The sequence below is a fragment of the Pyrgilauda ruficollis genome, unplaced genomic scaffold (genome assembly GCF_017590135.1).
Source record: "Pyrgilauda ruficollis isolate IOZ18807 unplaced genomic scaffold, ASM1759013v1 scaffold16, whole genome shotgun sequence".
NCBI lineage: Eukaryota > Metazoa > Chordata > Aves > Passeriformes > Passeridae > Pyrgilauda > Pyrgilauda ruficollis.
The window spans coordinates 1,583,319-1,693,938 of NW_024514764.1; the positions used below are offsets into that span (position 1 = coordinate 1,583,319).

Here is a 110,620-nt window from a genome sequence, read left to right on the forward strand (position 1 = left end):
CCTTTAGGCAGGAGCAGAAAGCACACATCTGATTTTTTCTTGGGAGGATAATTTTCCTCTCTGCTGCAGGAATACTTAGAACCAGGGGGAGGCTCTTCAGAGGCCCCCAAACACAGCCCCTCCCTGGGTGCCACTCGCTCCAGTGGCTCTGCCCACAGGAACAGAGTGCAGCCATGCAGGGAGCCCGGAGATGGGAAAATGTGTCAGGCAGAACGAGCCCAGCCATCCAAAACCGAGCCAACAAATCTTCCCCGAGCGACCTTGGTCCCCCTGGGGCCTGGGGGATCTGTTTCCTACAGGCACTGCCTCCTGTGGGGACCTCAGGGGACATCACGCCACGTCCAAGTGACAGTTTGAATGTCTTTAATGGTCACGGCTGGAGGAAAGTGGAGACAGAGTGTGAGATGCTATTTACAGAGAGGTTAATGGCCTGGTGGACACAGAGCCCCTGGATTTGCCATCCTGGATTTTCACACCTGGCTGCCACAGGGAATGGGGCTCGTGTGCTGGGACATCCTGGGGAAATTATCCATCATCGTTCCTCAGGCTGGGCACGGGCTGAATCCAGTTCAGGCAACCGCTGGCTGATCATTTCCACCCACCACTAATGGTCTGTTGGGTCCCATTGGCTCCATCCCTTTCACCATAAGGAAGTTTTTTACTCATTAAAAAAAAAAAAGAAAAAACAACAAAAAAAAAACCCGCCAGGCACTCACTCTAATCATCACAGAGAGGGCTGGGGCTAAGCAAGATTTAAGAGCAAAGCCCGTTTAATTTAGCAAAGGGGGAGACTGAGAGGTGACTTGATTACAGCATTTGTCATGGGGAGGACACACTGGTACCCAGAGGTAACTTAATCTAGCAGGGAGAGGCATAATAACCACCTCTTCCTGGAAGCTGGAGCCAGACAAATCTATCTTGGAAATAAGGAGCGATCTTTTAATAATGATTAGCTATTAGAACAAGCCACCAATCTCTGTCTCTTAATGCCTTTAAATCTGGACCAGATGCTTTTCTGGAAGCTTTTCTCTTGCTGAAGAGAGGAGCGGGGGGTTCTCGGGGATGATAATGGCCTGTTAGAGGCAGGCAGGAGAAGAGATGGGAAAAACTCTACTCCAAACTGGCTCTCGGGAAGGAAAATGCCAGGGAGGAGGTGGGGGATGCTGTGGCAGAGCCCTGGCAGCCTCTCAGCTGGGGACACGCACAGCCCGTGCAGCAGCTTCCCACGGCTCCCGTGCCATGCGGCAGTGACTCCTCACAGCCGCTTGCACTGCAAACCCAGCGCTCCGTTTGTGGAAACGTTTAATGATTCAGGAGCCGGCAGCTCCCTGGGGACGGTTCCCACTGCCTCCAGAATTCCTCCCTCGGTGGCTGCTTGTACAGAAATCCCCAGGGAGCCGAGCTGGTGCTGGCGCCACGGGAAAGGCGCTGCCGGGGTGTTCGGTCCTTGCTTTATTTCCAATCCAACCGTCCTCACCTTTGGGAGCTGAACTGGGGGGTGGGAGCAGCAGGGATGGGAAGGCAGTGGGTGCCTCTGAGGGGAATGACCTTGCTTTCACCTCTCAGGCCTGGCTGGGAAGTTTTCAGCAGGGATGGGCACCAGTGTAATGAGTCTGGGGCTGTTTCTTAGCTGGCAACCTCCACTTCTAATATTCAAGATGTCTTTAAGGGCTACAACCCTCTGTGAACTCAGCATTGCACCAGCCCTCACTGACTGCCCTCCTGCCTCTCTCCCTTTGGATTCAGGGGATCAGAGCATCTCTCTGTGCCCGTGCAGAGGTTTTTGGCCTCCCCAAAAGCATCATCATCAGCTTGCATGGGTTTGGCTCAAACCCACTGAAATCTGGCTGAGCCAGTCTGTCATCAAGAGGCAGAGGGTGGGCAGAGGGGCTGGGAACTCTGCATTCCCGCCAGCACCTCACCTCAGAGGGATGAAGGCAAAGAACTTTGCCCTGGCCCTATTGGAGATGCTGCTTCTCCATCCATACTGCATTCATCCTCTCTCCAGGCTCTCCAAGAGCCTCAGACCCTACAGACCCCTCAGATTTGGTCCCTTGCCCACCGAGTTGCCCCAGGGCTGTTCCAGGTGTCCAGGAGGAGCTCGGGTACCTCATGGATACCCAGGGATGCTGGGTTATCTCTGGGGGTAACCATAGTAACGGAGCAGCATCTCTGCTCTCCTGCTGGCAATTTGCTTTTTCATCCTACATTAAGGTGGACCCTCTCCAACTCCTTTCTCCCCCTCCATAAAGGCAATACCAAGAGCTGTGCCAGAGGGGCCAGCTCTTCCACTCCATCCCACACCAGGTTTCATCCCACTAAAACCAGGATCCAGCCAGGGAACCAGCCTCCAGCACCCTGCAGGGAGTCCAGGAAGGCAGCAGCTGGAATTTCTCCTTAACACAGATTTATAATTGTGAGTGGGACAAAATTAGGGGTTTCCTTACACTTGTTGTTAACAGGTCACTGTCAAGGTTAAAAACCTCAAATACTTTAATTTTTTTTTAATTGTAAAATGCCTCTACTAGCAATAACACTCCGGCTTATTAATATGGATTGGCTTTTTTCAGTGCAGAATGTAATTATCACCCGCTAAGTACTTTGTTCACCTTTCACATTTCTCCTCACTCGGGGAAGGCAAACACATGAGTCAGCGTCCCTTTTTCTGTCACTTTTAGGCAGTTTTTTTGTGACAAGCCATTGTGAATCAGCACAACACTGCAAAGTTCAGGTCACAAACGCTCCTGAGGTGCTGCTCACAGGGAAATACGGTGATTTTTACGAAGGAGGTGAAGGACATCTCCTGTCTTGACCCTGGGCTTTGGGGGGAAACCCCAAATGAATAAATCTGGAATCACACCGGGCTCGGTGGTGCTGATTTAAGGGGAGAAGTGAGAAGGGTTTCCCGTGGGATATCAGGATGGAGAGGATGTGCTCAAGCTGACAGATCAGCATCCCTTCCCCAGCCAGCCGACACTCCCTCTCCTCTTCCCCTGCAGCTGGCATATTTATTTTGGAAACACCTCATTAGTATGTAATTAAACCTTCCCCTCTTTGCCTGACGACCCCCAGCACCACTCGGGCCCCCAGGCTGGGGCTCTCCTCGCTGTCCCCTTCCCTGCTCCGGGCTGGGGGTCCCGGACCCTCAGGGCTGGCACCGGCGGGGGGATGCCCCCCAAAACCCCGTTCTCCGTGGGTCGGCATCCCCGCCTCGGGGGCTTGCTGTCCGTTTGGGTTCGTGGCTGACTCAGCCCCAGATGGTTCTGGAGCGCTTATATAACGCGTGTTTTGGCGGGGGCCGGGACGCGGAGCGCGGCGAGGAGGTGGGCGCGGGGGCGAGGGAGGGAACAGAGCTAAAGATAAGCCTGGCAGCTCTGTCAGAGCTTTGCCAGGCCCCGCGGGAGCCGGCAGGGGAAAGGCTGCTGGGATCGGGCACCGAGCTGGCAGCCGGGTCCCCTCGCCATCCCTGCTGGCACCTCCGTGGGACCCGCCCTTGCCGGGCTCACCTCCCTCTGCCTCCCACAAACAGACCGAAAATCACCCCTGCTGTTTCACAATAGGTTTTTTCCTCCTGGTGTTTCATGATCCGGGTGCAGTTTGGGGTTCAGGACTGAAGCAAGCTGGGTAAAGATTTCCCAGACCTTTCGTCCCCATCCCTCCTTCCCGCCCTCTCCTCTGCTTCACCGGCGGCTGCTGACCAGCACTGGAGCTCACAGTGGGAGCAGAAAACTGATATTTCTCTTGAAGGGATGTTTTGGGTGACCTTTGACCTCTGTAGAAGTCTTCCTCCTTTTCTCAGTTTATGATTTCAATGTACACACAAAGATGACCCTTGTTTTACGGGAGTTTTATTTTCATGCTCCGGAAATTTGCTAAATAAAAACCATTCTAACACACAGGATGTTCTGGATGTGATGGCTCTTCTCAGGTGGGGCAGCTGCAGGGTTTGGGGCAGGTAATTCATCACCTGAGGCACTGCTGCATGTCCCTCAGCAAAGGGTTAACCACGAGCCTCCAGACATGGATTTTATTGGTCTGGAGCTGCCCCAACAGGAGCCTTCCCCAACCCCACTGATTTCATTCCCAAATCCTTTCTTTCCCAAAGCCCTGGCTACAGGGCAACCCCAGGGGCTGCTTGGGGGTCCTGGAGTGAGGCAGATCCCTCAGCCCTGGAGGGATTCCTGGGGGGCTGAGGGTCCCTGCTGCAGGAGGGATGGAATGGAGAAGACCCCTGGCCACGTCCTGCTGGGCAGGATGTGATCTCTGAGCACTCCACACTGACACCAGCTGCGGGGGTGACAGCAGGAACAGGCTCTGTCAGGAGAAGGAGCACTGAGGGCTGCTACCAGCCCTCAGATGGTGGCAGGAAGTCCACAGCTCCTGATAATTAGGAGAAAAAGTAAACAAATCCTTCTGCAAAAGACAACGTTGCGGGGAGAAGCTCAGGCCTGGGCTCCTGCCAGCCCTGGATTTGCAGAGCTGCCCACACAGGATGGGAGCAGAGAGGGGATTGTCCCCCCAAGGGCGGGGGGACGAGGGTGGCTCTTGGTGGCTGCCAGCCCAGGTGGGGGGGTCTGGGTGCCCCCCTCACATGCAGGTGTCTGAAGGCCCCTCCCAGGGCAGGTGTCCATCCCAGAGCCCCCAGCACAGAAAGGAGTGGATTTATGGGAGCAGGAATCTGGGGATTACGCCGCCAGAGTCTGACCAGCCAAAAATTCTTAAAAATCAGAATATCCGTAGCTCAAATCCAGCTTAAAAGTCAAACCAATCATCCAAACCATCTGCCTCACCATTGAAGATAATACTACTTTTATTGTTTCCGTAAGCTGCTAAGCAGCTTTTCAGCAAGAAAAACCCTCTCTGCTGGGACATTTGTGGCCGTGGGACAGCACGGTGGCCTGCCCGGTGGCAGCCAGCTCCTGCTAGGATGGGGAAGCAGGGGAGGCTGTGGTGACCTGGGGGATGCAGGGCAGGGATGGTGCTGGGGGTTAAATTCTCTGTGCCATGGTGCAGGTAACCACTGGCAGCCACCTGCTGCCATCCCCCTGGAAATCCACCAATGGAGGCAGGGTGGCACTGCCAGCTCTCCTCTAAGACATCCCAAAATTTTCTGGAGGCTCTGGCAGCTGAGGGTGATGTGTGGCAGGCTGAAATGGGAGCTGCCCGTGCTGCTGCCCACCTGACCTTCTCCCAGGGGTATTATTAGCCCATCAGCAGCAGCCAGCCCCAGCCAGGAGCTTTCCATCTGCAAGTCCTCCCTGGCTGTGGGCCAGAGAGGGGAGCTGGGCACCATCCTCCCTGTTTCCCTGGGAGATTTCGGTTGGAAGGGACCTTAAAAATTATCTTATTCCAACCCCCTGCCATGGGCAGGGACACCTTACACTGGACCAGCCCCATCCAGCCTGGCCTTGGACACTGCCTGGGCAGCCACAGCTCCTCTGGCTACCTCTGCCAGGGCCTCACAGTCAAGAATTTCTTCCCAATATCCCTAACCCTGCCCATTGTTAGTTTGAAGCCATTTGCTCTTGTCCTGTCATTCCAGGCCCAAAGTCCCTCTCCAGCTCTCTTGTAGACCACCACATTGAAGGCTTCCAGCCACTCTCCAAAGTCTGCTCACCATTTCCTGGAAGATTTCCATGCCCAGCAGAGAGATTAGAGTGTCTTGCCTCTCCTAGACCCTCCCTGTTTCATCCCTTGAAATGGCTGCTGTGCAGTTCACCCTCTCCCAAGACTTCACTGTAGCAGCCCCTAGGTGAGCTGTAGGACCCACTTAGAGCTTCCCTGGGTAACAAAAGCATCACCTCTCCTGTCCTTATCTGACATCCCGACAGACTGACACCCCCCTCAGCCATGGATTTCCAAACTGGGCATGTACAAGTATGAAAAGGCCAGACTGGATGGAGCTTGGAGCAGCCTGGCCTAGTGGAAGGTGGCAGGGGATTGGAACACTCTCTGCTGCCTGTGAGCCTGCACTGATGCAGCGAGAGCACAGGAGCTCGTTAATAAAATCACCCTGGAGCTGCTGACATTGTACATCGGTGCTGCTGACTGGCTGCTCCTGCCTTCACCCAGGGTGAGTTTGCTTGGAGAGGCTATTATCCCATGGGAAGACACCTGAAACAAAACTCTTTTCCTCGTGTGGAAATAAGGCAGGAAAAAGAGCTGATAGAACATCAACCAACAAGCCAAGAGGAACCTGCACTATAGATCATCCAGCTTTTATTTTGTCTGATTTTAAGTGCCTGGCAGCGAGTTGCCCCCTCCCTGGGAGAGGCAGAGAGTGCCCAGCTCACCAGGGCACCCTGGGTTTGCTGCCTCTGCTGCAGAGCCCCAGCTCCCAGCTCCATGTGGCACTGGAGCCACCACTGTCACCTGGAAAGGGACTTTGCAGCTGGCACGGAGCATTTTACACCTGCTCAACCACAGCCCAGGACACCCTCGGCTGCCCCACGTCTCTGGCAAGGTGGGCTCTGATTTTGTGCCTCCTCAGGAGGACTCTCCTGGATGTTTGGCTCCTCTGCAGCACCCGACCATGGCAGGGGATGTACCAGGCTCCAGGATGGCTCCATCCTTCTCCACCTCCCAACCTCTGCCCCGGGCTTGCCTGGGGGACCTGACTTGCAGCTGCCAAAGCCACATCACTGATTTTTAATTAGGGAGAGGTGCAATTAGTGAAACACAGCAGAGTGAGAGAAGCCCTGGCCTGTCAGTGTTGGCTGTGAGGTCCCTGACACTTTCCCTGATCAGCCCAGGAAGACACGTTGCCTTGACTGTGACAGTCCAGAGAGTGGGGAGGCATCAGACCTTGCTAAATCCCAGCTGGATTTAGCTCCTGCTAAATGTCTGCAGAATATCACCCAGCAGAGCAGTCTGGAAGTTTTCCCCCTCAGGAAAATGGACAGGTGCTACCCATAGCTTTACTGCTCTTGTGTGTGTGTGTGCTTTGTCCACACAGCGAGGGAAGGGTTGTGCTGAGAGTGCAGAGTGCTTTGTGCCTGCATCCCTTCCACCACGTGCTTCCCGCCCTCTGGATGAGCACAGGCTCTTTGATCTCAACATCAGAGATGTCCACACACTCCCAGGGATCCAGGGAGACACAGCTGGGAGGCACCAACAGGGTCAGACCTTTGGAAAGCTGAGTTAGGCTCAATGAATCCATTGCCAGATTTCCACATGCTCCCACATCATCCATCCTTATCCTGCTGCAGGAGGGATTTGCTGCTCCAAGCTGCAGGTCCTCGACTGACAGTGCAGTGCTGGGGCTGCAGATCCCACCAGTGCCATTTCCGAGATGCTGGCAAACATCCCCTCAGGAGGAAAGAAGCTCAGCCAAGCCTGAAATGACCTGCTGGGGCAGGGTAGGCTCCTGCCACTCTGGCATCATGTGCTGGGATTTATATAAAAGGGGATTCTTTGCAGGATGGCCTGCAAAGGGGGGGTGTTTGCAGTGTGTGGCTCCCAGACCACAGCCCCAGGCTCAGGGAGAGCCCCAGCCTCTGCCACAGAGCACTTGGCTCCCACTGAGGTCAGGCTGGACTTGTGTGTTGAGTCACAGCACAGGGCTGTGTGATGCTGCTCAGGCCTCTGAACAGTGATCACACGTGTGATGCCACACATGCCTGCACCCCCAGCTGGGGCACAGCACCCTGGTGCCTCTTCCTCATCCCATACCTGAGAAATTAATGTTCCTGTGCTCCCACAGAGCCACTCTCTGAACAGACCCCATCCCTCTGCACCCCGTGCCCCCAGACCCCAGCGCAGCTCTGCTCCCTCCCCAGCACAGACCCTGTGAGCTTTCTCCAGTCACAGCTGCTCCCACACACTTCCCAGACTTTGATTAACTCCAGGCTCCTCTCTTTCCTCAGCCCCTTGGGAAATAAAACTCTCCAGTGCTGCAGATTATTTTCAGGTGCTGGAGAAAGCAGGGTCTGAACCCTCTGGCCTTGCCACACTCACCTCTGCTGAGGCTGGGGATGGATCCAGCATGGATTCTTGTTGGAAAGGTGCTCCTGTGTGGCCAAGGACGTTGGCAGATTTGACTAGCTTGCCAAATTAGTCAGCTCAGAGTTTATCACAGCCACATCTGCCAGGCTGGCTGTTCTTCTGGGACAGCACCAGGAATGAACTGGGCGCTCTGGTGCTGCTCAAACACAACCCAGTGTGGAAACCATATGGAAAAAGAGGCAGGCTCAGAGATGGAAGCACTGCAGTGGTTCCTGGGAGCTGGGCTTCCCTGGCTCCACCACGCTCCTTTCTGTATCCTTGGTCACCTCCTGAATGCCCATGACTCAGTTCTGTCACAAACTGGTTTCCAGCTCCTATCCCAGTACCAAAGCACAGCCACTGCTTTGATGCCCCAGACTGGACTGCAAAGCTCTAAGCCAGCTCAAGTGGGAGCATCCGTGGTTCCCACACTGCAGGAGCATCCCCTCTCCTGCTGGGACCTCCAGGGCAGGCTCATCCAAGAGAAAGGATCCTTGAGGAGGAGCAGCCACCCTGCCTGCCCAGCCCTGTCCCCTCATACCTGCCTGCTCCTGCTCCCTCATCCCTGTCTGCTCCCTGTCTGCTCCCTGCTCCCTCATCCCTGTCCCCCCATCCCTGCCTGCTCCTGCTCCCTCATCCCTGTCTGCTCCCTGTCTGCTCCCTGCTCCCTCATCCTGTTCCCTCATTCCTGCCTGCTCCTGCTCCCTCATCCCTGTCTGCTCCCTGTCTGCTCCCTGCTCCCTCATCCTGTTCCCTCATTCCTGCCTGCTCCTGTTCCCTCATCCCTGTCCCTCACCCCTGTTCCCTCATCCCTGTCTGCTCCCTGTCCCCTCATCCCTGTCCCTTCATCCCTGTCCCCTGCTCCCTGTTCCCTCACCCCTGCTTGTTCCCTCACCCCTGTTCCCTCATCCCTGCCTGCTCCCTGTCCCTTCATCCCTATCCCTTCATCCCTGTCCCTCATCCCTATCCCTCACCCCTGTCCCTTCATCCCTGTCCCTTCGTCCCTGTCCCTCACCCCTGTCCCTCATCCCTGTCCCTCATCCCCATCCCTCATCCCTGCCTGCTCCCTGTCCCTCATCCCTGCGTGCTCCCCCGGACATGTGCAGGCACGGTGGCAGGACAGGCGATGCCAGGCGCTCCTCGGGCACTGTCACCTGATCTCCGCCACCCCCGCTCCGAGGCCGGACAGAAATAAACCCGGGTTTAAATAAACCCGGGAGCGCAGCGGCGGAGCCGCCCTGGCACGGCCGGCCCGGGCTGAGCCCATCGCTCCAGCGATAATGCCCGTTCCAGTCACTGATCCCACAGAAATGCAGATATTCCCCTCGCGCCTCTCCAGCCTCCTGCTGCAGAGAAACCACGGCTCAGGAGCAGCTGGGAGAGAAAAGGACATGTCTTTTTTCCCTAACATGTGAATTTTCTTGTTGATAGAAGGTTCCTTCATTGTGGGGCGAGGATAAAGTTTCCACAGGAATTACTTTTTTCCTTTAAATTTTTAATTTGTTTAAGAAGAAGGGCAAAACAACCCCCTCACATTATATCCTGAAAATATAAAGCCTGAAGCTCCATCTCCCCTGGTCCTGGCAGGGCCCAGCGTTCCTGCTGGGCAGCAGCTTTTTGCTATGTAAAAATTGGCATCTCCTTGCAGCTTCCATGGTGCTTCCAAGCATGTGCAGAAATACCTGTGGAAGGGCGTGCTGGGGCCAGCCAAACTCATTTCAGTCGTGACCTAAGCAGGTGCTTGGTAGGAAAGGTCCAAAGCTGGGGCAGTGGCTTTGGCAGGACAGCACCGGAGCTGTGTGGTGACAGAGGGGACACCACAGCCAGCGACTTGGGGTCTTCTTCAGCGCTCAACCAAGACACACCTGAGACAAACAGGCCTACAGAGGGGCTCAGCATTTCTGTGGTAAGAGAAGAACCCATTTCTGGGCTCTCACATCCATTTGCACACCTGAGACAAACAGACCTACAGAGGGGCTCAGCATTTCTGTGGTATCTCACATCCATTTCTGTGGCTGGAAAGTTGCCTTTACATCCCTGATTTGTCCTGTGGTGCAGAAATACAAGAGATTCTGCCTCAGAGGATCTTTCCTTGCAGCCACCCCAGCCCTGGCTGAGCTCAGGATGTGCCCCAGCTCTGCATCAGCAGCCCCAGGAAGGTTTTGCCACAGGATACCCCACCAGCAGAACCAAAAAATGGGCACCAGCTGCATCTCCTCGTGCTCCAGGCGTCCAAGTGGCTTCCAGGGCCCCTGCCCTGAGCTGGAGACATCAAAGTCTCTGCCAGGCACGCTCCTTCCAAGGAGCCCAGCGTGCTCTCAGCCTGGCAAGGCAATCAAACAGGAGGAACAGAGAGATCTGAGCAGAAAACTAGGAGAGAAGGCAGCAGCAATATGGTCCTGGAGAAAGCAGGAGCACAACCCTTTGGCTTCCATTCCCTGCTGCTTCCCCTTGCTTCCCAGAGTGCCTCCAGCTCCGAGAGCCTCGGCTCTGCACAGAGCTGATCTCCTGGTGTTCTCCGGGCTGCAGCCCCATCCCAGCAGCTTGAACTCTGGAGCATCCACCAGAGAGGCTCCTGCCCCTCCCAGCAGTGCCAGGGAAATCACAAGACTCTGGGCTAACCAGCAGCTCTCCAGGGACAGACCCTGCTGGATCATGCTGGATTTTGTCCCTGTCCCCAAAGCCTGTCTCCTCTCACCCCCTCTCCCCAGGCCATACCTGGTTCTTCCGAAGGCGTCATGACTTCACTGTCTATTTTTATCCAGCCCACTGCTAAGTAAAAGCAGAGTTGACACTGGCTTTTGGGAAAAAAAAAAAAAAAAGGAAAAAAAAAAGAAAACAAGGCATTTTTCTTATTGTGTGGGAAAAGATCCATGAGCTGGGTTTTCTTTTTCTTCCCCCTTAACTTGGAGATCTCCCAAAGCAAACAAGTGCTGTTAACTGGAAAATAGGATGATTCACCAGTCCCCTGGGCAGATGGTACCCAGGCCCTCTATTCTCCAACTCCTGGCAAGGGAAAATGCCCCCTGTAAAACTTAAAATAAACAGATGATCCTGTATCCATCAGGGGATCTGCTCTGCCAAGCCGACGCATCTCCAGTGAGCTCCTGCGTGTGTCCAGAGCACTCGGGTCATCCCCTGTGGGTGTCCTGCCCCAGAGGGGCAGTTTGGGGCATGCAGGATCAGATCAGGGGCACAGGAGGTTCCCAGAAGCTGCAGCCTGTCTGTGGATGCTGGAAGCTGAGATGTGCTGGGTTAGAGCCCCAGGTGAAGGGATGGAGCTGGAGCAGAGCTGCTGCTCCGTGACAAGGTGTCTGTCCCTCCGTGGAGCATCTGCCACACCATGCCCTTGCTCTGGGGTGCTGAGGAGATGCTGACACATGGAAAAGCTGGCCAGGAGATCCCCGTGGGTGAACAAACAGTGGGGCCAGAGCAATGAAGCAACATTATCTTCCCTGCAGCCTCTGACATGTGTCACAGGAGGGATCGTTCTCTTCACGATGTGACTCAAATCCCATATGGATGGTGCAGGAATCTGCTGTCCTTTCCAGAGACAGGGAAGGCCTGGTTTTAAATGCCCCCAGCTCCTCCCTTCTGTAGGCAATGGAACCTCTCATCCTTATTGCATGCCCCTTCCAGATTCCCAAATCCTGGCCACACCAGGGCTGTCCCTGAAGGAGGTCTCATTTCAGGGGTGCAGCAAAGTGAGGGCCTCTTGAGGTATTTTGGGGCACCATGACCCCTGAAGCACATCCCACATGGAAAGTGCCCATCACCAGTGTCCTTTCCAGGCAGGAGCTGTGATGGGGGTGCTGGAAAAGACTGGGGTGAAAAGAGGACCTTGAGAGGGCCTTGGGGTGACCCAGGAGTGAACTGTTCCCTGTTCCCTGTTGAGATGAGGGTTCCTGGCGTTCCTGGCCCTCAGGAGCAGGGCTGTGTCCAGGGGCTGCCTTTCCTTGCCTGGGACACTGTAACAGCAGAGGAGCCTCAAGCACAGGCTGAGAGGCCAAATTCCCAGCACTTTAAAATTCCCCCTTGGAAGCTTTTTGGCTGCTGGAGGCCTGGGTTATTTCTGGATGCACTCGGCAGGAGTGTTTTTCTCTCATTGCTTCGAAGCAGGGATGAACAAAGAGCTCAGCTCTCTGCCTGCACAGGGACAGCCCCACTGCCCTGGCAGCACCCACACCAGCTGTGTGCCCTCTCCTCTCCCACTCTCCAGGTCAGGGATGAGCTCCCAAGAGTGGGGATCAACTCATGAACTGCTCCCTGTATGAGCCAGAGACACAGGACAGTCTCTTCCTTCCTCCCACCTTTAAATCAGACCTTTTCAGCCCAAAGGCCACCAGCCCCACTCCTCACAAGGGGTCTGTCCTGCATCCCTGCTGGCAGCAGCTCAGAGACTTTTGGGCTGCACAAACGGTTCAGCTCCTGAGAGGGCTCTTGGGACAGAAAAACAAGGTTTCTTAAACAAGCCAGAGATGCTGAGCCTCAAAATAAGTGACAGCCAATTGCAGTGTCACCGCGTTGCCCACTCTGCCACAGCTGCTCTGGGCATTTTTATCAGCTTTGCCCTCCTCCTGTTGCTTCTGTGTTTTATTCCAGGGCACCCACTCACCCCTCACGCCTTGGGGTGGGCAGCAGCCTCTGCCTGGAGCCCACTCCTCCACCTCTGCCTGAGTACATGGCTGTGACAGCCCCCAGGTCACCTCTGGCTGTATCTGCAGAGGGACTAACAGGAGCGATCCCATTTTTTAAATGCCAGATATATTGAATAAATTGTGCTGTTAGAGATTTAGGAAGGGAATAGAGCAAGCGCCCAGGAGTTCTGGTTTGGCAGCAATGTGGGCACCCTGCAGGCAGGAGGTGTTTGGGTTTGGAGGGTGAGGAATGGTTTTAGGGCTACGATTGCTCCTCTGAATTACCCCCTGCTCCCAGGGAGGGGGCTGGGAAAGGCTGGCTCTACAGAAGGCTCTGATTTTACATAGACCTGGAAGGGTTAAATTCACCCAGTTCATGCAGCAGACTGGTCCCATTCCCCACCCCACCTCCCAGCCCTGTGGTTCCAGCTGCAGAGCAGGAAGAAGGGGTTGTAGCCCCTGCTCTGACCACCCAGCAGCTGCCCTGCCTGCTCCTCCAGCCGGCTGAACAAGCACCCAGCACTGGGGGACCGTGGGCTTAGTGGTCCTGAGGGGCAAGAGAGGGTGAGGGAGGTGGGAAAGGCACTGGGTGAGGGAGATGGGGATGAAAGATGAAGAGGTGACCTTAGCCCTGGCACCTGGAGTGGGGCAGGTGGCTGGGATGAGGTGGGTGGTCTCTGGTCCTCATCAGAGAGGTCCCTTCTAAGCCTCCATGTGTGGGGAGCTGGCAGAAGTACAAACATCCCAGAGCTGGGATTTGGGACTGCCAGGATTCACTTTGGCCACAGATTTTCCTGGCCTGGCTGCAGCTCAGAGAGAAGTGATCTGGCACCTGGGATCCCCAGCTCACCTCACACTCAGCCCTGGGCACTCCTCCCTTGGAGCCAATCCCCAGGTGAGCCACTGGGAGACACCTGTAAAGATCTTTCCAGAAGGCTCAAGGCAGCTGGAGGGTCCTTTTGGTCCCATCCCAGTCAGGGCATGGTAGCAGCTCCTGGGGACAGTGGTGTGATGTGGCTGCTGGCGTGGGAAGGCTGTGCCCCGGTACAGAGGGGCCAGCATGGCACCAAGGAGCCCCAGGCACCCTCATGGCACTGCAACCACCCCACAGATGTTGCTCCTTCAGCCTTTCCTCTCCCAGACCTTGCTCAGAGGGAAGGAGAATGGGGGAGTAGAAAGAACAGCCCATTTTAGACCCCAATCCCAGAGCAGACACACCTGGAGGAGACCATTTCTGCCACAGGCTTCTCTCACACAAGGACCTTTCTCCTGTAACAGCCCTGAAAGTCTGAGCTGGGAGCCAGCACCAAGCCCCAGGAGGTGCCAGGAGAACTGTCCTCGTGCCCCCACTCCCCCACAGCCCCTGCCCCTGCCATCAGCTGCTGCTCTCCATGGAAATTTGCCCTTTTTCCCCCTGACAACAAGCCCTGCCCACGCTGGGTCTGGCTCTGCAGCGCTCCAGGCTCCCAGCATCAATCCATCTGCCAGGCTTGGTGTCACAAGTGCATCATGGAAAATGCTATCGATCCACCAAGGTGGGGACTTCACTTGAGGGCTCTAATGAGGCAGGGATTTAACCTCATTACACAAAGGTAAGGGGAGCTGCTGGGTGCCCTGGGCCAGAGGGGACCTGCTGGTGTTGTTGCCCAGCTCCAAGGTGTCTCCAAGGGCACACTGGTGTTAGGGAAGGGCTGGGCTGGTGTCCAGAACTGAGTCACATCTTGCTGTGCTGGGGTGTCCAGGCTCCTGGTCCTGCCCAAAGTCACAGGGGAGTTCAGATCCAGATGAGCTCTGAGCTGCATCTCTCAGCATTGCTGTCTCTAGTGCTTCCCTCCATCTTCTGGCTCCTTTATTCCATCTCCTGGCTCCTTTATTCCCATCTCCTGGCTCCTTCTTTCCCATCTTCTGGCTCCTTCCCCCCCTCCCATCTCTTGGAAGCCTCTTAGTGCCTCGAGTTAATGTACTGTTTCAAAACAGCTTGTCCCAGCTTCACAAATGGGTAGAAAACTCAGGGGAGAGCACTCATTAGGAGGCTTCCAGCCTGCCACCAATTCACTTTACATCTCTGATGAAGTCCTTTATTCCAATTTCCTCATTAATGCACCACATTAACGTGATCACTCCTTAACTCGGATGTATTTGCCCTCCCTTCCCTCAGACCATGCAGCTTAGCTGCCTGGACATCTTTGGCTCTCCAGGGCCTTTGGGACACAGCCAGGACAGAACTGGGTGTCCTCAGGACTAAAGCACTGCTGTGGGATGGAGCAGAGAGCCCCAGCCTTCCCCAAAGGCAGCCAGGAGGGTGATGGGGCAGCTCAGCACTGGCCAAGGTGCTCCTCACCAGTGAGCAGCCAGGACAGGGAGGGCAAGAAGGGAAGGTAGAGCCCTCACTGACCCATGGGCTGGGGAACGTGTCCTCTGTGGCCTGGGGCAGCTCTCACTGCCACCAGCAGCTCAGTTTTACAAACCATCAGGGTGATGACTTTAATTCCGAGTCCTCCTGCACACAGCAATGATTTTTCCAACCACCCTGACCACAAGCTCTCGGTATCAACCTCTGCTGTACAGAGCCCAGCAGAGCCCTGATCCCTCCTGGATTCCTGAGATACCACCACCATCCTCTGCTCCCTCCAGAAGTGTTTCCTCTCCTCAGCTGGAAGCAGGTGCAGGCTCCTGATAACTCTTCTTTCTGTCCACAAAGGAAATGGGGCGTGAGAACTGCCCTGGTCATGAGCAGGATGACAGCTCTGCTCCCACTATCTCTGCTCGGGCTGCAGATGACTCTTCCCTGCTCTCTGCCAGGCCTGGCAAAGTGAGACACTGTGAATAGAAAACAAAGGCTTAAATGTCCCTAAGCCAGTGATCCCAGTGATGTCTCAGCACACCCTAACAACGAGGATCTCCTCCTCCTCCTCACAGCTGCTGGTGGCAGGACACAAGCACATGGTGGAATGAGTGTCCCTGCATGCAGGACTGTTGTTTTCAGCACACAGAGAGGAGGGTATTAGATGGGGCTTGCAGCAACTGGTCTGGTGGAAGGTGTCCCTGCCCATGGCAGGGGGCTGGAACGAGATGAGCTTTAAGGTCCCTTCCAACCCAAACCTCTCTGTGATTCTGTTCCTCTGGCCAGTCATGGCAGGCACAGGTATCTCTGCAAAGCTGAATTGTCCTGTGAGTTCTTGGTGTGATGAGCCTCAGCATCAGGTGAAGGTACTGTCCTGATGGTCTCAGGAGCAGGTGGCTGGAAGCAACATCCTGAGGTTCAAACACTTCCCAGCTGTGTATCAGCATCTTCCTCATTCTCCCACTCCAGAAGATCCAGGCAGTGAATGAGGATCCCCACAGAGAAGTGTGGTGTGAAGCAAAAACATCAAAGAACGAAAAGAAACATGCCCAATATCAAACCAGAAAAGCTTTTGGAGACTGGGAAAGAATCACAGAGTGACGAGGAGGAGAGGAAAAAGCTTTTTTCCTTCTAGCTCTTCAAGCAGGCCTCAAGCCCAACAGATCCAGATCTCCTCTAAAGCCCGGGCAACTTCATCCCTTCCCACACAGGAAAAGCGGCACAAGAAGCCCACCCAAGGGGAGGCTCAGGGAGGGATTTCCCCCTCCATCCTTCCTCCCACCCATCACCAGCAGCTGAGGACGAGCAGCAGGGTCAGTGGGCTTTCCCTGGGAGCGGGGACACTGTGCTCTCACCTGGTCCCCCGCCAACCCCACTCGCGTGTGCACATTCAGCAAACAGTCAGAGCTCCAGAGACACGTTCTCCCAAAGTGCCTCCCTCCCTCGCCGCCTCCTGCAGAGCCTCGTACGTCAGCGCCTGTGGGGGAGAGCCGGTGGGCTGGGGACCGAACTTTGGTCTGCGTGGGCAGCTCCCGCACGCTGCAGCAAGGGCGAAGTTTAACGGGGATGTTCAACGGGATCCAGCAGCTCAAGAAAGCCCAAGATCTCTGCCATGGTGACTGGGTGCGTTAGTGCAGCAGTCACGCCTTAGGAGTGCCAAAGGAAGGTGGTGGGGGGGGGTGTGGGGAGAGGCAGAGGGATGAGGAGAGGATAAATAAGCTGGAGAACTGAGGACCCCCGTCCTTTCTCACTCTTTGACATGCAAATCAAATTTGCCTTTCTAAGAGCAATGAAAAACCTCTTGGCAGGGCTCGGAGAGACAAGGCTAAGGCAGATCCATGGAATAACTGGCTCCTGCAGCCAGCATGAAATTGTACCCTACAGTATCACACACTCCTGCCCACGCCCCAGCAGCCCCCACTTTAAACCCAGTCAGCACTGGGATTCCTCTGCAACCATGGCTCGGAAATAGGTTGCTGGGAGAGACAGATGCCAAGGGAGAAAGGTTAAACAGACATTGTGCTCCGAGGGGGGAAAAAGAAGGATCCAATTCAGCTTTGCAGTTTCTAAAACAGTCTCATGAGATCCCGAGTGAAGTGTGCGCAAGCAGTTTTGGCAAGGAGAAACAAAAGACCTGAGAGCAGCAAGAGGAAGGATGAATGAACAAAAGACAGGAAAGCTGCACATGTTTTCAGTCCCTGAAGTTCACTCATCTCTCTTTTCATGCCCAAGCCCTTTTCTTCTTGAGGCACCTTTGGGAAAGGTAGGAAAAGGGGGGTGGGAGATTTACTGCTACTGGGTTTAGCACTAGATCCTATTAACTAAAAAGAATGGGAGCAAGGAGAAATTCCCAAGGCGAGAAAAAAAATCCATCATTAATTGACAGGTCCCTGGGGGGCAGAAGCGGAGATGTTGAGCTGAATTCAATTACAGACCTGGTCAGAATCAGGCAGGAAGATGTGGCTTCTTTCACTGTGTCAATTAAAGAAGCGACTGGGAACGATAGACTTCTCTGACCCATGACTCAAAACAAGCTTCCATCCGGCACTGCCTGATGGCCCCGTGGCTCCCACTGGGAACAGATGGGCTCATGGGCAGAGCAGGGATGCCAGAAGGCCTCCTTGCAGGCTGGGCACTCGACAAAACCGAGCCTTGTGCCCGCTGCAGAAATTGCTGTTCTCTGCAGGAAGGTGGCATCGTTAACAGTAATTAATTTGCAGCCACTGTGCTACCTGAGCAGAACCCAGAGCAGCATCACTGAGCCAGCAGCTCCCTCACCAGATCTGGGGTCCCTCTTTAGCATTTCCCTTTGGGTATGAGGAAATAACTGGCCATGTGAAGGGGGAAAGGGCAGAGAAGCTTTCAGAAGGTATTTGGACACCAAAAGCTCTGCATCAAATGTGCATCAGCCCTTTCCTGGCTGATGGAAGCAGCTCCCCTCAGACCACCTGGTGCTGCACAGCCTGAAACCCTCCAGCTTTCAGTCCCTGGTACCACAGCAAAAAAAGTAGATGTCAGAAGAATATCACATCCTTTTCCCTTCACTGTCCTCCACTTGGGTATCCCTAATTTTCAATTTTCCCTCATTTTCCCTGCAGCAAGGCTCAGCTGGGCAGGGCTCTGAGAACATGGCCCAGATAAGAGATGGGGCAGAGCGTGGTCACATTCCCTGCAACCTAGTCTAATGGAAGGTGTCCCTGCTCATGGCAGGGGTTGGAACCAGATGAGCTTTAAGGTCACTTCCAACCCAAGCCATTCTAGGATTCTATGCTTGATTCCTGCTGGGCTCAGGTGGGCAGGAGTGTGTCCTTCCTTTGTAGGATCAGAAAACTTCAAAGGAACCTCCCTCTGTTCCATCACCACTAGGAAAACCTGCACATCCTCCCATTTTCAGCTAACTGAAATTCAGCTAACTCTTCAAAGGAGTAACAGTACTGTGTTCCTACTGACACCATTTTACACCTTAAAAAGGATCTCTCTTTCTCCAGATTCCCCTTCAAGGGTTGAAAACATCCTTTCTTGTACTCGTTCCTGCTACTTTTCTTCTCCTTTGAGGATGTTTATTTTATTGAACAGTCTCCTTTGCAACACATGCAGCCTATTTCTTACCATCCTGGATCCATCATGCCTGGCCTGATCACAGGATGCCATGGGTGGCTTCAAAGCCTTCTGGGCACCCTCACACAATCCCTCAAAAAAATAAAGTGAGAAAGCAGATGCCAGAAAGGTCTGATTCCACTCTGGGAGCACAGCCCAGAATGCAGGGCTCCAAGAAAGAAGCTGAATAAGGGCTGATCCTGAGCTCTCCGTGGCCCAGCTGAAACCAGGAGTACCACAAAGTTATGAAGAACAAAGAGGTCCTACTCGAACATCTCTGTATATTTATAGCTCTTGAATGTTCCTTTCCTGTTGGTGCTTAAGTGGCATTGCCAGCACCTGGGGAAAGAGATCCTCAAGGGATGGGCTAATTGATGGAATTATTCCTGGTCAGCTGCTAACTGGAGGAAGAGGCTGAGCAGGGGGGCTGTGCTGTTGGAAGAACTTCTCTGAGGCCTTAGGAGGGAGAAAGAAGCCAAGAACAAAGGATCTGTGCAGTGTCAGGCAGGGCCTGGAATGGGAGGAATCCCTCTTTCTCGTGTTCTTGGCTTATTCACAAAGATTCCCAAAACTCCTGTAAGGAGGGAATGAGCAGGATGAGCAATGCTTCATTCCCAGCCCCAGAGCACAGTCCCAGCAGCAAAGGGAGAGGTTTGTTACGGCCAACAAAACCCAGAAGTGGGTAGGGAAAGGAGCTTTTCTGCTGCAGCTCCTCAGCAGACCCTCAGCTCGGGGGACCCTGAGGGTGTGGGGACCCCAAGTCGAGGTGTGTGAATTCCTCTGACCCCCAGCACAGGTGGTGTGGCAGGAACAGGCTGTGGCTGTAAGTCAGAGCTCTGGGAAAGAGCAGGGAGGGAAGTGTCCTGTCCTTCTGCCTGCAAGCCTTTGGGCTCATGCCTGAGCCACTTCTCCACCAACAGAGCATCTTCATGCTCCAAGACACTTCCAGCACCCCTCCCCTTCTTTCCCTGCCTTTCTCAGCTTCCTCGGGGTCCAGAAGGTATTGAGAAGTCCTGGAGGTGAAAGAGAAAGCAGCCTCCACTCGGGATGGTGAGAAATGCCCTGCTGCCCCAGTCCTGAGGCTGATTCCTGAGGAGAAGCTCCAGATGTGTTCGGGGAGCTGTCAGCAGGAAAGAAAGGAGGGGAGAGAAGGAAAGGGCACGTGCTGTACCCGCCGGCGCTGACTAAACCCTGAGGCTTTGTTTGCTTGGTCTCTCCAGCCCCATAAAAGTCAGATGAGCCTTTTAGCCAGGAGCCTGGGAGGAACAGAGAGGCCTGGGATAAGTGCAGCAGCGTGAGCCATTCCCTCCTGTACCTCCCCATCTGGGGGGCCCAAGGGAGCCATTTCAGGTCCTTTGGTCTTGCAGGAATTCCTTGGTCTGGATCTCATTCTCCTGCAAATTTCTCCTTTTAGCAGCAGTTCCATAAGGCCATAAAAAGTGCTGGACTTGGGAAGGGCTCAGCCTGAAGCCGAGCAGGGACTGAAGACAGAGAGGTTCAGAGACTCCTTCATCTCAGCCTTCCCTCCCCACAGAGACATAAGCCAAGACTAAAAGGCTCCCAAAAATGAGGAGAATTTTAGAGCAGCAAGGCAAAGAGCACAAACACTCCCAAACCCATTCCTCCAGCCTGGGAAGTACCACAGCAGCAGCTGGAGCAGCAATTATCCCTGTGAGGAGGAAGGGAAGGAGTGAGGAGCGCTTAGCAGGGAGGTGTAAAGGGAAATCCTACTTTACAAGGGCCCAGCCAGTCCTGCTTGTACCAAGTGACAGACCTGACAGGAACTTGTGACAAAACACAAACAGTGTCTGGTGGGTACAAAACAGCAGCAGGGACTCATCGCTCTCTGCCCCAGCAGGTATTTGGATGCTGAGAGACAGTTCCCAGGTAACACGTGGGGCTTCTTATTTGAAAACTGCTCCTTTTATTATTATCTTTCCTCCCACTGCAAAAGGCAAAGAGAAAAGAGACAGGGAGAGGGAGAGTCGTTTGACAAGCTGAAAACTTCTCTGAGGGGGGAAAATGAATAAGTGCGGAAAAAAATGAATAAGGGGAGGAAGAATAAAAGCGCAGGTGAAGAAGGAAATACAAAGTCAAAAGGCTCAGGGCTGACTCAGTGTGGTGCAGGGCTTGTGAGGGAGACTCTGCCTTTTGGAAATCAGTAATCCAAAGGGCTCTGCATGTGTGCATAAAGTTATTGACTGACTGCATTACATCCACTTATCCCCCATTAAGCAGCAGGCTTCAGCTTGATCCCCAACAGCCAGGAATTAGAGTAACTCTACCCTGCGTTTTTAGAAGGGTTTCCATCTCCCAGGAATCCAAAGTGCTTCAGCAGCCCTCCCGGGAATGCAGGACTGACATCCAGACCCTTCTGGGGTGGAGACTGGCAGTGGGACAGGCAGAGATGCAGCAGAGATGGGAGGGAACCCTGGTGCTTCTGTACGAAGCTATAGGATCTCTATTATGCAAGCAGAGTAGGAAAGGGTTGGCTTCCAAGGACACAGAATATAATTAGCCTATCTCAGAATAAGTAGCAATTCCTCCCCTGCTAAGCTGCTCTCAGTTCAGCTTCAAACAAATCATCTCTGCTCCCTGGCTCCACACACGAGCACCAGACAGCTCTTCACGTCTGGAGGGGACGAGAGGCTGCGGGTCTCCATATAGTCACTGAACATTTTCAAAGCTGACTTAGAAAGTTTTTGTTCTCTTTTCTGCCCCCACTTCAGTTTTCCACCCCCTCAGCTGTACTGATGCAACTGCTTGTGGATCTATGGGGAAATGAGACCACAGGAATTATTTTTTTTTAATTTGTTTTTTTTTTTTTAAGACGTATTCACTTGCATCACTTCAGCAGAGCAGCCCCAATCTCAGAGCAACACAAAGTTTGGTGAAGAGGTGGAAAGAAGCTCCAGGGTGGGGGAAGAGGAAAGTAAAGGAGCCTCAGGTACCTCCATCAGCTCCTTCTATTCTGAGGTATCTGCTCTGGAGCCACCACGGCCACGCACAACCCTGGTGACCCTGCAGCTCTGCCAAGCCAGCTCCATGCAGATGTCCCTGCAGCTGGCACGGGGGGACACTTACAACTCTCTTGTTTCCCTTCTTTGCTTTGTGTCTCTGGCTTCACTGCCATGCCCCAGCTGACTTCCCACGTGGCAAAGCTGCTTTGTCACGGATGTCACTGGAACTGCTGCTTCTCGTGGAGCTGAAGAGGAACTGGGAAGCTCTAAAGGAGGAGGAAACTGCAGCTCCCTCCAGGAGAAACAGAGACAAGTGGAAGTGTAGGGTTTCCAGCTCATCCCAGACTTCTGGGGCAGAACTGGGGAAAGACCTTGAAGGAAGAGATGAAATCAGGGTGTTTAACCCCTGCCATGACAGCAGCCATGGAGGGCCCAGCACCTGTGAGGTTGGGAGCTGGAAGAGTTCACTTGTGCTACAACAGAGAGCAGTGGTCCTCAACTATTCTGCCTCTGCACCACTTCCAAAAATCCTCCAGATGGGAGCTGGGGATGATTATGTTTGTTGCCCTGCAAAAAGCAATGTCCCCGTGCAAAGTGGTCAAACAGGGAGCTGTCAAACTTCCCTTTACCCCCTCTGCACCCTCCAGACAGTGCATGAGAGGCACCTTGTTTATGGGCTTGACACTGGCTATGACTTAACCAGCTTTGACAGGGGTGATCCTATTTATAGGAGGAACTCCTAATGCCTCTCATTCAATGTCATGTTTGGGAAAAAGTGAGAAATGAAACAGAAATGACCCCTGAGTTTCTGCTTTCAGTAATGGAAATTTCAGCTGCTGACCTGGGCAGGTTGGGCAGCACTGAGCCAGTTTACTCAAGGTCACTGAGAAGTTCACATCACAGTCCAATTTCCCTGATTTGAATGTCCTTCCTGGCTTGGCTTGGCACTCCTGATGCATTTTCAAGTCTGGATCCCTCTCATTTAGAGCCTTCCAGAAATTCAACCGCAACTCAGCCCATTCCATAAGGATGGGAATGTGAGGAGTGGAAGGAGAGGTGTTACTTCCTAGATTGCCACTCAGGGGTTGCACAAATGCTTTGCTAAATACCCCTAAACACAGATCAAGCACAGGAAGAGCCAACCAAGCACCTTTATTGCTCCTTACACACCAAAGGCTTCAGCAGAGGTCAGATCTCATCTGGGCTGCAGCTCCTCCCAAGAGGCAGCACAGGGGCAGTTCCAATCTCTGCTCTCTGAGAGCAGGGACACGACCCAGGGAATGGCTGGAGCTGTGTCAGAGAAGTTGAGGCTGGAGATCAGGAAAAGCTTCTTCCCTCAGAGGCATTTTTTTAACCCCTGTAAGTTTTTCTAGCACCTCAAAGCATGGCTGGCCATGCATTTGGCCACCAGCCCAGGCTTTTCTCAAACCCTCTGGTCAACCCCTCCTCAGAGGGGAGCATCCAGAGGTGCACTGCTGTGTGATGAGCCGTGCCAGGAGACAGCACGTGTGCCAGGCATCCTGAGCTCCAGGCGGCTCCGATGACTCAGAGCCAGTCGCCTTTTTCCCTGCAGTGCAATTGTACCAGGCCCTGACAGCATCAGCTGGCTTTTATCACTGCTCCACATCAGAGCTGTCAGTCCTGAAGACAATGGAAGGTGTGTGGAGGGGGAGGAATTGAGCATCTCTGCGCTCTGTTGGCTTCCCAGAATGATGCCAAAGTGGCGAGCAAAGAGGTTTTGATGAGCAGCAGCAGCAGCAGAGTTCCTGATTAGCAGCCTGCTGCTGCAAGAGGCTCAGCGAGGACGTCAGTGAGTGTGGCAGCACTGAAATAAAGAAGCGACACTTCTGGAGCTTCCTCCACTGCTGTTTTGTGGGGAAGAGCTCAACTGATGGTGATGAGAGCTCTGGAGGGCACGGAGCCACTGGACGGTTCATCCATGCTCACAGCTCTGTGGATGGAGGGCATCTGTCTTCAGATCTACTGGCTCCAGTGGGGTCTACAAAGGATTTGAGTCATTTCCTCAGTGCAGCTCATCATCCCCACGTGTAACTTCTCAAACTCACCTGTTGCCGTGGCAGTGACAACGACAGAGAAGGAAGAGACTTGAAAAGCAAAGTCCGGGGGCATTTAGTGAACAAACAAAAGCCTCGAGCGAACAAAAAGATCAGATTTGCCACAGCTGAGTCCTGTGCCAAGGAGGAGGGGGCTGTTTGTGCCTCCTTCGGGCACATCACGGCGTCTCCCGTGGCCCAGGTTTGCTGGGAAGATCTCCCACCAGGATTCCCAAGCCGCCCTTGTCCCGTGCCTCTCCCTCGCGCTCGGGGGCCGCTTCCTGCGCCCGCCCACAGAGAGATTTGTTCTCATCCCTGGTGAGATGCCGATGGAAAAGCTGGCAGCAGCAATGCCCAGGGTCTGTTTGCCTGTCAGCTCTGCCCTGTTGCATTCCTTCTCAGCAGACTTGCACCTGCCTGTTGTCCTCGTCTTGCACTTGTGCGCCAAAGTCCCCCAGCAGAGAAATCAGCTTTTTATTCTGCTTCTAAAGCACAGAACACAAGGGCTTTGATGCTGTCTAGATATTATGTTTATCCTAAAACCAGAGCTAAGGAAATTGCCATATTGATTATTTTCCAGACTCAAAGGTTAGGTTCAAAGCAGGGTAAGTGATTTGGGAAAGGTCTAGGGAAATCTGTGAACACTGTCAGAACAGGGTCTGTTTCTCTCAAAACTCAATCCAAAACCTGAAGCAGAAGTCCATCCTTCCCTCCAGGATGGACTTAAAACAAGACTGATTCCTAAAGTGCTGAGGCATTATGTAAAATAAATTAGCTTCGTCTGTGCTGGCCCAAGTACAATGGGTTTCTAAATTAAGCCCTTGCAAATGGAAATGGTAAGACAGGTGTGAGAGAAGATACCTACAGGCTGGAAAGCTTAATCAGAAATGAAAGTTGCTGAATGGACCAGCCAGTGATTTCAGCAAGTATTACGTGGTGTTGCTGCAAAACAGCAACAAAATGGCCATTGTTTTATTGATCCCACACAACCTGCTCTGCCCGTGCTACTGATGTACTCAGGCACTGTGTCACCGTGCTCCTGAGAGCTGCTGCAGTGACAGAAGTCACCACTTGTCCCTGGGCCCTGTATGGCCCCAGCCTGCGAGTTTCCATCCAGCCCCCACAGGTGAAATGCCCTGTGATGACCAACTGGCATTTCATCTCCACAGTATTCCTCTGGAAGTGACACATGGGGAAAAGAACACATTCAGCACCAGGACAAAAGCTACAAAATAAGCAGAAAGGGAGGAAGTTTAAAAATTAATCAGAGCCAAATTGCTGTCAAATTTTTCCTCCCCTTGCCCTTTCTGGACACACAGCCATCACCAAAGATTAAAACTGATTGACTGACCAGGTCAGGGCAGAGCAGATGTGATAACAGGAAAAAAGGGAATGACTTCAAACTGACAGAGGGCAGGGTTAGATGGGATATTGTGAAGAAATTATTCCCTGTGAGGGTGCTGAGGCCCTGGCACAGGGTGCCCAGAGAAGCTGTGGCTGCCCCATCCCTGGAAGTGCCCAAGGCCAGGTTGGACAGGGCTTGGAACCACCTGGTCTAGTGGGAGGTGTACCTGCCTGTGGAAGGGAGGTTGGAACAGGATGATCTTTAAGGTTCCTTCAACAAAAGCCATTTTAGGATTCAGAACATTGTGTTAGACTCTCCTGGAAAACAATTTACAGATCTCTTCCTCCACCCCCTTTCCTCTGTAGCTCATTCCTGTTCCCTTGCTATGAAAAGTTTGGTTGTCTTCTCTTTTTTCTGTCTGAGTCTTTCCATGGCAGTTAGCTGCCATGGTGATAGAAGTTAGAGAAATTAGTAAGAAGAAGAGTCATAATTAACAATTGACTGACAGTCCCATCTGACCTGAGACAGTAGCTGAAAGCTGCCTCCCACTTCAATCTGCTTGCCATGAAACAGCCAGGAACAGGCAGATCCACTAGCCAAGGTGGTCTGGCTGTTGGCTCCATTCCTGCCGTGGCTGCCCTCAGTGGATTTGGTGCTCGGAGCCTCCGTGAGGATGTGTCACCATTGCCCTCTTCTGGATCCACAGCCAAGCCTGCTCCAAAGATGGGAGATGTCACTGTCTGGTGATGACAACACGTGGTGACTCCAAGGGAGCTGTTTCACAGGTGACCACTGGCACCTCATGCAGGTGCTTTGCACTGTTTCACTCCAAGAGCTTCAAGTTCTTTTGTGTTTCTCCTTCCAGGGTGGTGACTATGCTGCAGGGCAGGTTTACAGCAGATGGTGGCTTCAAAGGGAAGGAGATATTAGAAAACAAATTAACGCTAAATATATGACTAATTCAGGATCTTTGTGAATGTGTACCACTGTGAAAAGTGGGTGGTTCAAAACCTCCCAGGAAGGGGGGGATCTCAGGTTCAAAAGGAAGGAGATGTGGTTAAGCTGAGGAACTCCTTGCCACAGGATGCTGAAAAGGCTAAAAATATATATGAACTTAAGAACCTGGAAAAGTTTGTGGAAGAGAAATCCAGTGAAGGTTACTAATTACACAGAACTTCTAGCCATTTACATAAGTTATATTTCTACATTAAATACATATTTATGGAAGAAAAGGCTTCCTAGTCTATTCTAGGTACCTTCTTTTGGGATCACAGGACATGATCCTGAATCAGCCCTTTGCTGACCCAGTATAACTCACTCCTGTTTGTATGAATATGGAAAAGCAGAGGTCAGGTCCTCAGCTGCTCCCTCAAGGTTTTATTCAGCTTGAGGCAGGTGAAGACTCAGTAATTGCTCAGTAACACACTTGGGGCCTGGCCCACCATGGAGCCCTTGAGATCTGGTGTTTTTGTAATGCACAAAATTATGCAGAAACCTCACTGTTTTGTACAGGGAGGAAAATTAGCTCAACTCAACAAGGCACATTACTTATGGACTGAGCGAGGCAATTTTTCACACTCAGCTGGAAAGAATTTCTGCACTTGTCTGTCTGCTGGAGTTCTTGCAATATGGTAACACAGAGAACCAAACCTGACACTGGAAATTATGGGGCTGTTGTCAGCATCCAAGGACTGAAAATAGGCAGGAAATAGGAATCTGGTGAGGAGTCTCAACAGCTTGACCCAGCTCTGTAATGGACTTTAGAGTCAAGAGCAGGTTGATGACAGTTGTTAATCCCTTCTAGCACAACCCTCCCTCACAGCTCTGCCTGTGTTCCCTGCTGTTAAATAATGTATCTCCCAAACAGGGAAAAAATAGGAGCGAGCATCTCCTGTTTCACCTGGCATGGGGGAAAGGAAAGGTGGGGGAATGATGTGTCCCTGACAGCAGGGAGAGTGATGGATGAGGGAGAGAGGAGAGGTGTGGAGTGCCTGGCACATGGAAGGAGAATGGTGAGTCCAGGGTGAAGGACAGAATACAGGGAACATATATCCCTGAGCCAAGGATTTAGGGGGAAATTGGCACACACAACTCTTGAGTCAAGGGTGGATCAGTGAGGGAGAGTGGGATTATCCAGGAAAGTAAGAATGGAAAGCAAAGTGCTCCTAGTCCAGTGCAGTCGGTCCCACCACAGGCTCTAAGTGTGAACAGTGTGGCAGAAGGGACAAACCCACAGCTGGGGTGTCTCAACATTGTCTCCAGTGGGTTTCTGCCAAATGAAGATCCCAGCATTGAACTGCAGAGGTCTGGAGAGGAACCTGTCAGACAGAGGTGTCCAAGGGTGATAAATGGGACACAGAACAAGCAGCACACAACATGCATAAAAAAAGCTTATCAGGGCCTGGGTGATAGAGTGCCTGGAAGATAGAACAGGGACTAAAAGTCAGGATTTCTGACCCATGATTAAACTTTGGCACATATTAACTTACACTGGACAAAAGGCACACACTGCCCCAGTTCCCTGCTTTCCAGCAAGTGTAAGAGTCATTGTCTGCCCTAGAAAGAGAGCATTCTCCATTCATGTTTGGGAGGCTCCTGGAGAGCAGAAGCTGTGCAAGTGCACAGCATTATCTCCTCAGCATCCTGCAAGAACATGCCAGCAACATTCAACCTCCCCTCAAACCCAGTGGCAGGTCACAGCGATTGGCGGGTCTCGCATGTGTGTGACTGTGAGTCACCCAGGATTACTGATCTTCATATTAATCTATTGTTGTAAATGACTTGGAGCTGCCTACAGACAATCCTTCAAAGTATGGAACAATGGAGAACCTGCACATCTGAATAAAGCCTCCTCTGCATGGCAACTTATTGCCATCGTAACCAGCATAAACAAGAGCAATTAAGACAATTTCAGAGCATCACCTCCTCCCTCTGGGGTCTTAATGAGAGCACGCTCAGAAGGGGGCTGGAGCAGAAGCAGCAAAGGCTGGGAGTTAACTTGTGCAGGAAAAGAAGGGTAGGGAGAGTGCTGGATCCAGAGGATTGCTCCTCTCCACTCCATAGTGTAACACAAAGGGCAAGCAGGGGGAGAGGCTCAGTCAGCTCTGGGGTAGATAGAAAAGGCTCTGAGAAGCAGAGCTTTTCTGCTGTCTAACCCTCACACCAGCTGTCTCTGCAGCTCTGCAGATTTTGCTGACATATCCAGGTGACCAGAAGCAGCCAGGAGGGGTGAGAAAGACACAGGCACCACACAGAAGGATAACAGGGCTCCCAGCCATAATTCTTGGTAGACTCAGGATTGGACTGATGGCCTTCCAGGAGCAAGGTGTTCAGGAAGAAGCTCTTCAAAAGATGATGATTATCCAGCCCAGAAAATAAATATAAGCCTCCACACAATGCTGTTGGATTAGTGTATAGGTTGCACATGCTCCATAAATCTTTGCTATATGCTAGTGATCTACGAGCACTGAGATGACTGAGAAGCAGTTTGTGGGTGGCTGTGCAGTGAGGAGAGGTGGAAAAGTGGGAATTTCTCCTTTGAGGAATCTGTCAGGAGATGAGAGGGACTGGCCTGTACAAATACTCCAGGGAAGGAAGGGAGACAGCTCCTATCGGCTTGGTGATGGCAACTCTTTCTTTGGAAATCTGGCCCCTTGCAATGGAGAAGAAATGGATGGGGCTCTGGAGCACAGTTTTTGTGAAGATTTTAATAGGATTGAAGGAACTACATGATTTTCGACTGACTCTTTTCAAATTTAAGGCAGAAGTCAAAAACGAGGTTCCTGCACTGTCACAGTGTATAAATAGCCTGATGGAAGCATAACAGCAGCTCAGTTTGGTATGTATCATGCACTCAAATAATTTTACAAAAAAAATCCCACAGAATTCTGTCCAGCTACTCCTGCAAGAAGCTCACCAGCTTCTGTTTAAAGTGGGTGCAATGACAGCTACCCGTACTTCAGGTGGATCACAAAACTCACCCTAGAACCAAAATGGTTCTTTCCATTCTCTGCAGAGACAATTTTTTCCTTTTAACTTGAAATTTGCTATCATAGATTTGATTGTCTGCTTAAAAAAAATACGAAGAAAAGTGGCACATTAACTTGCAAAGAGAAGAAAGGAGCTAAATCTGAGACCTCTTATCTCAATCTTCCCAATGCCTAAGTGCTGGATAATTGGAATTGCTGTCTGAGCCATAAAATGCAGTTTTGCTCAGATGTTCCTAACCCCAGATAGTCTTCTCCTTTCTGCTTCTCCTTCAGAAGCACCCTGGTTCTAAGATCTCAGGAGATATGTGAAATCTGACCTTCAGCGGAGAAAGATCCTACTTAAACTTCCTAGAAGCCAGCCAGCACTTGATAAGTGCTTTGCCAAATGAGCAATTCACTTTCTTTGGAGTCAGGAGTTTTTTGGAAGCACAGGGTCACTCAGCCAACAACATGAAGCAGTATTCCCTTAGCTAAGAATTTTCACAACCCTCCCAGCCAAAGCACTTCTTATCACCAGGTAGGTTTTTAGGAGGGAAATAGATGGGAAATAGTCACCTTTAGGAAATTGGGTATATCTGCAGTGCTCATTGCCTTGTGCTTATTCTGTGTGCATTGCCTTGGATGAGTGTGCAGAGCTGGAGTCCATCTGAAAAACATAGATGAGTCTATAAAGAGAAATAACTATTAGTAGTTGCTGATATTCAAGGCAAGACAGCTTTCCCCATGGATATCTTGTTTGGGTACTGCCTGGAGGGCAACTAGTGAGGACTCAGCAATTCTGAACACCAGCTTACATATTTAGGAACGTCATGTCAAATGCATCCTAAAATACAGGGGGAAAAAAAAGGGCATTTGACAGAGAAAAATGGGGAGATGTAAACAGCTGGATCTCTTCTCTGTCACTGATTCACCAAGGGACATGGAGCAAATCACTTTATTTTTCCATTATTCAAACACCCCCTTGCAAAATGAGGCCAACAGCAAAGCAGGTCCAGCACTTCCCATAGTGCTCAGGTTTGTACCTGGTGGTATATGTGTCAGCTGGGGAGCACCAGAGTTTTCAGTTCACAAGGAAGGTCTGTAGAGAGACATCAGTGTTTGTTAATCCATGCTTTACAATGTTCTGACATCTGCAAGGGCACAGCAGAGTCGTTATTGTTCTGATGATGACCACTGTGTCCCTTATTAAGAGGAAATTAAAAATAGGAAGTGGTTATAATTATCATTTTGGACACCATTCCAGTGGCATCATTCTCAACACAGTGCTGGGATTAGAAAGCAATAGCCAAGGGAATGTCAATTTACAGTTCCTTTTTTCAGTGCAGCACGAGTGTGAGCCAGTAGGATCCTGCTATCTCCTTCCCGACACCCAGCCGTGCATTTCCCAGTACTGCTCGTTCGGCTTTCTCAGGTCCATTGTAACATTAACAAAGGCAGCCCACTGATATTGTTACATCCAAATGATGGACAGAGACAGAGAAAAAACTCCCAGTACCTCTAGAAATGAAAACAATAATCTTGTACCATTCCAAATGGGAAGAGAATTTCCCAGATAAAGATTCACCTGTCTCCTGCTCTAAGAAAAAGTGCTGTTGCCCATTCCAAGCTCACTGGCTTTGCTCTCCACTCCACACAAGGAAGGGAGAACCTGCCTTTGGAAACTGCTAACCTTTTCCTGCATGGGAAACCGAACGAAAGCACTTTGTTTGGGAAAGGCTTGCGCTGGGATTCATAATAAGCCATCATTGACGTGACAGACCTTGTTGTTGACTTGGAGCCAAATCTTGAGGTCCTTGCCTGAAGGATCAGAAGGATTTGACCCCAGGACTGTTATTAGCCTTGACATCACCAGCTCCTGACATGGGATAGTTTTCCAGTGAACTTGCTTGAGAATGTTTAGAAATGTCAAGTGGCCGAGCCACGAGGACACAAGAACGAGAAGGTATCAAATTCGCCCAATTGAACGGGAGAATTTCAGTCCTCCCCCTGCTCTCGCTGGCGATGGCAGTGCTGCTGACAACGTATGTCAGGGTCACACTGCCTTATCAGGCCCCTCTCAGCCCAGCACCCTTCGTCAGCACAATCCACGTGTGTGATCCCAGCTAAGCAAGAGCAACGGGATCCCAACGTAGGCTCAGAGACCCGCGAGAGAACTTTGCCAGCACTAATTGTGCCGTGGTGGACAGAGCTTGTACCAAATGGTTTACACAGAGGATGGACACTGTGTGAGCTGGACAGGAACCTAAAAGTTCTGGTTGTGGTGTGGTAGCATTTTGCCAAAGGATTCCTGGTGTCACGTCATGCTGAGAGCTTTGAGGGTGGGGAAGGAGAGGGGCGGAGGAGACTGAAGAAGACACAGAGCTGTAGGCACTGATGAGCATGTGAGGTGCAGCAACTCATACATTTACTTTTACTCCATATAGGCCAGAACTCCAGCAGAGGAAAGGCTGTGTGTCAGGTAAAACATCTATCCAAACTTTCTCCATGCAGGGAATGGCTACAGCACTCAACTTTCTCCATGCAGGGAATGGCTACAGCTCACTACTTGCAGAACAGCTCGGCTCACCATGGTTTAAACCAAACTTCTCAACAGCCTTTGCCATTCCCCATTGCTTCCCTGTGTTCAGTGCTGCCAGCTTTCCTTGGACACATCCACAGCACAGTAAATCTTCCTCCTCTGCTCCTCGACTCAAGCCGCCGTTCTGGTTGCTGACATTAGTCAAGGTCTAACAGGATCTACTATTCCATTCACGCCTCCAGAAGATTTGTGCCATCCAGATGCCCTTACTGAGTGAAACTCCCATTGTTTCATGCAGCTAAAATCAGTTCCACTAACAAAAATGATAAGGTGTCAGAATCCGTATCACTCACATATCCACCCATCTCTCTTGCCATCTCTCCGCAATTTCCGCAATCCTTGAGAGCACCACTTGTTAGTGCGCTGCAGGAACTCATCCAAAATGCTTTAAGATCCCTAAATTAATCATGGAGGATTCACCTTCCCTTCCATCAGGGAAAACAAAAGCTTGAAATTCAAGGGGAGGGCTGGAATCTCCCCGGCTGATTGGCTGGAGGATGCCTTCTCGCCCACACGTCCCGCTCAGTAACATTTCCAAATATTTTTGAGCAAGCTGAAAACAATTGTGTTGGAGGGGCAGGGGGGCTGCTAATACCCTATCAGTTTCACATTCCTAGGAGAGTTCCCAGCCCACCAATCTGCCATCCTATATCAGGCAATGAGTCCTCAGCTGGAAACTCTACCCTGGCTCTACCTATTGTCCAATGTTTTCCTTCCTGCCAGATGATTGGAATTGTACCAGTTGTTAATTTTACACCTGCTGTTTGTGAATATCCCAGAGTGACCTTTCCAACAACAGCCACCCTGGGGGATTTCTTGCTGGAGAGATGCACACACATGCATGCAGGAGCAGATAGAAAGGGAACAGGAAGGGGCCTCCTGATGAATGATAGGGGATTAAAATAGCTCTTGCTGGGGCCATAGTGGGATATTGGACGGCAGGAATGATGAAGCGGATGTTTAAAACATAGCGAAGTGTCGATCTAAGCACAGAGGGCAAAACAGTGTTAGCAGATCCCTTCCTCTTTCCAGCTCTCTCCTTGTGCCCAGCTGGCTGAGTAATGCAACTCCCAGAGCCTCTTACAAAAGAAGAATGGCTCCCTAAGATGCTGAAGCCAAGTTCTGGAGAGCCTGAAAACCCTTTTATTTGGGAATCTGAAAGGAATATCTGCCCTGTGGCCCCATTCATCACTTCTTACCTTGGTGTAACTGACCCTAATGCCATCTCTGGAAGGCATCAATCACCCCAGAAGGGATGTGTCAGTACAGCAAGGACAGGAAAAGCCACTGGCTTCTCAGTCCCGAATTCTAGCTGGTCTCAGGAAGTCACAGGTGCTCAGATATCACTGTGACCAGTTTTAATACTCAGATTCGGTTAAATAGATCTAGCCTACTTTAGAGTAGATTAAGAGCACTCTGGTTATTAAAAATTATTTGTGGTGCCAGAGATGGATCAGAGGAGAAACTGCCCATGGGCTGTAGCCACATAACCTCAACATTTCCTACAGCAAGCTGGTACTTGGCTGTAGAAAGTGGAGTAGTATACAAATAGGAGCAGGAGATGGCAAATTTTCCTCTGAAAAAAGACTGAATATTGGATAAATAACACAGTGGTGGATGTCTGCTGAGTGGTAGCAGATGTTCAGGGACAGGCAAGCCTGACCCTTTTGGAGGAGAAATCACTGATGTGGATATCAACAGAATTCTGTGTGTACAGTGCTCAGTCCCAGGCATCCATCCCCCTGGTACAGCAGGGATCCGTGTGCCAAGCAATCCCTCTCCCAGAGATCTCATCTCAGGACAATACACCCTTTTCCTGGAGAATGGCTCTGGCTCAGGAGCAATTCTGTTCAGAGATATGAGGCAAATCTTGCCTCCATCCTCTAACCTGGCCAAGCACAACTCAAATGGAAAAAGCCTTCTCAAATCTGAACCCCAGGTCCAAATCAAGCTGCCCCCAACTCCTGTAACTTCTCACTACAGGATGAGGGGACCCCATGCTGTTCTAGAGGCTCCTTTGCAAGTGAGGCTCTCCCCACATCTCAGCTAATGAGCGTCCCACTCTATCTTGAGCAAAATGGGAGCTCCAAGGGTTGGCCACTTCCCAATTTCTAAGAACAACATTCTGACAATCTAAACTCCTGCTTTAACTCCAAAAGGCATTCCTCATGTCTCCTCCTGATCGAGTGAAGAAGACAGAACAATTTCTGATGAGAACATGTCTAAAAATGCCAGGGGAATAATCCCAACACACCTCTAAAAGAAAGAATGTCCCTAATGCATAATTTTGCTATGGTGTTCTTGCGAGTCCTCCTCCTGAGACTTTCAGGCCACCAAGCCAACACTTTCTAAACACTCTTGGTCAAAAATTCACTCAAATGAACGGACAGCTGCAGACAGTACAACGTGCCTTGGGCAGCTCTGGAAAGGGTCTGTGTGTCAGGTACCTCCAAACTCCTGGCAATCAGGGGAACAATACTTGTAATCTCCAAAAGAAGAACTTCTTAGCTGAGTGAAACCCATGGTGGAAGAACAGGGATGGCAGATGAGCTTCTCTCTGCAGCCTCATCAACATACTAATGGCCATCTGCATCTCTGGATTCAGCTCTGTCCTTGGCCAACTCAGTTTAGAAAGGGTTTTGTTTTTCTTGGGCTGGTTTTGTTTACAGCTGCTTGACCGAGGCAGAGAGTTCACCAGCAGCTGAGTGCAACCCAGGCTCTCCCAAGTGCACGTTCTCCAGTGAAACATCTGGTTACAAGGCAAGGTCAAACGGGCCTGAAATGGGAGAGGGCCACAGATTCTGCCCGCTGAGATGCAGCCAGCTGGGAAAAGAACAGGCTTTTCTGGGTATGTTGGAGGATTTGGCTGGGAAAAGGAGGAGAAAAAGAAACATACTGCAGAAAAGCTGAGGATCAAGAGGCTGGTTCTTTCATCAGTTAAAAATCAAGACCACCCTAGTTGTCACACGAATTGCTGAGTCTTATTCAGTAGGAATTCCAGTTGCTCCCAAACAGATAGAAGGTCTCCAAATCCTTCATTTATACATCATACCAGTGAATGTGTATGAATACCTCTATTCCCCATTATCCTGGGATTACTCAAATACACATCTCAGACCTTCTCACTCTGTTCTTTAATTTTCACCTCTCACAAGGCACTGGAGCCGGAAGGATGAAGACAGATCCAACTTGCAGCACACTGCAAACCTTGATTTCCTGAGTTCCTTGGGAGAAGGACCACCCAGCTGCTCAGTGTTTGTCCAGCACCTGCACCACTGGTGCCCAAGCCAGTGTCTGGATGCAATAATGACACAAATAACAACATTGTTCAGGACCGGTGTGAGAGCTCCTGCAAACCAAAGAAACCATTCAGGAAGCCTAAAGAACAAATCCTTCCACGCAGCCCCAGGGAATGCTGGCAGCAAATATTTAGGGTTTCTTTGTTTTTAAAGCAAGGCTTGTTCCTCTGAACAAGAATCAGAAAAAAGCCCCATGTGAATTGGATGAACCAAGCACGGAGAACACCAAGAGAGGAAGCTCATCATGCAGACACAGTGGGAGGTGTTTGGTGAACCGGGATTGATTCATGGACAACCAAAAAACAGCAGAAAACACTAAATTCACATTATCGTGTTTATGCAGCATAAGCTGACCAGCCTTAATAACACTAATGCTTAGTACATGATTTCAGAGAGAAACAAGTGAAGAATAATTGTCTGAGCATGGGACCAAGCACTGTTTCTGAGCTGTGATACTTCCTCCTTCCAGACTTTCACTAAATATCCTGACCTGTTTGTGCTTGAGCATCCTTCTCTAAAAGGATAAGGACAACAGTGGTCACTCACCTACTTTGGTGGGTAATAAATGACTCAGAGAGCTCTCAGCGACCTCTTGAAGTCCTACACACAATACCCGATGTGTCATGCAGCACCTCACAGCAGCCAGAAAGCTGTCACCTCTTAATAGGCCTGCCTTGCCAGCGTGATGGGCAGAGCAAAGCCTGCACAAGGTCCTTTGGCACCTCTATCCAAGCTGGGAATGGTTTGCAGAAGGATCCACTGTCCCGTGGAAGGAGTACAGAGGGAAGGGGAACAGCTTGAGCAGGGTGTGTGCTGCCATTCCATCGGGTCCTGCTGGAATCCGGACATTGCGGGCAGAGGCATCTTTTGAGGCTCAGCACATCAGCTGCTGCCTTCATGCACTACATATAAAGGACTCCAAATCCTAGCCTGGAAGCCAACCAAAATGCCAGAAGATCGTTGTGCTTCTCATGTGCATAATCTGATGCCTAATTTGCATGCAACGCTTGTGTATCTTAATCCCAGCTTTCCAGAGGATGCTGTCCCATCCCTGATCCCATCAACAGATGGACTCCATCTGCCCAAATGAAAGCTACAGTTTCACCCTGCTCAGATTTTTCCCACCAAACTGCTGGATGCAGCTGTTAACCAGGCCCCTGCCTTGTGCAGCCCTTGGTCTGAATGCAGAGGTTTTCCTTCAGAAGACTGTTACCATTTCAGTCACCCTTCATGCTGCCCAGACATGAGCGAGCTCTGTGCTCCAACAAACTCCATCAGCATTTCCCAGCACACGGCATTGGCTGGAATCTGCCTGGCTTGGAGCACAGATCCACTGTAAAACTTCATACAGAGCAGCCAGTTACTCATAAAAGTCTATACAAGGCACATCTGGAGTGGGACCCAACTCACACATACCTGGGAGTACAAAAGCAGCCACTGCTTGCTTGCATGCAAACGTCACCTTTAAAAACTTCCTTAAAATCCTTTTAAAAGCCAACCGTGTGATTTTGGCAACTTCATGTACCCCCCATGCTGTAGGTAATATTCAGTGAAAAGACATGTTTGCTCTGACTCTCTGGTATCTGCAATTATTGAAGGGATAAAATGAAACTGGTCCCATGCTTTTCCCAGAAAAGGGAAAACCAAAGACATCAGTGAGGCCCTGGCACAGGCTGCCCAGAGAAGCTGTGGCTGCTCCATCCCTGGAAGTGTTCAGGATCAGAGCTTGGAGAAGCCTGGGAGAGTGGAAGGTGCCTGTGTCCATGGCAGGGATTGGAACAAGATGAGCTTAAAGGTACCTTCCAGTCCACACCATTCCATGATTCTATCATTCTGTATTTCATTCCCCAAATAACAAGCCATAACAAGAACACAAAGTCACATCCTTATTCCTGTCTCCCAAAACAGAGGCAGGAGCATTAGGAAAAGGTGCATTTGCAAACCCACAGAATTAGGTTTGCTAGGACACACTGAAGAGTTAAAAGGGTAAAAATGCCAACTGGGAGCACTAAGTATGCACATGTGGGAAGATGCTGTAGAAACTGGGCTTGAGAAGCCACACAGCTAAATGTCGATTCATCCTCACCCCTTTCCTTCTCTTCTGTCCTTTCTCTCATGATGGGAACAGTCTTTCTAGAAAAACCTCACTGTATCTTTTAGTTGTGATGAAAGAACCTTCCTGCTGCCCACCCCAAACCCAAGTCTGACTGCTGTAAGAGCAGAGTTTTGTCATAAGGTGCAGGGTCAAATAGTTCCCCTCTCCCTTTACTCATTTACCCCATGGTAGGTAAATTTGGGTCATTCCCAACCTCTAATGGGCACAAGGGCTTCTTTGCCTATTGAGGCTGTACCAAAGTAGCCAGAAAAGTTTTTTGAGGCCTCCCCTCTCTATGCTGCCAGGAGGGAGGGAACCACACTGACTGAGAAACTGTCTGGGACTTGGGCACTTCCCTTCCTTTTTCTTTCAGGAATGTTTTGATTAAACTAGTAAAACCATTCATTCTCTCTATCACTCCTTAACTTTATTTTTATTTCCTCTAGACAGCTCGGAACACCCTTTCCTAGGTAACATTCACTAAATCTGTCTCAGAAGCCAAACCTGCTGCCTCCCTGCACCCAAGTGACAGCGACACTCCCCTGCAGTCGGATCTGGCATCGCCTGGGGAGCACCAAAGAACTCACACACATCCATTTCTCTGCCCCCCGGTTCTGGGAGGTGCCATCCTCCAGCTGGCAATGATCCCTGCCTCACTCCCCATGGCTCTCAGTCAGGAAGTGCCATCCCTGAGCCCCTGAGCTGGGAACAGGGAATGCTGTGGGGACACCTCCGTGGCCTCCCCATAGCAGTGGTTTAAGGGTGCTGACTGAAAGCATCCGCTGTGGCCGGGCAGCTGTCCAAGCACGTTGGATCCAAGCTCAGTTGCACTTCCACAGGGATCACACTCCTGGATCGCCAACCCTTGATTGCAGCGGGCAGAATCCTAAAGCAGAGAAACTGCCCTTAAAGCTTGTTGCCTCTCTAGTTGTTCACAGCAGGGATAAGTAAGGCCTCATCTATAATCACCTAAAACCATCACATGATTCCTGCTCTGGCAGTACAACAGCTGAGCACGCTGCAGGATACACAGCAACACACATTGGTGATGCACCATTACACACTTCCCCAGTGCAAGCCCTGTTGAAATGCTGCCATCAAATTATTTCAACTGATCAAATCAGGAAAAAAATAGAATATTAAAGCCCCAGATAACAAATTAATAAGAATAAAAGCATGTAGGTGAGAATTAAGAAGGCATTAACATTCTGATGGCATCTGCTGCCTAAATTAAACTACAGGGAAAAAAAAAAAAAAGAGTTCAGCTGACGCTCAGGATCAGGACAAATAGTTCTCAAATGGAAATTACAGTTTTGAAAATTATGTACCAAAAAAGGATCCAAATTAGGACATTTCTGATTTGTGAAGTTCTTTCTCCAGGTGGGGATCTCAGGCTTGACTGGAGGGCTGGCAACATGATTGGCAAGATGCTGGAATTGCTCAGTTCCTGCATCCCACAGCAGGACCAAACTGGCCCAGAGCCCAGCTGGGACAGTGTCTTGTCACTTCTCTGATCCCTCTGGGGCTCTGTCCCTTTTTGGACTTGGATCATATGGATATGGTGTGTAAAGTGTGTTTCATTCATGCCGATATCATCTTGGAAAAAGAGGAAGAATTAGGTCTGAATTTCAAAGGAGCTCAGTGCTAAATTATGTGAATAACTGCATCAGTAATTTACATGAGCAGTTACTGTGACAACTAATAGTGAACAACTTAAGTAGCCAGTTGAGCATGTAATGATCTGTGTTATATGCACCATCATGTCTCTTTGGCACACCAAATTAGGTGTGCATACACATTTTGCATGCCCTGAAGGACTTCTACCTCAGCAACAGCCTTAATTTCACAGAACAAGCCTGATCTCAGCAGCCTAGCACAGCACAGCCAGTTTATGCAACACAAAGAGCTGGCACAAACTCCACAGCCCAGGTCAGAACGGATCCTCAGACAGCTAATTAATTTTTACTGCTCCTTTGTGAACTGTAAATTACCCTTCATTTCCTAGATTTCTGTCCCATTTTTTGCCTGCCTTTCTCTAGTGAAGCAGTAAAAAGGGAAAAGTGCCAGTAATGGGCTCTCGTTGTGATAAAGCAGCCACGATTCACTCATGCTTTGAACAATGCTCTGCTTATGACCAGAATATAAAGGCAATTGCGTTTCAAGAAACTGTCCAGAGATAATGACTTTTCCTGTAGATGGGAGGATAGGAGGAATATTTTATAAAAAGAAGGGCGGGAGAAGTGTCTGGTTTTACAGGACAAACACAACCATGTTCCTTTCCTGCAGAGGGTTAAAAACAAGATAAATAATCTTCACTTAGAGACCAAGTTCATCAGTATTGCCTGTACAAAAGAGAAGGGAAACTGCTTACAAGGCTGAACTGCCAACAGCTTCCCCTTCTCATTCAGACAGGAAAGAAGAGCCTCTTCCCGAGAAAAGTGACCTTCAGACCACACACACACCCCCAGTGTCTTCCGAGAGCAGCCCCTGAGCAAACGGTGCTGGAGCAAGGACGGGTGGGGCTTTTTCAGTACTGCTGTGACCCTGTGCAAAGACTAAAGCTGCTGATTCTGCTGAATCCAGAAAGCAACACCCTGCCAAGAAAAGATCTACCAGTGTATACACTCCTGCAAGCCGTGGTTCCAGTCTATGTTCTCTGCTGATGTCACTGTTCACAGAATCCCAGAATGGGCTGGGTTGGGAGGGATCTTCAGCTCACGTCGTTCTACCCCCTGCCACGGGCAGGGACACCTTCCACTGTCCCAGATTGCTCCAAGCCCCATCCAGCCTGGCCCTGAGCACTTCCAAGTGTGGGGCAGCCACAGCTTCTCTGGGCAACAAAATTAATCTAAACATTTTACCTTCAGCCACACACTGATCAGAGACAGCAGCAGCTGTAGGGAAGAGATCACAACACACCTGAGGTGAACTTTGCTCAGGCACTGCTGAAATTCAGGACAGATTTAGCATTGTGAGACTCACTTCACCCTTGTGTCAGGACACCAGCATTAAACCCACAAATAACAAAAAGGTATTACTGGAATTTTCATGTGGTTGCATCTACCAAATGCCCCTTGAAAGACCACAGCTGCAAGAACATACAGAAGATCTCCAGGTCCCAGCTGTTGGGATGCTGCAGGAATGAGAACATGGCACTGCTGGGGTGCATTTATGGGGCCTTCAGCATATGAGATACTTATATTGCAAAACACCACATTCCTCAGCTCTGACGGAGCCTCTTTTATCTCCGTGGCAGATTCCTGAGCCGCAGCCGCTGCCAGAGGAGGGTGCACAGTGAGTTACTGGCCACGGCCCCTGAGCTCCTCGTGCCTCAAGTCATTTACCCAGAGCACCAGTGACGTTATCGTGTTCAGCCCGTGTTTACTACAGCTACAAACTGATTCAGAGAAACCTGGAGTACAGGATTAATCATTACTCTTGGGATGTTGAAAAAGGATACCAGAACGGACTTCCAAATTAGGTATCTAAAAGTCCTGCATCTCCCAGGAGAGCCCCATTACATCTCCCTACTCCTTCTAATGGAATCTATAGTATGTGAGCACGGCTTTGCCTCCCACAAACCCTCCCTGCATAATTATCCCCAGCTCAGATTGCTGCTTTCTGTAATGGCTGGAGAACCACTTTCTTCAGGCTACTGAGATGTAAAGAGGAAATGTTTATTGCAAAATGCAAGTCAACCACAGCCAGTGGGTCTGGGCCATGGTGGAGGGATACAGAAATGGCTTCTTCTTCTTTTTTTGGCCTCAGAAATAGAACTCACTAAAAATAGCAGTTCCACAGGAACAAGACTGCCTGAAAATAGCTGTTTCTCAGGAGCAGGGCTGGCTGCTTCTGAAAGAAGTAGCTATTAATGTATAATTGTCCCTGAGGCTGGTTTCTGAGAAAATGCTGTACATACAGAGGGCTGTAAAGAGATATGTTCACAGCAGGGAACACAGGCACCCCTCTCTTGTCAGAGGTCCAGTGAACTCCAGTAGCTCGTATCAGTGTATTTGGTTCACTAATCATAGGCACAGTTAGATCCATCACAGCACTGGGAAGTATTTCCATCTGTTCTGGTTAAAGCAGCACTTTAGGATGCTCTTATTAGCTAGCCCAGTAAATAAGAAAGTCTCCATCAGCTTTAACTGAATGTGCACTGGTTCCTCTCCCAGGACTGAGCCAGCCTTACAAGCTAGAGCCAGCTCTGAAATCCCAGCACTTTCTTTCCACAGAAGATCCAAGAACTTTGTTGAATTGCAGGTTGTGCAATCTACTTCCAATTTCCTGCTCTACTCAGCACTTAAGAGTTTTCTTGCGCAGATGCTACAGGGCAATAAATCTTCTGAAGAATGGCTCTACATTTCTCCCACTATGGTGTTGCCTTTTAATGAGGAAAGACAAATTGCTTGTGAGATTGGCTGATTGGTTGGTTATTCCCTAAAATGTCTCACTCATCCCTCTCATAACACCATGGGTTCAACAGCTCATTTCTTCTGTCTTCGTTTTCCTTCCCAGCGCAGCCAGACAATATCTATATCGAGGCCATTCTCCTCCTGTTCTTCTCCCCTTAAGGAAAAATCCATCTGGCCAAAAGCAGCAGAGATTATCAAAAGTCCAGAAAAGGCAAATTTTGGAAAGCAGCAGCTTTAAGGAAACTGCAGTGGGGATGAAGGACAGAGGGCCTGGCTGCTGCCATCATTTCAGTCCCACAACACCAGTGCCAGAAGCCATAGTAACCTCTGCTGGGAACATCCCCAGATCCCAAAGGCTGTGGGACTGGGCTGGGTCATCACAGGATGGAAATCTTAGATTGCTCCTTCCAGGCTCTGCTCTAAGTGCTGCTTCAAGTCATATCTCCTCTGTTCACTGGTGATCTGACAATTCAGCATTCCAGTAACAGGAGAAGGTGCTTTCCACAAGAAACGTATGGCTGAAGTTCTACTCTCCAAGTGGCCCAAGGCTGGTCTTTTAGCTTGAGAAATTACTCTTTCTTTTCCTAACACAATTCCAGGAAAAAAAAAAAAAAAAAAAAAAAAATGGCACCCTGCTTGTCCTTACCCCAGGCTGCAGTTTCCAGCATGGAAACTCCTGGGAAGGTTTACATTGCATGTGCATTGAAGACCAACATTCCCAGGCTTCATTTTATCCTTGTTTGCTTAGGAGAGGGAACCAGGGATGCTGCAACCTGGATGGTTTCACATGACTACAACTGGAAAACATCTAAAACACAAAATGTACAGTGCAAAAGTGTGGTGCCTGATGTGGCCCAGTAATACAGAAGCAGGTACACCCTGTCACACAGCCATGACATCCAGCCACACCATTCTGATCCTTCCTTTCCCTGTTGCCAAGTGGTTTGTTATATAACTGCACACATAAAGGGAAAGATCTGTAAAATATAGAGACACAAATATGCTCCTTGCCTTTTTATTTTGCTAAAGTTTTGAAAAATGCCTTGGGATCCTCAAAACCAATAGCCCATGAAAGACAGAGTACTTGATCCTGTTTGATAGCAGCAGGATGAGGATTTTTTTTGCAGCTCAGATCAGTTTGATTAAACAAGCGTTTTGTTGCAGCCGTCATACAGCGCTCATTAAAAAATACTCTACATTTGTGTAGCATTTATCATCCAAGAATCTCATCATGTTTTACAAAATGTAATTAATTAAACTTTACAACTCCCCCCAGAGAGGGATAAGGAAAATGGAGAGCTGCTTTAATCCATCACTAAACTGCAGCAGGTGCTGGGGTAGAGGAAAGCAGCTTTTCAACAGCACACAGCAGCACTGGATCAAGAAGAGAACATCTCCAGGCAAAGTCACCCAGGGAATATATCACACACCTTGTGTTTGCCTGAACCGTGCACTTCCACAAAATGTTAAATGCCAATTCTTGCAGAGAAGAGGGGGATTTTTCACCCTGCTCCCCAGGTTTGTATCTCAGGCACCTGGCAGCACAATGCCTTCCACTGAATCCCAAGCAGCTCTAAAGCCCAGGGGCAGCCACGACCCTGCCTGGAACCCAGGAGGCAGAAGATATAAAGCCCCACAGCTACAAATTGCATCTCACAGTCCTGGAATGTTGTGCAAGCTGGTGCTTAAAGTGGAGGGAGGGTAAAGTCCCTTTAATCCCTTGCTTACTTCCCTCTCCCCTCCCCATCCGTAAATCCACACCTGTTAAAGGTCACCCTGAAATGAAATACATTTAAATGCTTCCTGCTGCTGCTTGGCTCCCCTGTCCTGGTCCCCTGTGATCCCTCCCAGTCCACACTGCAGAGCAGAGGGAAGGGGGGTGCCCACGTGCCCTGCTTGAATGTCAGTGTCTCATGGCTGAAATCCCACCCGACTCTTAGCTGATCTTTAGAGAGGAATCTCCCTCTCACCCGGGCTCTAGGAGCATATAGGATAACATGGCCATGGGGCAAGCTTAATTAGACAGATCTGTTATGCCACTTTCACTGCCTAGGAAAAAGGTAGAATTTGATCTGGTGCAGCCTGGGGAGGGAATGTAAAGGATCGCTTTTGTGAGAAAGTATGACAACAAAAACAGGGATATGTGCCAGGAGAGAATGATGCAAACAAACACATGGAAGGGAGATAGATGGAGCAGCACCAACTCATTCACCAGTGGTCAACACAGCCATGAATCCAATGGCAGCTGCCTGTATGGATTAGAGAAAGAGCCTTCATCTAACCCTCCAGATGAGCAAGTACCACACTGCACAGCCTGGGCTACATGTGGTGAGACACAACTGGCTGGTGGGGGCTGAGCTGTGGCTCTCCCACTGCAGCCCTGCAAACCTTCTGACTCCTTTGTGTCTTCCAAGAAGATGCTCGGCTCACCCACTGGTACAAGCCTGAGATCTCACTGGCACAGCTGTTCTTAGCTCCTTGGCACTTGCTTCAGCCTCATGTCTCCTTGCTGTCCCAGGTGAAGTGACTGCAGCTTTCAGGAAGAGAAAGCCTGGGATGCAAACCCTTCCAGTTTTCAGTGGGAAGATGTGCTGGATTGAGACTGGCTGTGGTCTGGGATCTGCAGGAAACAACATCAACAGATGCCACAGGGCTTTGAAGGCAATAATGTCCCAAAGCCACCAGTGTCTTTGGTCTGAGTAAGGCTCAATGTCAGCAACTGAGCTTCTTCCAAGAAACAACGTAGGAGAGGGAGAACAGCCATTGGCTGCTTCAGCTGGGAAGGTCAGAGAGACAAATTCCACATTTATTTTCATCAGACATAAATGTGGGAAGAGAGAATTACAAGGATTGTGCTGGAGGAACTGACAATGGATTCAAAGATGGTAACAAGGTGATTTATTTTAAACCTCTGTCACATCATTTAATTAGTCTCCAAATTCTCCCCTGATAATATGAGGCCCATTTGTACATTCCCCTTGCTGGGCCACTCACACTTAGCCAAACAGACACATGGATAAGATGGAATTTATCACGCCAATCTTCTCCCACTAATGAAGGCAGATCGCCCTGCCCTTCTGCACTGATACCACCATGCCATTCCCACTGGGTACATCTCTCCTCTTTTTAGCATGAAGAAACAGGGTTTTACTGGTCCCTGGCTCTATTTTCATGTTTGTCTCTGGGAAACAGCCTCAGATACAGCTGTTGCTGCAGCAGATTTATCTCTGAGAAAATTCCTGCTTTGGTTTTGCAAGTGTTTTAATTAACGTACATTATTTTAGTACACTTTACTACTGATAGCATGTAATTATCTCCCCACAGGTATATATTTAGCTAACCACCAGGCTGATCAAAGACTTATAAAATAAGGTACTTTTGCAACTGACACCAGATACAAGCAAAGGCCAGCAAGACAGGACCAAAGGAGGAGGGAGGAATTCCCCCTCCCCACTCCTAAACCCAGGGCTCAAATTTCACCCCTTAAAAAGATAATCACATTAATGTACACATTTTATCACAAGAGCATGAAGATGCATCAACACTGAAGTGCTGTGAAGGAGAAAAGAACTATGTACATGCTAAACTATTAATCACTGGTAAGTGATCTCCTCTGCAAAGTGTTTTGAGGTTGATGAAGGAAAATGGCTCTATAATAACACAGAGCAAGCAATCTGCTTGCAATCACAGGTTCATTCTCTCAACTGCTTTTGCCATGTCAATCCCTAGGTATTATTATCTCTGCAGGGCAATTCACCATTTTCCTGAGGAAGTCTGGCCATGGAAGAGATTTCAAACTCCACACCCTTTTCTTACCCTATTCAATGCTGGAGTCTGGTTTCCACTGCAAGCACAGTTTTAGATGAACAATGCTGAAACCCCAGCAGCTGCTCTGCTCTCACCACACCAGACAGTTCATACAATTAAGAAATAACTGACTGGATGAAGCAACCTGGGGCCATAACTTTTCTCCAAATTACTGGCTGATAGAATGTGCATCTCTCTGTTGAGCTTCTGCAAGAGCTGGTAGCCCGTGATTTCTCTTTCTCCTTGATGGCTGCAGCTCCTTAACCTGTGCTGGTGGGAATTCATCAGATTGAAATGAGTGCTTTGAAGCCAAGAGGCATCCTGTGCCAAACCACATGTTTCAGAACCATATCTGGTCCACAAACCACTGAAGGTTTGATCCTTTATTAAAAGCACTGGGTGCTTTGTCATCAGTTTCAGTGGGCACGGGATCATTTAGGTAAATCCTCGTTTCTTGACCTTCTTGAAGGCCACTCTGTGCTACCTCACACACCTGCAGACACTGTGTCTGTATATTCCTGCAGGACCACTGACCACCCAGGTGAGACCCTGAGTCTTCAAAGGGTGGCACACAGAACAGGAAATATGATCCCAACCTTCGAGGGAGGCTGTTCTGCTTTTTGCTTCTCCTTTTCAGCAACTCAGATGAAGTGTGACTTAACTTTTTGGGCCACATCTGAATCTTTGGACTAAAAGCTGCAATATTATGTGTTACACTTGTTAGTGAAGAAAGGAAATCTCTTTCGTATCCATTGACGTCTTTTGCAAAATGCTCTGTGTTTTTTGAATTCATTTCTATTTTTATTTCTACTTCTATTATTTCTATGCCATTATGTACAAACTTCACAGCATTTTCTAGAGAGGTCTTCACTAAGATGAAAACCTCAGGGCAACACTCCATTAAGCTTTTACTTTTAGAGGTTGGGTTAAACCTTCTTGAAATTGGTAGGTTTAACTGCATTTCTTTATTTAAGGTAGCTGAAGGAGACATTAAGTCTATTGTCACCCACAATACAAGATTGCTCAAGAACCTGAAGGCTCTGGGAGGACAGTTTGGAGTAGGATATTAAAAGGAAAGAAGGTTACGTGTGGATGCTACGGTTCAGGTGGAGGAAGAGACAGAAAGACAGAGTATGGAAACAAGCAGAGAACGGAAACTTCAAAGAGCCTGAACAATCATTGATATAAGACCTGGACAGAATACAAGGATTTGGGGTCACATTGCTGCCTGGAGCAGGTCTGGAGCTCTAAGCAAAGCAACTGGTTCTCAGTGTGTGAATTCTTCTGTGGTCAGGAAAAAAGGGCTGCGAGAATTCTTGTAAGCAAACAGAAACACATCAGAAACATCTTTCTTTGTCACAGATCCTCCCATCTGGATCAACCAACAAGACCCTGAGTTTTGGCCAGCAGCACAGGTCAAAAGCAGGAAATGTGCAGCAAAACCTCCTGCACATCTGCACCATTCCACTCTTCCTGCTGGGTCAGGTTAAGGTGGCATAAAGAGAACAGCCCTGCTCCTCTCACCCTGCCAGCATGGGCAGCTCAGGCCAAGGCTTGAGTCACTGCTGCCTCTAATTGAATTGGAGATGGATCCTCATTAAGGATGTCCACTCTTACCCTAACAATCCAAATTTCCCCAGATCTTGCTATAAGCAGTTTGAGCAGCTTTATGTGCTTTTCTACTCTGCAGGGAACTCCTTAAAATGAGGCCCCCGCCACTGGCTTTCTTCCTGTAGGTGAATTAATCTGCCTTGCATGAGTAATCCTATTTAAAACAATAGGTTGCCTTGCAAGAATGAGGGAGGCAAGTTTGGAGCATGATTTTCTGCGAGTACTGTAAAAAGGGCACATAGTAGTTCATCAGGGGACACTTCAGCCATAAAACGACAGTTACCGGTACAGTCCAATAATAAAATAAAGGATAATTTGATAAGAGGATTTTAAACTCATTTAGCAGGGTCTAAATTTGGAACCCTTTCTTCAGGTGATTAGACACACTATACATTCCTAATCTTACTTTCTGTTAATAAGGAAAAAAAAAAAAAATCAAGCAGCAAGCAATGCATTCCTTCTGCCTTTTTTTAAAAATGATGTGATGTTATGTTATGTTATGCTATAGAAGTACTCAATGTAAATAAATTCATTTTGGTAAAATAGAAGGTGAAGCTAGACATGGATACCCGCCTCTGATGTGTGACACAGTTCCATATATCTTCAGACAGCACAAGTCCCTCACCTCATTTAATACCAGGTAACACAACCCTGCAGGCTCCAAGAATCCTGCAGTGGCAGGAGGGAGCAGTATGGAATAAGACTCTGCGAGCTAAGAGAAGTAAAAGCTGCAGAGATTAGTGTTTATGTGGGAGCCCTGTGGGCTCCTTTCAGCGTCCTTAATTTAGTTTTCATCTCTGATCTGCACTACCGGTCCTCTGTGGGATGGAGATTTCACATCCAGGAGTCCCGGGGTGCTGTTTGACCTGTCAGGGGCAGCGGGGGAACGGCAGCTCCCTGCTTACCGCTGCAGCACTTTGCTTTTCAGCTTCAGCACAATAAACAACAACAAACCCTGACACTGCCGTGAACCTGCACGAGCGGATTTGAAGCCTCTAGAGGTCACTACACGGGGACCATCAGCCGCAGCCGCTGCCTGCGAGTGACACCTGCTGGAGTCACACCTGGTGCCACCACCCAGGGCTGCAGGTGTGCCCAGCGTGGGCCCGAACCCCCCAGCAAGGCTCTGGGGGAAAACAAAATAAATCTGGATGGCTCTTTCCCGTTTTACTCTGAGCTGGTGCAGTCTCACCTCAACTTCTGCATGCAGTTTTGGGCACCACAATACAAGATTTCAAGCAATTAAAAGGAGGGCTATGGAGATGGGAAAAGGTTTGGGGAGAAGCAAAACAAGGAGTGGTTGAGGTGACTCGGTTTGTTCTGCTGGTGGAGACTGAGGGGAGATTCATCACAGGTTGCAGCTCCTCCTGAGGGGCAGCTACAATCTCTGCTCTCTGGGAGCAGGGACAGGACTCAGGGAATGACTGGAATGTCAGGGGGAATATCAGTAAAAGGTTCTTCTCGCAGAGGGGAGTGGGGCACTGACCAGGCTCCCCAAGAAATGGTCGCAGCCACTCTCAGGGCTGCACAGGCTGTTCCATGCAGGGCCAGCAGTTCGACTCTGATCCTTGTGGGTCCCTTCCAACTCGGGATATTCTGCAATTCCTATTTCAGGAAGGTAAAATTTATCTTTATCTGCACATTAACTGCTCCACCACTCCTGTTATCAGCGTTTATCTACACCGTATACCCCAACCCAGCCTCTCCTTTTGTCTTTGACACTCTTCCAGAGGAGCTGGAGCAGAACACAGCATATTCCCACAGGGAAAAGGCATCAGTGGGCACTGAAAAAGAATTTCTTACAGTACAATAAGTGGCAATTTCAATGTATGTTGCAGTATATGCTGTCTGTGAGCACATATTTGCTATGTTAGAGCTGCAACTTAAGAACACACTGGAAAGGGTTCATTTGTGGGACATCGACAAGATTGCTTATGGAGACGTGTGAAGATGCTGATGACAACTTGTGAATTTTTCTATATTTCCTCACAATCTGAAGCACTGCAAGGAGGGCACCTGACACCCCAAAACGTGGGACGGTGCGAGGCGCTGCCCTGGGGGATTGAAGGACATGATCAGGAGTTGTTTACCATCCCCTGAGGAAGAGCACAGCTGATGAAGGGACCTGCTGGACTGGAAATGAAGGGAAAATCCCTCAGGTGCCCCAGCTCTCTGCCAGGCTGGCAGTGCCTGTGGCAGCTGGGGCAGAGTGTGCAGCCCTCACTGGGGAATTGACTCCCAGAGAGGAGATCACAGAATCACGGAATGTTAAGGGATTGGGAGGACCTTAAAGATCATCCAGTTCCAACCCTCTGCCATGGGCAGGGACACCTTGCACTAGATCACACTGCTCCAATTCCTGTCCGACCTGGCCTTGGACACTTTCAGGGATGGGCAGCCACAGCTTCTCTGGGCACCCTGTGCCAGGGCCCCATCACCCTCACAGTGAGGAATTTTTTCTGTATATATAATAACATTTTTCCCTATTTCTGATTAGTACCCATTACTCTTTGTACTGTCCCTAGGACAGCCTGGACGGGCTCAAGACGGCACCGGGACCGCCATGGCCTCTCCTGAGGGGGCCGTGACACACCCAACATGGCGCCGCGGCACACCCAACATGGCGCCGGCCCCGTCCCGCCCGCCGCCCGCGTTCCCGCCCTTCCCTCCTCCCATGAGCCCCCGCGCCCGTCCCTTCCGGGCACATCAAGATGGCGAAGCCGGGTGAGTGCGGGGGGATCAAGGTGACCGCGGTGCTCTCCTCCTTCCCTCCCTCAGCCCCGCGCTGACCGGGCTCTCTCCCTCTCCCTGCCGCAGTTCTCCTCAAGGACACGAAGCTGATGGACGTGAAGCTGGGCCAGCTGGGCAGCTGGCTGGCTATGAGGGACTTCACCCCCGGCGGCATCTTGGGGGCCATACGAAGAGGTGAGGGGGCTGCGGGACCCTGATTCCTTCTCCTGAGGGAGCCAGGAGAGTAGCACTCGAGAATCCCTGCCTGCCGGAGTGGATATTGATTGGGGGGAGAGGGTGTGGCAGCACAGGGGCTGCTCCATGGCCAGTTTTGCCTTCCCAGAGCAGTTTTTCCTGTAGCATCTCGTTTTTCCATCTGTAAATTTATTTCTCCTGTGGGCTTTATCTACTGGCAGTATTCCTTCTTGTATAAAGGGTAAATGGGGTGCCCTTAGTCCTGAACCCGTTGGCTGAAAATCTTGGGGTTTCACAGCATCACAAGTAAACAAAAAAGGATTAAAATGCAGTGATTCCTACAGATGCTTAAAGAGGAGACAGAGCCCTTATGGATCACTTGGCACCAATGTCATTTGCTGTAGATACACATCATTCAGGTAGATTTAAACACAAAATGTCAAATGCAAGTGTCTGCCTTTGATAATTCATGTGTGCAGGTATATATTGTATGGAGGAGTTAGATAATTCCAAAGCAGCTTGAGCTTATGAAAGTCATAATAACATTTAGGAAAAAAATGGGAAAATGGGAATTTTTCCCTTTTGTTTGTTTGTTTATTTTTTAAGGCTTAAGTCTGTTAACTTGGGATCACCCTGCTCAAACAACAGAGAGGTTGCTTCCTCTCAGACTTGCTTCTGACACCTTCAAATGTTTCATTAGAGCCAGTTTTTGAAGTTTTGTCAATCTAGGCTGCTTCTTTCTCTCTCAGGGTAACACACAACTCATCTGGCTGCTCTGAAAAACTTTCCTCCTCCGCAGGTCACGAGAGATACTACAACAAATACATCAATGTGAGGAAGGGGGGCCTCGGGGGTCTCTCCATGGTGCTGGCTGGGTATGTTGTCCTCAGCTACATGTGGAGCTACAGTCACATCAGTAAGTAAAAACCACGGCTGAGTGTGTGCAGGGCAGCTTGGAAGGTTGCCTGGGGAATAAAAACAATTGCCTGCTGCTGCTTTTAGAAGATTGTTGGCAAACAAACTTCTTTTAGCCATAGAAAAATTGAATGTTGAGTATTTCCTTGGCAACAAAGAAAGTTCAGACCTTGGTTCCTGTCTGACTTGGCAGCACCTAGAAAACACATGCTGATGGGTTTTTCAGAATGCTTTCTTGCCTGTAATTTCAGGTGTGGTGGTGTTTTTTTTTTGATTGTGAGTTCAGCAGGATTAACTTGCTGTGCTTTGCTGCAGAGCACGACCGCAGGAGGAAATACCACTGAAACACCCTCCGAAGGTGAAGGTGCAGCTCCTGGCACAGCTACCCTGACACGAGGCATCAGAACTATGGATATTAAACCTGTACTCTTGTGACCAATAATAAAGTGCATACACTTTACATGTCTAGAGCTGACACTCTCCTAACTGAATTGCTAATTGTACTGTGCAAATAAACTTGTCACCTGGGAGTTCCACCCCTCAGGGTGAGTTCAGAGGGAAAGCAGCTGCTCCTTGGGCTGTATTATGAACTGGGGGAGCTGTAACTGATTCCTGTTTGATAAAATGATAGCATGGGATTGCTTCTTCCTGGCCATTATGGACAGGCTGGACAAGGATGTGTTTTGATTTGAAAGATTATTTGAGCTTTGTGTGCCCTGTGGGTGTTTCTGGTTCTCAGTCAAGCTGTCACCAGGGGCTGGAGGTGTTTTGGGCAGTTTTCCATCATTGCAGAGCACTGAGATGAGACAGGGCTGCAGCTCTCCTCCTGTCACTGCCTCAGGTAACCCAAAATTTCCATCACAACTCTACCTCCTTTCACTGCTGAAACTGGGAGGTCGTTCTGAGTGGGAATATGCTTTAGACTTTTAATCCATCAAAACAAAGAAAACTTCCCTTCTTAAATGCAGCTCAAAGGAGCATCTGTGGGTTTAGCTCCAGCTCTGAGCTTCCTTATGCCCCAGTCACACCAGCACCTGGAGCTGGGCACTGCTGCCCACCTGAACCATCCTTGTCTGAACAGCAGGGAGAGTGAAAACCACTTCTTGAGGGACATGAACAATGTCCCAAGAGCTTCAGTGGTTACAGGAAGGCTTTCAGTGTTGGAAAACTGGTACTGAAGCCCAAAAGTTCCTGAGCTCATGGGGAAGGTGGTCAGACACTGGAGTTTTAGCTCCCTTTCCACATGCCCAGTTACACACAGATCACAGCTTGGTCTGAGGGGGGCACAGTGTTACCAAAGTGTCTGATGGTCTGTGACTCCAGACTTGAAACTTCCACAGTGAAATAACTGCAGTCATTGACACCGACACAGGCTCTGGTCACTTCTCTTAATCCAGCCACATTTACCTTGTTCTTCAAGAAAAAGAAATTCACAGCCAGCTTTTGCCATCAGTACATTTCAATAAAAACAAAGTATAAAGGCAGGCAGCAAATGAAGAGATGGGGCAGAATCAGTAAGGCTCACATTGTGGGTATTTTTTTTCTTTTAATTCACATTTTGTCATTGACCCTTTTGAAATAGTCATCTCAAAATAAATGGGGTTTGTGTTGAAAAGAAAAAAAATGCTTTCAGAAGGAATCTCTACCAACACTTTAAAAGCAGTGTTCCATAAGAATATACAGCTCCACTTCCTGCTCTCCAGTGTGGGAATACCTGCTCAGTGTGAGCTGGATGATGGGGGCTGAGACAAGGCTCTTCTATTCCTACTCCAACCCGTGCTCTTGTCCCTCCTTTCTGCAAGTGGGAACTGAGCACAGATGCAGCTTTCCTATAATCATTGTTCCTTATTGTCTGGCTAACCAGAGAGATGCCAGTTTATTCTCCCCCTGATCAGGTCTCTCCCAGAGGATTGATTTCTAACCTTCAGTACAGCAAGAAGCACAGAAACAAAGTGAGTGGACACAGGTTTTACTGCCTGATGTACGTGAGGGGTTTCGTCAGCCACCAGGACAAGCTCACCAGGCTGACCTGGAAACAGGACTTTGCTTTTGAAGAGCTACAGGACAGCAGAATCCCTGCTTCCTCACTGAGGAGAAGACATTGCAAGTGTTAAGTTTTCCCAGTCAGACTTCCTGCTTCCACAGGGAGGGCTGAAACGCTGCAGATTCTCCAAAGAGAAGTGGCAGAAGGAAAATACTTTAAAGAAACACTGGCCTAAGATGTGTTTATGTGGAGTGCTGCACCAGTAAGGGCTTGGTTTTTCTACTGGCTTTTAGATCTACCTTTCATAAGGGCTCAATGAACACAGGCGGAGGCCAAAATCGATTTTAAAAAGGTTAAAACTTAAAAAAAAGTTGGGAACAATTACAAAAATGTTGCTTAGCAGCAGCCAGCCTCTGACCAGTTCTTTCAGTAATGGCATTAAAAAAACAACCTGATTAATAGCTCCAGACATTGTGCTAGGCAGAAACCTTTCCTCAGTGGTAACAGCTCCCTTGCACCTTCCTGCTGCTCCTTCACTGTCCACTGAGAAAGGCCAGGTGTCCTTTGGTGCATCTGTTGGCATAATGACCTTTTTCACCACACTGAAAGAGAAAGAGACAGGAATTATTGCAGAGATACAGCTCTTTCCTCCTAGCTGCTTTATTAAGGCATCCAGCAACTGCTCCCACTTGGAAGCCTTTCCACACGTGGAATATGCAGCATTTAGCAGGTGAAGTGAAACAGGGTATCAGGAGGGACAGGATTTATGGGCTGCTACCACACCTTGGAGCAAAAATTGCTTCTATGCTGGGAGTAACCTGATGCCATGTTATTCTAAGGCATTTCCAAGGAGAGAACCCTCAGCACTCAAGGAGGATTTCAACATTTAAGGCTCCTCAGACTACTCCACGTGATATGCACCATATCCATGGGGGCTCTCCTGATCTTCATGAATAAACAGAGAAAAGCACCTCTGAACTTGAGAAAGTCACAGATTCGTGACTTTGCATCTTGAAGCTACTCAAACACAGAGAAATGCCAGTATCTGTGCAACAGCCTTCTCCAGATCTGTAATTTACTTGCAGATTAAAGAGGCAGCTATTAAAGGTTTTCAGTGAAATGGATTCAGCTATTTAATATCCCTGTCCAATCACAGTGACTTTCACCCAAACAAGCACCTAAGGCTCAGAGCTGACATGTAAAATGTTGTAACTGTCAGGGCTAAAGGGACAGGAAGACTCTTTGTCCCTTTCTAGTGACTGTGGCTTTTGTGGAAAAATAAGGAGATGGAAACTTGAGTGGCTCCAAATTTTCCTGGTGCTCCTCAATGAGCAACCAAGGTGAACAACTCATTCCTTGGTTTGAGAACACAGGGTGCATTTACAGTCAAACATTGAGCAGGCTTTGCAAACCTAATTTCTGTTACTTTCAATGACCTTCCTGGAAACAGGAGAGAAGAGAATCTACACCCACCAGTGTCAGCAAATCAGCTTATGAGACAAAAAAATTACTATTAACTCTTATTTTGAAATGTGCAGCTTGGCAGTCTCCTTTCAGTCTTTGGGGCAGGGTTTTCCTCTTTATTAGCAGACAGCAAAGTCCTACAGAATTTGTCGTTGTCACAGCAAGGCAGAACTCAAGGCCAATTCCCACAGCTGTATCCAGGCACCACACAATGTCTACTGAGCAGAATTCATAAACCTTTTTACACTGTGAAAAAGCCTTTTGCTTTCCCTCCTGAGCCCTCCCCTCTGCATTACCTTGTAGCAGGTGACCTGCTCCAATGGCCGGGGTCCTCTGTTCCCACTGTTGTTATTTTGAGATTGCATGACTCCAATGACTTGGGGTGTCCTCTGTTGGGTAGGAGAAGAGTTCTGACTCGTTAAGTGCATCAAGGATAAAGATCTTTGTGGTTTTTGTTTTGTTAAGAAGGGAAAAGAGCACCCCATATGTCAAATGATCAATTTTCCTCCAAATCTGTGTGTGGGTGCTCTGCCAGCTGGAGCACCAGAAAGAAGAAATCAAGCACTGAGCCTTACAAAGCCCAGTGATCCTGTTTTTCTCTGGAAAGCAGATTTGGAGAGTAGGTTTAGGCTGCTAAAATATCATTGCCATCATGGAGGGATGTCACCCTGATTACAAAACCTGGCAGACTGCTGCACAACCACATCTGATGTGTTTCTGTGTAGCGTGGGAGTGTTCTGTGACATGATCTCCATGTGAAGATGGAACAATTGTGGGGTTTCATCACTACAATGGCACTCAGGGTTGCTCACTGTTTAATTCTCCCTTCCAAACCCAAGAGCCTGGGTGCCCAGTTTTGACCACCTGACAACCTATTCTATTTTAAAGCACTGTGGGAGAGGTTTGAGGGTGGCTGTGTGGGGAGGCAGGGAATCTGGGTACCTTTTGCTGTGTTTGTGTTGGCTGAGGCAGTGGTGGTTGCTCTGTGGTTCCCATTGGCAGTTCAAACCGAGGGCTGGTTTAGATGGAAACAAGAAAATTGATTCTCAAATCATATGCCAACATTTTATCATCAGCTCAGTCAAGTAACTCCAAACAACAAAACATTCAGCCAGTTAAATCTGGCTCACAGGAAACAGACCTCCCCCTCCCCACTTCTCTTTACATGTGTGGTGCATATCCCTCTGCCTTCTGGAATATAAATCCATGTGATTCCACTGCACTGATGGCACCTAATCACCATGCCAGTCTTACTGGGAACTCCCTGAAGAGGCCCTGCCCCATCATAGACTGGTTTGGGTTGGAAGGGATTCAAAGCTCATACAGTTCCAACCCCCCTGCCACAGGCAGGAACACTTTGAAATATCCCAGGTTGCTCCAAGCTCCATCTAACCTGACCTTGGGACACTTCCAGGGATGGGGCAGCCACAGCTTCTCTGAGCAACCCATGCCAGGGCCTCCCCACCCTCACAGGGAAGAATTTTTTTCTAATGCCTAATCTAAACCTACTCACTTTCAGTTTGAAACCATTCCTCTTTGTCCTGTCACTATGTGCTCTTGTAAATACTTTTTCAATCCTCACATCAGTAAAAATTTGGCCCAGCTAAACACTGGCAAATCTCCAAACCATTGGGAAGCACGGGAGCACCCTCATTTGACATGGTACCAGACCACAAGGGAAACACAACAAGGCTGCAGGGCAGGCCTGGAGCATACTCACTGCATGAATTTACAGGCAGGCCCCTCTGGACAGAATCCCACCAGGTAATTCACACAAATGACTCTCCGAGTGTGCCGATGTCTGCACAGGGGACCTGCAACAGCACAGAGCTCAGCAGTTCACATCCCATACATCCACATCCCAGCAGATCCCAGCACATCCCCCAGCAGATCATGCAAAGATGGAACAGCAACACTCCACCTTGATCTGCAGGCACAGGAACAGAAACTGTGGGAGGCACATACCGTGTTTACAGAAGCCTCTGTCATACCAGGGACAGTCTTTGATCTTCGACTCCGGGTCAATGTGCAAGAATGGACATTCCTTGTTACTGCATTCCCCTGTACCAAAGGCAAACACATTTCTCAGTCAATTGTGCAGGTTTGAGATCAAAATGACTCTCAAAACATTACCTGGATCATGTAGCTCCCACAGAGCTGTTACCAACATTTGTAAGTTCAGGCACAACAGGCTCACTGCCTGCCTTAACCTCCATGAAGAGCTCCAAGGGCTCACCCCTAGTGAGCCAAGTTCTACCAGACTGGATGATTTATGTTTTTAAAAAAAATAGGGGAACTAAATTTGAAAGAGTAGTCATGGTAACAAAACCCAAGCATTTAGTGCACCAGAAGTGTGGAGAAACTACAAATTGCACACTAACCTCAATCCAAGGAAACCTACAAGAGTGTAAGTTTCTGGCACCAAGTTGCCTCATTATGTCCAGATCTCCAGAGCTGGAAAGCAAGTGCACAAAAGTTTTGCACGCCCATGCCCTCTGCTGCTCATCAACTCCCCAAAATCAGAGTCATGCAAAGACCAGCTGCTCAGCCTACTCATCTCATACCCCAAAAAAATGAACTTAAGGCAAAAAAAAGCAGTAAAAACAGCAGTTTCCCCCCTCTTCCTGCAAGGGACAAGCAGTCAAGTGAAGACATCTACAGTACATCACAAATTTATGTGGATAATAAGGTGAAGCATATCTGGAAAAATGTCAATCTAACATCAGACACAGAAGAATGTAATGCTCTGAGGAGGGATCTTCTTCAGACTCCCACACCTGTAGGAGCAACTTACCAAATTTGGAGTAGAAGTAACACTCAGGCATCTTGGTCATGTCATACTCGTGCAGGAACTCGCACTGGTCTCCCTTTTTGCACAGTCCACGCAGCCAGTGTTTACAAACAACTGTCTTTTCCCCACTGATGTGTCTGAACGGGCACATGCCTCCTGTGGAAGGGTGGGTGGGCCAAGGAGAAGGCAAAGAAGAACAAAGTGTGTCACACAGGGCAACAGCAACCCCTCTGCAAGAGGGGTTTCAGAAGACATCACCTATGATTTCAGATTTAAGTGATAACAGCAGAACAGGGAGCTCCAAAACAGCCATGTGATACCCCCCAATGAGCTTCACAACAGTCTCCAGCTCTTAATCCTGGCAACTACAAACCACAGTAATTAAGAGGCAGATCCACTGCAAAGTCAGCTTATGGTGAGTTCAAACCTTTAACAGTGGCTTTGCTTATTTACTTCCCAGCTCCCTTAAAAAAACACCGTTATTTCCCAATTACTGCAGATATTCCAACATCCTTCAGAGTCTTCTCCTCTATCTAGGTTATCCCCTCAGCTTTACAAAACAAGAGCACTATAAAGTGTGCTGGAAAATCTGTTTTCACCCCCCTCCCCCCCATCCTGTTAGAATAATTGCCTTTTCCAATGTTCCACAAAACTTGCCTTTTCCACATGCTGCCTTTAAAAAAAACTCACAGACAGCTGCGCCCGATTCTGTGGAGAGAACAAGGAAACATTATTTATTTTATCAAAGCTTCATGGCAACCTTTAAAATATTTCTTGCCCTAGGAAGAAAATCTAATCTCCAACATCAAGAGAAAAGCAACATTTTGGTTTGGGGAATTTAGTGTCCTGCAGGAGTCCCTTGTGAAAGCCTGGCACTCAAAAATATCTGTTTTCTTCTTGAGGGACAGTAAGGGGAGTTTGCAGAGATTTGGAGGTGCTTGTTTTGCTTTTCAGCTATTTAAGTTCTTGACTGGGTTTTCCTCTGGTGTTAAGTCAGTCATATCACAGAACATCCTGAGTCGGATGGGACCCAGAGGGATTAAAAAAATCCAACTCCTGAATGCTGTATTTGTAGTTATGGCATTAAAAGTCTTATATTTCTTTACCAGTACTGCCTGAAATAACCATTAGCATGTTATCCCTTGCAGATCCTGACAATGAGGAATATTCAAGGAAGTTAAACACAAGTTTAGCAGCCCAGCCAGAAAAATTAATCAAACTATGAGTCTCCTGAGTCTGTATCAGAGTGATACACCTAAATACACTGGATATACCTAAAGTTGATGACTCCTCCCATCGAAATACCTCATCTACCAAAAGGGAATGAAAAAGCAAATATAAAGTACTGTGCAGGAGAGTGATGCTTATACACGGTAACATCTCAACTTTAATTTTCCAGCCTGGCTGGAATTTCACTACGTAGAATTTCACTAAGTAGGAAAGGAAAACATCTGGGTGGATATACCTAAAGTTGATGACTCCTCCCATCGAAATACCTCATCTACCAAAAGGGAATGAAAAAGCAAATATAAAGTACTGTGCAGGAGAGTGATGCTTATACACGGTAACATCTCAACTTTAATTTTCCAGCCTGGCTGGAATTTCACTACGTAGAAAAGGAAAACATCTGGATTATGACAGAAACCTCACGGGGAAAGCGGAAGCTGGGTGGATCTAAGGGTAAGACCTGAGGAAGACGCTCAGATCCCTGCAAACCTCCCGGGCACCCCAGCCCTGCCCAGCCCACCCTCCTCGGCCCCGGCCCGAGCCCCCCGCGGAGGAGAGAGCCCACACGCACTGTCCATGCCAGGGAAGGGGAGCGGCTGTGCCCCCAGCTGCTGCTCCACGGCCAGCTCCAGGTCGAACGTGATGTGATCCACGCTGGCGATGAGCTCTTGCATGGTGGCAGCTGGGGGCCGCCGGCAACGGGAAGGTAGGGGCGGAATGGTGGCGGTGTTGGAGGCGGCGGCCGGGCGGGCCCGGGCGGGCCCAGCCCGGCCCGCTCCGCTCCTCGCCGGCAGCGCCTTCAGTGAGGGGAGGCGGCGGCGGCAGCCCCGTGGCCGCCCCGCGCCGCCCGCCCGCGGAATGACGGGACCCACGGCGGGCACGGCCGCCCGACGGGCAGCGCGCGCGCTCCGGCCAATCAGCGCTCGGAGCGCCCCCAGCCCGGCGGGCAGCGCGCGCGCTCCGGCCAATCAGAGACTAGGTGGGGACACGCCCCTTCCGTGCGCGCAGGCGCCGCGGGTCAGGGGCGGGGTGAGGAGGGCCGGTGTGAGGGGAGGGCTGGGGTTGGGTTCTGATCCCGCTCCCGCTCCCTTCCGGGGACAGCGGGCGCATCATGGGCTCCCTGCGGCTCCTCGTCCCCCGCTGGGGCCGCTACGCCTCCCCCATTCTGTTGCAGGCGCGGTGCGCAGCCCCCGGGGTTGGACCCGGGCAGGCGCCGCTCCTGTCCCGGCCCCCAGGCCAGGGCCCGCTGCCGGGCTGGAGAACGTGCAGCTCCTCCCAGGCCTCCTCCAGACTGCCCGGCAGCGACCCCAGAGAGATCAGTGCTGGCAGCTCCGCTGGAGCTACCGAGGAGCAGAAGGATGACGATGATGATGATGAAGGTGTGGAGTTCGGGACGCTGTCTGATAAATTTTCCTCTAGGAAATATTACCACAAAACCACAACGCGCTTTCGGGATTTAAAGCTTCGAGAAGAAGGAGAAGAAGAACCAGAAAGAAAACCTCGACGTGGCCCTAAGAACACTCCATACTGGTACTTCCTGCGGTGCAAGGCCCTCATCAAAGAGGACAAGGTTTGAGCCCAGCTCTTCTCTTGTTTTTAATGGCACTGATGAAAGATGCAGCTCTGACCAGTCTCTATCACTTGGTATCTTTACAGAAAGAATTAAAATAAGAATTTCCTGTAGAATCATAATAAAACAGCTTGAGTTGGAAGAGACCTTAAAGCCCATCCAGTTTGACCCCCAGCCATGGCAGGGACACCTTCTACTACCCCAGGGTGCTCCAAGCCTTGAACCTGGCCTTGGACACTTCCAGGGATCCAGCGGCAGCCACAGCTTCTCTGGGCAACCTGTGCTAATGCCTTGCTTCCCTCACAATAAAGGATTCCTTCCCAATATCTAACCTAAATCTCTTCTCTGTCAGCTTAAAACCATCCCCCCCATCCTGTTACCTCATACCCTGGTCCAAAGACCCTCCCTAGCCTTATTGTGAGGAGCCCCACACTGTGTAGGACTTGGCACTACAATCTGCCCACAGCTGCATCTATTAATATCCGTTGCAGTTGATTCTCTTGCTGCCTCATGATGGATTTTTCTCATCCTCGTAGCTGGCAGAGGCTCTGGAGCTGTTTGAGGTGCAGATGCTGAAGGAGGAGCGTGTCCAGCCAGAAGAAGGCAATTACACTGTTCTCATTGGTGGCTGTGGCAGGGTTGGCTACGTGAAGAAGGCATTCAGGCTCTACAATGATGTAGGTTTAACTTCTCCCTCAAAGTATTTCCTAAGCTAAAAGCATTTCAAGCATTCAGTCATGTTACTTTGTCTCCAAAATGCCTTTGTGTTAATGTTGGCACCTTCTTAGCCTGAAGCGCTTAAAAACAAGTTAAAAAACTCAAGCTGTCCCTTTGCAAAAAGTCTAGTTCAAATCCTTCTTCTCTTCCTCTAGATGAAAAAACGAGGGTTGGTCCCCACAGAGGCCACTTACACAGCCCTGTTCAACGCCTGTGCTGAGTCTCCCTGGAAGGACTCGGGGCTGCAGAGCGCCCTGAAACTGCGGCAGCAGCTGCAGAGCAAAAACGAGGAGCTGAACCTCATCACCTACCACGCCCTGCTGAAGGTCTGTGCCCTCTGCTCAGACCTCAGGATGTGCTTGGATGTACTCAAGGTAAATAGGTTGCTTTTCTCCTGTTAAACCTATTCTGTGCTGTGGTTAAAGCTCCGGGAAGTTGATATGTTGAATTGGGTTTTAATTTCATTTCCAGCAGAGATAATTACAGATCATGTGTTTCTGTTTAATTGATCTTTATTGTCATACAGTGAAATTGTATGTACCGAAATCTAAGCTTAATTACCTAAAAGGGGGTAGTTTTGGCTTTAAAACTGGCTGGGTGTGTCCAAAACTTGTTACATCTATCCCCAGAAGATGAAGGTGGTATTTGACTTCACCACACAGGATAACTGGGAAGTTTAATGTTCTCTGCTCTTTTTGGAAATTGTGCAGAAGGGCCATGTCCTCACAGCTGAGACCTTCAGCTTCCTTCTCATGAGCTGCATAAAAGACAAGGAAAACGGCTTCCGATTTGCCTTGCAGGTTTGTCCTCCTGTTCTGAGGGGAGGGAAAGTGCTGCTGCGTTTAACTCATCACCTGGACACATGGAAATAGTGGGGTGGTGAAATTGGAGGAGTTCAGTTCCTCCTAGCACAAGTTCTGAAAACCAGACTTTGCTGAGGACATCTCCTGTGCTGGTAAATAACCCTGGATCATCTCACAGGGCTCTCCAGCTCAAGGTCCTTGTCATGCTGTACATTCACTCCTTGTCACACAGATCCCATTACCAGGTGTATTTACAGGCTGCTAGAGATGCTCCTGTTATTTAATACCCATCTTCCCCTCTCCAGGTTTGGCAGCAAATGAATAAGCTGGGAATAAAGGCCGACAGCCACACCTACAACCTGATGCTGCGTGCAGCCAGAGACTGTGGGATCGGCAATCCCGCTGTGGCCTCTGAACTCCTGCTCAGTCCCCCTGAGAACTCAGCTCAGCTAAAGCTGCCACCTGGCAGGCAGAAGGAAAAGGTGAAAAATCAGAGGAAGAAGGGATCAGAGAGTGCTGCTGTCCAGCTGGATGTGGAAGCTATGGAAAAGCAATTATTTCAGGAGAGTTCGGTGCAGCCCGAGGAACGGATCCAGCAACAAAATGAAAACGTGGCTCGGGCTGAAGCAGAACCAGCTGCTCCTGACAGCCCCAGTGTCACTCACAGCAGGGCTGGAGCCTTGGTGAGGAGAGCCCAGAGTGAGCTGGAACAGAAACAGCCACACCCAAGCCAGAAGCTGCCTTTGTGCAACCTGCCCAACTTGTTGGATTCCAGGGTGGCTGACACAGCCGTGGTTTCCCTGGGGACAGTGGCCACACCATCCCATAGACTGGCTCTGATGGGGGATGTGGAGGGATTCTTGAACAAAATGAAAGAGGACAATGCAGAACCCAACATTAAAACATTCACATTACTGGCTGAGCTGGTGGAACCCCAAAGCCCCTCAGAGTCCTCTCTGCTGGCATTGCTGGATGATCATAAAGTAAAAGTAGATGTGACCTTCTTTAACACTTTAATGAGGAAGAGAAGTAAACTGGGAGACCTGGAGGGAGCAAAGGTGAGAGAAAAACCTCAGAACCAGCCTCATCACCACTTCCTTGTCTCAGACTTCTCTTTGCTGAGACCCATTTCTCTGTCCACAGTGGAAACTGGGATCTCACACCGTTTCCCAAAAGGTGGTGCTTGGGTTAATTTCTAAATATTTAAGGATTCTGTTCTAGCATGTCCAGTTCCCTGTCTGGAAAGCTACAGTAAGAATTTTTGGGAAGTGATGCCAACACTTGTATCTTGCAGAGCATGCTGCCAGCTCTGGTGAAGAGGGGACTGTCACCTAACATGCAGACATTTTGTAACTTGGCAGTTGCCTGCCACAAACAGCAGGATGGACTGCAGCTGCTCTCGGATTTGCAGGTAATCAAAGAAAAATCCTCTGCTGCTTGGGGTCTGAGCTGCAGGAAGAGGCAAAGTGAACTGTTAATGCTTTTAAAAGACCTGCTGAGGTTTTTGTGATGAGTGTTTTTGTTCTCTGCTCAAAAACATGCAGCTCCAGAGTAGCTGGAGCTCAGGTGCTGGCCCTGCACAAGCAGCTTCACAGGTCCTCTGATGAGAGCTGTGCTCCGTGTGTAAAAAGTGCCTCTCTGCCTTTTCCTTCTGCAAGTCCTGCACTAGTCAGCAGATAAACTTGTTTAACTGCAGAATTTGTTCTTTCCAGAGGTCTGGAATAACTCCCAACAAGTACATCTACAGCAGCCTCATTGCTGCTGCTGTGAGGCAGCTGGATTACAGTTACCTCACGGAGATCCTGCGGGACATGAGGAACAAGCAGGTGCCTCCCAATGAGGTGATCATCCGGCAGCTGGAGTTCGCAGCGCGGTACCCTCCCAAATTTGACAGGGTAAGGAGCCACGCCTGGCAGGCTGTGAAGGCTTCACAAAGGACACCAGCAAGGGAGGGGAATTATAAATATGACTTAATGTCTGCCTGAGTGTCCTTTGGGTTCATCTGGTCTGGCTGATTGCTGTTTCTTTGGTAGCACCTTGTAGCTCCTGCAGGCTGGTGCTGAAGTGAGCTCTCATCTAACAGAAACTTGTTCTGTTGGCTTTCTCTTTGCAGTACAAGTACAAAAACCCATACCTGGAGAAGATTGATGGTTTCCGTGGCTACTACTACCGGTGGTTAAAAGTTATGGCTGGAGAGGAGACCCCCCACCCCTGGGCCAAGTACAGGACAGCAAAGCCTGGGGGGCAGGACAGCGAGGCAGAGGCTGTGCAGGAAAAGGGAGCAGGATGCTGAAGTTTCAAGTTCTTCCAGCACAAGGAAGATGCATGCCTTGATTCTTTAAACTGGCTTGTAGAAAAGCTGCTTTGTGGATCCCCAACCCCCAGTTCTTGCAATAGTTACGTAATAAAATATTTCCTTTTGTTTTAAGGAGGAAAAAATACATTTTCAGTGAATTTCCTTCAACTGATGAGGACTAGAGAGGCTGTATTTTAGCAAACCCTTTGCAAAACAAGGAAGAAGCAAAATCAGATGTAACAGGGGTTTAGGTCAGTGCTGGTTTTGTCTGTGTCCTGTCACTCCCCATGTGACCTCTGAGTCTCTAGACTGCTGGCATTCCTGAAGGGATCTGTGCATTAATTCCAGGTTACAGACCTCAGCAGAGAATTCCAGTGAAATACAGCTTCCATCTGCAAGGGAAGAACTCAGACTGTACATTTGGGAACTGTATTTCCTTTCCACACAGCCTTTTAAATGGACTTAGTTGAGAAAAAACCCAGAGCAGCTCACAATGTGCAGAGCACCCTTCAAGCACCCAGAACACATCCAACAGAAGAGGGGCACAGTGTTTCACCAGAAGATCACACCACTCTCTCAGGAAGGCAAGCTTTATTTTAAAATAAATGGCTACACAAAACCCTACTCCAAAGCACCCCCCGTTTATGCACGATCCAGGTGATCATGCTGATGCTTTAATTTAATACAGAAATATCCCATCACAGAAAATGGCTGTAATTGCACTCATAGTCCATTGAGGAGGAGGAGGAGGATGTCCCCAGAGTTCAAAACACAAGTTTGATGGCAAAAGGCTTCACCCAGAGCAGCCTCTGCATCCACAGTGAGTGCACTCAATGATTCTGCCCTGAAAAACAAACATGAGGAGGGTGTTACAGCCAAGCCACAGCCAGAGCAGCAGGCTCAGACCTCCAGGCAGGGAATGGCTCTGAGTGGGAAGGTTTCCACAGTCTGGTGTTATTTCCCATACTTTTAACAACCTTAAATGAATGCCAAAGCTGGCAGTAACTTCAGCACCAAGTGGACACGAGTTCTACCAGCAAAGGCAGAGGAAATGGCCAGGAAGAGCAGCACTGCTCCCTCTGCTGTCCCTGAGCTGGGAGAAGTCAGAACAACTACTGCAGGGCAGAGGAACAAGCTGGAGACTCACCACTTCCAGCTTGCTTTTGGGGACCCTGCAGATGCAGTTGGTGCCAAAGTTGGTGTCCCGAGTCTGGATGCAGCGCAGGCAGCACAAGTTCTCATAGCCCTGCTTCTTCCACTTGGCAATCAGGTTTTTGTCAGCGTAGCCCTCCTTGATGCAGTACTCATAGAGCTCTGGGGAGGAGCAGACACTGTCACAAGTCTCAATCAGCAGTTCCCAGCTGTAGTAACCAGCAGGTAAAGCTGGGCAGCTGCCAAGCCTTCCCTCCATCCTCCTTCCCCAGAAACCTGATCCCACCGACTCCCAGCTCAGGGGCACCCACAGGTGAACACCTCACTCACCCCAGTTTGCCCCTGCCCTCCTCACCTCTGCTGATTGCTTTCCTCTTGTAGAAGAGATCAAAGATGTAACGTGTTTTCTGGTGGTGGATCCTGAAGATGGGCCAGAGGGACTCCACTTTCCTCTTCCCTTCGTGTGGCTCTGTCTCAGCTGGGAGGGAACACAAACACCAGGTGACCAAGTGCTTCCCTCACTCACTTTGCAGTGAACTGTTCCAAGAACGTTCATAACTTTAATACATGGCAGGGATGAGGCTGAGATTAATGGGAGGAGACTCAAATGAGAGAGACCTGACCTGGAACAGCTCCTTCAGGATATAAAACCAGTGGTAATGGGATGATATGACCCACACTGGGATCGGGGGTGACTTCTCCCGCACAGGAACTACCACACACCCATGAGCTTCATCCCTAAACCAGCTGTAACCAAATCTCTGTGCTCCAAACCCCCAAAATTAGGGACCAGCATGGCCCAGGATCAACCTGCAGCACCACTGGAGGCACAGACACAAAAAAGGTTCCCCTGTATTCATGAAGCAGCTCTTGTGAGCTTCTTTTGGTGTCCCATCCCTGAGAACACCCACTCACCTTCTCTCATCTTCTGGTCCAGCTCATCCAGCGTGGGCTCGATCAGCTCCCAGCCATCCGGGGGAGGCTTCCTGCTCCTCTTCACTTTGGGCATTGCCTCGGCAACGAGAGGGCCAAAGGGCAAGGGGAACTGCCAGCACTCCCTCAGAATCACTGGGAAAAACGGAAGGAAAACAGCTGTCAGATATATTTCTCCTAAGGTTTCTCTGCCCCTTCCCGTTTTCCACTAAGGATAAAAATGAGCTTTACGGAGCTCGTGAAAGAGGTGAAAGCTCTGTAACTGCTGATAAGTCAGTTTTTCTCTTCAGCAAAGTGCGGCAGCCACTCCTTCTCCGAGCTAATAACTCCCGGTGATGCAGAGGCCGCCGGGCCCGCCCCGACAGCCCCACAGCGGAACCCGGGGCTGAGGGGAGGCCGCAGGTCCTGGTTCCGATTTCCGTGCTGATCCTGATCCCGGTCCCTGTTCCTGATCCCTGTCTCCCTCCCGGTCCCGCTCACCGCCGCTCCGGTCGCGCCGCCGCCGCCGTCACCCGGGGTCCTCTCGCAGCCCGTGGCCGCGCCCCCTGGGCTGCCCCGCGCGCTGCCTGAGCACAACGCTGCCCGCCGCCCGCGCCGCCGCCCCGAGAGAGGCGAGAACCCCCGGGGGGAACCGGCCCGGTCCCGCCGCCCCTGCGGGAGCACCGGCAGGGCGGCGCGGGCAGCGGAGCGGCGGCGCTGCGGGCAGCACGCTGCGGGCAGCCCAGCGGCGGGGCCCTGCGGTGGGGGCGGTCCCGGTTCCGGTTCCGGGCGCCGCTCGGGCCGGGGGGGCCGCGCCGCCATCGCCGCGATGCCGAAAGGTGGTGGGGACCGGGCCGGGCCGCGCCGGGCGTCCCCCCGCGGGGAGCGGTGGCGGGGGGGACACGGGGCACGGAGAGGAGGGGGCTGAGGGGGTGTGTGGGCCGCCCCGGCCCCGGCAGGGCTCGTGTTCGCCCCCGGCTGTGGAGATGCCGCGGCGGCTCCGTTCTCCCGCTGTCCCGGCCTCGGGGGAGCCTGTGCGGGTCCCTTTCCCCCTCACCGGCGGCGGGCGCCGTCCCCGCGGCTGTGTTTGTGCTCGGGGGGGGCGTCTCGGGTTTCCTTTCCCCCCGTTCCCGGCGGCTCCGGGGCTGCCTCGCCCGCTCCCCGCCCCCGAGAGGCGCCGCGTTCCCCCCGCCCTTCACGGAGCCGGGCCCGTTCTGAGCCCCCCAGAGCAGCAGCAGCAGCCCCTGGGGGTGCCCGCGCCTCCCGCCGCCCCGGGCTGGGCTCCATGTGCTCCCGCCGGAGCGGGAACCGCGGCCGCTTCCCTGGGACGGGCTCCCGGAGCAGCGGGGAGAGGGTACCGGGGCCGTCCCGGGGCGGTACCGGGGGGGTTCCGGGGCTCCGAGCGCGGCCCCTTCGGTGCGGCCGCGGTTTGGGTGTTGCGGGGCGGGCAGGGACTCGCTGCGGCTGTGATTCAGGAGCGGGGCTGAGGCACGGCCGGGCTGTCAGGGCTCGGCGGGATCCACCCAGAACCTTCTCCACGCGCTCGGGCTGCAGGGCTGGCTCCTGCCGGCCCGCGCCTTCCTCCTGCCCGCAGTTTGCTCTATTTCATCGGCTTTTCCCAGCCTTTAGCGCCAGACTGATTCCTCGCTTAGATTTTATTGAACCGCTTCGTTTTGGGTCCGTTTGCGCAGATAGGGCTGGAGCTTTCACGTGGTTTTTGTGAAGGCAAAGAACCGTGGTGGGTTATAACCCCATTTTTCATGTTTAAATGCCTGTAAGTCAGGATTTCCTGCTCTGTAGTTCGTTGTACAGGTTTCAGTGTTTGATTCGAGCCTTTTGCTTTTTGGAAGTAGAGGGGCTTTGATAGTTTTCCCCCAAGTCACTGGGAGTTGTTGGATTGGTGGCAGAAGAGTGGATTTTGGCACTCATTGTTTACTATAAAAGGGAGGGGTATAAACAAGCTACTAATAAATTTTTTACAGAAATATTTCCAATTAATTTCCTATTTCCCCCCTCCCCCCCAATACTTTGATTTTAAAAATAAGAGATTCCATCAGTATCATCCCATTCTCTTTCATCTCAATTCCTTAATTAGGCTGTTCAAAGCTGAAGACAAATGTGTTTGAACATGGGCCTGCCTGGGCACCACTGGGCTTTGCTGCAGGTGAAATCTGCAGGTGATTCTGTTTTAAAAGTGCTGCACAGAGGTGGAAAAGAAGCATTATCCCTGTTTTCAGATGGGGAAACTGAGGCACAGAGCTGGTCAGTGGCAGGTGTTGGGCCAGCTCCCTGTGTCTGACGTGAGGTTTGATCTCCCTGTGGGAGCAGAGCCCCATCCCTGCACTGTGCTGAGCTCTCATGGGCTTCATTCTTCCATTTGCTTCTTTTTAGGCTTTTAATGTAAAATCCTTTCATTTTAGTTGCTTCTCCCCCTTATCACCAGTGTTTATTTGCAGTAGTGAGCAGTTTGTGTTCCTTGGTGCTGAGCCCAGTGTGGAGTTCTGGCCCAGCTGGGTGAGGAGCCCTGGCCAGGCTGGGAGCACAGTTTGGGTATTTGGGGCTTGGTGTGTCACAGATGTCACTGCTGTTCCATTTGAGTGATGTCATGTGCTGGGCAGTGAGGTGATGTCTCCCCAGGAGCATTCATTCCCATGGCAGATCTCCTTCCAGGGTGTCAGTGTTCCCACGTGGGATGGCTGGGAGCAGACAAACAGAAAACACCTGTCTGCCTGCACCAAAGCTTCTGGTTGTGCTTGGGGTTTGAGAGCCCTTGAGCTTCCCCAGCTGAATCCAGGGACAAGAATTTGGTCTCTGCACTTCCCTGTCTTTTGGAAAAATATCTCAGAAGTTTCTGTAAAGCTTCACAGTGAGGTTTTGGGACAGAACTAAGGCATTGTGAGAGTTTGTCTGTGCTGAGCCAGGGGAATTGGTCAGAAAAAGTTGGATCTCTAAGACTCCAGAGAGAGCAGATCTCCCATGGATCCCACACAGTGCCAGGGAGGGAGAGATGATCCCTCATCCCTCCCCATCACTGTAAGGTTCCCATTGTCCTTGTCAGGTGAAGTGGGGAGGATGAGACAGATCCAGTGTTTCCTGCTCCTTCCATGGCTCTTCAGCACTGCTGCAGTGGCAGAGAGCTGCCTTGCTTTTTGTTGTTTGCTTTTTGCCACTCTCCCTCACTCAGGGCTGGATTGGCTCTATCCATCTTCCTTTCCATTTCTTTGGGCTGGAAGAACATAACCAGAGCAGTGGCTTGAGGGGAGCATTAATGGCTTCAGCAGTTCATTAATCAACAGAATTTGGAACTTGGGGCAGTGCCAGCCACAGTGACTCCCCTTCTTTTTCCTAGAGCTTGTTTTTATTTTTCCTAATAAAGCAGTAAAACTGGAGGCTCCTTTTAGTACTTCTTCAGCTCCCATTGTAATTCCCAAAGCTTTTGTCCAATTAGCTTCCTATTTTTTCCTGGCACAGTGGGAGTGGTTAAGAAGCCAAGCTTGTTGGAATGTTGGTTGTAACCACAGGAACACACTGTGATTCCTCCTGTGCAGGAAACGGGGATCTGCTGTGGGACTGAGCATCCCTTGCCAGCCTGGGAAGGGAATTGGAGAGGCCACAAGCACAGGCAGGGAAGGGTGATATCAATAATCCCAGTTCTCTGTGTCTCACCTTAAAATCTTGGAGCATTTCACCAAGTTCACTGGGGGGTTTTGTTTAGGGTCTGTCAGAGGAGCTATTTTGGTTTGTCCTATCCACACCTAAAATCCAGAGAGTGCTGCAGGAGGAGCAGACCTTTCTGGAAGTTACCACTAAACCATTTGTTATTTTTATTATTTTGTGCAGGTAGAAAAGGAGGCCACAAAGGCCGAGCAAGGCAGTACACAAGTCCTGAGGAGATTGATGCCCAGCTCCAAGCAGAAAAGCAAAAGGCAAGGGTATGTGTTTGCTCCTTTGTCTGTTTTCTGTCCTAATTCCTGCCTTATCACTGCTCAGGAGCAATGGCAGCTTAGCCAAGTGCTGCAGATCATTCCAGCAGTGATCACAGTGTGGATCCCAAATACCTCCAGCTGGGGAGACTCCAGGGTGTCAGCCAGTCTGGTTCCTGAGGCCTGGGAGCACCCAGGGCAGCATTGGAAGGTTAAAGGACAGGGAGCTGATTACACAGCAGCTCTGGAGATCTCTTCTCTCCATATTTCATCATTTCAGTCTCCAGTGTCAGCTCATTTTTTATCCATGTTCTGCAGCTTGGCTTTAGAGAGCAAGGACCACATCTTGACATGTTACTGTATATTGAAATTACTGTATTTGACATGTTACTGTATATTGAAATGATTGTATTTGCCCTCTTCCTATTGTAGATTTATGGACCAAACTCCTTTGACTTCTTCCTGGACACAAGATTTTCGTGTTTGACTCTACTTTGTAGGGAGAGATAAGAGTTTTCTGGTGTGGGGTCACTTTTGGGTGTGTTTCTGTGCCCCAGCATTGGACTGTAACAGCTCCCCCCACTTCCCCCATGACCTGACTGCTGTCATGAAAGCCTTGGCTGCATCTTGGGGCTCTTGCTCTCTTTATTCCCAGCTTATCACAGCTCTGGTGACACTGATATTTTTCTGTGACTTTCTGAAAGTGCTGCCTCAGCCCAAATGCACAGTTCCAGCTGAGGCCTCACAGCACTGACCACAGGAGGATAATTACACCCCATGTAGGAAATCCTGGTGAATACCTCTGAGATGACTCTCAAGCAGTTCTGAGCCATAGTGTTGAGTCCTTTTTAATGTTTTGCCCAGCTGGAACTCGAGATGATTGTTTGGTTTGCTGCTTAGCCACATATTCCAGCTTTGTGTAGGATTTCTTCTTCCAAACTGCAAATCCTCTTGTTAGTTTTTGATTCCACCTTCTTGGTTTCATGCCATATTTCCAAATTCTGAAACCACATATGAGTCTCATCCTGTTTTCCAAAATAATTCCAACTCCTACCAGTGTGATGTCATTCACAAACTGTGTAAGTGTTCTCTGCTTCCATGTTGTTAATGAAAATACTGACTGGAAGTGGAACAGAGAAGCAGGACCCACTTGAAATATGTGTCTTGTTTCACAGCAAACCAGAGAACTGCTCTTTGAGAAGGATTTATTTTTTGTGGTAATCCATATCACATAGTGATGGTTACATCTAACACTGATATATTAAGGAAAGCTTAAAAAAACCCTACAATTAACAAAATTACTCCTCTTACTGTTCCTTGCTCATCCACTTTGCTGGTTGCTTGATGAGAGGTGTTGGTAGTGTAAAACAAGCTGTTCACACCCATGCTGGTTCTTTTATGATTCAGAAATAATTCCCAGGTTCTGACTGGTGGAAGCTGTGCTAAAAAGGCTGTAATTCCTTGGATGATAATGTTCAGGTTGATGGTTGTCAATTTTCTCCTCTAGGTATTTTTATTTATCCACAGGATAAGCTCTAAGCTGCATCCATGTAGTTTCCAGTCTCTGAGGTAGTGTGCACTGGAAACCCAGGCCAAAATTCTTCTGGAGAGCTTTCATTTGGGGAAAGTAAAGTGCCAGTGGTGTCTTTCACAGTCATTTTCCTGTTAGAGGGAGCAGCAGAGTTGTTTGAAGGTGATGCTGTTGCTGAGGAGGAGCCCTCATTCTGTGACAGCCACACCCCCTTGGTGGCACAAAGCCACATCAGGAGCACCAGTGCTCAGAGCTGTCTCATCCCTCCAAAATCTCATTTAGGAGCTGGGTTTGGAGTTTTTAGTGACATACATTTCCTCTGATTTTGTAGGAAGAGGAGGAGCAAGAAGAAGGAGGCGAAGGAGCAACAGGGGACCCTAAAAAGGAGAAGAAATCTTTAGATTCAGATGAGAGTGATGAAGATGACGAGGATTATCAGGTACTGCATTCTCAGGGCACTTGATGCACCTAACACTTGGGCTGGGGGGGAGATGCACACTCTGGATTCTGAGCAGAAACACTTAGAGTGCATTTTTTATAGAACTACTTTTAGAAGCCAAAAAATGCTCACTTGACAGCATTTTGCCCTCAGAATGAGAACTTGTGAACATTTACAAATGAAATACAAAGGCAACAAGATTTTTAAAAAGGCTGAAGGTGCCTTGATTCATGAGTGGTTTTACTGGCTTGTAGTAAAATGTTGCCTTGTGCTTTTGGGATGCTTTGCAGTGTGTTTGGGGATCTCTGGTACCACCAGAGCTGGGTGTGAGAGCTGCTCAAGCTCCCTCTTGTTCTTGACCTGCAGCAAAAGCGCAAAGGAGTGGAGGGGTTGATAGACATAGAGAACCCCAACCGTGTCATTCAGACAACCAAAAAAGTCACTCAGCTGGACCTGGATGGACCCAAGGAGCTCTCACGACGAGAGAGGTGAGTGTTCCCTGCTCACCCTGGAATTTGATGCAGGGAGTTGTTTCCCCTGCTCTGTGTCAGTGTTTCAGGGGGGCCCTTAAAAGTGTGTTGCTGCCTAAAGCAGGCACTGAGCAGCAGCAAACTGGGCTCACTGTGCTTCAAAACGTGATTCCTTAGAAACTTCAGAGGAGCTGTCTGTTCTCTGGGAGCAGCTGTGGCCATCCTGGAGCCAGGCAGCCTGCCCTGGTGCTCTGAGAGAAAGGGATTTAGGCCATTCCTTTCCTAAGGTTTTATGCCAAAAATCAGACCTAACAGAAACCCTGAAATCATACTGTTGTGAAAGAGATTTAGGCCATTCATTTCCTGAAGTTTTATGCCAAAAATCAGAATAGAAATCCATTAATCAGAGGTCACTTTGGATCCACTTTAGTCTAGCTGCAGAAGGTGCTCTAGTGACAGGTAGCATTTTCCCAGATTCCAGATACTGTGATGAAATTTTTATCTGGGCAGATTAATTACCTGGAAACCAAAGTTTAATCTTCTAGTTTCATTTAGCAATGGTGAGGTTTGGAAGGGAAGGTTTAATCTTTTTTATTTGGGATAGATTGCTTCAGCAGGACACCTTTGAGGGTAAGGCAGGGAAAAACATGTCACAGTTCTTGTGATGTGGGGCTAGTTCATTTGACCTCCTTGTGTGTCCATGTCCTTACTTAGCTGAAGGGAGGTAGAAATAATCTCTCACCTCACCCCTGTTCAAGCCCTGCAAATAGACAGAACCTGTGCTTGAAAACTGGTGAAGGACTCCCCAGTTTTAGGGTTTTTCCTGGTTGGAAACCCCTGCTCTGCCTGTTCCTGTGGGCTTGCCTGGATACTCTGGTGACTGGTGTGTTTCTTTTGGGCAGAGAGGAAATAGAGAAGCAAAAGGCAAAAGAAAGATACATGAAAATGCACCTAGCTGGGAAAACAGAGCAAGCCAAGGCAGACCTTGCCCGATTAGCCATCATTCGGAAGCAAAGGGAAGAAGCTGCCAGGAAGAAAGAAGAAGAAAGAAAAGGTTAGAGAATAATTAATCATTTTCTTCTACCTCTCCATGCCATGGTTGCATGGCACACATCCCTCCTCTGGCCTGGGTGGTGCTGCTGGGTGTCATCAACTCCCCTCAGCAAAGCCAGGCTCAGCTGTTTCCCTCTCATAAAGTTCTTGCCTTATGAATAAGAACTTGGGCACCAGAGCAGGGAGAGAGAGAAGGGAATTGCCCTTGATATCCATCTTGTCCCCTGCCTCTCAGGCAATGCTGGCTCCAGTTTGGGGGTTTAGCAGGCTCCTTGTGCTGGGTGATTTGTCTGTTTTGCATGTGGGGATCTGAACTGCCCAGGGAGTTCCAGCACTCCTGGAGGAGTCCTCCCTGGGAGGCATGAACCAGCATTCTGAACACAGCTCCTTGGTGGCTTCCACAGAGAAATTTGGGCATCAGGGTGATTTGTGGACACCTGGAGAGAGGCAGGGATAGAAGGGAACATCAAGAGGAGCTGTACCTCTTACCTCTGAGAAGTTGGTGGGAAGGGTGGGATTTTTTCCATTACCCAACTGGCAGGATTCTGATCCCTGGGGCTGCCACAACTCCCCCAGTCCCTGATGTGCACCATGAAATGATGAAACTCTGTTGTTCTTCTCCCCAGCAAAAGACGAAGCGGCCATGGCAGGTAAAAGACTGCAGTCACTATCCCTTAACAAGTAAGCACAGGCCATGCAAGAGGAGGAAGCACCAGGGAACTGTGCCTGGTCCTGCCAGGAGCTCTGCCTTCCATCGCTGCCACGCAGGGCATCCTGCAGCATTGACCTCACCTCCACCTCCAAGAGACACTGACGATGTGTTTGTCCTCATCCTGGCACAGATTTCCATTTGGGGTTAGGGGCAGCTGCTCTCTGCAGTGCAGAGCTGTGCTGGACGGCAATTCCCTGTAACAGTTTGGAAACATGAATGTTTTTGCTGTTTTTAGGATCAAGAACTCGTAGACGGTGGGAGGGGGGCAGGGTGGGAGGGAGCTGTGTGGGAGGGGAGGTGCTTCAAATACTAGATTGCAAGAAAATAGATTGTGGGGTCGTTTTGGGGTGGGGCATGGGGTGGGGAACTGACTTGGTATGAAATCCCAAAGGATAATGTATCTGAGGAATCCAGTTGGCAAAGAGCCCATCCAATTTTGCTGCAGGGCGTTGCAGTATAAGCTGGGAGCCTGACTTCATGGACATCTGGAGTGCCGTTCCTTCCTGGATTCATCCCTCCTTTCTTGCAGCCAGTCTCCCCTTTTCCCTCCTCTTCATTTTCTTTTTCTTCTCCTTATTAGGGATAGTGCCAGTTTTTAACCACATCATCCTTTGTTTAAAGGAGAAAAACAAACAACATTTATTGTGTCAGATCCAGATGGAAAAAAAAAAAAAACAAAAAGCAAAAAAAAAAAAAAACTTGATCAAGTTTAAAAACCACCAAGAGAACTTGTATATTTGGCTGATTAAACTGTAAGTTATCAGAACTGCTGTGGCCTCGTGAGTGTGTGAAGGGCACAGCTGGGGGGTCCTGGAGGAGGCACAGCTGCACTTGGGGGCTGCTGGTTGTGGTGTGGAGTTTGGCTCTGGGTTCAGGAGCTCTGTCAGCACACACAGCCCGAGGGAAAAAGCTTTTCCTGCTGTTCTGATGGATGTCTTGCACAATCTGTTTACCACGGTGCAGGAAGCAATTACCCTCAGGCCACTGTCTGGCCTGGTCCCCTGTCAGAGGGGCAGTCACTGCACTGTCACCTCCTCTTGATGTCTCTGGAGGGGAGAAGCTGCAGCCTGCTGTGCCCCCGGGGGTCTGGGGTCTGTTCAGGGACACCAGTGCTCCCCAGACTTCCCAAAGGCTGGACAGGCAGCCCCAGGGCTTGGAGCACTGGACGTCACTGGGAGAGGGGTTGCAGCTGTGGAGATGAAGGGTGACAAATGGGATTTGTTCCATGTCACCCTGGTCGTGCCTGGATGCAGGGACTTGGGCACAAGGGTGTGACACAGGGCTGTGCCCCAGGGAAAGTCACCATGAGCTGCTGGCTCAGACCACAGCTCAGCTCAAGCCAAGATTTGGGATAGGAAATGCTCTCAGGGAGATGTGGGGGATGAGAAGTGCTGGCAGGAGAGGTGCCTGTGCTGTCAGCTCCAGGAGGGAGGAGCTGATGTGGGACGGCCTGGCATGGGATGTTTGGGTGATCCTTGGAGCACAGGGAGGTGGATGGGGCAGGATGGGGAGTTTTTGGGCTGATGCTGGGATGGAGCAGGGCAGGAGCCACAGGGGAGAGGGTTGAGGGTTGTGAACACATGGAAATGGGTGGGAAAATCTTCTCCAAGTAACAACTCCCACTCACTGAGGGCTGGAGCAGAACTCAAATGTCACTGTCCCTCTGGCAGCCAGTGCTCCCTTCCCAAGCCATGGGAAGGTGCAGGATTAGCTGGGCAGCCCAAGGTCTCTGAGCTGGCTCCAGGTTTGGGAATTGCCCACCTGACCAGGGAACTCAGGGAATGGGAAACCTGTGCTTCCTGGCCGCTTCCATCCTCTGCCCTCCATTTTCCCTAACCCCAATCCTGGTTTGAAATGGTGCTGGAGCAGGGAACAGAAAAGTGACATTCCCTTTATCCCCACAATCCCAATTCCCATTCAGCACTGGTGGCAGAAAGGATGTGAGCACCCGTGGCACAGCACTGTGCTCTGCCCTGATCACACCTGTGTTTCCACTGAACTTGTTCTAAAAAAGTGCAAAAAAACTCCATTTTGATTTATTCAGGAAAATCCTTTATTTGCTATTTCTCCAAGCAATGTATGACCAGCATCGGGAAGGATGGTAACAAAAATAGTAAGAAAAATGTTTTTTATTGTCTAGAAACAGCCACCAGGGCTGGCTGGCAGCGGGGACAGGCACTGGTGGCATTGTGGCACGGGGTGGGGGTGGCAGAGGGCAGCAGGCAGGGGCAGAGCAGGGGCAGCTGGAAGCCAGGATGCCCTTCCCGGGTGGATCCTTCATTTGATCTTGAGATCCTTCAGCGCCGACTCCAGGCTCTGGAGTGAAACAGGAAGGTACAGAAACTGGAGGTGGCTGGGGAGCTGGAAGAGGGGAACTGGGATGGTTCAGGGCTGGTACTCCCAGCCTGGGGGGTCCACGGGGATTCCTTACCTTGACATCCCAGATGCTCATGCCCCCATCCATCCCCGTGGTACAGAACTGGGAGCACTTGTCCTTCCCACCAGTCAGCACCGAGATCTGGCTGTGGGTGCAAAGAGGGAGCAGCAATCAGTCCCAGGGCTGAGCCCTTAGGGTGGGAATGGGGCTGGAGCCCTTCATCTCCCCCACCAGTGCAGGAAGGCACGGGGGATAGACAGGGATGCTCCAAGGATGCTCCAGGACCGTCCCAGCTTTGGGACTGGACTAGACTAGACCTCTCTTATCTCCCCTTCCCACATGCAAGGATTTTCCCCTGGGAAACTCGGGGATATCCAGGGCTGTCACAGCTCCTGGTGCTGGAGCCTCTCCCTCCCACTTGCGGGGATGCCCAGGGACATTCTGGGGATATCCAAGGATGCTCCAGGGCTGGACAGCAGCACAGCCAGGGGATGCTCAGGGATCATCAACCTCGAGGTGCCCCCAAGCCTGCCCAGCCCCACCTGATGCTGTTCTTGTGCAGGGTGTCCAGGGTGGCGTTGGCCGTGTCCGAGCTCGCTTTCTTGTCCAGGTTCTGGAAGCGCTCGCGGGCGGTGAGGCCGCGCTGGGAGCTCTGCTTGGGGACATCCAGCTTCCCCCCGAAGGTCAGGGTGCCCTGGCTCTCCTCGTAGGTGAACAGCATCGGGCAGCAGTCGTGGCCCTGGGGGACAAACCTGCCCTGCTCAGCGCCCCCCGGCCGGCTCCAGCCGCAGCTCCCAGCCCGTGTCCCTGCCCGGACTCACCGCGGCCACCAGGCTGTTCTCGGTGATGAAGGTGACAGCCAGCAGGGGCAGCGTCTCGGTGCACAGGGAGGCAACGCTGCGAGGTGTGAAACACCAGCTGAGCTTCAGCCTCAGTGCTGAGACTGGCACAGCTCATCACACAAGGGGAGACACCACCTCCTCCACCTGTGGTGATCTGGGGATGTCCCAGGGGTGTCCCAGGTCCTGGGGCTGAGCCCTCCGTGTCCCACACCCAGGTACAGGGACGCTCAGGGGAAACCCAGGGATGGTCACAGATACTCCAGGGATGCTCAGGGATACCCAGGGCTGCTCCAGAGCTGTTCCCAGCTCCTGAGGCTGAACCCCTCTACCTCCCCCACCCAAGTAGATGCTCAGGGGATACTCATAAATGCCCAGGGATGTTCTAGGGCTAACCCAGCTCCTGAGGCTGAACCCTTCCATCTCCCCCACCCATGTGCAGGGATGCTCTGGGATTGCTCTTGGCCCAACCCAACCCAGCTACCTCCATCCCCGTGTTCGTTTGGGGGTCAAGCCCTGCTGCCATCCCCAGCACAGCCTCCCCCAGTCCCCCCTCCTGTCCCCAGCCCTGCTTACGCCATCTTCTTGCCAGCGTCGGCGAGGCACAGGGTGCTGTCATGGCTCACCCAGGCCACCCTGGAGCCACTGGCTGAGAAGCAGATGCTGTGCACCCACCCACAGCTGCTGCTCGACTCGAACATCAGCTCCCCAAAGGGCATCTTGGAGCCCCAGGGCGTGGGGCTGGGCCGCTCCTCCACCTCCTTGATGTAGGCTGAGAAGATCCTGGGGGGGGAGAGCCTTGCATGTGTCCCTGGATGCAGGGCCTGTGTCACCCTCATCCCCGCCCCCTGCCTCAATTGTGTGACTCAGTTTCCCTGGCAGAGCCTGTGCAGTGTCCCCCTATCTCCCATGGGTGCTGTACCCCTGGGATGGTCCCCAGGCTGCTCTGCATCTCCCCTGTGCTCCATTCCCTGCTCCAAACAGCACCTGAGGTGAAGCCTGCCCCCAGCTCATCCTTGGGGATCCCCTGCATGAGGCCCCCAGTCACCCAGCCCCTGCTCCTCACCTGCACTTGAAGTCACAGGAGCCAGCGGCCAGGAGGACGTTGTTGGGGTGCCAGTCCAGGCTGAGCACCGTCGAGCGGATGGGCTTCTTGATGTGCTTGCAAACCCACCTGTGTGGAGAGGGGGTGGCAGCAGAGGGGCAGCATCACCACCTCCAGAGCCCCCTGGAGGTGGTTTTTTGGGGATTTTGGGGAACTGGCTGATGCTGCTCAGGGCTCCAAGTGTCCCAGGAGCTGCCCTGGGCCACTGTCCTGCAGTAGCAGCTTGGGCACGGGGAGTCCATCCTTCCATTTCCCCACCTGTCTCTATCTCCAGCTCCTCCAGTCTCTCATTTCCCAATCCATCTCCCATCCATCCATCCATCCATCCATCCATCCCCCCGGTCTTTCCCCTCAGGACAGACCCACTCAGAGCCTCACCAGTCGTTCTCCTGCTCGAAGTAGCAGATGGAGATGAGGCGGGAGCCGCTGCCCACGGCGAATTTGTTCTCCTTGGGGGACCACTTGACGCAGCGAGCAGCGCGGTTGATGCGCAGGATGACCAGGGTGGGCTTCCACACGTTGCCCTTGAGGGTCCACACGTAGGCGTTGCGGTCGGTCCCGCACGTCACCAGCCGGTTGCTCTCGGGGGCCCAGTCGATGCCTGGAAGGCAGAGGGGGATGATGGTGGCCCACGGTGGCCCAGGGAGCCTCAGGAATGGGAATGGTGGCACTCACGGCTGGGGGATGTCTGAAGGTGTGGTTGTTCTGGGTGATCTCTGCTCTGCAGCTCCTCTTTGCCCCACACCATCCCTCCCACCTCAAAGCATTCCATGTCAACCCATCCCACCCCATCTCTCTCATCCATCCATCCCCATCCCTTCCCATGCCTCCCACACCATTCCATTCCATCCCAACCCTATACATCCATCATCCATCCATCCCTCATTCCACTCTACCCCATCCCTTCCCTTCCCATCCATCCCGCATCACCCCACTTCATCTCACCCATCCATCCATATCCCTTCCCGTCCCTCCTTCCCTCCACCTCATCCCTCTCCATCTCTCCCATCCCACTCCTGGCTGCCTTCAGCTTGACACAACCTGCTCCTCTCTGCCCCACCCCTGCAGAACCCCCATACACTGGGTGCCAGTGCCACGAGCAGGGCTGGGAGCAGCTCTGGGACAGGCCCAGCCACCAGCCATGTCCCTGTCCCTCTGCCAGCCAGGACTGACCTGTCACCTGCCCATTGTGCTCCTTCAGCTCGTGGACTTTGCTCCACTTGGCCCCGTCCTTGCGGTAGATGTGAACCTCGTGGTTGTTGGGGCACAGGGCGATCTCTGGGGGTGACAGTGGCCAGGACAAAGCCCTTCCCTGGGTCACAGGCTCTGCAGGGCCAACCAGCACCCACCCCCCCTTCCTGGGCTCCAGGTCCCCACTGAGCCCCAGCTGTCTGAGGGGGTCCTACCAAGCCCCCAGCCCTGCTCCTGCCCTGATGCTGCAAATTGTCCCTCTGGAAGGGAGAACCCACAGCCCAGGGTCATCCCTTCCCTACAGTGCAGCCCCATGGGGCTGGGGGGATGAGACAGGACAGGATGGGAGAGGATGGGATGGAACAGGACGGCTGGGGGTGCACAGCTCCCAAATCCAGCCCCAATTTGGGTGCACAGCTCCCAAATCCAGCCCCATCCCGCCCCGCCCGCCCGGCGCTCCGGCGCAGCAGAGAAAGCCCTTTTTGTTCTCCCTCATCCCCCGGGCCGCGCTCGGGAAATGCCATCGCCCGTGAATCACCCGGCTCTGCCCCGTCCCTCCCTCCCCTGCCGGTGCCTCGGGGCCGGAGCTGCGCTGGCACCCCCGTGCCAGGCTCTGTCCCGGCACCGGGACACACCGGGATGAGCTGTCCCAGCCCCCAGACCTGCCCGTGGCAGGATCTGCTTCCCCAAACCCAAACCCAGCCCCGGAGCATCGCCCCCCCCGGGGGTTTGAGCCAGGACAGTGCCGGGATGTCCCGGGAATGTCGGGGTGCCCCAGGCGTACTCACGGGTGCGGTCCTTGTTCCAGGCGTGGCAGCTGATGGGCTCCAGCAGGAAGCTGTGGTAGGCCATGGCTCACGGGCTGGGCACAGGGAGAGACCCCCAGGCTGTCAGGACAGGCTGCTGCAGCCACAGGGATGAGATCCCAGCCCCACAGAATGATCCTTCCCACTGGGATCAGCCCTGTGTTGCAGCCCATGTCTCTCCTCTGCCGGGGAGAGGGTTTTCCTGAGGATTTCCAAGCTCAGAAACTGTCCATTTCCAGGAACTTCTAAACCTTGCTGTCATCCTGCTCCTCCTGGCTGGAGCTGGCTGGGCACGCAGGGACCCTGGTGCCAGCAGCCCATGTGCACCCCTGGGGTCCCACCATGGGCAGCACCTCCTCTCTCCACCCCAAAAGGGCCAGAGCCACTCCACACCTTCCCAGATCCACTCCTCCCTCCACACCTCTCATTTAGGGAGAGCCAAAGCCCCATGGAGGCACTTCCATCCCATCAGGGCTCAGCCCTCAGGACTGATCCCTGCTCCTGGCTGAACTCCAGCCATTCCTGCTGCTCCCCAGCTGCCATGGGATGGAGCAGGTTGCCCCAAAGGTCCCTCCAGGAGCCACAGGAGAGGGAAGGGCTCTGAGCAGCATCACAGCTCCTTGGCCATCCACCCAGGGAGCGCAGGGATGGAGGGAAACACCTCGCCAGGGTGTGGCTGAGGACAGGAATTACTCACAGCCTGCTCTCAGCTATTTTGGGAACTCCATGAACACGTCCCGTTTTCTTTGGCAGCCAAAAACATTACAGGGGAAGGGAAAAAAATCCCTCTTAGCAAAGCTCCATCCCTGGGCTGGGGAAAAGAAAATCTGAGGAGCTCCATCAGCTGCCTTCTGCATGTGGAGAAATTCCAGGGCTGATGCAGGACAGCCCCTGGCCGAGGACATGGGCATGGATGAGGAGGCAGCTGCCCTATGCACAGCCCTGGGATGCAGCACAGGGTGTCCCACGGAGGGTACAAAGCTGCTGCCACCACGGGCCTCTCCCTCGAGCCCTGAGGATAGAGCAGCACCAAGAGGGATGGACAAACCCATCAGCAACAGGCACATTGCAAGAGATCAGGAGAGGGAAAAATGAGTGAAAAAGGGATTTGGCTGAAATGGGCACCTGGCCCAAAGGGCTCCCAGGAGGAGGGATGAGAGGCAGGACACACAGAGCTCGTTCTGACTTTGACACTAAGAAAACAGCAATACTTTTTCTTTTTCCAGGTGGTTTGGGAGCTCAGAGGCACAAACTCTCCTCGCTGGGTCCCTGCTGCTCCCTTGCTGAGTGCCACCCGAGGGGACGAGCTCAGCCGCCGTGCCAGACACGGGAAGGAGTGCGGGCTGCGAGGGCCCTCCCTCCAGCGGGGAGTTTGGTGTTTTTATTTCCCCACGGCCCCTTTGGAGCCATTTCCCCGCTGGCTGAGTCCTGCCCCGCCCTGCAGTGACCCACGGGGGCTCGGCCGCCCCTTCCCCAGCTGGAAGAGCATCAGAGGAGCTGTGGATACATACCTCCCTTCCCCCCAACCCGGGGGCTCTTGAGGGAGGAAAATGGGAATTTTCCGAAGGCCAGACAGGGCGGGATTGGGAGCTGGAACAGCTCCGTTATCTCCCCGGCCAGTCCAAGCAGTTCGGAAACATCCTCGGAGGCGATAACCAAACCTTGGCAGAGCCGGGCGCCGGGGGCTCCTCCCAGTCCCGGGAGGAAGCCACACACCGGAGGAGCTGGAATTTGGGTTTTTACGAGCCTGGCGGGGTGGCGGGAGGAGGGTTTGTACCCAATAAGGATCCTGCTGGGAGCTGGGACCCCCTGACACTCTCCACGGACACTGTGGTGGACCCCTGCACCACCAAGACCCCAACAGAGACCCCCGGAGCCCCTCTGCGCCCTGGGCAGCTGGAGGTGTCACCCCCTGCTCCCGCCAGCCAGGTTGGGGACACCCGTCCCCAGAGCCCAGTGCTGGTGGGGTACCCCATGAGCCCTGAGGGGACACCCCCGTCCCAGGGCAAGGAGGGTGTGGCTCTGACCCTCCTCTTCCTCGCAGCGGGAAAGCGCGAAGCAGCCGATTCCCGAGGAGGGGAGGCAGATTGCGGCAGGTCCGTCTCTGTCGGCACCAACCCCGAGGGGACCCCCACGGGAGGACTCTTTCCACCCCCCCAGAGCTGTCAGACCGCCGGCAAGAGAAAAAAAAGCGTCAAATTTGCTGACAAAGCTGAGAAAAAACCCCAAAACATCCGAAAGGCTGCGACAGCGATACTCGCAGGGGGCAAGGGGCTGCCTGCACCCCCCTGACCCCAGCCCGGGGGGACCCCCGAGCCCGGGGCAGGGTGTGAGCGAGGAGCGGTGACAGCCACAGCCCCACGGGACAGCCCCGGGTCCTGCGGGTGGCAGAGCCCGTCCTTACCTTGCTGGGCAGGGCGGGCTGGGCTCGGTTCCTGGACGGCGGGGCTCGTTCATGGACTCTGGGCAGTCGACACGAACGGAGCCCGGAGCGAGCGGCGGGAGCTGTGCCTGCCCCGCCGAGGCAGCCCGACTTCCCTTTTCCTCTCCGAGAAATGCAACCACTTCCTTACGTGGGCGTTGGGGGAGCGCAGAGCACTCTGCGGCCGCCCTGCCCCTGTGCCTGGGGCCGGCCCGCTCCGCCACCGCCGCACATGGACGGGGCCCCGGCCCCAGGATGCTCCCGGCCGCTCGCTGGGACGTGGGCAGCTCGCCCTGGGTGCTCCAGGGAAGGATCGAGCCAGGAGAACAGAAGGGAAGGATCCCCTCCGGCTCGCTCTGGCAGCGGGTATTTCTCACCCTCGGCCCCCGATGCGTTTCGGAGGGATGGGGACGCCCCGATGCCTGTGCTGGCCCCCAGCCGGGAACAGCCGTGCCTGGAGCCCGCCCGGGGCGAGGCGCCCGGCGGCATCGCCTCCCACGGCCGGGGAGAGCCGCGGGACCCCGCGGGGCCGCGATCCGGCACCCTCGGCAGCAGCTGCTGCTGGTTCCTGCATCCCACGGAGCCCAGCGGGACCCAGTGCCAGGCTGGCTGCATCCCCACGCAGCAGACATCCAGCCCTCTGGTTTTATCACCTTCTGCTTCAGAGCAACTAATTTTTATCCCACTCCTGCCTGGATGCACTCATGTCCTCCCTTCCTGGGCATAGGGATGCACTCACTCACCCCTTCCCCCTCTGCTACCCCTCAGATCCCCTGACTGCAAGAAATTAAACACTCATTATTTTATGTTTAGAAGGGAAAGGAAATTGTAAAGCTCAGCCTGACTGCCAGGGGAGAAGGTGGAAGACAGGAAACCAGAGGAGGATCCAGCTCTGTGATGGAGAACAGTGGCTGCCACTCAGAGCTGATCTTCCACAGTAACAGTTGAGAAACGAGCAGGGTGCGAAGCAACTCGGGTTCCAGAGGAAGTGGTAAATTTAGTCATTGGGGTTTTTTTAAAACACTTCTGCATTTTCGGCAGAAATGACAATTTTCAGCTTTGTAAAGCCATGAGCCAGCTAATCCCCTTGGAGCACAGCAAGGCAGCAACACAGGGAGGAGGAATACACCCCGTGAAGAAAGTTGTGTGCAAATGCCTCTGTGAGCTCCTGAGGCTCGGAGCTGAACTGCAAAAGGCACCTGGGGACAAAGATCAGCCCAGAAGCCAGACCACACTGACACCTCTGGCTGCAGCTTCCTTTCCCACCAGTTGTTATAAAAAGAGGATTTTACGGGTTGAGAGCCCAGCTCTGACAGGACACAGAATCCCAAAACCACTGAGGGTGGAAAAAACCTCCAAGTTCAGCAAGTCCAACCTGTGACCAATCCCCACCTTGCCAACCAGCTCAGAGCACTGAGTGCCACGTCCAGTCATTCCTTGAACACCTCCAGGGATGGTGATTCCCCAGCCTTGAAGTTTCAAGGACTTACCATGAGATTTGCTTTTAATTTGTCTTCCCCAGCGGATTTTTGTCTCACCTTCCACACAGAGCCTTCCATCCTGTCCCCCAGGCACTGCCCTGGGAGCAGGCTTGGGACCAATCCCAAAGGCAACTACAAATAATTCTGGTCACTCACCTTTGGAAAAATGACACCCACTGAGCAGACAACAAAAAAGACATTCAGGTTAATTTGCTGTTGTTACGGATTAAATGCAAGGCAGACAGAATGAAGAGAAGTAGGATAAAATCATTCATCCTCCAAAATCGTCACCTCAAGGGAAGAATTCCCCTGGAAGAAGCTCATCTGAATCTTCACATCCAGGTCATCAGAACTCCAGGTCTGTCAACTTTAGAATCTTTCAGTTAAGATGAACTTCTCCTGCTTTAAGGCCATAAAATATCAGTGCAGGGTTTTCCCCACTCTGTCTCTCTCCCAGTTTCCTTAACACCCTTTTTCAATCAATAAGAATCAAAACAAAGCAACAAAAAAAATCCGTTTTTTTCTTTTTTATTATTATTATTATTATTTCTAGCAGACAATTTACATAAAATTCCCCTTTTAAGTTAGTGATTCATAACTTCCTGCAATAAACTACTTAAGGAGCAGCTTTGGTAAAAGAATGGAATGAAACAACAAACCAAAAAAAAAAAAAAAAAGAACAATCACAGCTGATTTTGAAACCAACACAATTCACCAAATTTAGATTCAAAAGAAAATCTGCCAAGCTGTATTTTCTCAGTGTTTCCAAATATTTCACCTTCCTCCTCCCTTTTCACGTTTGTGCAGATGTGGGAGCTGCATTCTGTCAAGCAGTTTGTCCTGCTAGATCATGGAAATCCATCTTTACATGATTCGTAGCCCTTGGATGGAGGACTCTAAAGTCTTGAAGGAGAGAAAAAAATCTTAATTACAATTTGCTGCCATAGCCTAGGCTAAATAATTCAGTGTAAATGCTAAAAAAAACCAAGCAAAAAACCTGAATATTTGAAATTAGACTCATCATAGAATCCCAGAATGGTTTGGGTTGGAAGGGACCTTAAAGCTCATCTCATTCCATGGGCAGGGACACCTTCCACTGTCCCAGGTTGCTCCAAGCCCCATGCAGCCTGGCCTTGGACACTTCCAGGGATCCAGGGACAGTCACAGTTTCTCTGGGCAACCTGTGCCAGGGCCTGCCCACCCTCACAGGGAAGAATTTCTTCTTTAAGTAAAGGATTTCTTCCTAATGCAAGAGCCAGAGACCATAACAGTCATTCCTTTCAAACTCAGGCACGTACAGGCCAATGATACAGACCTGAAACTGCACTAAAGCAGCGCAGATGCAGAGATCACTTCATGTTTGACTCCTGTCCCCACCAGAGCACTCTGGCACCACAGAACACAGACAATCTATTCTCTCCCTAAATCAGATCCCATACCCCAGTTTTGGGAAGACCAACAGGGACCTCTGTTGGCCAGGCCTGAGCAAAGCAAGCATGGACATTAATATATCCTTTTAGGATTTTCAATATTGTATTTTCCAGCTGTTAGAAACAACTTCTTACTCCTTGGGTAAGTTAATTCTGAGAGCACAGGACCATGTTCTGCAGCAGGGCAATGAGCAGAGCCCCATGGGATGGGAGAAGAGGCAGGGGGTTGTGTTGTACTAATTGCTCCAGTCCAACTGTGGCTGAGGCTGGAGAATGAAAGAATTAAGGGGATTCCTACAGGGACATTAAGTAATTCTATTAAAAAATAAGTCTGTATTAGCACCATCTGCTTAACAAACTGCATCTGCCTTTATGCAGATTCTTGGATCAGTTTTTCTTATGGACTTCACTAATGGCTTTGAATATTCCAGTCTGGATTTCCTGCTGCTACTAAAACCTGGCTTGGGGCTGAGCCCCAGGAGTTGATACTAGAGATTTAAAAAAAAAAAAAAAAATCCACCACCCCAGCTAGTTCACATAAACATGGTAGTAAAAGCACATTTTTACCTTAAAATCCCAGATGGTCATTGCTCCATCGATGCCGGTGGTGCAGAATTTCCGACAATCCCGTTTGTCTATCTCATAAATAGACACTTGGCTGCAAACAGAGAGTGAGAGCTCCAACACCCATTCCAGAGAGCCAGAAAACTGGGAAATTTGGGTTGAATTCTACTCCTACTCTTTGGATGGAGACATGACTATACCAGAGCCTACACTAGACTCTTGGTAGAATGCCTCAGAAGAATAAGCCAAGGAAAAGATGCTGAAAGCTCTTTAATGGCTTGGTGAGACAAAATGTTTCCCTTGAATAAAGAGAAATTGCTCAACATCCCTGGGGATGACATAATTTTTTTAATGCAAAGATATTTTACCCAATTAACCTGAATGAATCCTTTTGATTAACAGAATTGTGGAATGGTTTGGGGTGGAAGGGACATTAGAACTCATCCAGCCCCACTCCCTGCTATGGGATACTTTCCACTATCCCAGGTTGATCCAACCTGGACTTGAAAGCTTCCAGGGATGGGGCAGCCACAGCTTCTCTGGGCAACCTGTGCCAGGGCCTCCCCACCCTCACAGGGAAGGATTTTTCTGTATGTTTAACCTAAATTTGCCCTCTTTCAGCTTGAAAACAGTGATACATAATAAATAAATACACATGGCAGTAACATCTGAAATAGGAAGCTGGGATGTGAATTTCAGGTGGATTTTGCTGACTGGATTTTGCACAGTGCCACCAGCCTCATGGGAACTACCCACATATTTGATAAGATAAGCTGTGTCCAAGGTACACAACGCATTAACCACGAGCAAACAGCTGGAGCCACGTCAATGATTAACCAGCACCCACGTAAATCCCAGTAAAAGAGAGCTGCTAGGGAAAGACCACAAGGAATACCAGCTACACCCTTCTGGTACAGCAAACCTAAGGGTTTGCAGAACACCCTGCATGGAGACCATTGCCTGGCCTGCCCCTGGCAGCAGGACACTCACGTTATACTGTTTTGGTGCAGTGTCTCCAGGGTGGTGTTGCGGTCTTCCGTGGTGGCTCTTTTATCCATGTTCCGGAAGCGCTCCATGGCGGAGATGTTGCGCTGGATGCTCTGTTTGGGAATGTCGAGTTTGGAAACGAAGCTCAGCAAGCCACGGTCGTCACAGTTGAAGAGCATCGGGCAGCAGTCGTGGCCCTGCAACCAAAGAGCTGTCAGGAAACACCAGCTCAGCATTCCCACCCTGCCCTTCCAACATGCAAACACCAGGGCAGAGCTTGTTTAGTATTAACTGTGCAAAATATGGGGTTTTCTCCCCCTCCAAAACATGACAAAGCTCTGCAAGGAGGAAATTACAGACACTTACAGCTGCCACCACGCTGTTCTCGGAGACAAAGGACACGCTCAGGAGTGGGAGGAACTCTGTTTTCAGCTGCGAAACCCTGAGCACAAGGACATTTGTTAGAGGGATTCACTGAAACCTCTCATTTTCGGCTCTAACAAAAAATAGGCACTGTTCCCACGCAAGGATTGTTGGAAAAGTCAAGGTAGCTCAGCTGTCCTGTGGTGACAACAGAAGGTTGTAATTTGTAATAAAAAGTTTCAGCCTAATGCAAGTGTGCTGGAAGATTTATAACAAAGCCAAGTATTCCAGGTGAAAGGCTAACATTACCAAAACTGTGTGTAAACAGGAGAAACAGTTTAAAGGAAATAACCCCAAAAATATCTGTTTTGATGAATATATTAATTTCATTTGAATATAAAAAACACTTGAAATTTTGATGCTTGACATTTTTGCAGAGGCAAAAAGCCTTGATGTTCATTTAAGTCAACTTCTGCAACTTAATGACAAAGAGAATTCTTAAACACTTCATAATGAATGATATTCCCTGCCAGGTACTTATACTACTGTACTGATCAGAACCACAATTCAAAATTAATCCCAGAAATGCCTGGATGACCCCAGAGACTGCTGCTACCAAAACATATGGAGGATCTCATCCTTCCTGGCTGGAAAACCAAGGACACTGCAAAGTTATGCAGATCAAGAGAAGGAGCAGAAGGAGCAATTGTTAGTAAAGTATTTTGTTGGAAGGTGTAAGTTGAAACTTTGCATCAGCAGCATCTTAAGGACAGATGTTGAAATTAATATTTCATGAACTTCTTTTCCAGATTCTGGTTAGAGATGTGGTCTTAGTGCTGCAGTGAGCATGTTTCTGGATTCTCTTTGAATTGGGAATATTGTCTGGAATATGTTGTATTGCAAATATTGTTTTGGAAAAGGAAATATTGTTTCCCTGGTTACTCAGTGGAACATACCTTTTTTCCCAAATGCCTCTTTCCCCCCCCACCAAAATAAATTGGCTATACTCTCACCAAAGAATTCTTACAAAGAATTTAAATTATATACTCTAAAATTCACAGAAACAAACCTTATTAACAGAATATTTATATAAGCCTCAAAGGGACCTGGAGCCTACAGTAAAACAGGCAACAGAGGCACGAGCTTGCGAGCCCAATACTTCACACGGAACCACGGAATCATTAAGGGTGGAAAAGACCTTTAGGATCCTCAGGCTCACAACAGCAGCAAGGGGATACTCACATCATGTTTTTGGAGGCATCAGCCACTGACACAGTGCTGTCATGACTGACCCAGGCCAGGCGGTTGCCACTGGCGGAGAAGCTCACGCTGTGCACCCAGCCTCCGCTGCCTGCGCCCCCAAATTCCGACATCAGCTGCCCAAAAGGCATCTTGGAGCCCCAGGGAGTGCTGGCTGGCTTTTCATCCACTTCCTTAATGTAAGCAGAGAACACCCTGCAAATAAAAAGATTTTGGTGTGAACAAAGAGAGAACAGAGCTCTTGGGAGCATGGGGTGCATTTCATGTTGGAAGGAGACAGATGTGTCCTGATTCTCTGAAAACAAAATATTTTGGTGTCTTTGAACAAGCCTGGAAGCAGCAGCATGCAGAGAGAAAGCAGCAGTACAAAGGGTGTAAAGCACACAGGTTTCTCATGAATGCTGTTCTTGTAGCCTTCTCCCTTTTTTCCAGAAGATGGCACAAAACCACACGTTGTCAGTGCATTTTTCCCCGTGCCAAGATTTCCCTTTCATCCTTTTGCGGTGCTAACAGCTCTCCAGAGTCAAGCCTTCAGTTAGAGAAAACCCAGGAATGGCACTGTATAATTAGAAGCTAATACAAACACCTACAAAATTACCCACTCTTTAAGAACATTCCTGTTTTAGCAGGATTTCAAAGAAAGAAATGTGATGTTCTGATGTCAGCAAAGGAGCTCTGAGCCACCTTCTTCTGGCTCATTATTGCAAAAATGCCTTGAAAACCTGAAACACTGCAATGTTTTTATAGATTTTTTTCCCCCAGCACTACAATTTTTAAGGTATGTTTAAATAGAAAGCTCCCCCTTTCATCAAATTCCTTCTGCATGATTCAGACATGCCACAATATGGTGTTCTTGACTGTTACCATGGAATTTAATGGGACATCACAACCATAGGATTTGAGTCCATTGAACAGGAGGAGCAAGGCAGCTACACCATGCTACTACCAGAGGGGAAAAAAAAATCAGTATAAATGAGAAACTATAATCAAATATTCATGGTTGCAGTCACACAAACAGGAATTATTTTATAGTGAGTTGAAGAAAATGTAGCCTCCCCTTCCCTGTTTTTTAGATCTTTTGTATGTGTGGGGCAAGCACTTCCAAAGGTACCTATATTCAGCTTATTTCAATAAAGCTGCTCATATGGAATGAGAAGGGTTTAACTGCAGCTATATTAGGTACAGATTTTCAGGGAATTAAGTATGGATATATATTTGGCTCTATTAGTTTAAATATAATTTAATGATAATCCTTTAAAAATCTGATTTTATAGAGCTACCTAAAAGGATGGCCTCTTAATGGATGGAAGTAGGACAAGATGTTTAAAGAAACAGCCTTTGACACAAGGCAGGAAAATCATACCTAACTAGGGAAGACCTTGAATTTAACTGTTACTTAAAAACATAAGAAGTCTTCCCCCTTATTAAAATCTCCCTGTCTTTTAAAACCAAAATAACCTCAACTTGAAGGCCTCAGCCTTCAAAGAATGTTGGGAAATGACTTTCATTCCCTCAGCAAGAACATAAAATCATAGTTATGTGCTGCTCATAGCTACAGATACATACATACAGATACATATGTATTTCAGATAAATACAAGGGGAGCTCATTTATCTTGGCCAAGCACAAAAAATCTCTGCTGAATACCCAGCAATTTGCAGCCTCCTGCCCTTCATTCCTTCCCCAAAATGTTTCCCACTTAGCTGCTTATTACGTGGCAGTGGCTCTCTCTGGCAGATCCATTTCATAATTTCCATCAGAACAGGTGCACACTTCAGGTATTTTTTTTTTTTTAATATGGAACGGAAGGGAGAACTGGAATTCTAGAGATCTGTACTCATAATTTACAAAAGAGAATAGTTTTTCCATGGATTTGGGGAAGAAACAAAGAAACAGAATCCCAGAATGGTTTGGGTTGGACACACATACACATTTCAGGTGACCTATGTCAAAATCCTGAGTCCTTTATGAAACCAAATTTTAAAACTTCCACATATGAAAAGCAGCTGCTTCTGTTTCACATCACCTATTATGTGACAGGAAGTGAATACATACAGTTTATCTAATTTAAACTGTAAATAAGGCAGCAAAGAGGAGATAGCTCTCCCCTCTCTTTCCCAGCTTCCATTTAACATCTCTCCTTACATGAAAAGGTATCAAAGGATGGGGTTTAGATGTGAGGGTTTCATTCTGAAATAAGGAATGCAATAGTCAGTCCCACCTCCCCCTCCCACTCCTCCTTAGTCATTTTTAGTACACACTTTGAAGCTTAAAAATTGCCCTATTACATAAAGAATTTAAGAAAAGAAGCTTTCATTATCATTCAAGGTACAAGTGATTAAGTCAATGTGGATTCAAGTCAGGCCCTGCAGACTCCCCATGCAGACTTCCCTGCAGTGACCCCAATCACTCAGCACAGAGCAGTTTGCAGGGCCCATCCCTCACACTCTAATTTCACAATCAGCTGCAAAGTCTCCCCCATCCATCTCTCACATCAATCTGCCTTTAACAGCTTTTTTTTTTTTTTAATGGTCTTCAAAAATCTCTTCTATTGTGTTGAGTTGCAGGTGGATCAATTGCTTGGCTCTGCTCCCCACAGGCAAAGGGGAGGAAACAAGGAACTCAGAGGAAAAAAGATGGGATAACACCTTTGGAAATGACCAGTTACTCTGAATTTTGGAACTGCACCATTAGGGTATTGCTTTTTGAACTCTAACTAGCAGTGGTGTTCTACAAGATAACAACTGATAATCCAACTTGAGTCTAATGACCAGTTCTCAGCCTAAATGCTGTGTAATGCTGGGAAGGAACCCAGCAATCCCCAAAATTCAGGTGTGTCCCTCAGCAGATCCATGCTGGCTGTGCAAAGTCAGGAGACAGCAGCACCAAAGCCAAACCAAAGGTTTCTCAAGCTGGGTATTTTATTTTGGTACCAACAACAGTACAAAATGAGGCACCTTCTACTCTAATACCAAATGCAAACACCTGATCAACATGCTCAAACTACCCATTTGATCCAGTAACCCAAACTGTAGAGAAATGTTTTAGTTTCTCACCTGCACTTGAAGTCACAGGATCCTGCAGCCAGCAGGACATTGTTGGGGTGCCAGTCCAGGCTGAGGACAGTGGAACGAATGGGCTTTTTAATGTGTTTGCTCACCCACCTGAAACAAAACCAAACCAAAACAAGACATGAAATTTATATGAACATATTTTAAGTGATTCCCACAAATCTATGAAGCACTTCTCAAGAAGATCACTCCCTGTCAATGACTAAACACATCCATTTTGGAAAAAACTTCAAGTCCAAATCTTTCACATTCTCTTGTGCAATCTGTGAACTTTATGGTTACCTTAATTAAACTTTCAAATATTATGAACAAACTCATTAAATATGTATCTCCTCAGCTAAGTCCTACTCCCCTTCAAGCTGATTTTTATGATGCATTAGATGGAATTCCCTGATGTGAATTTTGCACAGAAATTGCCAGGTCTGTTCCCCCAGTGAAGCACGACTATTTTCATGGATCACCAAGCACAAGTCCTTCTCCAGTCCTTCCAATGAATGTTATACTCACATCTCTTGCCTACTGACTTTTCTACTGTTTAAAAATACAATAACTGTAAAACACAACAAGAAAATGGAGGGACTGCCAATGACCCAACCAGTGCATTCATCTCAATTATCTGCAGTGCAAAGTGGTCCTGCTGCTGAATTCATCAATAGTGGCCTAAATATGTCTCAGCAGATTTGGTTTATCTGAACTATTTACAAACTAGTAATGAAATCTATTATTCACTTGATGGCCTTTGGGCTGATGGTGCCTTTTCTTTGATTTTACTTCCATCAAGCACAAGTTTTAAGGTTCACAATTTACAAATTATATTTCTTTAGCATATGGAGTCTTGATTCTTTTGCAGACAAGCAAGGCAGAGAAAAATATTGATAAGTGAATATGCTGGAAAGCATAAAAGTCTAAGACAATCTTTAACATGTATTTTGCAGATGGTGCCATTGTTTTTCATCTCCACATGGCAAACTACACACAGAACACCTGTGTTTTTGTGCCTGTTTATGCAACCCAAAGTAAAAGATACCCCACACACTGATTTCAGCTACAGATGATACAGCAAATGTAGCTCCAACACATGCAGCTACAAAGGGAGAAGACCAGAAGCATTAAGTTTAGATGCTAAAATGAGAAAATTGTAAATGGTGGAAATATCTTTGTGATATTCCTACGTCAAATCTATAAACTGTGGTAAAAGTACATGACAAAATGCAGAACAGGTCGATGACAAGCTCAAACATCTTTTAACAGATCACCCTGGAGATGTGACAGAATGACAAGAAATGGCCCAAAATAATAGATACAGAATAAAGACTTCAGTGAAGATTTCTTCATTCATTCTGGCACGAAGAAGGGGAAGGAAATATTTCTCTTTTTTCAACCATAGAGTTGTAGTAATGAAATCTTTACTCTGCAGAAATTCTTGCACTTGCAGAAAAGAAACATATGTTTATGACAGTCAGGCAGAACACATCCACACTAACTTGCACTGTCTGAAAATAGGCAAAGGCCTTTAGGTGCTACAGCAGAATGAAGAGAGAATAACATTTATTCCCCAAATGTTAAAGTCCACAAAAGAACTGGTGAGGCCATCCCTCAACATTTCCTGAATATTTCAGGAATAAATTAGTAACCCAGTTGCCAGCATTAAACAACATCAGTGTTCCCATGCCGACCTAAAGATACAAAACCAGCTCACCAGTCATTTTCAGACTCAAAGTAGCACACAGATATGAGTCGAGCTCCACTGCCCACAGCGAACTTGTTCTCCAAGGGGGACCACTTGACGAAGGTGGCGGCGCGGTTGATCCTGAGGATGACGAGGGTGGGTTTCCACACGCCGTCCTTCTGGCTCCACACGTAGGCGTTGCGGTCGGCGCCGCACGTCACGATGCGGTCGCTTTTGGGAGCCCAGTCAATCCCTGCCAGTGAAGGGGTCACAGGAATTAATTTTACCCTTTACATTAAGGCAAAATAGAGATCACCTCACAGCCCTCTGTTACACAATCCCAGACTTGTTTGTGGTGGAAAGGGCCTTAAAGATCGTCCAGTTCCAGCTTTGTGCCAACGCCCATTCACTATCCCAGGTTGCTCTAAGCTCCATCCACTTGGACACTTCCTTGGATACTCCCAGGGATTCAGGGGCAGCCTCAGCTTCTCCAGGCAATCTGAGCCAGGGCCTCACCACCCTCACAGGGAAAAATTTCACCATATCTAACAGAAATTTCCCCTCTTTCAGTCTGAAGCCGTTCCTCCCTGCCCTGTCACTGCAGTTCCTGGCGAACTCATCACTCAGACAGTTATTACTGTTATGTCATTCATCTCTTATTCTCCAGGAGCTATTTCAGAGCTGTTTCTCCCTCTAGCTTTCATCAAAACTGCAGATCCCAGGCATTTGCTGGCTGAGGAAGCTCCGAGGGCTGGCCAACAGGTGGAGCTCTGCAGACCGGCCAAGGCCTGTCCAGCAGCACCCTCCAAACCTGTGACTTGTGCAAGATCCCTCTCAACAGCTGAAACTCAGCAATTCTAAAACTGCACAACCTCTTAACAGCAATTTGTGCTTGCTGCCAGACTGCAGCCATGATCTAAAGTTTAAATAACAGGGATTTTTGGTTAGCTGTTATCAATCATTATGCACTAACACAATGTTTACATTTTTTCCATGCCTATTTAAGCTGTGCCACAAGAAAGGTTTACCAAGAAATACAGAACAAATTCAAACAATAAAATAAAACCTTTGATAAAGCTGTCATTGCTTCTTTCCCCTCCCAGGCAATGAAGAATGTTCCCAACTGGAAAGTCTTATGGGAACACTATTTTTCATCTTTTCTCTAGCATCCTCTGGGATGCAGTTCTCAACTCTCCTGCCACAAATTATGTATCAGTGGTTTTCCGTTACTACATTCAGTATGGAAAACATCTCTTAAGCTCACAAACTGAAAGTGGAATAAAAGCTGTGGAAAGAATTTGCACTAATGTTATCATATTATTCATACATTGTTTAATTCAAAATAGATTTATGCTTAAAAAGTGAAGAGCTTGATAGTCTGAAGCTACAGTTACAGGAGTTCTAGCACTGCCTTTGAAAGAGGGACCATCATGTCTCTCTTCCTTCTCCTGCCCACCACTTCCTCTCACCAGCCCTGGCGCTGTTCTGACTTAGGCCAAGTTCAGATTTTTAGCTTAGCAGAAAACAAGCTCTTCCTGTGAGTGAGTAGAGGCAGCTCACCACAAACCTGAGGCACGAGAAGGACCTTGTCCCCTGTGATCAGGAGGTGCAGTGGCAGCAGCTGACTCACTCCTGTCAGGGGTTACAAGCAGTTTGATCAGTGGCTCTCCTGTGTGTAGCCACAGCTTAACTCCACTCTTTACAACCACCACAGTGTTTGGCATTCCAAAGGTGCACACTGTGCAGGAAAGCAGGGAAAGCCCTTCTCCCAAGTCATGAATACTTGGCTTCTAACAATAACAGGTACAAGTAGAATGTCTTAGTGGGGATACACTTAATTTGTAAATGCAGCCCAAGTGACTCTTCACAAAGAAGCAGAGATAGTTGCACCCTTGGACAGCAGGAATTGGAAAAATTGAATAAGGTTCCTGCAAAATGCTGCTGGACTGATACTTCTGCCCATTAGTGAGCTGAGTTGGGCATGAGCTTGTATTAATTATTTTCATTTCCTTAAGAGAATAAAGCCCTTTTAAAAATATCACTATGAAAAAAACTCAAAACCAACCCAGTAATATAAAAGACTGCCACAGAATAATCACATTTTTTAAAATAACACCTTGTGACTCAGTGTGGCAGATCCTCTTAATTTCCATTGTGGATGTACAGAGCCTGCAATAAATGTGCTCACTGATGGTCTAAGTCCAGGACTGACCACTTCATATGTTTATACACTCCTTAAAAAAGGGTATTTATTGTTGTTGGAAACCACAAAGCAATTCTACAGTCATACACTGGATGAAATTTTAGTACTAGCACTTGAAAGGGAACAGCATGCATCACTGTGACACAAGCAGATTACCTTCAGCATACTGAAAATGTGTTCTCATTATGTCATTAGGGATGAAAAATAAGCCATAGATAAGAAAAAATGGCTCAGTAACTCCACTGAAATGTCTGGAAATGAGATAGGGCTTTTCTTCCTAACATTCACTGCATGCAGTTCAGAAAACTGCTGCAAGGCTCTGTCTAAGTGGGAATGCCAACCTATAAAAAGATCTATTTACTCAACACTTGCAAATTTCCTGTTCAGAATCTCAACTGGGGAAAACAGGAGGGGTTGGAAAAATTCATGTCTGGCTCAATCTCACCTGTAATGTGTCCATTGTGTTCCTTCAGCTCATGAGCCTTCACCCACTGGTTCCCACTCTTCTTGTAGATGTGCACTTCATGGTTATTAGGGCTAATGGCAATCTCTTGAAAGAAGAAATAAAACAATCCAATTGTACAGAAAGCTTTTTAATAGCAAATGCTATATTTGGAAAGACTTTTCCCTTCTAAAACCTCTATTTACAAATTTGAGAGCATTATATGGGCTTTGTAAATGAAGGGCCAAAATCCCTGGAAAATCTCCAATAATTATGGACAAATAATCATGGAATGGTTTTGGTTGGAAGGCATCTTTAAGATCATGCAGTTCCAACCCCCTGCCATGAACAGGGACACCTTCCCCTATCCCCAGTTGCTCCAAGCATCATCCAACCTGGCCTTGGGCACTTCCAGGCACAGCTTCTCTGGGAATCTGTGGGAAGAATTTCCTCCCAAAATCCCACCTAACCCTGCCCTCTGGAAGTTTGATATTGGCACACATTCCATGGCCATGAGTACTCTGCACAGGAAGACAGCACATTTGGAACACAACAACACACATTATATAGAAAACTTGGCCAGGAGGCAAAGCTTTGTGGAACACCAGGAAGACTCAATTACCTCCTATGCCAGAGTTCCAGCAACAGGCTTAGAAAAGCTCAGATTTGGAAGACTTGTGCTTTTTGGATCAGAAGTAGAACATTTAACAAGTAGAACTGTGTATCTGATCACACCTTCCATATATGTGACCCAGAACACCACAAGATCAAAAACTGACAGCAGAAAGAAAACAGCAGCAATTGAAAAAAAAAAGATAAAATTGAAAATGAACTTATTACTTACGAGTACGGTCTCTGTTCCAGGCATGGCAGGTGATTGGCTCCAGCAGGAACTGATGCAGAGACATTCCGAGTTAAAGAGATTCCTATGTTGCAAAAAGTGAAAAGGCTGAAAGGCGTAAAATTGAAAACAAAACGCTTCAAAATGAGAGAATTAATAAAACCAAGTTAATCTTCAGCACTTACCAAGCATCTTCCAATGCAGTGTTACAATTTATTTACAGATCACAACCTAAATACGATAAGGCTGCTCAAGAGCTGCCTGTGTCACACCCCCAGATATTTTCAGTAGGATGATGGATTTGCATTGTCCTGCTTGCATTAGCTAACTGCAGCTGCCCTAAAAGCCACATACACTTGCTTCTTTGTGTATCCTCACAGACAAGAGAGCAGGCCCTCAAGAAATCCAATAAACCTATTAATTTTACTATGGAAATAGAACAATTAAAAAATAAGTATCTAGGGCAAAGGTTAGTGAACTGATTCTAAAGCCTGACCTGTATCCAGGCTCACAGGCAGCACTACAACAAAATCTTTTTTTCAGGAAGTCAAACTGATGTGGAACTGTGATCTGCTGATATATTATTTCATAAAACCATTTATATGCATCCTAGGGAAAAATTACTATGATTAGTAATTAACTAATTAGTAATTTCTCCAAATTAATTCTAGCACTGAACTATTTGATAATCAGGCTTTTGCCCCATGAAACTCAAACACTAAAGCTGAATCATTACACTTTGTGAGTATTTTGTTTAAAAAAGGCTAAATACCTACTTTTTTCTTTTTTTAACTGATGGCTGTTACAAGAGGCGGTGCTGAAAATCTGTAATTGGAGGTACATCCATCCACAAACACAAAGTTGCTTAAAATGTTTTTATTATATTATCTTCCATTCCTTTACACTGCCTTTGGTTAATACAGGACATGGAACAGTATATTTTTGAAATGAAAATATTTTAGACATTGAAGTATTTTAGATACCAAAATATTTTAGGTATTTTAACAGTATTCTATGTGCTGTATTAACCAGAGCAGCGTAACCGGATGGAAGATAACACCACAAAAACTCAAGGTCACCTGTAATAATGAAAATGTGCACAGTTCAACACATCCAACTTGGACTTGTCAATTCCTTTGGTATACTCCACTAATTTTTACAGCAATTTATCACTGCCTGATGGATCAAAGCACTTTTACCCCCACATATCCCTCTTAAAAGAACTATCTCCGTGATGTCATTCCAAGACATCCACACCCATTACAGCCTGGAATTACAACATACCCAAGTATGGCCATGTTAGCAGAGGGTGGAGACTTCAGGACAAGGTAGGAATTTGGAAGCAAACAGGAAATGAATGGCAATCCAACAGAAACTTGGGAGTGAAAGAAGGATGAGTATGCTCTTAGGGAGCCTCAGGAATTACTATCACACCATCAGTTTAACAAATACCTTGAAAGTGCTGGATCTTGGAGCAGAGGTGAGACAGTATTTCACCAATGCAAGTAGCTGGAGAGAGTTTTTATTTTATTTAAGGAAATCGAGCACTGTTATTCTAAAAATATGCAAATTATGGGTGCATTTCAAATGTACTTGAAATACAACTTTTACCAATACGAGTTTTAGTCCAGCTCCTAATTTTAACCAGCATGATTTTCACAGTTCTTATAATAATCACATTCCACCAATCAAATGAAATATTAAATACACACAGTCCTAGGCAAAATAATTAATTTTTTTTTTGTTTATGTGAAAATGTTGCTATATCTGGTTTACCTCTGCCCTTGGACATCCATCATTTGAGATTCCACGTGTGGAAGCAAAACACAACTGCAAAGTGCTTTTTCCAGGATCTTGCTTTAGCTCCTGCCAACATTCAGTAGCAGCACATTTCCATATACAGGAAAAGTTCAAGAGCTGTTCCACCAACAAGGAATGCTCAGCCTTTGCTACTCTTTCCGAAATAAAATGTAAAAATATCCAGTCTCCTCTCCCCAAGGAATGCAGCTATTTTGAAACACTTTCTAACAGAGCTGTAGTATTTTATTCACAGATTGGCATTACATATAAAATATGGTCCCATCCTAACTCCTAGTTCAGGTATTTTTATTCAGCTGCTCCCAAAACCTACCCAAAGGTGTATGATCCATTCCTTCCAATTGACTGAACTACTTGAGCTCCATAACTGGTTACAAGAGACTTTTTTTCATTTTGGTTTGGTTACAAACCCATAAAACACAATAGTGATGATAACCTCAAAGAGCAGTGCTATTTCTGTCTCCTGATAGATACAGTGCTAGGTTCTTTGGAAAGATAAAGCTTTAAGAAGTTTTCCAGTTATATTTATTCCTTACTAATACACAGACAAAATCCAGCTCATATTTCACTAGGGAAAATGCTGCTGGCTTTATAATTCTTGATAACCTCAACGTCTTCCTGTCATCCAAACTCAGAATCTCACATGGGGAAGATACTGGTATGACTCTGTTACCAAGTACTTAATGCAGCTCTCCCTGAGTATTATTTCAAGTGGAAAGCAACTGACTTTGAGTTTCAATAAAATATTTTTAAATGGAGGGGGGAAAAAAAAAGGGAAATCTTGCAGCTTTGTAGAGCAGTTCTTTCAGTACAAGGCCTGAAAGGATCGAGGTTGGGATGTACAGCACTCAGCTGCTGTCACCTCTTCTGGGGTGAGAAATATGTGGTGAATGGTACTTGTCCATTCCTGGACAAGCAGCCAGCCAGGACTCAGAAGTGGAGACGGAATGTGTGCGTGTGACAGCGAGAAAAGGATCCTTTTAATCCTTTCCCACCCTCGGAGCACCTACACCACTTCCAAACACCTGGAAGCCAAGCACCTGCGACGAAGGACAGCCTCCCAGCACTGTCACTCCCTCCCAAGGCACTCGGCGCGGATCTCCCAGGGGGGTGGCTCATCCCGGGCACCTCCTGACACAAGGCACCGCTAGGATAAAGCCGCCGGGATGGGCACGGATTGTGAGCTGGGCCCTGCCAGCACAGAGCACGGCGGGGAATACGGGGGGCACAGCGGGGGAAACGTGAGGCACCTCCTCGGCCTCGCCTCTCCCCGGCCCCTCAGGGCGAGCGGCGCCCACCGCCTCACCCCCTCACGGCGTCCCCAGCCCCTCGGGGCAGCGATGCTGCGCTGCCTCCCCCCCGCGCTCCCCTCACGCCGGCGGGCCCGCAGGCTCCCCCCGCCCGCCGCCCATCGCTGCCGCGGCCGGGACTCACCTGAGGCGGCGGCGGCGGCGGAGCGGGACTCGCGGACTCTGGGCAGTCAACGCGACTCCGCTCCGGCGGCGGGAGAGGCCGAGCGGGCCCGGCTCTGACACGGGCGGCAGGAAACGCGCTCGGCGCCTGCGCCGCCAGCCCTCCCCACACAAAGGGCGGAGCGGCGCCTGCGCGGCCCCTCAGGGCGGGGCGGCACCGGCTGCGGCTGGGGAATTGACAAGGTGAGGGGAGAAATTTAAGGTGGTAGAATGCGGCTGGCGGTGCAACCCCGCCATTGTGTGCCCTAAATCACAGCAGCCAAGCGCCTCTTAAACGCCTCCAGGGGTGGGGAGTCCACCACGTAGCTGGGTAAGCCGTTCCAATGTCTGACCACCCAAGTAGTAAAAAAAAAAAAAATAATTATAACATCTAACTTGACTCTGCAATGACTCAACTTGAGGCCATTTCCTTCAGTTCTGTCACTGCAGGCTCGGTAGAAGAGGCTGGATCCCGCCTCAATACACCCTCCTTTCAGATCTACTGCTATAGTCAGCCTGGAGGACAAGGGAAGAAAACAGAAAAATAAAAGAAAAAAACAACGTATTTCCCCCTGCCCCGTTGTTTCTCTGAGGAGAAAAACACAAAGGTGTGGCTATTAATTGTTCCCAGTAGATGACTCCCAAAATACAGAGGTGCCACAATGCAGGACACGTGCATGAGATTGGGGTCCCACACAGCAGCACTCCTGACCCATCCTGCAGGATACATCACAGAGAACCTACTGGTGTAATCACCCCTATAATGGAGACAAAATGCCACAAATATGAGAGCAAATAAATCCACACTGAATCTCCGTGAGACTAACCAAACCCAGTTCCCTCGGCCATGGCTTATAAGGTTTTCTAGAACTTTTGCCTTCCTCTGGACACACTCCAGCACCTCAGTGTCCTTTTTGGAATGAGAGACCCAAAACCGAACTCAGCGGTCAAGGTGTGGTGTCACCAGTGCCGAGTACAGGGGGACAATCTCTGCCCTGATCCTGCTGGCCACCCTGTCCCTGGTACAGATGTCATTGCAGGGGACAGGGCTGCTCTGGAGCCATGCTGGGAGAGCTGGGGAGCTGTTCAGCCTGGAGAACAGAGGATCCAGGGAAATCTTAGAGCCCCTTCCAGGACCTAAAAGAGCTCCAAGAGAGCTGGAGAGGGACTTTGGACAAGGGATGGAGGGATATGACACAGGGAATGGCTTCAAACTGAAAGAGGGCAAGATTAGATGGGCTACTGGGGAGAAATTCTTCCCTGTGAGGGTGGGCAGGCCCTGGTACAGGTTGTCCAGAGAAGCTGTGGATCCCTGGAAGTCTCCAAGACCAGGCTGGACAGGGCTTGGAGCAACTGGGACAGTGGAAGGTGTCCCTGCCCATGGCAGAGGGGTGGAACTGGATGAGCTTTAAGGTCCCTTCCAACCAAAACCATTCCATGATTCTATGATTGAGGGTTGGAATATCAAAATAAATTAATGAGCAGTGATTTGCCCTACTCTCAATCCCCTCAAGGAATTGCCTTCTCTTTGGAGTGTCATGGTTTGTCTCCTTCAAACTTTTGAGATTTTGTGAGCTCAAGTACAACAACAAAGAACAAAAAAGTCTGGGAGAATGGGGAGAGATAAATGAGTCCCAGATATACTGAGGAGCAATAGAGTAGTGAGTTTAATTTCAAGTCTGAGGGAAAATAAACAATTTATAAGCATCTCAAAGGAAAAAAAGAAGGTGAATGCTGGCCAGTATGGCTTTGTCAGGAATGAATTGAGCCAATCTAATTTCCTCTTCTGGCAGCATAACAAGGACTGCAGATAAGGGCAAAGCAATGTATGTCATATATCTTGATTTTAAGTAGAGTTTCTGACACTGGCTTGCAGGATATTCTAATAATAAACTGGGAAACCAGTCTAGATGATACTGCTCTAAAGGAGTTGCAAAACTGGTTGAGGGAAGAAGTACTAATATCAGTGCTTGTACAGGGAATTACCTGTGCATTACTCATCTGTGATGCAATAATGCAATTACTGTATCTGAAGCTGAGATCGAGTCCAGAATAAACATAATGGCAGAACCAGGGTTCAAAACGGGAGCTCTGTGGTAAAAATGGGATGTGGTTGAGCAGAAGGTGCACTGCTGCTCACTCCAGCACCATCAGCCTCAGATTTACACCACTGGGAATGGGGCTGCAGGGAAGGGTGGAGGGGCTGCTGAGGGTCAAAAGCTCAATAGCAACAAAAAGTTTATTTTTGCAGATGAGGTCAACACCGCACAGCCCCACGTGGGTAAGAAAATCTGAGTAACACGCACAAAGGAATCCTGCTCTGCTGAGCTGCGTTAGAAGAGCATTTAGAGTCCTGTGCACCCAGAGAAATGTGGGTGATTTGGGGGAAAAGGTGGCAATAATGATCAGGGTCTTTGAACACATGACTTGAGCTGAGCCTGTTGAGAGGACAGAAAACTGAGGGAAGATGTGCCTAGTCTTGGAATAGATGAAAGGCTGCTGCTCTGAGGAAAGGAACAATTTGTTCTCTTATGTCCACATAGAAGTCATAAACTGAGATATCAACAAGGCAGATCTGGGTAAAAAATTGCCAGTGACTGCTTTGAAGTGGTGAAGCCCTGTGTTAGGAACTGATCTGACAGGATGGAGGGCTGCTCTGAGAAGTTTTTAAGAATGGATCTGAAATATTTGTCAGGATGGCAGAAGTGCAGTACAAGGTCTTGTATTCAGGAAGGAGATGAGAGTGATGGCCTCTGTCAGTGGTCCTGTGGCTCTGTGGCTGCAAGATGTGTAATCAGTGCAGCCCTTATTGGTTTAACAATAAACCTGCCTCGGCTGCAGGGATTAAAGACACACAACTAGGCCGAGCAGAGTTACATAACAGCAACAAAATTACATTTTAAGTATGGGTTTTATGTTTACAAAATAACTTTCACCAGATGGAGGGGGAGCATCTAAATGAGGAGCTCTGCAGAGGTTTTAAGCATTAAAAGCTAAGACCCTGTCTCCAATGAAGCTTCCCAAAGAATTTTCCACCACTGAAGTGCTGATACAATTGCACTGTGCTAATCCAGGAAGGATCCTGATGTTTTTGAGATTACAGCCTCACAAGCAAGGCTGAACTGATCTTAGTGAAAGTGGTTTAGATGCAATCTGACCTTAAGGTATATATGAAAAAAAGATTTAAACTGGGACATCCTCATTCAGCTACAGGGTAGCAGCTAGTCAAAAAGAGATCTTCTGGAAGCAAGCTGTTAGATACACAAACAGGTAATTGGTGAATGAAAAGTCATGCTTTGAGTGCATTCTAGGTGTGCATTGCCACAGGAGCTGGTTTTACCTCTTGTTGAAGTCGCTTGTTTGAATTTGCTCTTTCTGTGCTCTCTACCCTCCTGTTGTGATGCCTTACATCTTGAGTTTGAGTGGAATATGATGTTCTGCCTTCTCACTATGAAAAATACAAGTTTTTCCCCATAAAATAAGCCTTATTAAGACTATGAATAAAGGCTATTGATGAGAAGAATTATTTGCAAGAGATGACTTGGATCATATCTCCCATCCTTGACTTGAAAAATCTTAAATCTCTATTAGCACAGATCCGTCACAAAGTGTTGGATGTGTTCCTTCATTCCAGATACACCAGGGATGTATTATTTGTCAGGTCTTGAGTCTGACACACAGATAATTCTTTTGTCTGCAGATTCTTTCACACTTTTTCTGTCTTCTATTTTTTTTGAGAAAATACTTAGCCCTTACTGTGCATCCATTTGGGGACTAAAAGGATGCTGCTGCTTTTCCCTTTCTGTTTTACCATTAGTGAAAACATCTGTACTATCCTTTAGCTGTTCCAGGAGTACCTCTGTGCCTAAAGAGACTTGTGGAATATCTGTGTTCCCTTTTGCAGGGAACTGCATGAGTCAGCTGGTGTTGAGAGCACACCTATGTTTTCCTTATCTCCATCCCACACCCTTTTCTGCTCTAATAAATTCATGGCAGGTGGATTCAGACATGGGAGCTCCAGCTTCCCTGAGCCACTGGCACAGAGGAAGAGGACTAAGGCCTTGGATAACCTCCCCTGGAAGGAAAGCATGAGACACAGTGCCAGATGTGCAGTTTATTTAGGGACAATGGACCCATCCCATCTCCCTCTCCTCTGCATCTTCCCCTTCCTCTATGGACTTCCTTTATTTGGCCAGGCTCTGTTCCTGTAAGAAAATGGTTCCAGAAATGGTTTGATTTAGCAAGAGGAATCTTTGCACTGGAAAAATTGACCTGGAACATGTCTGATATTTGTGTATGGTGACATCAAGGTGAGGAGAATGGGCCTGACCCTGAAGAGTGGTAGTTAATAAGTATTTTATAAATTGTGTGTTCATGTCTGTGCACACATCAGAAACTGTGCTTGAGAGCAGGAAGTGTTTGCACAGAAGGCAGAGGAGAACAATCCTTTGTAGAGAGTGATGCACACATACCAGAGACTGTCTCAAAAGGTGCATCCAAGTCTACAAAGATCCACATGTCTAGGGATGCTGTCAGTATGAAGTGACCATGTGCTTCCTGCAGCAGGTGTTTGGAAAGGGGAAGAAGCCCCTGGTGTGCACCAAGTGCCACTGTGTGATCACACAACACATCAAGCTGGAAGGGACCTGTAAGAATCATCCAATCAAACTCCCAAGTGATGAAACAGTGAGCTGGGGCAGGGCAGACCTACAGCCTCCTCACTTGCAGTTTCTTCTGCATCTGTCCCATCTGGTTGGTTTTACAGCCATTCTTTTGTGGAAGACCAGCTCCTTTAGAGACTTCTTGTTCTTGTGCAGAATTTTCAGTCTCCACACTGAGTTTCTCTTTGCAGTCTGGCTGTTTCCAGTTCCTTCATGTGAAGAGGAGCAGAAGGACATTTGATGTGCCATTTTGAGGGTCAGAAATAGGACAATGGTATCTACCCCAGGAATTTGAAGTTACTCGTGCTCTGGAGTTTTGTTGCAGTTAAAAAATAAAGTCATGCTGCTGATGACAGCACACCTTCCAAATTCTCCTTTGTGGGTGTAGATCAGCTGCTGAGACCAGTGGCTTGTTCCTGCTGCATTCAGGCACCATAAAGATTCTGATGGATGAGTTCTGCACGGGGTGCAAAGTGCTGAAATTCCCTTGCACTCCAGAGGGTTCAGAGTATCCCACATGCAGCTTTACTGCCTAGCCTGGACTTCCTTGAATTAGTGCATTCCCTTTGGGACATATTGGTTGTTAAATGAAAATGTTCCTTTTCAGGTATTTGTGCTGAATGTGGAAGCTAGGTGCAGGGAAGGGTTTCATAGCTGCTCTGTTGGAATAATCTTTCTAATATATTTGTACATGTTTTTTTTTTTTTACTCTGGGGTTTCATAATGGTGGGGTTTTCCCCCCTCCTCTCAGGGCTAACTGTTCTGCCTATTCCATTTTGACTTACAGGTCTTTTATTGCAATTTAATAGTTGTTCTTAATCTTTTCCAGGTGCACATAATGATCCTGCTCCTGACACAGATCTTTTGCCACACAGGAAGCCTGTGAGGAAGGTATGAAACAGATTGAGAGCACAGCTATTTCTACAGATCATGGAAAGCTAGGATATGTAGATTTGAAATCTGTGTGTTACCTTCTGAGGAATTTTGCCATATCTTTAATTTTATTGTGTTGTCACAGGCTGCCTTTCTGAAGGCTGGATCCAGAATTCACTGAAATCATTGGAAGTAATCCCTGACATTTTGGACCACTCTAGATCAGAGCATAAGCCAGGTGGTGGGGTTCTTGTTTTGAACCACTGGACTAGTCAAAGTTGTTATCCCCACCTGTTATTAAATCCATAGTTTTGATTATAATGACACATCAGGCTTTTATTTCTACCTTCCAGTGGAAAGAAGGTGGCTGAGTGTGTGCTGTAGGTGGAGGGTAAAGACATTGTCTGAGCACACAGAAAGCACAAAGGTGGCAGAAGGCTCAGTGTCAGTCTGGGAGGAAATGCTGTGCATTAAATCCCCAGCTAGCTGTGATATTTGGGAAGTGCCAGTTGTCAGCACAGTGCCAAAGGAGCAATCTGCTCAGTGCTGGCAGCTCTGCTCTCCTCTGCCAATTCCAAATGCCACTGACTCGCTGGAGAGGGAACCCAGCCTACTCTTTGTTGGAGGGCTGATAGGTGTGAGGAGTGGAGTTGTGTAATAAGTGAAAGAAAGGACAAATCAAGAGGAAATGGAGGAATTCCTCAGGGTGCCATCTGTGATGCAGATTACCAGGGAGGCAGAGTGAAAGTGAATTTCTTCTTTTGTGGATTAATTCTGCCAGGCTGCAATCAGTGAGCTAACGTGCATCCTGCCTTTCAAGATCATAAAAAGCAGTGCAAGTGCTGACATCTATTATTAACACTGCTTTCAAATCAGCACTGGAGAGAAATAATGGAATATATACCTGAAAGTTTCCAGCTACCACCATAAAGGGCAGAAAGGTGGGGAGGTGACTTACATCAGCCACAGCTTTCTTTGCTCCCTCATCACCTCCTCAGTACTTGCTGATGATTTCCTTGTGCTCATTAGTAAAGTGTTGAAGGTCAGGCCCCAGCTTTCATGTAATAGTAAACAAACTGATTTTAGAGGGCAGAAAGAAGTCTTAGAGACCCAAAACGTCTTTCCTATCTGCTCCTCTCTTCCATTCAGCTGCCAGAGATGATTTATGAATGACACAATGATATACCTCTGAGGCAGAAACAGACCCTGTTGTTTACCAAGTCCTGGAGTCCGCAACCATTTTTCTGAATTTCTGTTGGATTTGAGTTTATATACCAATATTATTTATTTCAAAGCTCTGCTGCAGTAGCAGCAGCTGGCTTTAGACCTGACTGAAGCTGTATCTGATTGCTTTCTCAACAAATATAGTCTCTGCTCAACAGTTTATGATATGGATGTGTCTTTTTATCTCATGGAAAATATAAGCCCCACAGCTCATTTAGTGCTTACTGTTTGCTGATATGAGTCATTGGAGGACTGTTATTGTTGCTGCTGTAAAAATAATAATAATAATAATAAAAACATACTATGGAAGAAGATTCCAAAGGCTTTAATAGAAAAATTGCATTCTGGTAACAAAGGCTGCTCTTCAGCAAAACAACATCATGTAAATGTGCCACAGTGTTCCAGAATGCTGCCCAAGTTCAGTGCTCTGTTGGTTTTATAAAACAAATGGGTTTTAAACTCCCAATTTAGTATGGAGGTAGCAGCTCACCTGCTTAAAATGCATCCTTTTATTATCAGTCAATTGGAGGGGAATGTATTGGTTGTATTTTTTATCCTATTCAAATAAAAGCCACATTTATGACTCAGTTTTTATAACCAATGTGCCATAATTGCAGCTGAGAAGTGCTTCTTGGATTATCAGTCCCTTCCAGAAGTTACACTCTTCTTCTTGGAAATGTTATCATGGGTGGTCTTGATGGAAAAGCACTGCAGACTCTAATGGGGAATGTTAAAGTGGCTTCATAAATCTGTGCACAAACTGAAGTGGCAGGTATGTTATTTCATTCTGCAGTCTGTAATGCAAGGAGGCTTCAAATTTCACTACAATGGGTTTCACTGGGGGCTACAGTCCATGGAAGAAATCTGAGCCCCATGGAAACAACTGTAAAACTCTGGTTTCAATGGAGGCAGAATTTTATGCTGTCCCTTTTAGGGTGGTTTTCCCCTCAGCAGTGTCTTAATTGTTCCACCAAATTTGTTTAAAGTCTCTTCATAAGCCTTGCTAGGAGTAAAGCTGGGCCAAGATGGTGCTTTTGTGAAAATCCTGCTATGAGTGTAATATTTTTAAAAACTGAGCTCTTCATGTTCCACAGAATTATCAGACTTGCCTTATAGACCACTGATATTTATCCATTATTTGCCTAATCCTGGATTTCTTACCCAGAGTTAAGATTTGATGTTAAACCACACACATAAACTCTCTGATGAGGTAGTTCTGTTTCCTCTGTGCATGGACACTGAGTTCATCATGCTTTCTCCATGACCTCTGCCTGCTCCTAGAGTTTTCCAGAGAGTTTTTTCTCACTGCCCTCCAGGTCAGCCTGCACTTCTTCCACTTCTCTCTGAGGTGGGCAGAGGCAGCACTTACAGCTCCTGCAGCTCCTCATGCTGCTGAGCATCCTCATCCCTTTGGATCCAAAGGTCCTGAAAGCAGATGAAAAATTAATGTAAATAACGAAGGGAGAAGATGCTGAAAGTTGTAGGAGGTCTCTCTGCAAAGCCGTTCTTTAAGGTGATGCCAGATTTTTTTTTTCTTTTTTTTGAAAAGCAAAGCTTAAAACAAACCCCATGAAAACCCCAGCTCTCTCAGCACCACGTTTGCCTCTTATTGGGCCACACTGACTTTAAGAGAATTGTTTCTGATTCAGGCTGATGTAACTGAGCACAAGTTAGGTTTGAGTGTGTGTGTGTATAGATATATATGGGGAGATAGAATCTTTGTTGTTAGTCTTTAAGTTACTAGAATTGGATTTTTGGCAGCAGTTGTATTACTTTATTCCAACAAAGAGACAGCTTTTTACTAATTTGCTTACTTAGCTTTATTTTAGCAATGAAGAGCTGAAGAAAGCTCTCTAGTTTTACATCTCTGTTAGTTTCCAGTCCATTTCTTGGCTATCCTATTCAAACAACAATCTCAACTTCTCTTAAACACAGAACATTTTTGGTTTAATTACATATAAATAGTTCTTGGATTTTCAGTTTGACAAAAGCTGTTAGTAATGCTTGTCTTGTATAAGATTTGTTGAAACAACTGCAGATTGAAATTGGTGTGAGTGGGAGAACCAGGGATTTTGAATATAAATTCCCAGTGAGTTCAAGATTTCTGTCTAAACAAGAGCTCATAATCTACTGCTTTGTTACTTAAGTATAAAATAGAACTGGAGTTATTTTCCATCCAGGAGCTGCATCCAGCCTCTCCAGTTTACCTGGCCATGCTGTTGCAGTTTGTTCAGGTCTGGACAAGCTCAGTGCTCTTCCTGCTGGCACAATCCAGCTGCATTTCCATCCTGCTCAGGTCAGTGGTCATCATTTCCAGGCAGAGATCTTCAGCACGCCCCTTCACTTCAGTCTCCAGACTCGCCTGCAGAGACTCAATTGCATGCTGGTGAGTGTTTCTGTGGACTCCAGTGAAGCATATGGTACAGCAGTCTGTTATCTTGAGTCTGATCCAGCCCTTGTATCAAATTATTGCCCACCAAGTAATAAAAATATAGTAACTTTTCAAATCTGTTAAAACTGAGACACCAGGACTTTGTACCAAGCCATTCACAAATACCTTCTTTTAAAACAGGGATGGAGAGATTTCAAGAGGTCATCCTAAAAATGTACAGCCTAAAATATGGATCAGCTCCTGCCAAATCAGTCCCACTTGTTGTGAGACCAGACTGCATTTAACTTCCAGTAAGAGACCATAACCTCCAGACAATCTGGTCCAAGCAGTAATTCCTCTTAATGATTATCAAACTTTCCTAATGTCTAACTTTAAACCTCCATGTTGCAACCTTATTATGTACATAATGGAATTATGGTCTACGTGATTATACATACAAAATCCATCCAGTTATAAATGCAAAATCCATCTGGTGGTACGTGGGCAGCAGGCAGCAGGCTGGCAGGAATCTCTCACATCTGCAGCATTGATACCTCCAAGGAAGACTCTGCTTCTTCCAGTGCCACCTGCAGTTTGTCCTTCTCAGTCTCCAGCCTCACTGTTTGCAGATAATGAGTGTTCTTCCCTCCCTTCCTCAGCTGATTTGTTAGATCCTTAATTTCCACTAGGGAAGAAAACACATATTTCATGTGATAGGTTTATTTCAGAACTATGAGCTTTACTGAGTGCACCAGACAGATCCTTTGACTGGAAATAGCATGAAATGGTTTCAGTCACTTTATGTCAGCTGCCCTTTTCTTTCACTGCTAAATATTATCCTGGATTTCTGAATGAGCCCTGTTAGCTGCATGTATTCAGAGAGGTAGAAGAATGAAGTGCATTAAATAAAGAGAATTTTTCCCAGTCTTTATCCAGCCTTCCCCTTTCCCCCTTTCAGACGGTTGCTTTCACAAAATGGGAACAGGACACCACATCATCTCCCTGCAGCAGAGAGGGGCTCTCTGCCAGCTGATGGAAACTGGAGCAAAGGGTTGGGGGAGAGCCCAGGAAACTCTGGGTGTGTGCCAGGGTGTCCATCATTGTTTTCTCTTGGCCACAAGGAGAAGAGACTGTAGCATCTTCTAAATGTTTACAGTGTCATCTTCCAGCGTCCTGTGAGATCAGTTTTTGTAATTTACAGAAGTGTAAATAAAAAATAAAAAAAATTTTAAAAAAAGAAAAAAAAAAAAAAGAAAAAAAAAACCCAACAAAAAAAAACAGGAAGGGGGAAGGTGTCACTGAGCAGCCAGCAGGGAGAAGGGATGCATAGAGGGAGATTGAGAGGAGTCTGACTGACTTGTTCTGAACTTATTGCTGGAGATGCTGAATCCTCTCCATGGATGTTAAAGGGAATATCATCTTTCCAGGGTAAAGCTGGCTGTTGTTAACAGCCCCCCCAAGTGCATTGCTTAGAATTAGGGATGCTGGTAGCCAGAACTGGCACTGTGGCACTGCAGCCTCTCTTTTATGGCACAAAATTAATGTCCTCAGAGATTGAAAGCACTGCTAGGAA

At 49.1% G+C, this 110,620-nt stretch overlaps 7 protein-coding genes and 1 long non-coding RNA gene across 12 annotated transcripts; 3 read left to right on the forward strand and 5 right to left on the reverse strand.

The window, feature by feature from the left end:
• Nucleotides 1–22,900: 22,900 nt before the first annotated feature.
• LOC121350994 lies at nt 22,901–31,855 on the reverse strand. Of its 2 annotated transcripts, none has more exons than XR_005954743.1 (5): nt 30,669–31,855; nt 29,932–29,987; nt 29,465–29,555; nt 25,440–25,827; nt 22,901–24,060 (listed from the first exon to the last, which is right to left on the reverse strand). It is a non-coding gene; the product is annotated as an uncharacterized LOC121350994 (long non-coding RNA). The 2 variants fall into 2 exon arrangements; XR_005954744.1 differs by having other exon boundaries at nt 29,465–29,574.
• Nucleotides 31,856–49,369: 17,514 nt separating this feature from the next.
• On the forward strand, nt 49,370–51,014 carry ATP5MF (ATP synthase membrane subunit f). The gene is made up of 4 exons (XM_041462037.1): nt 49,370–49,438; nt 49,532–49,639; nt 50,439–50,555; nt 50,870–51,014. The coding sequence occupies exons 1-4, from the start codon at nt 49,426–49,428 to the stop codon at nt 50,896–50,898; spliced, it is 267 nt and encodes an 88-aa protein (XP_041317971.1). The 5' UTR covers nt 49,370–49,425; the 3' UTR covers nt 50,899–51,014.
• A 1,055-nt stretch (nt 51,015–52,069) lies between these two features.
• CPSF4 (cleavage and polyadenylation specific factor 4) lies at nt 52,070–58,908 on the reverse strand. The gene is made up of 8 exons (XM_041462032.1): nt 58,592–58,908; nt 57,451–57,501; nt 56,797–56,949; nt 55,968–56,063; nt 55,723–55,816; nt 54,945–55,017; nt 54,299–54,391; nt 52,070–53,140 (listed from the first exon to the last, which is right to left on the reverse strand). The coding sequence occupies exons 1-8, from the start codon at nt 58,692–58,694 to the stop codon at nt 53,072–53,074; spliced, it is 732 nt and encodes a 243-aa protein (XP_041317966.1). The 5' UTR covers nt 58,695–58,908; the 3' UTR covers nt 52,070–53,071.
• A 141-nt stretch (nt 58,909–59,049) lies between these two features.
• PTCD1 (pentatricopeptide repeat domain 1) lies at nt 59,050–63,538 on the forward strand. Its single transcript, XM_041462031.1, has 8 exons — nt 59,050–59,590; nt 60,127–60,267; nt 60,463–60,681; nt 61,006–61,107; nt 61,416–62,168; nt 62,405–62,521; nt 62,823–63,005; nt 63,224–63,538. The coding sequence occupies exons 1-8, from the start codon at nt 59,132–59,134 to the stop codon at nt 63,401–63,403; spliced, it is 2,154 nt and encodes a 717-aa protein (XP_041317965.1). The 5' UTR covers nt 59,050–59,131; the 3' UTR covers nt 63,404–63,538.
• A 444-nt stretch (nt 63,539–63,982) lies between these two features.
• Nucleotides 63,983–66,149, reverse strand: BUD31 (BUD31 homolog). 2 transcript variants are annotated; one of them, XM_041462035.1, is made up of 5 exons: nt 65,972–66,149; nt 65,474–65,626; nt 64,914–65,036; nt 64,554–64,720; nt 63,983–64,250 (listed from the first exon to the last, which is right to left on the reverse strand). In XM_041462035.1, exons 2-5 carry the CDS (start codon nt 65,565–65,567, stop codon nt 64,200–64,202), a joined length of 435 nt encoding a protein of 144 aa, XP_041317969.1. In that variant the 5' UTR covers nt 65,568–65,626; nt 65,972–66,149; the 3' UTR covers nt 63,983–64,199. The 2 variants fall into 2 exon arrangements, with proteins under 2 accessions (XP_041317969.1, XP_041317970.1); XM_041462036.1 differs by lacking the exon at nt 65,972–66,149 and adding an exon at nt 65,723–65,954.
• A 56-nt stretch (nt 66,150–66,205) lies between these two features.
• PDAP1 (PDGFA associated protein 1) lies at nt 66,206–74,364 on the forward strand. 2 transcript variants are annotated; one of them, XM_041462033.1, is made up of 6 exons: nt 66,206–66,309; nt 69,311–69,402; nt 71,256–71,363; nt 71,730–71,851; nt 72,736–72,887; nt 73,513–74,364. In XM_041462033.1, exons 1-6 carry the CDS (start codon nt 66,300–66,302, stop codon nt 73,569–73,571), a joined length of 543 nt encoding a protein of 180 aa, XP_041317967.1. In that variant the 5' UTR covers nt 66,206–66,299; the 3' UTR covers nt 73,572–74,364. The 2 variants fall into 2 exon arrangements, with proteins under 2 accessions (XP_041317967.1, XP_041317968.1); XM_041462034.1 differs by having other exon boundaries at nt 69,311–69,396.
• A 1,269-nt stretch (nt 74,365–75,633) lies between these two features.
• ARPC1B (actin related protein 2/3 complex subunit 1B) lies at nt 75,634–82,529 on the reverse strand. The gene is made up of 10 exons (XM_041462390.1): nt 82,321–82,529; nt 79,899–79,972; nt 79,093–79,197; nt 78,298–78,520; nt 77,881–77,988; nt 77,391–77,597; nt 76,797–76,872; nt 76,518–76,714; nt 76,030–76,120; nt 75,634–75,914 (listed from the first exon to the last, which is right to left on the reverse strand). The coding sequence occupies exons 2-10, from the start codon at nt 79,960–79,962 to the stop codon at nt 75,876–75,878; spliced, it is 1,110 nt and encodes a 369-aa protein (XP_041318324.1). The 5' UTR covers nt 79,963–79,972; nt 82,321–82,529; the 3' UTR covers nt 75,634–75,875.
• A 1,802-nt stretch (nt 82,530–84,331) lies between these two features.
• ARPC1A (actin related protein 2/3 complex subunit 1A) lies at nt 84,332–100,047 on the reverse strand. 2 transcript variants are annotated; one of them, XM_041462389.1, is made up of 10 exons: nt 99,902–100,047; nt 96,653–96,734; nt 95,812–95,916; nt 93,194–93,416; nt 91,480–91,587; nt 88,406–88,618; nt 87,167–87,242; nt 86,804–86,997; nt 85,817–85,907; nt 84,332–84,722 (listed from the first exon to the last, which is right to left on the reverse strand). In XM_041462389.1, the coding sequence occupies exons 2-10, from the start codon at nt 96,714–96,716 to the stop codon at nt 84,684–84,686; spliced, it is 1,113 nt and encodes a 370-aa protein (XP_041318323.1). In that variant the 5' UTR covers nt 96,717–96,734; nt 99,902–100,047; the 3' UTR covers nt 84,332–84,683. The 2 variants fall into 2 exon arrangements, with proteins under 2 accessions (XP_041318323.1, XP_041318322.1); XM_041462388.1 differs by having other exon boundaries at nt 96,653–96,757; nt 99,902–100,040.
• Between the last annotated feature and the right edge of the window lie 10,573 nt (nt 100,048–110,620).

Bases quoted from the DNA above. Each gene is read 5' to 3' on its own strand.
- CPSF4 (XM_041462032.1), bottom strand. From the start codon at position 58,694: ATGCAAGAGCTCATCGCCAGCGTGGATCACATCACGTTCGACCTGGAG. The intron at 55,817-55,967 runs GTATGTGCCTCC...GTGCTGTTGCAG, and splicing joins CAGAGGCTTCTGTAAACACG to GTCCCCTGTGCAGACATCGG. The intron at 54,392-54,944 runs GTACCCAGATTC...CCTACCCAACAG, and splicing joins CAACACAAACACAGCAAAAG to AGGACACCCCAAGTCATTGG.
- BUD31 (XM_041462035.1), bottom strand. From the start codon at position 65,567: ATGCCCAAAGTGAAGAGGAGCAGGAAGCCTCCCCCGGATGGCTGGGAG. The intron at 65,037-65,473 runs GTGAGTGGGTGT...GTTCCCTCCCAG, and splicing joins GGACCAGAAGATGAGAGAAG to CTGAGACAGAGCCACACGAA. The intron at 64,251-64,553 runs GTGAGTCTCCAG...TTTGTTTTTCAG, and splicing joins CCAAAAGCAAGCTGGAAGTG to GGCAGAATCATTGAGTGCAC.
- ARPC1B (XM_041462390.1), bottom strand. From the start codon at position 79,962: ATGGCCTACCACAGCTTCCTGCTGGAGCCCATCAGCTGCCACGCCTGG. The intron at 78,521-79,092 runs GTCAGTCCTGGC...TCTGCCTTCCAG, and splicing joins GCACAATGGGCAGGTGACAG to GCATCGACTGGGCCCCCGAG. The intron at 77,598-77,880 runs GTGAGGAGCAGG...CTCCCCCCCCAG, and splicing joins TCCTGTGACTTCAAGTGCAG to GATCTTCTCAGCCTACATCA.
- PTCD1 (XM_041462031.1), top strand. From the start codon at position 59,132: ATGGGCTCCCTGCGGCTCCTCGTCCCCCGCTGGGGCCGCTACGCCTCC. The intron at 60,268-60,462 runs GTAGGTTTAACT...CTCTTCCTCTAG, and splicing joins CATTCAGGCTCTACAATGAT to ATGAAAAAACGAGGGTTGGT. The intron at 62,169-62,404 runs GTGAGAGAAAAA...TGTATCTTGCAG, and splicing joins GAGACCTGGAGGGAGCAAAG to AGCATGCTGCCAGCTCTGGT.
- PDAP1 (XM_041462033.1), top strand. The intron at 71,852-72,735 runs GTGAGTGTTCCC...TCTTTTGGGCAG, and splicing joins GAGCTCTCACGACGAGAGAG to AGAGGAAATAGAGAAGCAAA. The intron at 72,888-73,512 runs GTTAGAGAATAA...TCTTCTCCCCAG, and splicing joins GAAAGAAGAAGAAAGAAAAG to CAAAAGACGAAGCGGCCATG.
- ATP5MF (XM_041462037.1), top strand. The intron at 49,640-50,438 runs GTGAGGGGGCTG...CCTCCTCCGCAG, and splicing joins CTTGGGGGCCATACGAAGAG to GTCACGAGAGATACTACAAC. The intron at 50,556-50,869 runs GTAAGTAAAAAC...GCTTTGCTGCAG, and splicing joins GTGGAGCTACAGTCACATCA to AGCACGACCGCAGGAGGAAA.
- ARPC1A (XM_041462389.1), bottom strand. From the start codon at position 96,716: ATGTCTCTGCATCAGTTCCTGCTGGAGCCAATCACCTGCCATGCCTGG. The intron at 95,917-96,652 runs GTAAGTAATAAG...TCTTCTTTCAAG, and splicing joins CTGGAACAGAGACCGTACTC to AGATTGCCATTAGCCCTAAT. The intron at 84,723-85,816 runs GTAAAAATGTGC...CTCTCCTTCAAG, and splicing joins TGACCATCTGGGATTTTAAG to ACTTTAGAGTCCTCCATCCA.